General features: G+C 39.1%; 1 long non-coding RNA gene across 10 annotated transcripts; it reads left to right on the plus strand.

The window, feature by feature from the left end:
- Window positions 1-425: 425 nt before the first annotated feature.
- LOC142600614 (uncharacterized) lies at window positions 426-105,762 on the plus strand. Of its 10 annotated transcripts, XR_012834194.1 has the most exons (10): window positions 426-591; window positions 28,569-28,658; window positions 72,678-72,845; window positions 73,411-73,598; window positions 74,859-74,914; window positions 79,785-79,882; window positions 80,272-80,382; window positions 99,620-99,696; window positions 101,459-101,640; window positions 105,235-105,762. It is a non-coding gene; the product is annotated as an uncharacterized LOC142600614 (long non-coding RNA). The 10 variants fall into 10 exon arrangements; XR_012834193.1 differs by lacking the exon at window positions 73,411-73,598 and having other exon boundaries at window positions 74,783-74,914; XR_012834198.1 differs by lacking the exon at window positions 73,411-73,598 and having other exon boundaries at window positions 74,783-74,914; window positions 79,788-79,882.
- Window positions 105,763-144,179: the final 38,417 nt, after the last annotated feature.

Here is a 144,179-nt window from a genome sequence, read left to right on the forward strand (position 1 = left end):
ACATTAGTCCTTAAAATCCCTAATTCCTTTAGTGCTTCACACATATCCCAATTCCAAGGAATTTTGATTGTCCCTTCTCACAAGGGGGATAATCTGTTTTTCACTTTGCTATCCCACCCATTTGTTATATCCTCTCAGTGGACCCTCCACACGGAGAAAGGTCTGTAACCCTCAGCCCTGTTTATCCTCTCCTTTTGAATAAATTAACACTAATTCTAACTCCTGGCAGTCTAAGCTTAAGTTGGGTAGCAGCAATCCTTCAGAAGCAAGCCCACCTTGTTAACCCTACAATGCAGGAAAATCCATAATGAAGTTTTTCTCCTGCTCTCTGATTACTCATCAGACCTCTACAAACTCCTTGCATCTTTCTTGGCGACCTTTCAGCAGATCACATGTGATTCCTTTTTCTCCCTTTTTGAGTCCTTGGTGAGACAACATCCTTGTGAGTAGTGGCAGCTCACAGTCATCTGAAGAACTGCCCTACAGATGCTTTTTCCCATTCATTGTGTAGCTGCTGGAACCTTTCTCCCAACCGTGGCTCCCACAGAAAAGTTATACAAGCTCAGAAGCTCAGGAGAGATCATACGTGAGGTAAAAGAGGCTTTAGCTTGCTTTTTTTTTTTTTTTTTACACGCCATTATAAGTTTGTGTTTCCCCTGCTGGGCTCTAAAGCTAAAGAAAACAGAATCAAGCCTAACCCTCATACAAAGTGACACAGGTAACTTCTGCATGGGTAGTCCTCAAACCATGGGGAAATCATCAGGCTTTTTATTGATACGCTGCGCAGTTTCTGGGAATTTCAATCAAGAAGCAGGATGCTGCATTCCTATACACTGCATAGCTTGGAGGAAGGGGAGAGGAAATCAGTCATTTCCCCTATTTGGATCTAAGCAATCCACAAGTTTTTTCATTAGTGAATATCTACACATTAGGTTCTTGAGCAGCATTGTAATACTGAAGGATGTTGCATCAGATGTGGAATTTCCAGCTTGGCTGTTGCTGCCTGTTTCCTGATTTTTTTTTTTAATTAAAAAAAATTAAAAATATTATTTTCACCTGAATTTGAAGTTTTAGAGGGCTGACATGCAATCACAAAACCAAGTTCTGTTTTACTTCTTGGTCTGCTTCTGTGCTTGGTTTGGGTTTTTGCCCTTTGCTTGTGTTGTGTGGATGCCGGATGTTGGCATTCAGAGAGACCGTATTGTTTGCCCTGTGGTGACTGATGGAATGATTCATGGAATTTCAGCTGTTGCAGTGGGAACTTGAGAGTTACAATGTCATTGCTTTTCTTTGCCTTTTGTTCAACTCCTCGAGTGTTTTGCTTCAAAGAAGCAAAGCAGGTACACTTTTGTTTAAGGTGTTTCTACTACTGAGGGGCAGAGACAAGATCACCCAGCTTGTTCAAAGTTCTTTCTTTCTTTCTCTCTTTCTCTCTTTCTCTCTTTCTCTTTCTTTCTTTCTTTCTTTCTTTCTTTCTTTCTTTCTTTCTTTCTTTCTTTCTTTCTTTCTTTCTTTCTTTCTTTCTTTCTTTCTTTCTTTCTTTCTTTCTTTCTTTCTTTCTTTCTTTCTTTCTTTCTCTCTCTCTCTCTCTCTCGCTCACTCTTTTTCTCTACTTCTTCCTGCAATGCATGTGATGCACATATGAATTCTGCCTTGGTTTTCTCCTCCAGAACTGCTTATACCCTGTGGTTACTTCAGTGATAAGGTTCAGCTGGCCTGACATATGACTTTCCTGCTTGTTTGCTTTGCTATCGTATTTCTCTCACAAGTTACTCTTCATTTTGGGCAGGATTGGGAACACGGCAAAGGAGCTGTGTTTCAGCTGTGGCAATGCAAGGAGTGGCTTCCATATTTGTTGTTTATGGGGTCAGACTCCTCTCCCTTAGGTACTAAGTGTTTAGAATTTGAACATGAAAATCTGAGACACTCATTGCAGACTTTCTTCATACTTATTGGAGAGAGATGAGTTTCTGTAGGGGGTATTTACTTGCCCTGTCTTGGGGGCCTATTTTTAGCCACTGCCTGTAAAAGGAACTGAGAGTTATGCTGGACACAAGCATGTGAGAAAGTTAGCTAAGTCACAGTAGGTCAATCCACTTCTGCTTTCTTCATTGCCTCCACTAAGGTTACACCCCTCCCCAAAGCATCGTTTCGTTTCTCAGATTGGAAAGCCAGTGAGTGGGGAAAAGGAAGAGAGCCACTTCGATGACAGCCCTACAACAATGTTTAGCAGCGGCAAAGGTGGTGGCAGGACTCTGCAACTTTGGTTTTCAGTCCTTGCACAGCTGACATGTTGCTTTCTGCTTCCTTCTTGCAGTCTTTTGCTTCTCAGCACATCCTACCACTTTATTCATAGGGGAAATGTGACTGGAAATGCCAGCTCAAAAATATCATGCACAAAAATCTGCTGCCTCTTTGTGTCTATGCTGGCTGCCTGTGACATCTCACTCCTTGCCCTTGTAGCTCACTGCTGTTTTTTCTTGCAGTCATGCTAACTGAATTTACATGCCGCAGTGTTTCCAGGACCACTGCTGTCCTTCACTTGCCCCAGTGGCACTACTTAGAGCAGGAGGAAATGGAAATGTTACAGCTGTCATAGCTGCCCTTGCTGCCTGGTCTTTGGAAAGGGAACTGCATTAGGCATTAATTATTCTTATTTCCTCTCCTTATTTTATCCTTCCTTCTCTCTCCCTCTGACCTTTTTAAATGTTAGGGAACTCTGATTTCAGTCCGTCCCTCACCTCCACCTGTCTCTGGCTGGAAAAAGGCGTAGAAAAATCACAGATGCTTTGTGTAGCAAAAGAACAAGGATATATGGTGGCACAGACTCTGTTCCTTCGTTGCCGCGCTGCCTGGGGAGCATGAGAAGCCTGGGAAAATTTCAAACAGGAAATATCCACAGCCCTGACAGCACGGTGGTAACATAGACCACTGCACTCCCTTTCACTCCCTAAGTGCTGCACTCCTTGAAATTTAGAGCATAGAATTACTATTATTTATTTCATTCTTATTCCTAGAGGTCAAGACTGTGTCTTACTACGTAAGCCTTTTATAGGCAGGTACAACTGGGCAAAGCGCTGTACCACGGCTCAGAAAAAACAGTTTCTAGCTCTGCTGCTGATTTACTGATGACCCCTAAAGGTACCTATATCAAGGTATTAGACAGACATGGAAGCGTCTGACCAGCACGGCACATACACCACAGGCATTGCTCAGAGCACATCAGCTCCTTAAACCCATCCAAACGTCTTCCTCGCCTCGTGTCAGCAGGGAAATTGAATGGCAACCTGATGCACAGATCTGCGTATCACCAGGCTGAGACTAAACACGGATAGGCAGTGGGAAGGTTTCTTACCTATTCACAGATGTGAAACTGCAACACCAGCCCTCTGATAAGAGCCACGGGAACAAAAGTACACATTAGTAACAATGTGGAGTTTGAGCAGCTTATGAAAGGCAGTGTGTAATATGCCAAAGCTGAAAGGAGCCTGGAATCGATGACCTGCAGGGAGATTCCTTTCATTTTCAAGACTCAGTGCATGATAAAGTCTTTGCATAAATTTACAGGGAACTTTTTATAGTGAAGGAGGAAAGGAGCGTGAAAGTGCAGACTGTGGAATGTCGTCAGGGATAAGTTACCACTTGTGTTGTCTGTGGAGGAGAAAAGCTGGTAGCAACCCAAAGAGTGTATAAGACAGGGCAAGTGGGAGGGTGTCTGATCCATTGAACTCACTCTCTATTTTATGAATAGTTAGTGCTTTCCCCTCCCCTCCTCCTCCCACTTCTGAGTGGTTTACATGTAGGATTTTCATGGTAGACAGTGTGATGTAACCACTTATCACTCATCTCTTGACCATTGTTTCCCCAGTTTCTCTTTTGAAGACTGACTTTCCAGTTCTGCTAGAGAAAAATCAAAGTCTGGGCAAGGGCAAGGTAAAGAGTAATGCACCGTGAGAGAGGTGTGTTTAATGACTTGAGCATAGTGACGGCTCTGAATTAGTCATGCCCTTTCAGGAGGAAGAATCCGGTCTCCCCCAGACAGCTCAATGAAGATGTCTTCTCACTTCATATTGAAAACAGGAAAGTGCAATGGTTGACTGACTGAGAAAAGAAAAAGAGGATAATAAGCTAAATACGTCTTTATACAAATCAGTGATACCATCATTTTGAATACTGCATTCCTGTTTGGCCTACTTATCTCAGAAAACAAAGGGCACAAAGAGAATATACAGCAAAAGGCCAAAATGCATTAGCAGGGGCATGAGCATAGAGGGAAGAAGACAGACACTTCATCAGGTGTTCAGAAACAGCCCAATGCAGAATTTGTCAAGCAATTGAAATGAGCAACAGAAACTACCCCATAGAGATATTTCCCCTCCATTCCTCAGGCAGGCCAAAAAATCAAGCAGGACAGAGACAGAGCTGAATATGGAGGACTGAGGAGACCTGTACTGAGTGGTACATGACAGCACAGCCCAAGGTCAATTCTTTCACTGTGACTCCTCTCCTTGGCAGAATTATGGGGATGGTGGCAGCTGCTGGGTGCAAATGTGTACCCTCTGCACTCAGATGTTGGTAGGTCATGGGTGGCAGTTAAATTGTCTTGGTCACAAAACTCTTACAAATTACCAGGACTAAGGAGTTATCAGGGTTATAGTACCTGTGCTGTGGATACTCACCAAGATTTTCTACAAATGTTGATTTTCCCCCTGTGCAAAATTGTTTCCCTGATGAAGAATAGTAAGGATCAAAACCAAATATCCCCTATCTGAATAAGAATAGCTTTTTAAATTATTATTAAATTAGGAATAGAAAGATCATAAAGCTCTTAGTTAAGGTCCCAGTGTGCCTGTAGCTGGTGAATTGGGAAAAGGGAGGGAGCTCATCTTGTAGCTACTTTTTTGCTCTGTGAGCTTGGGGGTGTCCTTCGTGCCAGGCAGCAACACTTCAGCAGAGAGTGAATGAAGGTGAGAGCATATTTATTTCCTTAAATCCTGGCGTCCGTCCCCGCATCCTTCCGTCAGCTGAGGGAGTAGTCATGGAAACAGCCAAGGACAGCCTTGCTCCAACAGCAAAGGTTTGGTCCCTTCCATGGGGCAAGGAGAGACACCGAGAAGGGAGAAACACTGTCCGGGGTGACAGGTTCATCCTCAAATACATTTAGAATTTGTCATCAAACCTTTAATTCCACACAAAACAGAAAGGGACAGGAGAATCCTAGGTTTAGTGCCTCCTCTAAAGGAGACCTGAGGCAATTTTGCTGGTTTTGCTTTATGTGACAAAATGTTCAAAAGAGCTGTTGCAATCTATCATGTCAATAACTCACAGACAAAAGGTGCCTAATAATATGCATTGACACAACAGCCTATAATGGCTGTGTGGGAACCATTACATTTATTATTATACCAATGACCCATACACTATGGAAACGTTTATTTCTTTCCACAGAAGTCTTTACTATTCTTTTAAGTACCATGAAAGGGAGATGAAATGAGAAGAGAGCAGCCATATTCAGCATGTTAAGAAATAAAAGACATTTGAACCACTTTCTATTCAGTCCCTGTTCACATCCTTAATAGGAACAATTAAAGAAATATGCCAAAGTATCTTAGCATATATATCTGGCACAGATAACACTGCTTTCTGTATTCATATCTTTTAAAATGAGGTAAGTGAAAGATGGAAGTAAAGTACATATCTTTGACCTTGTCTTTGCTAATATAAACACACAGCACAGTGTACGTACCGTATATTTAAAAAAAATCCTTGCACAGTTTTCCCCAGGGAGTGCAGAAGGAATAGAAAGACCTACACATGACAGATGCTAATCATGTCACACTTGTGTGCACCTTCCAGATACTATGGTGATGAGGCTGTTTAAGTCTCCCGACAGAATGAAGCACGGACATTTGTGCTGAATAGCCTGACTTTTCACAATTTAAAGATGACCCTTCACATATTTTTCCTATAGGTTTGCTATGTTAATATTTATACAGGGAGGTATTAATAAACAGTGGCCTTTCATAAGTAAGTATTCAGCAAGTAAAACCCATTGTCATTTACCAGTGGGAAGGGAAGGTATAATAGAATTCAGAATTTTAAAGTCTATGCACACATAGTTTAATTTACCAGTTTTCCCAGGGGCCAGCAGCATGGATTTATATCTCATTGTGATGAGGTCCTTGACTGTAAAACAGCTGGCTACACAAGTAAAATAATGTATAAATGATACAAATATAAATAGATATTGCAGAGTAAACATAGTGATTAGAACCAAATAAGAGACATGCTAACTTTAACTCTGGCCCAGGATGCAGGCATTGCAACCTTGGACTGTACTGAGTAAAAAAGGATCGTTGTCAGTGCTTGCGTGGTCTGTTCATAATTGCTACAACATTCTGGAGTAAATAGCACTGGGGACTGTTAGGACAGCTGAAGTTACTGTGTTCAGTGCTGTTGCAGAATCATTACATATTCATGCAGGTGGCCCAATATCCTGAAAAATCAACAGCACTTAGTGAAGAAAACCTTCCTCACTTTTTGCTCAGCATGGCTTTTTTGAGACAGTCCAAGCTTAGACCACCTGTACATCATAAGCCAGTAATGTCTTCTGTGGCTTATAACATCCATCAGGACTCCTCCAGGAAGGTGACTTGCCAGCCCAATGACAACTCCATGGCAGGGCAACAGCGAAACCTCGGGCACGTTGCAGCGTACCAGCCCTTTCACCCTACAGGTGTTTCGCCCTGCGTGTCCTGAAGTGAGCTGAATCAGACCATGAACTCAAGGCTGCATTCAGAGTAGCAAAAAGGTGTAACCGTGAAATAAGGAGCAGATATTAATTGCAGGCAGAGTGTCCTGCCAATGTAGAAAGGTTGACTAAAGAGAGATCACCTCTCTGTCAGAAACATCCCTATGGCTTCCAGCGATGTTTTGTGAAAATGGCCCAGCAATAGCAATACTAGGAGGTCAGTCCATTCCCATTTCCATCACCAAACTGCTCCATGCCCACACTGAGCACACACCATCCTGGTACTACCTAGTCTGCTTCATTTATTAATGATGTTGCCTAATACCACTAAGCTGTTATTAAGGTGGCTGTCTAATCTTCCAGAAAGGAGAGCTGTAAAACCAAGCAGTGAAATGAGTAGTTGAAAGTCCCAAGCCACATCTAAGAAAGGTTTGAAATTAGAAACTGGATTGGAAGCATGTGCTTTGAAGCCTTTTAACCACAAATATCTTGGCTTCCTCCGAGCCTCAGCTTTATTTCACAAAAGGAATAAAATGCTGATCTACCTCACAGGGTGTTAAGAGTGTGATTTTTTGGTCCTCAGATGCTCCATGAGGGCAAAAAAAGGGCTGACTGATGAATGTAAGCAAGCCTAGACTCCTTTGATTAACCTGTATTACAGTGGAGTGGATTATTTTTAGATTTTCTATCACTCATCTCTAAACAGATCTTTAACAAGTATATAAAATTCACTTTTAACTAATCCATAAATGGCAGTTGGTTCCAGGACTTTCCCCTTTACTGAATCAGGCCAGGGATTGCTGTTTTTCTTTACTACATGGGAGTCATAAAAAAATTGTCCAAAGCTCTTTATTTCTTCACTAATTGACATAAGGAGCTACAAAAGATTTTCCCATTTTCTGCTTTAGAGTAGTAACACTTGCCAAAAAAGAGAGGTAAAGAAAATCTTAGGCGTTTATTCTACGGTTAACTCTCTGCAAAATATAGAGGTACATGACTTGGACTTGTAGGAGAGTGGATAAGAAGATCTGGTCTAGAAGATCTGATGATGCTAGTAATAACTCCACATTTCCCTTACTTTTTAACATAAATTTTGATTGATTAAAATATTACATCAACATAATTATTTATCTCAAACTTAGAAGGAGAAGCTAGTTTCCATGAAGCACTTCTTATTGCTTCTTCATGGTATAGTAGATGGCTTCCTCTAACCTAACCCAAACTTTAGATAGAGACTGAGCCTAAAACAAGGGTGCCCAGTCAGTGTCATGATGAAAAAGTTCTCTCAGTCGAGTTCTCTTTGCACCACAGGCTCTCCTTGACAAACCCTTTCCAGCCCCCATGCACCTGGAGCTCTCAGCTCACCTCAGTCTGAGCCTTGGACCTGGCTCCAAGCTGGTGGCCACACTAAGATGTTTTTGCCAACAAGTTCTCTCTGTACTTCCGCCATCTTCTTTCTAGTACCCCTAACACCGCCGCTTTAGGCTCTTTCTTTTTGTCAGCCCTAACCCTAACTCTAACAACACACCTAACTAGAAATTTCTTGTAAAAGCTTTCTCCTTGCAGCCTATATTTTCCTTTGGCAATCACTTTGAAGACACACTCCAGTTAGAGCTTTCTTTCTCTCAAATCTAGCAGTAGCCTTAACTCTAACCCTAACTATAGACTGAGCCTTACACAAAGCTTACCAGCCAGCACCCACCCAAAAAATTTCTCACAGAATTCTCTCTGCATCCTACCTTTTATTCTGGCAGTCCCTTTCCAATCCCACAACAATTGTATTTCTCATTTCTCTAACCCCAAGTGGATGCTAAGCGTTAGACTGGGTCCTCAAACATGTGTCCAGATGATGATTTTTTCCCACACAAGTTCTTTTGGCAGCCTATTCCTTCTTTTTGAAGCCCCTTCTCAGCCCCATTCCAACTGCAACTATGATCTCTCTCTTTCTTTCGTCCTTAACTCTAGTAATAAATACAAAAGTAAGCTGAGCCTTGGATGGGGTCATGCGGTCATTGACCACATTGGAAAAATCTCCCAGCCAAGTCTCTCAGTCTTTACAGCCTACACTTTCTTTTGGCAGGCCCTTTTCCATCCCCCTCCAAGCAGAGCTCTAGGCTCTTTTTTTCTCTCAGTCTTAACCTTAAAAGTAAACCTGACCCTAAACGGAGCTTTAGAAAAGCCCCAAAACCTACTGCTGAGACCAAAAAAGGCCTCATGTAAAAGTTGTCCTGTTGTCCTATCACTTTGCTTTGGTAGCCAGCTTTTCACTCCCACTCCAATGGGAGCTCATAGCTCCATCTTTCTCTAAATGATAAATTTAAGCCTCAACCTGACAGTAATCCCTATGCCCAGGCCCCTCCAGGCAGTATCCACAACAAAAAAAAATCATACCAGCATTCTCTTTGCTCCTCACTCTTTGTTTTGCCATCTCCTTTCCAGCTACAGTCCTATGATCTCTCTTTTCCTCACCCCCAAACCTTGCCCTAACCCTACCTCAAACAGCAGCAACTGTACAGAAAGCCAGCACAACTATGATGTTCTCTTTCAGCTTTCAGTCCATGCTTTTATCCTTTTTGACTATTTATCTTTGACTTCTGACGATAGAGAGAGGGAAGAAAAAAGTGGGAGGGATCATGAGAAAAGGGTCGAGGGTTAATGTTCATAAGACTCTGCAAGCTATGATTTCTTTAAAGTGCAGGCTGTGCTATATATACTTCTATCCTAAGAGCACGAGAGCTGCTTGGATTTTCATAAGCACATAAGACATCTGTAAACATCCAGAGATTAGACTTGGGTAAATCTGCACCTTTGAAAACCATCCCAGTCTTACAGCACTTTGAATCATTATCATATTAACAATTCACATAGTTCTAATAAACTGAGTAATTCATGGTTTTCTGAATGTCCTTTCTGATTCCCATTAAAGTCAATGTCAGTTTTGCCTTTGAATTCAATGAGAATGGCCAGCTATGACAGCTATTAAGTATCTCTCCCACTGTTATAGTAATGAGCAAGGCTACAGTAAGTGAGACCCCAGTCCTGAAGAGCTAAAATTGTAGAGAGAGAAAATATTCAAAAAAATGTGATACGCTCCCATTTCACAGATGGCAGAAAAATCAGAGAGAGATTTATAGCATGTTTACACAGATGGGTGCAGCCAGAATCAGCTGTGGTGCAGAAGCCTTATTGCTGTATTAGTTCATTGTGAGTGAGCTAATTAGGATTTTGACAGTCTTTCTTGGGTGAATCTAGTTGTGGCCTCTTCAAACTTTACTGCCACCAGCTGTCTGCTTTACACTTCTACCAGAGATTACTGCCCCTACATCTGGCTCAGCAGATGTGTTCATGCATCAGCTGCTCCATCTCACAGTTATCTTAGCTTCAACCTCACTGAAGCTAGGCGTATACTAAGATATGGGACTGTGAGCTGGAGTGGCCGACACACAGGTATGCATCTGTGCCTATCCAGCCTTCTACTGGGGCAGTGGCTTCTGCTGGAGGAGCGAGAGAGACACGATAATATCTGGAGACTCCTGAAGCAGAGGATGTCTGTCAGCATGGGGACATTTGGGCATATGGGTCCCAGATGGGAGCTGGCTCACGTCCACAGGCTCAGAGCACAGGCAGAGGAGCTCCTGTTTGCCTGTTTCCATCCTCTTGAGCACACCTAGGTATATTGTCCAAGGTGACACAGGAAGCCATGGCAGAAACCCAGCTTTAATCATCCCAGTTTCCAGAAGACCTTGAGCTCCTGAAAAAAAGACCACGCCGAAGGGATGGATTTACAGGAGGAGAACAGTGTGTCTATGATCCCCTTCTCTCCCCCGTTGGTATACATATGTTCAGCGGCTTGTGTATCCATATGGTAGTAAAGCCAATCACTCTGTAGCTGTACACAGCCCTGTATTTTCCCCATACTTTATGTCGCTAACAGTTTTTCTCCTAAGGTTGAATTCTGAATGGTGGGAAGGACAACAGTCTCAATGGAGAGTTCAAATTCCCTAGGAACTCCTTTCCTTGAGAAGTCATTTACATGTTTGCAGGGCCCAAAGTAGTATTGAGCCCTCTGGGCAAGGTTTGTGAGAGTTTCCATTTGCTGTCTCTTAAACTGAAATAGTGGGATTTTGAGGTTTTATAATTACGCTTTATAAATACCAGTTGCCACAGCTTTGGTCAGAGATGCCAACACTAAATATCCTTCCCCTCATTTGGAGCAAGCGGATATTTTCTCTCCTTTCTTTACAATCCCCCAAAGACTTGCTTCACCTCACACACTCTGCCCCCCCTCCCCACCTGTCTACTTTCGGATTAGCCACAGCCTCAGCTTTGGCTCACTTATGTTTCCTGCAAAGGAATCAGGAATAACTCTCACTCCAGCGGTCCAAATAATAAGCAAATTCTCCTGCAAGTAATTTTGTTTCTCAAATCTGAAATCTCCCTGTTTTAGTCTGGAGTTTGTGCAAAGGCCTTCTTTCTCCCTCTGCTTTAGGCATTCTCATTGCAGCACTCAGAAGTGGCTCCAAGCTGCAACAATTTGCATCCAGGGTGGGTCTCCTCAGATCACATAAGAGGTCTGGGAGATGTTTGGGTCTGCAGTTTTGGTCCATCTATCACGGGAAGCATTTTTTTGGACAATGCACCATCTGGAAGTTTTGACATTCATATTCATTCTTCACTTGAACCACAAGCTCCCTGTTTGATCTCGGGAAATTCACATGATACTTCTGTGACTCACCTTGTCATCCTGCTTATCTATCTATAGCATAAACCCATGGGATCAGAACCATCCCTTCCTATGTGTATGTAACATTTTGTGTTACACTGCATCTGCAACATCACTGACCTGCCTTCTGCTAAAGCTAGTCTCATGCAGATAATAAGGGCACAAGAAGAATACTTACGTGTTTACTACTTTCTTTTTTAACTGCTTTTGTACCTCAGCTTCTATTTCCTCCATCACTTCCCACAACATTATCCTTCAATTTCTTCCTGCATGACAGTAATGTGCCTGAGTCTGTAATGCATTATCTTCTCATAAAGGGTTATGTAATATTTTATATGCAGGATGCTGTATGAAAATAAATTGCATTACTGCACTGTATTAGGAAACTTTATCATAGACAGAAGGCATATTGCATCCTGTTTTTCTTGGAGGCTGAAACAATGAAACAGTATTAGGGATGGATGTACACATCAGATGCTTGGGGGAGGGAGTCCTGGGATATTTGTCATTTAAGTTGCTAAATGCTATCATTACTTGATATTATAATTAATTCAGGAATAGTCTAGATACAGTGGGGTTTTTCTCTGGGTTGTTGCTGGTTTCTTTCTCCTAAGGCCTGAGTTGTGTTGCCAAGAGGTGCCGCATCAAACACAAGACAGTGTAGTCTTACTGCAAGGTAAAATACATAAGGTTGGTGATCATATCTTGATTGTACATGGCTTACCTCACAGTTCTAACATGTCTTCTATTCAGTGTTTTATTTTACCTCTAATTAGTTCAAATATATTAATTGCCTACAGGTAATAACCCCATACTTTTTAAGCAAAAAAAGACAAGGTCTGAAATTTTACTCAGCTGCTTCTAAGACGGGGTAGCTTGCACCAGTCAGTTTTATGACTGTCTGACAGAAACTAGCCAAACACCCCAGCAAAACATCTATACGTAGGTAGAGCATGAGACTTGGTCCAACAAAAAATGATGAGAGCATTTTCTGAATTTGATCGTATGAAATACTGCACCATTAAAAAGCCCAAATCAATGAGAGTCAGTGTTATTTAAGAGTTCCTGCAGTCGAGGTAAGGCCTAAAAGCCATACATCTCCCTGTCCTTGTGGGTATGTGAACACAACATTGACAGTCTTCAAATGTTTCTCTTTCGTACACGACAAATGGCCGTTCATAAATGAATCTTAGCAGGTTGTGCTGGCTTTATTGAAGACTCAGATCTCCTATAACTATATCAGCCTCTCGCTATAATTCAGGTGGCTCATAAATACTGCCCCTTCCCTCACTGTTTGCTCCTGTGAATGCCAAAATGACTGAACATACTCTGGGTGAAGTGAGTACTGGAGTTTTGGCTGGGTAAAACTAGATCAGATCCTTCACTACTGTAAATGGAAAAATCTCTGCCTGGGTTAGTGAACCTTCACCTCTTCACCCTGGGTGATCATCCCTAAGTGCACCTTTTCCTCAGATCACATTTGTTTTGTCAAACTAGTGAATTTCTAGATTAAATGCTCTCTATTTGTTCCACAGTGATGATTTCTGATTATTGAGCTGATACCTGTTTAACACTGATGTGGTTTAGATGCAGCTAGGAGCTTCCTCCAGTATCTGAAATTTGTGCAATTCATTGGCTGTGGGGCTGATGTTTGTTAGTCTCCTAAGGGTATAGGGAGACTTTAGGTCACTTTTTAACTCTTCCACATGTAAGTATAACTGTTGTTTGTTTATGAGCTGGTTCTTTTTTCGGCCAAGCGTGGGAACTGAGTTCCTTTTGCAGGTGCAAAATAAGCACAAACAACGTGTAAACAGATGGTCCAACATCCTTTTCCCAATCTTTGTTAAAGCCAGGCATTTTCAGACAGCCATTCTTCCAAAACAAGTTAGGGAAATGTTTTCTGTCTTGAAAATAAACCACATCATACTCAACACATACACCTAAAGCACTGATAGATTCAAATAGCAAGAGGGAAAATCCAACTTCATTGATGTCTTGCAACTATATTTCTGGGGACATAAGGTGAAACCCTTTGTCAGCAAAGATCCACTCCTAATCTGGCAGATTGTATTTGTTCTTCACTACAAATTCATACAATTTTTCAATTTTTCAATTTTTATCTATCTATCTATCTATTTATCACCTATATGGACATGTATGCATACACATACTTTTTTTTTTTTTAATTTTCTGGTTTTATATTTTTTATATTTTTATATTTTAGTGGTAATAAAAGACCATAAACCATGCTTGGTTCTGGAATTCAGGGTGACTGAACAACTGATTCTAGTCCTAACACTTTTCTTTCTTACTCTTTTCACCTTCTTTCTTTTCCACTCTTTCTGTTCCACTACCGGTATCGAGCTATAGTTTATACAACTGTATTACAGTTGTTTGGTCCTCTTTTCAAGTAAATTCAGTAAACTCAGGACAAACCTCTAGAATAACATTTCCCCTTTTTTGTTTTTCTTTGTTTGCACTCCACTTCCAGCTGTGAGCTGGGGTCAGGGCACCATCAGCAGCTGGAATCATGTTGAGCTAGTGGCACGCTGAGGGCAGAAGTACATTCACCATGGAGCATTAGGAATCACCATTTTAGAAATAATTCCCCCTGCAAAGATGGATCCAGCTGCTCTCACTCCATTTAGAAACCTCCTTCTGACTTTTTAATCCCAATACTTTCCTGCTAGATCTGAAATGGACATGACAGTTTCCTGGGATTACAGATTATTTCTTCAATGTTAGAGAGCTTCTTACGCTAGTTCCCTAGTGACCTCAACAGTATTTTCTGTCCCTGACCTTGGAGAAACTTTATAGCATGTAAGATTGGATAACTGAGTTTCTCATACATGCTGAAATCTTGCAGTGGGTACTGATGAACAGAATCAAACCTTGTGCTCAGAGAAGAAGAAAATGTTTCATGTTCAAATGAGCATCAATAGATGCGACAGAAAGATTTTCTTTGAACCTTTTTGTTCATCATCAGACTTAGAGTTCCTTGATTTCCTTCCTTTAGCATTGTCATCATTTAACCCCAGCTGGCAACTAAGCACCACGCAGCTGCTTGCTCACTCTCCCCCAGTGGGATGGGGGAGAGAATTGTAAAGGTAAAAGTGAGAAAACTCGTGGGCTGAGATAGACAGTTTAATAGGTAAAGCAAAAGCTGCACATGCAAGCACAGCAAACCAAGGAATTCATTCACCACTTCCCATGGCAGGCAGGTGTTCAGCCATCCCCAGGAAAGCAGGGCTCCGTCACACGTAATGTTTACTTGGGAAGACAAATGCCATCACTCTGAATATGCCCCTCTTACTTCCTCTTCCCCCAGCTTTACATGCTGAGCATGACATCATATGGTATGGGATATCCCTGTGGTCAGTTGGGGTCAGCTGTCCCAGCTGTGTCCCCTCCCAGCTCCTTGTGCACCCCCAGCTACTCACTGGTGGGGTGGGGTGAGAAGCAGAAAAGGCCTTGGCTCTGTGTAAGCACTGCTCAGCAGGAACGAAAACATCTCTTATATTATCAGCACTGTTTGCAGCACAAATCCAAAACACAGCCCCATACTGCCCACAGCCAGCTACTCTGAAGAAAATTAACCCTATCTCAGCCAAAAGCAGCACAAAAAAGAATCAGAGCTTATTTATTTTCAAAATATATATACATGTGTTCATTTATTCATTCAGGTTTATCTGGAAAATTTCATGCTATAATTCTTCACTGTTGCAGGAACATAAGTCACTAATGATGGTACTGCTCCTGCTTCTTTTCTGCTGTAAATTGCAATTTTGGGGGCTTCTTACTGGAAGTAGTGACTTAGTAGGAAAATGGATTATTGAAAGCAGTATTTCTATTAAGAAACTTTGATTTAGGAAGCTCTTCCATGCCTAGTGTTCTGCGCTGTGAGAATATTGCACATTTTCTGACCATTTGGAAAAAGTGTCCTTCTGTAAATATAATAAAATACCAATAGATCTATTTTGTCACACCTTTTTTTAAAGATTGGCTTTTACTGCTATCATCAGAGTAAGCATATTTCTGTTTGAGTCAGAAATAGTTGGTGAACCAAGTGTTTGACATTTGTGCTACTTAATGAAAACATTATGTCATGAGAAATTTATTAATGCCTTTGTCCCTCATTTCATTCAGAGGAAGGAAAAACATTCTCAAGGGATTTTGAAGCTAGAGCACTGAAGTAGTTCTGCAGTGGTATATAGGTATGTCTGTACTAAAACAGCTCTAAGACAGACATTTCCCTAAATATCAAAAATTGCAAATGAATGACTGAGAAAAAGTCTTACAACCCTTCAAAGATGGAAACTGTGGCTTTGCAATCATTTTATGGTGAAATAACTGTGGACTGCTTTGTAAAGGGGTGTTTCTGTCCCCATACCTGCTCCTGGCCATGTGTTCCCTTTTGTCCATAACTGATGACTGTGCAGCAGGTATGGATCCAGCTGAAAAGCAGTCTGTTCTTTTGATATTTCTCTTTAATGAGATTTGTTAGATTTGCTCAAATCTGCTGTAAAAACCCGGTTCCTCCTGTGAACAGCTGACATGAGCACATTTCCCAGGAAGAAGAGTTTTCAGGAATTCCTCTGCAACTATACATGGAAGGGGCAGACTTGCTCTGCTGCGAAAGGTGAGTAGAATCTTGCCATCAGAGAAGGGGATGAGAGCTGCTGTGACCCTGCCTGGAGATCTTAGGTTGCGCATAGATACATACATATGTGTGTGTGTATATATATATGTATATATAAATAGATGTACACACACCCTTCCTTCTGATGGCATTACTGAAGCTTCTGCTGCCCTGACAGTGACTGAGCAGCAGTGACAGCGGGGTCTGTAGCAATCAGAAAAAAAGCAGAAGGGAAAGGCGTTATTTCTTAATTTCTCCAGATTCTCTTGCCCCTAAAATGGGCAGACTCCAAAGGAATTGCCCAAGCTGCCTCTTCTTACTTCTTACCCTGAAAAAAAAAAAAAAAAAGCGCAAAACTGGATCTGAATTTTTTGGTTTCCTTCTTAGCAATTGTATTCCATTATTTATGCCAGCAGTCAGGTTCTGTACTTTGTTACAGCTGTGAAAATGGAAGATAACTCTGGATTTTCCTGTATAACTGCTCTGTCAGAATTGGGCTCTTGATATCTGACATGAACTGTCTACTTCCTATCTTGCCTACTAGATCAGATATGATGCAAATTTCATGGTGAATCATACTGTAGTTAAACCTGTAAAATGCATTTCTGTAATAATCAGATCAGTTAAGAGAAGGGTATGTACAGGAAGAAAAAAATCATCTCCTTCATGGCCTGCTGGCACTCACTCTGAAATATGCATCAATGACAGACAAAACCCCATTTTTTATCAATTGCAAACAGGGAAAAAAAAATCTGCAGGCTGGCAGAAAAGGAATTTGAGTTCATGTGAGGCAGATTAAAGCAGTGTGGGCAGTGTGGGACAAGCCTCTAGGGATTTCAAGCTAGGACCCCCGGGATATATGTGCTGCAAAGTGCACAACGAGCAAAGCTTTGCCTTGAGACTCCATGGGCAGCCTTTGCAGGCATTGTGATGGGATTGTTCTCACTACAGTCTAGTTTTGACTTCAGAAATGAAAATTTACCTTTTTCATGTTCATAATTCTCATTGAAATGGTGACTGCATAACACGTGACCTGGCTTTCAAGGGAGTATGTGGATTCTGTTCTATCTGTCAAGGTCTCTGTCTCTGTGTAATCTAAGCACGGAGCCTATTTAGTAATTCTGCTTCTGACATGCTTTGTGGCTTTGGGAACTTCACTTGGCTTTATCTTCCTCATAAAGAAGCTTATTCATCTGTAAAATGAGGATAATAATATTTCCCTACCTAAAGAGTGTTGGGAGGCTTATTTTGCTAATGTTTGCGAAGTGTTTTGAGATCCTTATATTGAAAGCACTATAAAAATGCAAAGTATTACTTAATCCCCCTGGTCTGCTATTATTTAAATATGTCAGTTATTGTTTTGCACTATTTATCTTTTTCCTTTATGTTATTTTTAATACAATACTATTATTGTTGTTTTGCTACTATATGAATGTGACACAGGAATTAATCTTCCTCTACTGAATATTATTTACACATAGCTACACAAGGTTGGCAAAAAGGATTTACCTGGCAACTGAAGGGTAACATGATTGCAATCAATCGCAAAGCAATAGCATCTGATAATGCAATATTAACAGATCTTATCACTGCATATCTTATGTCCAAATTGGCTATACAAGTCCTAGCAGCATGCTCACAGCCTTTAACGCAATGGAAAGTTATTAGGAAATATACAAATGTTCTGCACATATAAATGTGATTTGCTAAAAGCCTCAACCAATGCAGAATAAAAGTTCTTCCTTTTAAACTCTAATTGGAAGTTAACCTTTAGCTCACAAATCCCAGTAAAGGAAATGGCTTTTCTAATCTTATTTGCTCTTTATGGTTTTACAACATTATGTTGTTATTTCTGAATTATTTTTTATTTTTTTTTATATAGTTGACATTAAGAATACCAATATGACACACAAGATGAGTGATAATTTAAACATTTAGGAATTGTCCTAAAAGGCAGACCAACGGTTCGCTTAGTCCAATATCCTGTTACTAACAATAGCCACTATCAGATCCTTTCAAAGGTATATATCATTAATATTTTCTGTAACTTTTAATGGCAAAAAAGATCATTATGATCATCGTATGACTGTATGAAGAGTTGTTGCAAATGCGTGATAATAACATCTCTGAAACTGCCTGATCTCCGCTAGATGCTGTGATAAAAAAAGGCTTTACTTCTAATATTCTGAGTTTTTAGCCTGCCATTGTAACTGAATATCCCTGCTTTAATGGCAGAAAGGAGAACCTGTTAGACAGTGTTGTCTTTTCCACTAGCTAGACTATTTACTAGCTATTTCCACTAGCTAGAATATGCTCTTACACTCCAGTGTTGATGACTTGCTGCTCTTTGTTCTGTCAGCTTGTTCCAGCATTTTTTGTTGACACTACACTCTCTGAGAGTGCCTCATCATTACTATCTGAAAGAGCAGGTCTGTTACGTGCAGGCATCCTTTGGAGTAAAAGGACACCAGTGCCAAGAATCCACTTAGGTTCTTTCTTATATATATATATATATATTCCTCCTTAAGTGCTCCTTAGCTCCCTCACAGCTTCATGGCTTATCCTTAGAAAATATATATATTTAGATTAGTTCTTCTGATTTGTTCTTTAAGTCCTTTTGCTCTTTAAATTATCTCATAAATTTTATGCCATAATTTGGTTGCCCTTGTTTAGATGTCTCTCCAGGGATATCACTGGGACTGCATTTCCATTTTCTGAATTGGATTCCATTCTCTGTTATTTCTTGGATTCAGAAATCTTCTTGCTCTCTATCCATAGTAGATTTGTTTCTCTTCCCATTTTCTGGTTTCAGGATTACTGGGTTTTGTTCTGTATTCAGTCCAGTTATGCTGTCCATTATGTGGATGGATTTCATCCGTACTTAGGTATTGGAATTCCACAATAATTTAGAAGAACATAAAGACTTAAATCAGAAAAACACTCAAACTTATATTTAAACCCCATCGACTTAATGCATGTAAGTGATTTGCTGAATTAGCCCTAAGTGCAAGCAATAAGCGAGTTCTAAATGGGAACAATAACATTTCTGTGATAGCACTTTCTCAGAGATGGAGGAATTGACTTGTGTGGGGTATTGCCTAATGGCCTTTCCTCTTATTGTCTCTGGATTCCCCTGTTTTATCTTTCTGTATACGCTGTCTTTAGGCACTGGCTTTGATTAGTACACTTCTGAAGCAACTATCCAGTGTCAGATCAGATACTAGGCTTTAAGCCACTGATTTGGTCGATGATGGCAAGTTTGACATTCCCATATTCAGTGGATTATCACCAATATCTAAGAAAGGAAAAGAATAACATGTGCATGTAAAAAAATTAAAATATATATTAAAAATAATACAACACACCAGAAATAAATTTATCTCAAATTGTATAGATGCTGCTATCCAGTAATGGATTTTCCTCCCTTATCTTTTAATCCTTTCTTCCTTTACAATTCATTGATATTTAGACTTTGCCACCTAATTTTCTCAAATAATTCTTCAAATAATTCTTAGCTTGCTGCTCACAATAATACAAATGACAGATATGGGGTAGTAAGGCCTGTGCTTGCTATGGATATCCGCAAGATCAATTATTAAGATTGTACGTGGTGAAGAAGAGCAAGATCCCAACTTCTCTGTGAAGGAAGCCATGGCAGTTCTCATTCAATGACGATCTGTCCTTTGTTTTCCGTTCCTGATTTTGCCATAGGCTTGTTGAGCAAATTAGTTTGTCTCATTGGTCTTTTTCTTCCTTGTTGTCTCCTCTTCATCATGTACACTGTACTTCTTCTATAAGAGCTGTTCCGATAACTCTTTCTCCATAGCGGAGCTGTTCCTAGCTTAATTTGCTGTAAGCAGGGTCAGCAGTCATCCTGGCATGTTAAGCCAACTACACATAACATGGACCTGATTTACCCTTATGCAAATGAAATGAATTGATTTTGGGTTTTTTGTTTATGTTAACTCAGTGAAATTATGCCAGTTTACAAAACCTGAAGATTTGTCCCTTCCTGTTCCAAGCACTAATTGTTATGCGTCATATACATGAGGGCAAGGAGACAACATGACTGATCATGAAGATTCTCAGTGATGCTATTATGGAACACAGATGGACCCATTAATTCTTAAGATAATCATGATACAATTATACACAAAACAACCAAGGTACCAGCAGTCAATACCATGAATTATATTTATTTCCCCCTGTCTTTTAAATAACCCAAGACCTGAGAACAGCTAGTAACACTGAAAGCACAGTCCTGGTAAAAGACATTGATTGCATGAATAATGACAAATAAAACAGAACTATTTGATGGGGGGTAAAATTTGAACTGTCGGTATTGCGTTGCTAGGATTGTGGTGAACGACGTCTATCCTTAGGATCCTGTACAAAGTGAGTTTACAGGTCATCTCCCTCCTTCAGGACCTTCCTGTACTTTCCTTCTAAGGACTCACAGTTACATTATTGGAAATAATAGATGGATCTCTGTAAAACAAGCATTGTGACAAAACTGGATTTAAAGGACAGGAAAGATGGTATGCCATTTACAGTGAAGCATAAGGATTTCTGAGACTTTAACCTGATAGATGACCCCCTTCTTTATTTTGGCACTGTCTGTTTGGTTTTAGGCAAACAATTTAACTTCTCTCCAGTTTCTGCGTCCATAACATGGGAGACATACTATTATGTCAGAGTTGGCAAATTTCCCTTACTAAACAAGCTGATAAAATTCTCATCTCACCAAGAACTGCAAGACAAGGGAAGGAAGAGCTTAGAGAGAAAATCTCAAGAAGGTGATGACAAGAGTTTGCTGGAGGATTTACTGCTCTAGGTTCGTAAGGCGTGAGTATGAACAGGAATCCCAGAGCAACTCTGAAATTTCAGTGACACCACCACCAACCAGCTCGTCCCTTCCTCAGCCAGTGCGGTCCTACTGCTAATTGAATGACACAGTCCTTGTGTCACAGCCATGACTGTTGGAACATCACCTGGGGATCATGCATCAACATTGGGGTACTCCTCTGACATATGACCATCCTCGGAATTTATTCATTAGTGCTGAAAGTTATCTGAGGGGCTCAACTACTATTTCTGCAAGCTACAGAATATTTCCATCCTTGGGTAGAAGCTCACAATCTATTTTCCACATGTTGGAGGGTTTTCTTTGTTTTGTTTGGTTTGTTTTTTTTTTTTTCCTAAAATGGAAAAAAGAGCCCATTCTTTTTTAACTGAAGCCAGTAGCCCCCAAGGGTTTTTCTTGATTTGCAAGATCAAATTGAGTTTGAAGATTTAAACATCAAATATTGTTTATGGGCATTTACACTTAGGAAGACAAAATTTGAGATGATGGCTGCAGCTTGACATCAGAATCAACCGCAGTGCAATATTCAATAAATATGGATTTTTTTTCATCAGCTTTGTCAAATAAAACATCATGAAAAGAAAATCAAAGATCACAATCACATGACAGTATGATGGCAGTACACCTTGCAAAAGGTCAAACGAAGGATACCTTTTAATCAGTTGTTTTACTTTAGATTTCTCTCTCCTATTGAAACATTACTATGGAGAAAGAACAATTGTATTTGTCCAGCGCCAAGGAACTGCTGCTGTACTAAATCTCTTTTGTATAGCTGATGATGTTTATTTGCATTATGTTTCCTCCATTGGGCTATATGTTTTTAGCAACAATCACAAGCAAAAAAAAGCAGAATTGAGGAAGCTAACAGAGTGCTTACATTCGCACAACCCTTCTCTCTTACGTGATATTCACACGCCAGACCCAGGGACACCAAACAGGAGTTTCCACACTGCAAGATTGATTGGGAAAGGTCAGAATTCAGAATCCACTGGAAACAGTATATTTGGTAGAGATTTCATATCTATCAAGTGACTACTGACTTCAGCTGAAATACTCTGATTCTGCTTTCATAAGAGACATCAGAAATAGGAGATGGTGCAATTGGAAAAGCAGCTTGCGGCAGAGTGGAGTACAAATCAGACTGCTCATTCCTTCCCTTCCACTAGCACTGATCTGACTGCCGTGACAGACTGGCACAACTTTATATTGAATTAATATTTTGCACAAAATTCAGCTAAGGCAGCTGCTCTACGCAGGGAAGTTTCTTGAAGCCTTATTGAAGGTCAACACTACGGAGGCATGAAAAGAGCTTTTGACCGCCTCTCACTTGCTGGCCCACCCCTGTAGAAAAATATTCTTTCTACACAGACACTGATACGGAATATGGTAAGGATCTGGGAAAGATCTGATCTAGGCTGAAGTCACTGTCTGTACGAGTAGAAGAATACAAGAGTGGGTTAAGAGAAGGATGTTGTGCTGTGTAAGGAGACACTGATACGTAAGGAGAACTTGCTGGAGGATTCACGTGGCCTGAAAAGTGAGGTTTTCCTGATATTGCAATAAGGGTAAGATAAGACATTAGGAACTTTTGTTTTCAAAAATCTCTGTCATATTTGTTTTAAGACTGCAGGCAGTCCCAAAGCAATTTTTGAAATGTTTTTGCTAAGCTTTCTTTCCATGCTTTTCTGTCACCTTGTTACCGAAGATGCCAAGAACCTGCAGTTTCAGAAGAATGCTTGGGAGTTTGGGAAGTGTCCAGTTACAAATCAGGGTGTTTCTAGTATGTCTGTGGGATTTTGCCCTGTGTTTCAAAGAAGGAAAGAAGAATGTTCCACAGCCAAGCAGACTGTCAGGCTGAATGAGGAGGCTAAGCAGATGTGGTAGATCCGTAACAGAAAGCCTATAAAAGTGGATGTGGTTCAGATTCTCCAGTTTTGGAAGTAATGGTTAAAAACATAATTTAGACACAGCCATTGTTTTTATATGCAGAATATTTGTTGGTAAAATATCTTATTATTTTGCATTGACTGACCTAATTTTTACTATTGGTTCCAAGAAAGGAAGTGCAATTTTCTTATCTGACCCTTTGGGATATTTCAATAAATTATAGAGGAAAAGAAGTTACAGCTAGCTGTAACAGTAAAGTGAGAATGTACTGAATTACTCAGAATAGATAAAACCAAGTTACTTTTGTCGTGAATTTAATTCTCATAGCAGCACTTCCACCAGCCTAATCATAGTGCAGGATATTGGGAATTCTCTCAATCACCCAATCTTTCTCTGACTTTGGCTTTTGGAAAACATTTGTGTTATGTTCATACAATGTATAATGATGTATGACCACAAATCCCAGGCTGAAGTTATATATAAGCTCCGAAATCACCCAGTGCTTGGAAAATTATTTCACTTAAACCATTTATGCAGGGCTGACAGTACATCCCACTTTTGCCTTTGTTGCAAAGGCTGTGACTTACTTGGTACTCAGATACAAAGTAAAAAAACCACTTCTAGGGAAGTCTGTCCGTTTCAGGTTATTACTCTTACATGGAGAAAGATTACACTTAGTGTCTAACTGGACTTAATTTAGGTACCTTCAGGATCCTTTACAAAAGTCAATGTTTGATATATTAAAAAAAAATAATGAAAAGATTAGAGCAAGAGATCTGCCTTATCTGCTGCATCTACTGCTTCTCATAAGGTACTTTGCAGTGCAAGAATATTTTATCACTCAAGGTTGAGCATCACATATTGGGCCATCTCAATCACAATACTGCTCAGTACAGTAAGATACTATCCATCTTTTCTGTGGATTTGAGTACTTTATAACACACTTCAGCACAGTATCCCTAGGTTGCTTATCCATATGACAGATTACCCGTGCAGTGGGTGCAGGTCTGTGTAAGCACGTGCTGGTGTAGCTATGTGTGGGCAGGAATATGCGGGGTGGACTGAACACCTCAGCTCAGGGGCAGTTCAGGGAACCCTGCACTTCGTAGTCAACACGGTCTTGGATCTTCCACGTCTTCATCCTCTTACTGAAGAGCTGTTGCAGCATATGGCTTCAGTTATCCATATTTTCACTTCCTCTGGGTTATCTCACTTCTCCATTACCTTTGTTAATTGAGCTCTGGCTGCACACTTATTTTGCAAATGGTGAGCTGAAGGCCAGAGAGTGGAAATGAATTGCCCAAGAACACACAGGAATTCTATGGCAAAGTCACAGAGACACTAATGCACATTAATTATTTAAATGACCTGCTATTTAAATGAGGATGAATGCAATGAAGAAAGTGGAGTGCAGAGCAGTGGAAACTGGAACCAGTTAATCTATTAACACAGAGCAATGTGTTCTTACCGGCTCATTTTCCAGTTTGACTTCAGTTTGTTGGCCCTATGTGGTGCCCAAGCTGATGATACACCTTGGTTTCAGCAGGGCTCATGAGCTGGGACCGCAGCCACGTGAAGGAGTTAGTTAGGCTCTAATCTCAGCCTAGCTGCCTGACAAGCCACCACCTGACGTGCCTCTCAACGCGCTTGTCCAGAGCTCCTTTTTCAGTGTTCACACGGACAGAGGAGCTTGGACCTGTGTCTGCCTTTATGAAGATGGTCTTTGTGTCCTCTGTTTCTTGGCTGTGAATTTTGCTTCCATATGACATTGGGAGGCATATGTGAGGCTCTGTCTACCTTATTCACTTCAGTCTCTGTGTGGCTGCTTTCCGTCAGGACTATCTCCTTTTAAGTACACTAATATGGAAGGGCAAGCACGTTGCTTTCTGTATTCTCAAATCTGACTAGGAGGAAACATTTATGGCCTTATATATAATTACAGACCTACTGTAATTACAGTTATATATTAACATTATATTTTTCAAGCAGCATTAATAGAAGTAAAAGTAATAAAAGTATTAGCTGTATTAAAGCTGAAGCTATGGGATTATCGTTATGTACTGTTCCTTAGAAACCAGAAGTTATGCACAGTCCCCTGACCGTGTAATAACTCCTATGGTCTGGCATTTCTTTGGCAACCGATCAGAATTTAACTCCAAACAACCTGAGACCAGTGCCTAGTGGAAAGAAGAGCATCTGCTTTGTCATGGCAGGACATGTAGAGTCAGCTGAGGTAGCCGTAAATTTCAGGGATATCCAAAGAGCAAATGCCTTCAAATCCAGCTCAGACCCCCACATCCCCCTCCCCAATCTCAGCTGAGAGCAGCGCCGCAGAGATCAGTGAATCCAGTGTGACATAGCCACTCTGTCACAGCTCAAACCTCAGGAGAGCTGCTCCCTGCCGCCAGCCCTCACTGAGGGCTCTTGCACCAAACTGCAGCCTGGGATGAGTGGAGACGGGCTCCAGCAGCAGAAACACCAGCTACCCAACCCTTGGTGGCGGAGAACAGCAAAACGCTTGCCTCATCAGGGAAACCCGTACTTCACAAGCAAATGAGGAGGCTTCAAATCAGCTCTCAGAGTTGCTTTTATTCTTACTACATCCTACAACTGGTGCTTACTAATCATGCAAATTAATACAAATACCTTGAAATAAAGGTTCTTTTGCTGAGCCTCTATTTATCTAACATGCGCATTTCCATAAGAGAAGTTGTGCCCTCACTTTTTGTGGTAGTCCCACCACTCAGTCATGTCTGTATTTCATGATAAAGATAGGCAAATAAAACAATTGTTTTGTTTTCTTAGCTCTCCCTTACTAAATAGCTCACACTCGTGCTTATCTCCTCAGACACTGTTTTGACACTTGCTTTGTGGCTGGCTGTTGCTTGAGGTGAAGAGCAGACTGACTGCCTCCTGGAGCACCATCGTTTAATCTTTCTCAGAAAGGTTCTGCTGCCCCTTTATGGGACATCTCTACCTAAAGGTTCAGCTAAAATTATCATTTAACAGGAATCGAAAGGAGGTGCAGCTGACACAGTTACAATATTTAAAAAAATAAAATCACATTTTAAATGTTTTTCAACCAAAATTAATCAACAGCAATTGCAGAAAACCTACCTTTACCTTGCTTGTTGTGTAAAGTGGTATGAGGGATATGAGAGAATTATGCACTTTTATATTTATAGTGTAAATATATTATTTATAGTGTAGAAAAAAATATTTATAGTGTAGAAGAAGAGTCATGGAAAAAATGAAGGGAATCAGAGAATGCAATGAAATCAACATCCAGGCAAGGATTCAAGTTCCTCAGTTTTACACTGGGTTATGAATCCTGAAAAGTGGCTTAGCTTATATTCAGAGCCAGCTTTATAATCAACAGAAATATTGAAGCCATTAAATGGAGATGATTGGTTAGGCACAATAGAGATCTAGACAGGGGGTTAATTTGCTTCTGAAGCGTGACAGAATTGTGCCATTATTCCTAGTTTACACCACTTTTAAAGAGAGACAGTTTATGATATCCAGGTCACTGGATTTGGTTTGAGCTCATTTCCAGCTTGTAGATGATTGTGAGGGGACCTGTTAAAAAGAGATATTTGGTTAACCACATCCTCACTAGCCCCTGTTAAAAGCAAATCCTGCAGTGCTCTTGCAACCAGCAGTCAGACTATCCTTTCCTACTTCTTGTCAGCTAGCAATAAAACACCAGATGGTGTCCTTCCAAAAATAAATTCATTATAGTTTCATTCTGGGTTTTCTTAAAGAATTTAGGGACAGAATTTCAGTTAATGCAAATCAACACAGTGCCGCTGAAGTCAACGCAGCTATGACATTTTATACCATCTGAATAATATGAACTAATATTTTTAACTTTTTGGAAGGAATACCATATCCTTTCTCTCCACATTTAACAAGTTTCATTCCACATTTTATGCTAGCCACCTTCCCCAGAATTCCTGGCTGGTGGTCCTTGGTATACAGCAATTCACAGGCCACGTTGTTCTGTGTATTGGATTAGGCTAATTCACTGTTAAGACTCCTGTAACCATTATCATTTAATGTCTTTGTTTTTCACCATCTGAGACTCTAGGACACCCATTAGCTTCCTCTGGTGACACACAGGACTATTCACACAAGAATATTTTAAGAGCCACTGGCCCTGTGACGCTTATGGTTCTGTGTGTGCTTAGTTTCCCCTAATTCCAACCATTGAATGAGGACAGAAGTCTTCAATTGTACCCTTAACCAAGGCAGATAAATAAATCTAATGGTAAAGCATCTTAAAAGAAGCCTTGAGCATTCTTCAGATAAATCAATTGAGACTCCTTTCAGAATTGTTATTATGCCCTAGCAATTAGTCATTGTTTAGTCAAGCTGTGCATACTTATCTCTTCTATATATCACCCCTTCCAGCCTCACAATAACTTTTGTTCTTTTTCTCCATGCTCCCTTCAACTTATCTGTATCTTCCTGTGCCCAGAAGTGAGCATGACTTTGCTTGCAGATGGAAAGCTGCAAACTTACAGACACCTACAGAGCTACAAACCACAAAACAGGGAGTCTCTGCCACCCTGTTCCAAAAGTGAATATTAAAATAGCTAAACACACATTACCGGTAGTCAGCACCTGCTGCAGAATATGTAGGTAATAATAGCCCAAGAGGGAAAAGGCAATCATGGAATCTGCCTTTAACGTTTATCATGTGTCCTCGCAAGAGCACTGTTATCCAGTTTCTCATACCACAGATAAAATTTTTTGCCAACTGCTGCTCCCCCATATGCCTTGCCTTCCAGTGTTGGGGAGCATCAATGTGAAAGAGGCTTTTTAGAACTCTTTTTTAGCATTCCCCAAATTAACCACCTTGTTTTCTGCAAACAGATGGGGGGGGGTGACCTGGGATTTGGAATTCAGCTGCTTCTCAGGCAAAAAAATCTTTAAAAAAAACTCCCAAGAAGAGATGTAGGAAGGAAACAGGTGCTTTCAGGAAAACAGTAGCACTTATTTATCAAAGATGCAAGGAGAAGATCACCAATTTTATTCCTCCCACTTGGCAATAGAGCTAAAAAAACAGAGAGGGGTGTTGGGTGCCACAGTGACACCCAAGATGACACATTTGTGAGGCTTCACTCAGGCTTTTTAGGAACCAAACTCATCTATCCCCACATGCTATCCTATGCTTAATCAACTCATCTTTTTGCACATCTTATCAAAATGTGTACAGCTCTGTTCTTCGCTGATGACACAAGTAGCGTCAGATGGCTTCGTCCCTGACCCCTGCATGGTCACCCATCCTTGTGGGGCTCACAGTCATGAGCTGTCTCCTAGTAGATGCTCACAAGATCAAGATCAGGTTGTAGGAGCCTTTGGCCACGGTGGAGGTGACGCTGCAAGGGGCAGAGCTTGTGAGTTAGTATTGTGTGTGTGCCACACCATGTAATGGGGGGACTGCCAAAATGTAGTTTAATTTCTCTCACCACCATTAACCTACTGCAACCCTGGGTGCTACTTATGGGCTCCTTTTTAAGCTTTGCTTTACAGTATAAAATTTTATCCCTGTTGTCCTCCTGTGTGATCTAAATACTGCATGTCTTTTTTCATCTGAGCACCCCAAACATTGAGCTCAACAACAGCAACAACAGTGCCTTTGTATTTTAATAAATGTCTGCTTACTCCACTGTCTATGATTTCTTATATTGCCTTTTAGGACAAAATTTGACAGAAGATGTTTGTGCTAAGCACAGATTTATCGAGCTTTTGGTCACTGGGTGAAGAACAGTCCTTCTCTCCAAGTTAGGTTTGCCTCATTGATTTATCCAATTTTCATTTACTCTAACACCCTGTTTTACCAGTTGGTAGTGCAAGGAGGGATTCTTGCACCAAGCATCAGAATGGGGATGCCTCAGAAGTTAGTACACTAGCAACAGTAAAACACCCTCCTTAAAAATGTCACATCATGATTTTTTGTAATAAATGTCAGAAAAATCCATCTTTTCCTGCAATGGTTGTTAATTCGTCCTGTGTATTTATATCTCAAACACTGCTGAGTAAAGGTCTTTATTATTTATATTTTAATGGGAAACATACTGTTTGTTTTGGTTTGGTTTGATTTTAACTTTGTTTTTCTGAGAAGAACTAATTCCAAGGAGAGCGTTACAGGCTGTATAGGCTCCATTGTATTTTTCATGCACAGCAGCACATTACAGATCGAAAGCAAGCGAAATGCTGGGTTTGTTTTAGGTTTCATTTTACAGTCAGGGTGGTGAATACATCTGTTTGTGTCACCAGCCTAGAAAATATCATTTTATGGTTCTCAGAGGTTATTTATAATTGAATTATAGGATGTTTCATGATTATTTGGAATGGTATTTACAAAGGCAATACTAAGCTTGGTAGTTCACTTGTGACCAAGAATGTGAAGAAAACACCCTATAATTCATTTTTAAGTACCCTCCAGAAATCATATAATTATATTGTATGACAGCGTTGAAAAAGGAAGAAATATAAATTTTTAAATTATTTGCATTATGGTCTTTAATCAAGCTTATATACATACAGGCTGGCACACAGTGAAAAAGACTAGGCAGGTTACAATGAACACACCACCAATTTTTTAATTTTAGATTTGATCTTAGGTCGGTGCTGGTTTCATACACCAGAACACTTCCCTGATGTATATTATAGACAGACTTTGGAGCAAGAAAAGGAAAAGGTGTCTTTCTCCTCCAGTATTTCCAGTCAGAAATGGAAGTGCAAAGCATCTTGTGAGCTCTCGTATGATTCACAACAGAGTGGCAGAGCCATCTGGGAGACCTCTGCCTTGTCTGAGGAAGAGGTTTTCTCTTGCTCTGGGGGTTTAGGAGCCAGGCACTACCCCACGCCCCATGCCAAGCCCGTGGCACCTCAGCTGCTGCAAACAGCCACGGCCCCACTCCTCCCATGGGACCGGTGGCTGGCGAGTGCACATCAGAGGCGTCCGGAAACTGGATCCCGGGACCGACACCGGGGAGAAGGCTGTATAAAGCTGCCTAGCCCTCACTCACTGCCCAAGGTTTAAAATAGCGCTATAGTTTGAGATCTAAAGGCATTGGTAAATTCAACAGCAGCATTACATTTCAATCTCTCTTGTCTCCTCTACGCTCTTCTTCAGAGCTAGAAAAAACAGTCAGCATTTTCTTTCACAAGCCATTGCACAAAATAAATATGTAGCAGAAAATGGATATAGATGTCTCTCTTACTTGCCTTAATAGGGCTAAACACCAAGAGAGAAGCTTGTACATTCCGATCTGGTATCAAAAATGCAATCCTGTTCCTAAACAATATAAATAGCCAGAACTACAACTGATGGCATTTTTTTTCTTTCTTTCTTTTTGACTTCCTTGTATGTTATTCGCTTTTGCCTTGTCCTTTGTCTGTCTGGACAATAAGTAGTCTGGAGTAGGAACAATATATTGTTGTATATTTGTAAAATGCACAGCAGAAAAGGGCCCTTATCTTGACTGAATCCTCAAAAGTAGCAAATTGAACTTAATAAATAATGATAAGAAATAAATTCAATGCAGAGGAATTATCTTTATTTTCTTTTTATTTAGCCCAAATGAAACCATTGACCCGTTAAAACTGAAGTTACTGGCAATACTTGTTTGTAAAATCAGTGTTTTGCAATGGGAAATAAGACCAGTGAGCTGACAGGGAAAGACAATATGGAAATAAAGAATGAAAAAAAAAGAACACAAAAGGAGAAAGAACATCCTGTGAGTTGTCCCACATAGGAGAGGAAATAATACTGGAAATCTGCAGTCTTGGCTTTGGGGAAATGCTGACATGTTATTCTGTGTTTCTACTCTGGGACTATTATTAGAGACAATTAATTTGCAGATTGAGTGCAAATCACCCATCCGTGGATCGAGATCATGGATTACCAAAGAAAATTTTCATAGAAGAGAGCTGTGAAGGCTTAGGTGTCCATCATGAGTGATGAATGGTACAGACCAGATTTGTCCAGCTTTACTTCAGACGCTTTTAATTTCCCTGTTTATAGGAATTGTTGTTGAAACCAGAAGGGATTCACTGTTCTCTAAGAAATTCTCCATCTTGCACATACTCCTTTGTAAGCCCAGTGCATGTGGCAGTGGTGACAGCTGAACAAAATAATAATTTATATGTCTTACAAAGAAGACCCACTTCTATCTGAAGAAAGAGTGAGCGGAGGGCATCCAGAGCTGCTCGGGAGCTGCAGAAGGGCAAGCCTGATTGTCGCACTCTACAGCTAAAATTTTTAATATCGGATTTTGCCATTGCATCTTCATGGCTTTTTTTAGTATTTGGTGAGAACTTTCCTGCATGCACCGAAAAATGTTTCTAGCAGGAAGGAAGTCAGGTCGGTTTACACAGAAAGTAGGAGGCAGGTGCTCGGTGCTTCATTGGGCAGTAGTTCCTGGGACGAGGACTGTGAAAGTTAAATGAGATATTTTGGTATCAGGAGGCATTTGCAGTGAACTGACAACTCACAGATAGAAAGAAAAGTATTTCATATGATCAACCCACACAGCAGTGGCACGCCACCTGCCTCGTGTTACATTACCTGACGTGGGGCATGCTCCTGTCACGTAACCTGAAATGTGGACTTTGGGGAAACACTCTCTAGGTCCCGTACCTCACTGTTTAATAACTGGCAGCTTTAACAGTCTGAGAGATGCATTTCCCTAGGATAAAGGTGTTCTCTTCCTGCACATTAGCTAACATTGACACCAACCTAACCTAAAAATGTGTGGAAAATGTAATTAATACAAGTTATCATCTGGCCAAAATCAACCCTGAATACCCTTAGAATTTGTATTTTAACCCTCTAAAGTATGTGTAGGCTATTAAAAAAAAAAAAAAAAAAAGGTAGAACATTTCTAAATAGTCTGGAAAATCTTGTTTTCATTGTGATGGGAAACACTTTCAAGTTTTGACTTTCTCCTCTGAAAAATAAACAGGAAATAAAAGAAAGTAGAGGGTTTATTCCCCTCCTTCTTTCCAAAAAGAAAGTTTCTGTTATTTCTGATTTCACTAGCAAATTTCAAAAGAAAAGACCATAATAATTTAGTAAGGTCAAGAAAATGTTTACTTTCTTCAACACAGAAAAACATATTGCTAGAGAAAATAGCAGCTTGCAGAGGGCTTTAAAGATGCTGTTGTTCCTTATTGCCTGTGCCATTGATTCATAGGACATCGGGGACTATTCTTGGTGAAACGTAAGGTACAAGGGCAGGTTAACCCTGCAGCAGAATACATTTATTCAAAACATTTCTGATTATTTTCTCTGCAATTTGTTATCTGTGGTTTGCTCATAGTCCAGATGTGCAGTGGGGAAGTCTGGGGCTGCCCTGCCGTGTGACCTGATCCATCCCCTGTCACAAATCTGAACGCCGCGTTGCACGGGGGAATAATGCCAGTGCCGTCACTTCTGTGATCCTTCATGCCAGAAAAAGGCATATCTGTGCCCGGCAGATGGGGCAGAGCAGCAGAGAGGCTAAGTGGGTGACAGGGGCCTGTGCAGACAGTTCGGGTAGGAGCCAGCTGCATGACACCCCTGCTTAGTACATGAGACTTGACGAATCTGCCCAGACACCACAAAGACACCCAAGAGCAGGTTAAATTGTCCCTCGAAAGACTTAGCTTTGTAGCAAATCATTTCAGGGGCCGCGAGGTGATTCACTATCTTCTGCGTTCAGAGGCAAGTGCGTTTCTAGCTGTCTTGCACAAAACCAAACCGGCAATGCCTTGAATCCAGGTTATCTGAATTTGAAAATCGGAGGCTGAGAAAATGAATCAGGAGGAGGGAGTAATTAGAGTTGAGATGTCACACTAAATCACAGGCCCTGGTTAGTCAAGCAGCTTGCATCTGACAGCACCAGTTGGATGCAATGAATAGTGGACAGTGGTAGAGTTTAATATTTTAGCACCTGCTTTATTTTGCATGCAGGAGACCAGCTACACATTCACATTTAAATAAGTCTGCAGTTGCACGCAGCTTTTTCAGGGGGAGAACTGCCTACTGCCTGTTAGCTCTCAAATGGCCAATTTAAACCTCTGCAAAGCCAAAGGGTAAGTTACAGATAGGGCTCGAAGAGGAATGAAAAATGGTATAAACCTCTTGCATTTTGCAAAAAAATTCCTGATGTTTCTATATTTGGTTTGGCTTTGAGGTTTTTTTGAGGTGAGGGCACTGTTGTACAGATAATTAAAAATGAGGACATAGAGGAAAATAAATCATTTAGTTTCAGTCAAGCCTGTAACCTGCTGTTTAGGGTTGTCACCTGAATCAATGACAGGTTTAATGCTTCTTAGCTGTTGGAGATACAGATGGAAAATTTTGTTGTAAACTTTGTGTGTATGTGTGTGCAAATACATACAATTCAATATGTATGTATTTGACGTGTATGGGCATGCAGCAGCCTTAAAGAACAATATTGTACAAAACAAGAACAGCACAGGTTATTCACCTTCAAGAATTAGACACAAAATTATAATATTTTGTTGTTAGACATCTGGAAAGGAAAAAATGCCCATTTACTTGTAAAAGATCTGACTTTATCCTGTGTGCCCCTTTTTGATCTCAGACCTCATTGCCTGTCCCTGTAAATCTGGGTTCAGCCCCACGGGTGGCTCCTGCGCAGGGTCAGTGCACTGCCTATTCGGGTGTACTTCTCCTGCTCCAGTGTCCTGTGCTGCTGGGCTTGGTGTCACCACGCACAGTGTCTGTGCTTCATGTAAAAGCAAAATAATACAGAGATTTTACCAAGGGATATAAAAAGCTCTTGGGGACAGACCCTGCCATCCCCAAGGAAAGACCCACCCTGACATGAGGTGTGGAAGGAATGATTGAGGTTCAAAGAGCTGCTCTGCACCGTAAATGCCATTTATAACAGGGGTGGTGGATGAAAAGCTGGGCATGACCCAGCAATGTGCACTCACAGCCCAGAAAGCCAACCATGTCCTGGGTGGCATCAAAACCAGCATGACCACCGGGTCAAGGGAGGTGATCCTCCCCCTCTATTCCACTCTCATGAGACTCCACCTGCAGTACTGCGTCCAGCTCTGGGGCCCCCAGTACAGGAGAGACATGGAGCTGTTGGAGTGAGTCCAGAGGAGGCCATGAAGCTGATCAGAGGGCTGGAGCACCTCTCCTATGAGGACAGGCTGAGGGAGTTGGGGTTGTTCAGCCTGGAGAAGAGAAGGCTCTGGGAAGACCTTATTGCAGCCTTCCAGTACCTAAAGTGGGCTTATGAGAAAGATGGGGACAAACTTTTTAGCAGGGTCTGTGGTGATAGGACAAGGGGTAATGGTTTTAAACTAAAAGAGGATAGATTTAAATTTGACATAAGGAAGAAATTTTTTACAATGAGGGTGGTGAGGCACTGGAACAGGTTGCCCAGAGAGGTGGTAGATGCCCAGTCCCTGGAAGTGTTCAAAGCCGGGTTGGATGGAGCTCTGAGGAACCTGATCTAGTTGAAGACATCCCTGCTCTTTGCAATGGCATTGGACTAGATGACTTTTAATTTCCCTTCCAACTCAAACAATTCTATGATTCTATGGGCTTCTGCTCTTACTCCTGGGGAACAATTTCTTTTTCATAAAAAAAAAAAAAAAGGAAGATTTAAAAGATAATTTTGAATTACAAGTGAGCTATAACTGCTCTTCAGACTTTGAGTAAGCAAGAAGGAGTATATGTTTTATGATTATTCCAATGTGTCCTTTGCTAAAGCTGTGAAATAAGATGTTGTCTGAGACTTGGTTTCATCTAAGAATGTGCAACTAACCTACTTCATTGGCAATACAATTGAACTTTAAATTATTAATTATTTTTTGTTACTATCAATATGTCTAATAATCTGCTAAGTGTTGAACATTAATATTTTCAGTGCTGGATATTACCTTACTGAATACAGTAGAATCAATATTATTGGCTATAATGTGGTAATTGATCCAACTGACTCTGCAGTGTTCCTTGCTTCTATAAAAATAAATGAAAATATTTCATTCAGACACAAGAATGCATAGAGAAAACGTCAAGACTATGCTTAAAGCCCATAATAGAAATGCAATTTGAAAATCTGCTTTATCCCACAAGGGCAGATTTTGAACTCGTTATATCAAGATGTTACCATTGAAATCAATGTATGAGACCAACACGTAGGAGCTAGAGGACATTTCTCACTGGGTTCTGTAAACAACCTCTACCAAAATGGACTGAATTGAGTCCTCAAGGGCTTTGGATCAGGAAGATATTCTTAGATCCTGTGTGGGCAGATCGACACTGCATACTGTACTGATGCGCTGGTACCTGTACTGATGCAGTGGTACCTTTCCCAACCTGAAATGAGCCTTACCCTAAACCTTGCTGACCGTGTTCATCTCCCCTACTCATTCTGCAGAGATCTGCAAACCCGAGCAATGGCTCGGGATCAAGCTGCTCCCTCTCATCCCTCCCCACTTGTTACAAGAGCTTTTCCCTTCCTGATGACATGTAAAGTGCAGCCCTTGAGTTTCACCAGTCCAGAAGACAGCAGAGACTGTAAGGAGTATGATGAGGTTAAATGGTATTCAGTAGGCCTAAATATAGTAATTTTAAAATATTTTTAGGTTTTTTTCCATTATCCCTGGTATTCAAAAGTGCAAGAATATCAATGATGCACTATGATACTAAAATTATAATAAAATCATTTAATTAATCTTCTTTTGTCTTCATCATCCAGTGCAGAATGTGCTCACAAAGTACTTAGCAGTTAATTCAGATCCCAGGTGTACTTGGCTGTTGAGGCAGATAGAGAGGTTGTGTTTGTGTGAGTGTGGTGACTAAGCCTTAACCATCAGCCAGGATTACTGGGAGCTACAAGAGAGCTTTTTTTCAGTTTTTCCTAATTTTCAAATCCCTATTTTATTTTATTTTTTTTGTGAAAGAAAAAATATCTCTCTAACAAATGTAAACCATATTTTCAGACACCCTGCAAATAGCCTGAAGGCTTCTTTACCCTGGAGTCCAGACAACCTACATGAGAATCTGCCTACAATTCTCCAGAAAAATCATAAATAAAAGCAAATAGAAAAAGTAAAAAAAAACCAAACCAAAAAACAAACAACAAAAAAACCAAACACCCCCCCCCCAAAAAAAAAAAAAACAAAACCAACCCCAAAAAACCCAAAAACAAAACAGAAAAAGACACTGGGGTTTCCTGGGAAACAGAATTTCTGTTCCATGAGAAATTTTGACATAATGAATATGTATCCTGAAATTGTAATGGAAAGTGTTAACAGTACCTACCCAGTGATATTAAAAAAGATACTGATAATAAAAAATTAAAATAATTCTGTAGTGTTATTTGATCATTAACCATCATATTTTTCTTAATAGTATTATAATGACATATACATATGACAAAATTAATCATTTAATATCAGTATTACAGTGTTTCTATTTTCAAATATTAATTGTTTGCAATAGTACTGCTAAAATGTACTTCAGTGTTCACATATATCTAGCAATAATCTGTCAAAACCCACAGTCTTCCACAATGCCTTGTTTCAAGCCCGCCCATGATTTTTGATAGAAACCTGAATATCACGATGTCCCATTGAGGGTTTTTACACTCCTCTTTTTACAGGTAATAGACAGCTGTATACACTGATGAAGTAATTGAACTTCTCTTCTCTGAAGTTTTGATTGTGCAGCCTGATTCTTGCACAGCTTCCAGACCTACACAGATTCTATACAGGGAGGATGAGTGCAAGAGCCGCTCTGCAGTATTAATCACTCAAAATCAGCAAACACTGCAGCATCATTCCTCAGTGTTACTGAAGCACTTCCCTGGCACTGGACTGGCACTGGACTGCTGATTACAATGATATCTCCAGCTTGTACTTAGAAGGCAGAGAATTATCATCTGTCACCTGCGTGTCTAGGAACCAAGCGAGAGCCGATTCTCTCCTTGTTGTCAGCTGAAGACATGTGCATTCATTGAGCAATAGTAGTTTTGTAATCAGTACTTTTTAACCAGTACTTTTGTCCAACATCCGTGGAAGTCACTTTCCTTTTGCTTAATTTGCCAGCTCTTGCTTGTTTGCAATTTACTTGCTCGCTCTGATGCTTTCCAGCCTGGCACAAACATTTCAGCAAAAGTGGTCATTTTTAATCCCTCTGCTTAAACAAACATTGGCAAGGTTGGCCTCTGAGCCAAGCAATGGTGGCTGGTTAACCTTCCACACTACGTGTGGAGCTAGCCCAGCATGCTCATCCTCTAGGCACTAAGCTCCAGCGTCCTTTCTTGTCTTTTGTAACCTCATAGGCTGGTGTGTTAATATGCAGACCATTACTACTTTGCTGATGAGACAGACTGCCGAGGATCAATATGTCTCTGCATTTGTCAGCCCCGTATACCCCAGAGTTAAGTTCTCAGCTCTGCTGCCAGTGCTCGTGTCCCGCTGTGTAATCGCAGGGAATTGTCGATTCCTTATACAGTGTGTCCGTACACCGGGCTTTGCAGAACAAGTAGGAAAGATCCAAATGTCGTATTTGTTTGGCTCCCACCGCTTGAGTAATGGTAGGTGCAGCCAGAATACCAGAGGACAGCTTGCTTACGGGGTCACTGCAGCTCAACAGCTAACCATTGATGTTGTCAGGCAGACTTGGGAAAGATGCCCAAATACTATCAACTAGAGGACATTGCATTTTAATGAAAGACAAAAAAAAAATCAAGATTAAAAAAAGAAGAAAGGTAAACTCCCTGCTCAAACATAATAACCAAAAGAAGAGACCTAATGGCACTTTTTGTTTTGTTTCTTTTTCCCCTTGCTGCTCACTTTTTCCATGCCTTTGTCTTGGTGCGGTAGCTTTAGGGAAAACAGCACTGGGATTCATGGGAACTCCACATAGTAACATCATCTACCACAAAAACTCTTAATTATAGATCATGTCTTTAAGAGACAAAAGCCCATTTCGCTACAACAACCAATATGCTTGGCATTTTTAACTGACATGATTTAACATCAAGCACACTGTCTTCCTTTTTTTACAAGATGCCATTTCCTAATTACAGTTTTCCTGGATTTTTTTTAGAAATAGGTGTTTCTTTGCAAATGTTGCAAATGCCATTTGTCTTGTGGGTTTTTTAAACTTGAGTCATCATGTTAAAAAATAAGTAACAGAAATCATTAACATAATTTCATACCATAATAATGGGTTTCTTCTTTCCTCTATAGCCAAGCACTTGTACATGGTATCCACATAGTATCTTCTAATAGACAAATATTTTGAGTGATTTACATGTGAAGCCTGTCCAGATGTTTTCCATATGTATGGACTGAAGTTTTTTATAGAATAAAATGTGAATTTACCTTTGCATTACCTTATGCTTTCATTCTGTCCTGTATGCCTGAAGATAACATTGTGCAGAAATTTTGGGAGAATATGGGCTGTATTTCACGCAGCCTCCAGGGGTACTAATAGACTCTGGCATATCAGACAGATTCAGGGCTCCAGATCAGGTGTCTCAGGTGTTTTGTTAACCAGTAAGGTTGCAAGATCACATACATTATGCAATCTCATTATTTTAAATGTGTGAACACAAGTCTGGGTCATGCCGTGCAGAAGTGGCAGTCGGTGGCAGCAATATGTGTTTCAGATCTCCATACGTGTTTGTAGCAAAGCCTCAGGGCTGAAGGAATCGCACACTTTGGAATTTTCTCTGCTGATGGAGAACTACTTTCCTTTCCCACTTTTCCAGCAAGAAATGATCTGGTAAAATGTAGGAGGCAGAGTAACACTGGTGAGAAAAATAAGTAAGTGTGGGAAATGCCAAAAAAGTGACTGGGTCTTCATACATAATTTTCTATCTGGTTCACTCTTTAAAGTAACCATCAAAAATGCTGAGCCCTGAGGAGGTTTAGTCAGGAAGTCAAAGGGAACCTCTACTGATTTTTGTTTTGCAAGGGGTGGTGAATTTCAAGTACATCTTGAACAGACATCCTCACAACCTTGTTTAAGTTGTCTTCCTGACAGCTTGCATGGAGCCTGCTGAACAAATCAAACCTGCGCCTTTTGTTTCCTTAAACAGGTAGGGTGTTCCAACATTAGGAGTGGCCCAGCTATCACATGGTCCATCCATCCCACCTCTAACTATGAACCTTCAGGAAGAGTATAAGAACTAGCATGTGGAAAGCAGGCCTTCTCATGTCTGTCTTCCCAGATTTTGGTACATTCATGCTTGTAAAGAGATAATACAGGCAGGCTGAAAGATAGAAATCACAGTCAGGTCTACACGAGTGAATGCCGGCAGCAGTGGTCTGGTTCTGCTCAGTGTAATGCAACAGCCCCAAGTGCAGAGCAGAAACACCCCATCTGTCCACTGGTGGAAGGACTTCAGGCACACACAGAGCAATTGCATTCTCACAGCATTGTCCAGAAGCTGATAAACCACAGCCACTGGACATCCTGCTCCACGCTGGTAGCACTGGATGGAGCCCAGCAGTCTGGGAAGCCCTGAATTGCTTGCCTGGGGCACTTCACTCAGTCCTTTGCCTAGGAACTACCCCCCTATCTTCTGAGGAGCCTCCCAGAGGAACTGCTGAGTCAGGCTGGGTTTTGACAGTCACATACCTTAGGTTCAATGACAGTTTAATTAATACAAGCTTCTCAGAAACATTTCATTTATTTCAATGGAAAAATCTCAGGTGTTATTTCACAAAAACAATGAGGGTTGAGAAAATCTGGTCCCTTTCAAAATTCCTGAGGATCAAAGCACTTAATACTTATAAAAGCTAATTCCTTGTGTTAATGTTTGTTTTCTCCTCTGATTTAACAATCAATTTAGTCCATGTCTTCATAAACAGATCTCTTTTTCCTCCTACCCCACCTGCCCCCAAAATGAGATTATGGTTGTTGGTATCAATCAGCAATACAGAGCTACCCAGATTTTCACTGTCCTGATTCATTGTCTCCACCATAAATGAAGTTTTTCCATTGTTTGCAGAAATTCTTGAAATAATGGCTTCAGTTTCCTTGTTAATTATTCTTTTATTAATGATCTTTCAGATAGTTTTTCAAAGAGACTATGAATCTCTCAGTGAAAGTAATGGGCAGCTACTCACAGGAGCAATCCCATTACAATCAGCTGCACTACTGTTTGTCATTTGGAGTAAGGTGCTAGAGCTCTGACCCTTACTGATTTACCACTCTTCATAATTAGTTGCAGTGATTAAAATGCATTTTAGATTACACTGCAGTTTCCCATCCTTAAAAGTTTTTTTCACTGAGGACAAACTCTGGTTCTGAAGGTGAACAATTGTCCTCCAGTATAAAACAATAACAGCGAAGAGGAATGCCACAGATAAGGCTTATAAAAGAAATCAGAAGCGGAGATGCTTGGGCAAAAAGTGTTGCTGGGGGCAGGGGGGCTGTGTTAGATGACAGAGAGAGCTCATGCAGGAATTTAGCATACTAGCTTAATGAAACTGAAAACACTGCACAAAACACTGACAGCAGCACATGGAAATAATGAAACAATCTGTTGCATCTGTATCTAATTAAGAATCATTATAATATAGCCTTTTCCTCTAGTGATCAGGATTAGTGGATACCTCACAGGAAAGAGGCTAATAAATAGATCCAAGTGCCAGGACATTTTACAGCTTTATCTAGGACTGTGGTTCTCAAGCACTTTTCTTCAATGACCCCAAATCCAGGCAGACTATCTCTCCTGTGAGAATCTGACACAGTCAGGATTCCTTTGTAGGGGTTTTTAAGGCACTGCAGGGGGAAAAAAAAAAAAAAGACAGAAAGAAAAAAAAAAAAAAGCTGATGGTTTGGATACTTCAAATAGTTTCTGGCAAGGACAGACATTCTACTTCTGCTACAATTAGAAAAGTAGTTTCCTTATTTTTTTTTCATTTTTTTTCTCCCTCTCTTCTGCCTTTCCTCCTTCCTCCTCCTCAAAAAAAATCATTAAGTTGCTAAGAGCTTCATCTGCTTTAAGCCTCTTTGGAGATCTGTTATTTTACCCAAGGGTACAAATAACCCCGCAGGAGTCAGTATTACTAACTGGCACCCTACAGCCAGATGATATATACCTTGAGAGTGGAAGGGATTCCTGGTTTGTTTTTTTTTTTTTCCTCCTGACTGTTTGCAGAATATATTTTATTTATTTTATTTTGTCCTTTTTTTGAGGGGTCGGGGTGTGTGTTTGGGGTGGTTTTTGAGATTTTTTGATGGGGATGGAGCAAAGGCTCCTCAGCTGGGGAAAAGGCTCTGCCATGCCTTTCTCTCTCCTGCCTGTTAGGTTGTTTTTTGGTTTTTTTTCTGCTATGATGGTTTAGATCTCAGGGGAAGTAATCTAGGATCATTGCTGAGGTAAAGAGAAGAAGGCTACCAAGTGGAGTCTCAAAGCTGTCCCTCACGTCTTAGTGCAGCTCGAGGTAAAATGTTTCAGTGCCTCCATGAGGCCAGCTCTCCCCTCGGCACTGAAGACAGCTCTGGATGGAGACCGGTGTGAGGAAGGGGTGCTGGGAGCTGCGCCAGGAAAACACTAAACTGAGCATCATTTGTTGTAGCATTCATGGGATGCCTCTGCTGTGTCACACCGTGTGCAGTAAAGAGCATTGTTCCTCTAATGTTCATCTCTCTTGGAACTGCAAGTGAATGTACAGTCCAATTAGTGCAGCAGCTTAAAACAATAAACCCTCCAGAATCTCTGGTGGGGGAAGCATGCTTTTATCTATTTGGTAAATAATTTATTAATCACACTGATGTATCCTCCTTGACAGCAACAGAGCCAGATAAGTGATGGTTCAAAATCAATTTGTCATGGTCCAATGTGCACTCGGTGACCTACTTGGTCTGTTATATAGGTCAAACTTGTACATGATGCTCTGATAGCACAGGCACTTCTTAAAAAAAAACAAAAACAGCAACAGAAAACTCATGGCACGATTCAGACTGTGGGACCCTGTGCTGGCTGGCACGCAGCCACACAGCTCAAAAACTAGCTTACAGAGGGGGGCGAGGACAGGAGCTGGGCAGGTGATGTTTTGGGCTCTCAGTGAAACTGCTTCAAAAATGCCCTGCACTGGCAGTACAGCAGGAGTATCCAGGAGGTAGATCCATACTCTGTGACCTAATTCTACGACTTCGTTTTTGTCAACTGCCCTTTGCATCCCCAGCATACCCTTACTCTTTCCCTCTTTGTCCTGCTTCAGTCTCTGCTTTTCCTGCTCTCCCCCACTCTCAACATCTTTTTCTTCAGATGAGGTGGAAATCCATTCCCTCCTCCTGTTTGTACCCCTGCTGTGGATTCCACAATTTGAAGTCTGTTTCTGAGCAGGCTAGTTGGGTTAAGGAACTAGATTATTTTAAACTGCAGGGAGAGAGAAATTAAAACCTGTGACAGAGCTTTTGGGTAGTCAGTTGGCTGGTGCTCCCTTTGTGGCTTGATAGAAAACTTGGTTGTCATTTGTTGACTGAATTTGTTGCACTATCTTTCTAATTTCACTAATGCAGGCTGCAGGGGTTTCCACCAGTGAGTCCTGGAGAACTAAAAGTGATGTGTGAGGTGACGTGTTGCATGGGCAGTGCTGACACTCCCAAGAATTTCAAGCAGTCTGGTGACGGTCTGCACACTGTGTCTCATTCACCTGGCATCAGAAAGATATGTCTCCCAAAATCATGTTGGTAACCACTGGTTTAGAGAGGTGACATGTGCCTTATTCCTCCGAGCGTTTCCACCAAACCAGTGCTCTGCTGCTGGAGCAAGCTGGGCTACCGCCTGGACCCATGAGCTTTCTTCCTCTCTTCCCATTGCACATACTAGGGTGGTGGGGGTTTTGATCTTTTTACATAACAGCTTTATTTTTTTATAGATTGTTAAGGAGTTCTTTGTGGCCACTGGAATGTAGTGGTGTAGAGTGGGCATTTTCCTAATACTGGACACTAAACATTTATTCAGTAGTGCCCACAATTAGAGGGTATTGCACTGAATGACCCAGGTAGGTCACTGCAGTCCTATATTTTACTGTGTTCCCTATGATTATCTTGAGAATATGAGGAGGAAAGAGGTTTTCTCTTCAATGACATGTGCATGTTTTTTTAAGAAGTTTTCTCCTCACTCCTGCTTGGCACTGCACCACTGCAGGGTTGCAGCCTTCAGGGTCCAGCAGTAGGTTTCAGTCCTCCTGTACGTCCTGCATGGTCAGACCAATACACTGGTGATGGTGACAACTGGATGCAGGAGGGGATGTATGGATGCGTGCATGTGCATATACAGGAAGAGCATAGCAGAAGTAAGGCCTAAAATTTGGCATTTTTTTTTCACATGGAACATGGATATTTTTTCAGCTGTGACTGGAAGGAGCTAATACTTTCTACATTAATGGTAGTGAATAAAGTCTAGTCTTGTAATCCTTCTTTGCATTAGTGTTATCACCCTGTTTGTGAATATGTGCCACTGGTTCTTATTTTGTCCAAATTCTGTTTCCTCCGTGACTGGCAATGAGAAAAGCAGCCAGGCTGCCAGAAGGGCTACCACCGCCGCAGGCAGGAACTGAAGGGACTGGAAATAAACCCACTGGCGTACAGTTTTGAATAAATGGTGTGTACCTTTAGGGATGTTTATAGCACTGACAAACACAGGACAGATTCCTTCCATTTTTCTTGCCATCTTTCCAGGCTCACAGTAAATTCCGGAAACCAAGAAGGACCTCTGGGGTCGTGCCATGAGCTTCTTGTTTGGCCTTGGGAAATCAATAAAATCCCGCTTGCCCCACCAACAGTCTCTGATGGCACCGTCTCCTCCTGTGGATTCCCTGAAGGGCACCCTCAACCCAGGATTTTGTACAAATCACAGAATACGCCCTGGAGACAGGATACAAATCTTTCCCAAAACCAACATCCAAGTAAACAGACAAACCCCCAGCAGGCTATTTTCAGTGCTTTGGAATTGTTTGTGTTCTGTCAGCCTTTAATAATTTAATTGAAGAGTGATACAAGATGCAGGCCCAGCATGACACAAAAAGATATTTGTCGGGATATTTTAATAAGATGACTCTTAATGTTTTCCAGGAGGTGTCAGCAGTTCTTTAAACCAGGCAAGGGCTGCAACAAATGGCTTCTTTTGCTGAGAATTCAGAAGATATTCTTTAAAGTCTGCAAACTGCCAGTGAGCTTCAATAGAACAACTGTTCTCAAGGTGTATTTATGTTGTCTCTATAGCACTCCAAAGGATTTCTGCCAGCACACCCCATTACAATGAGTAATGCTTCCTTTAAAAGCAAATGAAGAAGACTTAGATCTTGGTTAATTAAATAATCTTTTTTTTTTTTTTTTTAATTATTTACAATAGGAGACTGACATCAACCTCCTAGTTTCCCACCCTGAACCTCAGGACGTTATTGTGTTTACCTTGATAAAAGCCGAAGGGTCAAAACATCTGTGTTATCTACCTGTCAGGTAATGAAAGGGTAGAGAATGTGTAATTAAGTACAGATTAAGACTTCCACAAGATTCATTTAAAAAAAAAAAAAAAAAAAAAAGCGGCTTCCTACATGGTGGGGTGTACTGGCAGCCAGTTTTGGCACAACGCATTGACAATGGTGGAGCAGCACCAGGTGAGCTTTTATCTCCTCATTTTTATTTATTGCCCATGGAGGCTGGCAGTTCTCCATGTGGAATGCTGCTTATGGGAGATTTATCTGTGGTGTGTAAGTAGCACACTGGCATCATGAATGTCCATCTCTCAAAAATGCTGAAGCATCCTCCATGACAGAAGAAGGATGTTTTTGCTGAATGCAGAGCAGAGAAGGAGAATGTAAACACTCTGAAAAGAGCAAGCAGCAAGTATTATAGTCTCAAAATCATTTTATGTCAGGCAGGGAAGTGTGACAGGAGGACCAAAGTGCAGAGCAGGGCCAACTTCTAACAGTTTACCTAAGTACCAGTCTCCTTGGTGTCTAAACTCCACAGACAAGAATGAATGTCTCTGTGTCAGTTCCAAAGTCCCAAAGAATTAGCAATTCTCGTCTTCATCCAGTGCTTGGGTATAGTTTTTTTTGTTGTTTGGTTTTGCAGTGTAAGATCTATATGAACGAATGCAAAAAAAAAAAAAAAAAAAAAGAAAGTACATTTTTTTCACTTTCTGTTTGCTATGAAGCCTTCTTTTTCCTGTCTTTGCTCTGGATTGGAAATTCTCAAGGTAAGGAATATTGAATTTGCTGCATTTTCATTTATTATTTATTACCATAAGCCTAAGACCTCAGGTTCTATCTCAGGAATGGTCCCATTGCAGAAAAAAACAAGGGAGGAGGGAAATTCTTGCCTAAATAAATAAGAGATAAATAAATAAATGCACAAATCAGGATAGCTCATCTTTGTGCAACTGGAAGTGCTTTTTACTCTTTTTTCTAAACAAGAATTTTACAGCTGGCAACTTATACCCTCCATTATTTGTTGCTGGCTCGTACCAGACTTTGTCCTAAGCTCTGGCACCTACCTCTCAAATGACTCAGTGTGCAAAAATACAGGGAAAGAAGCGATCTTTGGGGTACCTAGAAGATCGGCAATCAGAAAATTGCAACAGATCAGAGAGAATCTTCATGAAAACTAATACTCTCCAAAGCACTTAATGAAGGCTTCCATTTGCAATTGGCAGCCAAAATGAACCTTTATCCTGATATACAGATGAAGACCATCGGCTGCCTCTTTGGACTTCAGCTAGAGCTGAAGATGCTTAACATTTCAGAAAATCAAGTGAATGTGTCACAAGCTGGACATTCAGAGTTAGTGACTCTTGCTGAAAGTGTGATTTTATTTTCTGTTTCTCCACTTACCCCTCTTTAAAGTGGGATGAATGGTATTCACCTATCATGTAAATGTTCTGAAGCCTAATTAGTTAATGTGTGTAAATTGCTTTTGAGATGAACAGTGCTAAGTATTATTATTACTATATTAAAATATGGCCAGCAGCCAACCTCTCCATGTAGCTGCAGGGTAATGACAAAGCTGATCAACTGCAGGATTTTATTGCTAGTGATCTGAAACAACAAATAATTTCTGTGCATTTATCCAGGAACAAGTACAAACAAATAATATAAATTTAGTCTGAATGTTAGTAAACAGACAGGCAGCTGATTTTTTTTAATGCAATTTTTGATATCCCAAAATATTACCTCAGTATAAAGAGTCGATCTGTGTGCAATTTACCATGTAGAGCAGAATGTTTCTCTTGTGTACTGTTTTAGAAGGTCAAATTTCATTCTCTAAACAGTTAAAGAAGATTGAAGAAAAGGTAGACCTCTCAGGACATCAGTCAAGGAGGAGAGGACAGAAGATTGTGTAAACTAAGAAAGAGACACTGTTGTGACCTTACTTTCCTTATTCTAACTCCTGATTCCCAGGCAATATAGAAAAGGTTTGCTGAAATCAGCAGGCATGATATGCTCAAGGCTAATCACACAGATCTGAACTAAAGATCTAGTTGAAGGAACACTTTTCTCAGGAGCAGTCCTATATTTTGACCTGCCAGCAGACTAAAGTCCAAATCCAGATATATTCAACGCTCCAGTATAAGCCAACAGGAAATAGTATGGTGTGATTTCTTCCCCTTTATCCCATCTATCTTGTAACTGGTAGCTCCAGAATCTTTTACACAATTTGTTCCACCACATAGGAATATGATAATTCACTAAAATTTTAAGTTTCTGGTGGATTTAATGAATCCATGAAGCTTATGCCTTGACTTAGTTTGGAATTTACTGTTCAAGGACAATATGTTGTTTCATTTGCTTTACACAAAGAAAACAAAGCAGAAATATGATGATAAGCATGACATGCAATAATTTTTTTAAAGTTATACCCAATTACATTGGGGAAAACAACTATGGGAAATCCAGAATGGGATTGGTTATGATCTGGATACAAAGTGGATAGTTCTGTGAACTTTGAGAAGCCACGTGTCAAGAAACATTTCTGGCCTTGTACCATATACACTTGGCCCCAGACAAGTGATTTCTAGAGAGTTATCCCATCATCTGCATGTGAAAGTAAGAAAAGCCCTTTAGAACTCTGTAAATGATCAATAAGAATAAAAGCCTTTTTTTTTCCCCCTTTATTAAATTATCTGCTTTCAGATTCTAGTCCTGTAGACTGCTCTTATCTATGTTCAGAATAAAACACAAAGTTCAAGTCAATAGAAAATCTTATAGTAGGACTTTAACCCAAGTATATGGTCTTTCATTTTCTTTTTCTTTCCTTCCTGTCTTCCTTCCTTTTCTATTCTTTCTTTAGCTACAAAATGCATCAAAATTACAGGAATAACTTAGGGCTTCTGATGCTCACTGTCTAAAATTAAACTCTATCTTTGGCAAATCTTTCAGAGATCGTGATTTTTGCTTGTCTGAAAGCAAACTGCCAAATTAATCTTGGTTACTTTAGCCCCTGGGTCGCCTCAAGTGGCAATTTGAAGTGAAAAGAATAAATTGATCATCTAATAGAAACCCTTCTGAGATTATGAAAAGCCATGGCATCAATAGCATATTTCTACCAAAATACAATACTGAAATGATTTTAACCTTCAACATCCTATGTAGTCAGAAAACTGTTTAGGTTGACCGGACCATCACTGTTGTAAACACTTTAGTTTTCATCAAGTCTTGCTATGCATGAACAGACTTTATCTGCTGGACACACTAACCACATCAGAACCACAGCAGGCTGTGGCTCACAGCTGGACTCTGATCCTACTATGTGATTCGAGCATCCTACCTGTTTTTTCTGCAGGAGCTAAAGAGGAAGTGTATGTATTTCATAACAGACGTGTATGAACAACATTCAGTCACATTCATGGACTATTAGCCCTAGTGAGAGCCAGAAACAAAACTATCCTGAATGCTTGTTGAGACTTTTTCTACACATTGTTTTGATCAGTTATTTTTGAAAGCAGTAGTGTCATATTCATGTGCAAAATATTGCTTTACTTTTTTAATGACTGCTATTAAAATATTACTTCAGTGTTGTGGTCATATTCCACTTACTATTCAGTACAATTCAAATCTTTGAACTAAATAAATATTATCTGTTGATGTCAGCTGCTCTATGCTGGAGCTTAAAAAAGTCATCGGGTGGTATAATTTTGGCTCAGTGTTTAGAGCTGTGAGAATAGTCTACAATACAGTTGGCAAATTAAATATTTCTTCTACATTTTTACAAAGGGTAAATTGCTGTCCACCAAAGTTTGGTGCCTGACTTGGGCATAGCCCCACAAAACTTTTAAATACCCAACTCCCAGGGCAATTGCAATATAACAGAGCAGCCTACACGCTGTCCTAAATCAAGGGAGACAGAAGTGCTTCTGAAGATCTGAAGCAAGCAATCTATTTTTCTTTCTTTAAATTCCTCCTCACGCCATTGACCAAAATAGTAGCAATCTTTCTCTACTCTAAAGAGAAACTATAAGATATGCTAATTATCTCTATTAACACTTTCCTTGCTGGTATTGCTTTTCCACAGTCGCTGAGTGGTTTTGCACACTCACCCATGGCCTGGGAGGACACAAATGCTAGGCACTGAGGGGAATTAAATCCACATAACCTTCCAAAGGGCCCCCATGACTGAGCTATGGGTATCCTTAGGGAGAATGTCTCCAGCCATCTGATCAAAGCTGGGCCACCCTTCTGGTAGATTGACAAGAACAGTATGTGCCCGAAAAGACTACAGACAAGGGGGGCCCTGATCCTTGCCTACGTTCCTCAGTTGCAAAGGCTTATACAGCTTTGGTCCCTACCTCTAGGACTGCTTTTGTTTCTTCTTGGAGAAAATGTAATGCAGTATTCATAAATATTCCAACAAAGACCATAGTTTCAGATAAGCGTCCCAGCACCTACTTTATAATCATCTTTCCTCTTTCCCTCTTTCTCATGGAGCAAGAAGTCTTGCACATCTGTTTGCACAATAAGTTAGCTTCAGGTATAAGGGCAAAGAGCAGTTTTAATCAGGATATCTCATGGCTTGTGGTTAGGACATTTTCCAAAGAATATGAGGTCAATCCCATTAAAGCTGAATAACGAAATGTATCATTCTCTGAGTGAGTGTTTTGACCATGGGATTATGACACAAAAGCTGAGTAGCATCATTATTACTATGATGGTATTAAACCAAGTTAACCGTATTTGTAATGATATCTAACATTTCGTATTGCTCAGAGTTATTTTTGAGGAATCAAGTATTTCTCAACTTAATCCTGAACATAGGAAAGCTCTAGTTAAGTGATAAATATAGATTTTCCTAGAGTATGTATAGTTGAATAAAATTAAGTAGTCAGAGAATTCTTCTGGCACCAAATGAAATTAGATAGTCTACAGAGTTAGGCATTTCAGGCCTAAAAATAGGCAAAACTTAATTGCTATCTGGAATTTCCATTGGTTTTAGGTGCCAGAAAAGTAACAATTTTAAGTGGGATTACAGCAGTCCTAAAATTTCAGTAGATACTATGGACCAGATTCAGTAGAGAGATGTTTTCCTTAAAAATCTATCAATAAAAATTTACTTTTTTTTTTTTTTTTCCATATTGGAAAAGTGCAAAGGAGCATAAGGAGTTGGGGAAGGTGGTCTTGTCTTTTTAAACATCCAAATACTCCTGGTATGTCTACAGCTTCACCAACTGTTTCTCAAAAACTTCACAATGAAGCTAATTAGGAATGTAAGAGAAAAAAAAGTTGAATTAGCTAATGTAGTGCAACTGTGTACACTTTAAAAAGGCTAAAAACTAACCAAGTAAAAAAATCCAAAACATAGCAATATAAGATATTAAAAAATAGTAAAGAAACAAATATTAAAGTTTACCTTTGGCTAAACTAAGCTTTAACATGAAGCAGTGATCTAAAGAGAAATGTAGACAGTGATTCATAAATTGTGGGAGACCACTGTCTCAGCAGGTTCCTTTTATCCTAATTAATCACTTTCTAAAGAGGTGATATAATTCATGAGTTGGGTCATTGAAATTGTCCTTACGAACAGTGAAGTATTCTTAATAGATCAGGAAGATCTTTTTCTAAACCATAATGATGAAATCATTTGCTTGAATAGATTTAGCCACATGGTGCCAGTTTCCATTATAATCCGAATAAACTAGCCATTCAAATTAAGAACATACCTGTGGTGATTCCAGGACAAAACAGAATGAAACCAGCCTCTAGGAATTTCCATAATGGAAATAACATTTGATATATCTTTCATTATGCCAACCACATGTTTCATTGCAATGTTCAATTTTTTTTGAAATCTCTTATTTTATTGTTGGTTTAAAGATCAGAAAATTTATACTGATATCTCCAAATTTTTCTTGATACATTATGAAACAGAAATATGCTATCTGAAATTTGAAAGTTATTATGATGCAACAGTGTCCTTGTAGACTTACTAAGAAATCATGGATTATCAACCTGCAGTAGTGTTATTCATGGATGTACAAGGAAATTGATTGTCCCTTATCTACATGTATTTGCTCAGGTTTGGAGCTGGCCAGGATAAATAATAGCTAGGATCATAACAGGTTACCACTGTCTCTAGGTTATATAGAATAAGTGGTTTTCCTATCGTTTTGGTACGGGAATGAATGAAACTGCTTGATGGAGATAATACTTTAAAAAATCAAATATTTTGTATATATAATTAACACCAGTCATAGAACAAACCAAGTCAAAAGGGAATGGTTATTTATGAAATTGAAACAGTTAATGATAAAAGAAAAAAACCCAGGTTATTCTCATAATGATTATCAAGGACAATATGAAACAAGGAAAGTTCTTACACATTTTGGTCTTTTTCAAGGCTTAAATGTTTTGAATAAATTAGCAAACAAACTCAACTGCTCTGAAAATTTCCCAGGGCGTACCTTGAGGCATACGTCATATGCATACGCCAGCATGCCTCCTTGGGGAATATCTTTCCACTTCTTTGCGGTTCCTCCCAGATAGAAAGAGGAAAGGGCTTTGCAGGGCAGGATGTTTGCTCCAGGGCTGCCCACCTGCCGGGCGGCCAGGAACCTTTGCCTCCCCAAACTTTGTCAGTGCACAACGGAGTATGTCTCACTGCACCACAGTGAGAATGAGAAATCAACATCTTCATACGGAGTCACTTGGGAAACTGTAATTTTAGGGTTTTCCCATTTTCCTCACATAATCCTTGTGAAACACTGAAAAACTGGTTACCTTATGCAATTTGTCAATATTTTATGCTGTAAAATCATAGAACAATACAGAAAAGGATCTCTGGAAGTCATCTGGTCCAACGCCCTGCTCAAAGTAAACAGCAGAAGTTACCTTGAGTTTCACTCTACAGTTTGAGTTTCAGGAAATCAGTTTCATTATGCCTCTAAAATTTCAAAAACTTCCAGACATCCTTTAAAATGAATGCTATTAATCTGTCATAAGCAATATGAACAGACTAAAAGTTCAGTTAAGAATATGTATGAGCATATACCTATACAAAACTTCCCTGAAACTTCCCTCTATCTACAAAACTAAACACAAACCTTTTGTCAGATCAGATGCATGACTCCTATTAAACATTCATCTGAATAGTACTGTTGCACTGTATAAATTCAGCATACTTAGAAAACATAAGATAATTAATAGCTTTTATTTCTGAATAATATTAAAAAATAACTTATTTCTAAAGTAGTATTATGCCATTTTAAAGCTCACTCCTGCTATCTTTTAATTTTATTTTAATCTTATTTTAATCTTAATCTCTTAATCATATCTGTTTTTCTCTCTGTATTTGACAATCTTCTGTCTGACACAATACCAAAACTTTCCAATTAGTAAGCATATTCATATTACTGATGCTTTGGGTTTTTTTTTTTAAATTCACAGATATTAATCCAAGGTTCTGCCCATGAATGTGATTCTTTCCTAACGATTGTTTCAGGAGAGCAATTAGTCCATTAGATGGACTTTGCACAGAAATCAGAAAAAAAAATATTTTCTACTGTCTAGATTTTTTGGAGGATCCCTGCTTTTTCTGTTCCAGTTTTATGATATACACTAGCATTAGCATTGCTTCTGCCGAGCAAAATGAGAGGAAGCATTTGCCCAGATATTCTCTGCAGCTGCAGCTTTGCTGGCTGAGAAGGGGACTGTCCCCTCAGATGCTTGTCATTATTCCTACTACCATTTATTAACTACTCGAACCTGCTGTTTCTCCCTGCTGGTCCTCCTAATACCTTTTGGCAAACACAAGCCATACTTACTTAAACGGCTCTTTACAAACCTGGTTCATTTCAAAAGTCCTGGACTAGCAAAACAGGTTAGGGGATTACTCATGCAAGCAGCTCCTCTGCCTGTTCTGCTGGAGAGTTTCTGCTGGGGAGAGGGGGGCTGAGCAGCGAGGGGATGGCGAACGCTTCAGCCAAGACAGTAAAGAAAACTTGGGCAAGGAAAATAGACTGGTTGCTGCAAACCTTGAAGAGTACCACAAAATCTCATTTGTAGGTTTGGTGGGAAAACTCGCCGTTAGCTGTGGACAACTACAGATGTGCTTCTACTCATTTCCCGTCCATCATTAGGATAGGAGAAATTTAATATCAAAGGTTGGCTTTCAAAGTGATACACTCTGGATCAATTCAGTTTTTATTCTTTGGCTTAGTTTTTCACTTATGACTTCAGGTTCCTCTTGTATCTCCCTGGATTTTATATCTTTATCCATTTACAGTATTTAAAGGGAGAGATGTTCTATGATGTGTTACGATATTTATCTTCCTTTGTGCAGACAGCGATAATTCATGACTGGCACAGCCAGAAGTGACTTATTAGGGCTTTCTTCACTAGAGAAGAAAAAGGTCGTAAAGTAACTCAGTACATCTTGTGCTTTATGATTATAGCTATATTGTATAATACACTTCCTCCCGCCCTTGCAGTTTACCAAGTATATATCTTTAGTCTACCTGGACCTTTCAAACAATATCTGTTGCCATAAACTTGGTGCAGTCAGATTCCACCCCTGTTTGGTTTCAAAAGTCACATTATAATATTCTTTTTAAAATATGTGACTAGACTGGGAGATCTTCAGAGTCTCTAGTGTCTTCATTATTCCAAAAAGCACAAATGCAATACCATGCATATTGCTTACTTTGCTGCTTTCCCTGGACACTTTCTCTCTCTTTCTCTCTCTTGTTCTTTTTTTTCTTTTTCTCAGAAAATCATTGAGGAAAAATTTCAAAGTCTGCTGGCCAGGACAGTGAACTGTGGGGCACCTGCAGACATGCACATTGGACACAATCTTAGAGGGCAAGTAGGACACAGTTGTGTTCAGTACAGCTGAGTTCCTGCCTGTGTATGAAACTCATGCTTAGTGAGTCTGGCATGTCCCAGCTGCATTAGACACACTAACACTCATGTACATATTTTCAGGACTAATTAACTGGGGATGCTGGGGAACCTCCTTCACTGACAAGCTTTGAGAAAGGGTGACACCAAAATGCTCCCAGAGCTGTTCCCAGCTTGCAGTGGAGAGTGCGGCTCCCCAACCCTGCTGCTGTGGTGGACCCCGTGGCCATGCTGCCAGGCTCAGCGTGTGTCCCAGGCCACTGGACCAGGGTACTGTGCTTCATATACAGCTAGTGACACAGTCACACACAACTAATCCCAAAGCATTTCTATGAAAAAGGCTGCAGAGCTGTACTTCAGCACATCATGCAGTGCAGCCAAGGTTCACACCATTTGTACATTATCAAACAAGGAAATGTTATTCAGGATTTGCTGAAAGAGTAGATTGTTTTGAGCTGCTAATTCAGTGATGGAAGATCTTTTGTCAGCTGGAAGTTACATTTTCTTTTCACTCAGATTATGAATTCCTTAAGATATTTATATGAAGATATTATATTGTATTAGATTCCTGCCTTAAAAAACCCTGTGTCATTACCTTTCTTGCATAAAGGGATGACTTAAACAAAGGATTCTTAATAACCTGCTCTTCAAGCACCTTTTCCAGTAGATTATTCTGCACAAAGTCATCTCTCTGGTCTTGCAATGCTAGCAAGCACATCAAATAATATCACAGTTACTCATCATGATTCAGTAAATTATATTAAAGGACAAAGAGGAGCCATTCACACATGGGTGTGCCAAAGAAAGAGGAGGCAAGTGGTTGGTATTTTTTATTTGTACTCTGAAAGCATTTTGGGACTGCACAAATACTGACCAAATTGTTTTTGCCAAAAGAGTTTATATTGTAGGAAAAAGTCCTTCTTATTCTGAGAAGTGCAAGCTAGCACTGTTACAATTGCCAGTACTCTGGGATCAGCAGGACAGATAGGGAAGGAAGTTGAATACAGCCCTACAATATTCTTTCTAAATCATTGCAAAGATTCATTGTGAGATTAAGGGAGGTCCAAGTAGCCGTGTTGCACTCATTCAATTTGGTTTATACATAGTCAGGACTCAGCAGTATAACCGAGTCATGCACAAACAGAACCAAATGAGTACACTTATTAAAATGCACCTTTTTTCCAGACTCTCATATATTTTTTTCTGTCTTCTGTGGTTGTCTCTTTGATAGTCTGTGCCTTTGAGACATTTAGATGACCGCTTTAAGAGATGCTGAGCAAACTTCCTGCTTCAAACCTGGTATGTGCCCATTTCTCTTTCACTTGTTTCAAGAGTCTGGCATCCTCTTGAAATCAGTTGAATTTCTAGTCAATACCCACTAAAATATCCATTTATACTGTCTTTTGTCTTACAGTAATTACCACATGGACTTCTGTGCATATTTGGGACTCATGGATCACACTGCTACAGCGGATTTCACTGCCTTCATTGCAAGATATATCATCTTTAAAGTTTGATCCCATTAGAATAAATGGAAAAAACCCTCATTGCTTTCACAGACTTTGGAGCAGACCCTAAATCAGTTTCTGGTTTGTTTTTAAGACAAAATAACTTAAGTATTTTTCTACTATGTACTTGTTGCATTGTGCAGCAGTCATTTGGACAAATCACATAAAAAGATACTGTCTTTGGAAGGCTCACAATCTTCAGCCCTCTCCATCATGGGTATTTTATCTTTGGGTTTCTAAACAGCAAAATCAAAGTTTTGTCATCTATAACTACATGGAGATGAACTTCATAAATGTAAACATAAAAGTGACTGCTGCATCCACAGACTACAGCAAATGCCTTATCTGCTTGCAAGTATTTCTGCTCCATCTCAATTAATCTATGACTGGCACTCGAAATAATACTTATGCTCTGTACAGCCTGTCTTCACTCCTAGCACTGCTCATACTCTTGGAGGGCTGGAATTCACTACAGTTACTCCTTCCACTCTTCTGTACTATGTTCAACACACTGCACAATTGGCACCAAAAAAACCCCCACAACTTTTTCCAAGGGTTAGACCACCAGTTCTTGAAGGTCTGGGGTCAGATCATAAAATTGGTGCATAACAGCAAAGCTGTCACGCAGGAAAGCAGTTATGCTGAATTACCACCTGAGCATGTAAACCGTGCTGTGTTCCTGGTGGGAAAAGCTCTGCTAAAGAGCCAGCAGTGCTCCTGCCAGAGGAGGAGCAGGGAGTTTGTATACGAGCCAATATCAGAACCACAGTCTCTTAGGGGAACACACAATTTGTTTTCAGTCCCTCAGTTGACAGTTTTTCCAAGAATTCATCATTTGCATTTAGCATAATGTCAATCAGAGAGACAAGCTGAAATGTTTGACTTTCAGGTTTCTTCTAGAGCCTGACTAGTAGACTGGGCCTACTTAAAATACTATGGGGCTGATGGTAGAGAGGAGTGTAAAAATTTAGAGTCAGAATTTGGAACAAGATTGCACAACATCTTTTCAACGAGCAAGCCTCAGGAAACTCTTCAATGTAATGCTGCTTTAATGTTTTTCAGAAGGCAGGAAATTCACTATTTTTCAGGCAGGCAGAATAAAGCTTATGAATTTATTTCTCTTTGCTGGGCTGGGCCCTGGGACTTAAATTTCTCTTTGGGTAGGAGTAAAATGTAGCTGAACAAGATGTTGCTTTCAGAAATAAAGCAAGCTTTAGAAAGTTGCCATTTTTCCCCTGGCTTCATATCACTGACTATTCCTAAGAAGGGGTTTTAACCCCTTCAGTTACCTGTTTTTCATGTCAGCCCCACAATGGTGTTAGTGCACTTGATGGGGTCAAGAATGAGTGGCCAGGAATGACAGCCTGCTCATAAACCCATTGCGCTCTTGGGGATCATCTAATCCAGCTCTAGGAGGCCTTTCAGGAGACCTCTTCCAGCTGCTCACAATGTTCTTTTTTTTCAGTCCTCCTGCACACACCCAGAAACAATTATTTTGTTGTGCTGAGGTCTCCTTCACTCCCAAAGTATTTCCATACCTCCAGTCCTCCCTTCCAAGACCCAATAATCTTTACCTGTGCATAGATCTGCAGCCCCTTTGTCTGGACAAGACATCATTGGGTTGGGGCATATTTGGATCCTTTCAGATCTTCTTTAGCTGTTCCCTGCATTATGTTTCTGCCCAAAGTGTATAATATTTTAATTGAGCTGAACATCTTGGGGTCCATCTGAGACTCACAAACCTATGGTCTAGAGGGTTTAAAGCACAGAAGTAAGCTCTTTCCTCAGGGGATTGCTTTGGTTGGGCTAGATATGATTAAGTGGTCCACAGCCAAAGGAACATTTCAGATACCAAATATTTTGGGAGATTTCCCACTGAAACTCCCAAATACATCTAGACTGGCACAAACTCAAACCATAAACTTCCTCCAGGGAACTAGCAGCTCAACATTTCATTGCTAGAGCACAGTGCATAAATTTTAGGCATGGTAACCCATACTGTGACACCACCTAAGTAATTTGCAAAAATGTACATATACATGGTTACCTGAGATTATCATGGCAAGCCCAGGTGCTTTTTTATGTACAAATGTGAATATTACCAGGAATACATGTTTAACAAAAAAATTTCAAAAAATCTTAGGTATTACGAGAGTTATGGGAAGCTTGATTAAGCTCCACAAGAAGAATTGAATCGAATCGAATTGAATTGAAGTGTTTGAATTTGAAGGGACCTTAAAGATAATTGAGCTCCAACCCCCCTGCCAAGGGCAGGGACACCCTCCACTAGACCAGGTTGCCCAAAGCCCCATCCAACCTGGCCTTGAACACTTCCAAGGAAGAGCATCCACAGCTTCTCTGTGCTTCTTCATGGCCCTTCTCTGGACTTGCTCCAACAGGTCACATTATGAAGCTGTTGAAACTCTTAACTTCTGCAGCAGAAAAGCTTCAGAAATGATAAACTGAAGGACTAGGGCCTCAAGGTAACAGAGAGTACACAAGGCTCCTCAGATTTGCAAATTATTTTGCTGCCTTCGTTGAAGTTCTCAGAACGTAATTATTCAAAAGATGAATGTGAAAAGTAAGGACATGTAAACTCAATATGAATATTCAAAGAACCCAACCGATGTTTAGCACAAACATAGAAAGCAGAGAAGAAGCATGAAAAGCTGTTAAATCAAGCTATGTGTCTGCCTGTCAGACAAATGTGTGTAATCCCAAACAAAACGCCAGCAGGTCAGATCCTCGGCTGGTGGAAACTGGCTTAACTCTCCCTAATTCAGAAGAATTCAGCTGACTACCTGGTCTCATCCTACCAGTTTTCTCTTAGACGTTTATTTTCATATTTATTTTAATAGCCTGTACTGTGTAACTAAAAGAACTCCCTGTCCATTTAGAAAATGACTTTCTGTCAGAGAGATGCTCAAGATCATTAAGAGCTTTCTAAAAAGAGCTTGCTAAAAAGAGCTGTGTACTCTGTGATTTTGAATTTAAAAAAAAAGGAGGGGGGGGGAGGGGAGGAGTGGGGATAACATTCACCTCTGCTTTGAAATCCAGCATAAAGACTATGTATGACCAAAACCAAGGGAATTTTATTACAGGTAAATGCCATGGAGTCAACAGCATCTTTCTCTTGAGGAATTTTTTGTTTTCAAACAAATTTCTTCAATTCAGATTATCTCTGTTTTAAGAATAGGTGATTCTCTTTATTTGAAAGCTTTAATGAAAAATTATTTTCATAACTGATTCTCAAATTATATAACACCTTTGGTCAATTTTGAGATGCTTTTGTCAAATGGTCTTTGGTCTTCCTGAGGTGTTTTGTTTTGTACATTATTGAATGGAAGCTAGACATAAAGAGAAACTGCAGCATAGGTACCTGTAAAACAGATACTTTTTTTTTTTTCTTTTTAGGAACATGCTAACAGGTAATAAAATGACTTTGCAGTAATAAAACTGGAAACTGTGAAAAAGGAAAGATAATTCTCTTATATACTATGAAATGTATGAGGTAATAAAACTGCACATTTCCCAAGAACCTGGGAATTGAGGCAATATAGAAGTGAACAGAAATTTTTAAAATAATTGTTAATCAAAGCTAGTTCAAGGAGAAGACATCTGGTTAGATTAATATCAGTATGAATGATTAGTTTCATTTTTCCTATTTTGACTACTGAATCAATATTAAGGTCAAGCAGTTTTACTTCAGAAGGATTTAAACTTAGCTTCATTTAAATAGAAATAGAAAACAAGAAACTGTTTTTAAAGCATAAGAAGATAAAATGATAGAGATATGTCCCAGGATGTATAAAATAGCTATCAATTGGAGTAAATACAGTATGTAAGCATATACTGTGTTTACTAGGGTTAGTTAAAAAAATTGCATATGAAACACTTTCCTATCAGAAGACAGTTTTGTTTAAATAGAAAGAACTTGTAGTGCAAGTGGTTTGCAAAGACGTTGTCATTTTAAAATGTTTTGGTTGGGACTTACTCAAGCATAACATTTCAGTAGGGTTTAGAAACCACAAACCAAGAGTGTTTTGTGGGGCTACTGTTTCCTCTATGTGCAATATCATGGTTGCCTATTAGCAAGGAAATGGGTGTCTGCTGTCTGCACCGGGGCCTTCCTCAGTTTTCACATGCACTTTGGGAGTTTTCAAGAGATGAAGCTGCTGTATATAACATTGCTCCCAGTTTGGGAGATTGCAGACCAAGTCAGGACCCAAACCACAAAATGCTGCTGTATACATCCCAGCACTGCAAACTCCTTTGGCCTGTTGAAGGAAATAATATCTTTAATATATTTGTACCTTTTTTACATGTTAAGTTTCTTTTAGACAAGAATGCCAGGGTAAAGTGGGAACTCTGATTTGGGCTGATTTTGGGGATCAACTGAGGATGAGCAAGAAAGAAAACCAGCCAAACTCAAGGGTGCTGCAGACAAGGGAGAGAGTCACAGGCATAAATTGCAACCCAGGGCAGCAGAGACAGAGGGACTTTTGTGATGAGGAGGGAGACAGCAAGAAACTTCAGAAGTGATGGAAGAAGATCTCCTAAGAAGGGACTGCTCAGGGTTAGCTGCAGCTCAAAAAGCCCAACAGTGAACTGAAAACCAAACTGCAAGTGAAAGATGCAGAGTGCAAGGGAGGTTTAAATATAAAGTCCATCTTCCTGGTCCGGGGACTTTGAGTTTTCTTTGAAAAATCTGTACTCTTATTTATATTCTAATGCAATAAAATTTGTTGGGTTTTTGCATGGTTTTGAGGGGGTTGAATGTGTGTGTATGTGTGTCCACCAAAACAACTTGGTTTTCTTTTGGCAACTCAATAGATGGAAAAAAAGAATTATACAGGTCTGCCTCAAATGTCTAGTCAATTCAGGGCATCGCCATTGGATTTCTGTTAGTTTTAAAGCTAGCCTTGATTAGAAATGGAACAAACCATTTTTAATCAAGAGATTGGGGGATTTTCATTTCCCTGTGAATTTTGGGACTTAATTTTTTTTTCATTTGAAGGTGTATCAAAATATTAGAATTTCTTACACGATAGAAATTCTATATTTTTTTCTTGATTTCTTAGGGAAAACAGGTTAAGAATGTGCTGCTTCTCTGGTTTTTTGTCCTTAATTTCTTAATATGGTGGCCGACTTCAAGTAATATGGCAGTCAAGAAGAGGAATGGAACTTCATTACTGAGTTTCACGTTGGAGGGAAATGCTAGAGCATGAACTCTTGTTCTATTAGATAGAACAGTGATCAGGCAAAAGAGAAATTTGCTTCTACCTGGGAAAAAAATAAACCAGAGATTTTGATCAATAACGAGAGAGAAAAACATGGTAATTATTGTATTTAGGAAGTCTAGAAATCCAGCTTTCATTCACCCCAATGCCCATGGACTAAAATCTGTTTTGTTATGGCAAGAGTCTGAAAGAAAGTCCAAACTATTGTTAAAGTGGAATGCAACTAAGTCATACTTTCACAACATGTACGCACAGGAACTTGGCAGAGTATTATATACTTAAGAGTGTCTAGCTGAATAAAGCCTTGTCTAAACTAGCTTATCTTCTTCCAGGCTGATTTGCAAGTACAGGCAAGTCTAACTGTTAGCAAAAAGACAAAAGATGGGCATGAGTAAATAGCATATGACATTGCCTGTACAATTGACAACTATAAATAATAATACCAGTCAAAGACCAAAACAGCTACGTGACTGAGGTTATGTCAGATAACACAAGTTTACACTGTACTGAGAAAAGTTGTAACAGTCCTTGCTAGTGAAGCCTCATCTCTGGTGTGGGCTCACTTTAAAACACCGCTTGTCCTCTGCCTGTCCACAAAAGTAGTGCAGTTTCATCCTGCGTAGCAGGAGTTGGCAGGGATGTTTGCTGACTGTGGAACCGCACAATTTTCACCGCTTGCTACAAAAGCCATTCATTGTCCTTACAAAAATCTGTTTGCTTCTCAAAATAGCAATGTACCTTCACTAGCCTGGACTTGTGGTAGGATATTATGATAGGAATCCCATAAAGTTCCAGTGAGCAGTGTAACCTAAGAACTCATCATGAAGATTAGACTGTCTTCTCCATACGTAGGGGTTTTGAAGAGTTAATTTATCCGTTTTGACAGCATATTCAAATATGTTTATAGTGACTCTCAATATATGAGTACATTTCTCAAAGCAGTTTCAGAATAATTTATATATGATCTCCTTGTTGAACTCTTCTTTAAAGAAAAGGAAATACAGGTAAAGCATATGTATAAAAATCCCTTCATGTTTGGTTTTGATTTACTTCACAGTGGAAAAATCTCTGGAGCTTCCTCTTCCCATGCATTTTTTAAGCAGTGAAATAGATGATGTTCATGCTAATTAAGCCACTGATCACTCTATCCATTCACCGGTAAAGCCTAGATCACAGTCAGGCTATTATTTCTTTGAAGCAAGGCAATATTCTTGGAAGTCACGTTCTAAGTTGCTAATAGGGAAGTATACATACTCCACAAGCAGATTATTATTAACATGAGTACATAAATCAGACTTTATTAGCCACTTAATACTAATAGCATTTGTTGTTGAGTTTATTGAACACTCAGTAGCTCTAAAAAAAAGTCCTATTGGTGTGCTTCAATTACATTTGTGGGAGAAAAGGTTTTTACATCCCATCTGATTTCAAAAGTTAAATACCTGTTTGAATAAGGAACAAGAAATAATGAGCTGAAAACAATTTCATTTTAAGTGCACTATTTTTCATGTTTAAGAATATTTATCCCCAAAGCATGAACATACCAATGTAGAGTGGAGTGGTTTCCAGACAGAGCTTGTTTTGTAATACCCCCAGTAGCAAGATATAAGGCTTCCAGCAGGTAAGGTGTTATTTTTTTTCCTATTATGACTTAGCTGGGCTGGGTTATAAAAAGAAAAAAAGACTTGTTTTGTCTTCTCTGTAGCTTTTGAGCGCTACAGTTAGGGTATAGGAACAGCAGTTGCATTGTCCTCATGTTTTGATTTTGGAAATAAAGCCAGTCTAGAAGAAAGGAATGAGAAGTAACTTGCATTTCTCTGACTTCTGAGACTTCAGTTTACAGACCTTATTTTTTCATTTCATTCTAGTAAAAAATATTTTAATGTCAGCCCAAAGCAACGCATCAAAATGAAACTGAAAAAGTATGAATTACTAATGTAGTAATAACTTCTGGGCTTTATTTACTTTGTTGATGTTTTCTGTTTAGCCAAGGAGTACAAACTTCTTTTAAAAATGAGAACAGAATTTTTCACTTATTGATCTAAGAACTGAAGAGAAAAACATTAATATTGGATAATCTTCAATAAAGAACCACAAGAGCTGGCCATGCTATATAATAAATCTCCAGTTCATTTACCCTTTGGCATGAAATTTCCCATGTTTGGTCTTTGGCCAGAGGTGGCTTTCTGTTTTTAAAAAAACATAAAATTTTTTAGCCATTTGTTGCTGTAATATAGAAATAAAAATGGCCTTTAGCTATTTTTCAGGTATGGATGCATTACAGCCTTATTAAAAAGTGGCCATGTCTTTTTAGGCATGACTAAGCTGAGACAAGGTTTTTCATGAGCTTCCACCATCAAGAGTCCTTAGCAGCTGAGACTGCAAAAGTTTCCAGCAGCATCTCTCACTGTTCACTCATGCAATGCCTGCAGCTACGGAATACTGATCTCTGCCGGGGTGCATCCGAAAATGCAAAGCAGGGATTCACAGACTCTGCCAGGTACTGGGCTGCACCAAGAATAGCTCTGTTAGCAGATTACTCTGTTGGGAGTGACAGGTCCTGTCTGTGTGCTGAGATACTCATTACTTTGAAGATAGTCTCATACCATCAGTGGCACATGTTCCACAGTTTGCTTCCTCTATTAAAAATCCCAAACAAACAATCTGAAAAAAAAAAAGAGTAGATTTGGAGAACGTGATAAAATCAGATTGTGATCAATGAGGACTGTTCCGGCTCCCCACCCGCAGGGTTGTCACTAAGCTTTGTCTGGCAATAACAAGAGTTCTTCAGGAGCCTTCTCCTGTTTGCCCCCACCTGTTGCTTACTGCCTCCTGGAGACAGAAACTTGCTGAGACACCCTTACAGCCTCTGCATGACAAACTAGAGGAGAATGAAAGCTTGCACAGGTGGAGAGAATCAGGGCTGGAGGAACCTGGCCTGGAGAGCAGTGGTGCTGGGAGAAAGGAGGAGGACCAGCAAGCTGCTGCTGCTGCTCTCTGTTAACATCGTCCTGCTGCTGGGGAGGAGGCCAAGCTGTCATGGCCGCAGTCAGCCCCACGACACTGTGACCTGGATTGCTCCTATGTATTGCTCCTTGGATTTGCCAAAAATATGAGTAAAGTGATCTCCTAAATTATTTCAGTAAGGGATATGGGTCTTCCAACTGGAATATGGGAAATCCCCTATTATGTGGGCTGTCTCGTAGGCCTAATAATAGCATGGAAGGCCTGTGCTTGTAAAAGTCAACTTCTCAGTAAGAGAACTATTTAAAGAGGTGAAGTAATTGCAGCTGGCACAGCAGCCATGCAGTACATGCAGACTGGTGACTTCCAAATGAGGTTTTTTCTACAGCACATGTTCTTTCCCACAGCTCCAGTGAAGGATGCTCCAGCAGAAAAAGTTTCAGAGGCACAAGCAGGATCATTGTCAGCTTCATCTCTTTGCACTGTAATTATCCCAAGCTTCTTTTTGACCTTGCCTCCCTTAAGAGAAAAATAAATACGTGTTTATGTGCTTGGATATGAGTCCATGTATAAATAGTTTTTAAAAATTCAGACAGACCATTCCCTCGCACACAGATTTCTCCCTGTAGAGAGGATGAGAACATGACAAATATTAGTTCTGTTGCTTATTGCTCTTCTGGAAGGCACCCAGATTTTCCTTCAATTAGTAAAAGAGAAGCAATATAAAACAGAAAGAAGGCTCTTGCCACTAAAGGGACACAACCTTGCATCTTTATGTTTAAATCCTAAGTACAACCTTATTTGGAATTTTTATTTAAGATCTGGACACCCTGAATGAGATGCAGATCCCACAGAGTGGTCTGTGGTATGTGTATCTAGGCTGATGGGACAGGGGGACAGACATAGCAGCTCAGTGCTGCTGAACGGGGACAACCTTGCTGCCTCTTTCTCAGGTTGCCCGCTGCCCCCCGCTCTCTGCTGCAGGATCTCTCCCCCTCTTGCAGCCCAGCGCTGGTGTCTGTCTGACCCCTGGGGAACAGGTTCCCATCGGTGCTCTGGCAGGCAGCTGGAGCTACAAAAACTGGAAGTAGTTGTTTGCTGGGTTAGTGAGCTGAATTATCTCAGCAGGGGATCAGAAAACTGCCAGGACTGGTACAGGACTGGAAAGAAAGCTGGGAGAAGAGCAGAGGTGGAAGGGAGCAGAAGCATTGCTGCTGTGGAAAGCCCTGAGTTGGCAGGTGACATCGACCATCTCGCATCATCGCTCCTGAGCAGGCAAATGCTGCCCAGGTCAGCAAAACTAGGGAACCCCTCAGGCAGGTCCTGCAGCCGTCATGTCTCCTAGGGAGTGAGACAGGGACACGGCTGGTCCCCGCACAGGGTGCAGCAGATCGCACCGCATGGTGGGAAGGGGCAGTTAAACTGTGCCTGGGAACACGCAGCTAAGAAGTTTCTTTGTTCATGGGCCCTATGACACGGTTGACTCCTGAGAAAGACCCTGGGAGACAGTTACAGCTATGGGAAACAAAGGGGATGGTGGGGATCAGTAATGGGGTCAATGGCACGCACACACGACTCAGGGAAAACACAGACTGAGGGAAATACTGTTACCACTATTGTCATTTTCCTGCAATAGCAATGCAAATCTTGTTCAAATGTGTGGGATTCCTCTTCAAAATAACAAATACTTTTGGCTCCAACCCATAATCAGAATAATGGGAAACATAAACATCTCCCCAGGCGTATGCTCTGGGCAATAATTCCCTGTTTGCAAGTACCAAAATGGCATGGAAAAAGGTGAAAAATTATTAGAGGGAAAGGAAAGAACACCAACTTGGGAAAATGTATACGTGTGCATGTATGTTAATAATTAACAAAGTATTGCCAAAGATCACATGGAAGTATGTTTTGCTTCTTATTCATACATATTATATAAATAACAATATGTAGTCTTTGCTTAGGTAATGTTTTCCTCTGGGAAAATATCTCCTTTTTGTGGTTGTTGGCAGGGCCTTGTTTTAATTTTTGCAAGATAGAGACATGCATGTGCTGCAACATGTGAGTGACATACACTGAACACGCCTGAAACTTCAGCTGTCCGTACTCTGGTCACACATTCACTGCGGGCAAGCCACCGTTTCTTTTACTTTTCAGTCAACCTTTCAGTATTTCAAGCCTGATCATGTTAGGCACTGTGTGACCTTCATTTCCATCGCGGTCAGCCACTTTGCAGGAAGAGGTGGGAGATTTCTCTCCTGTTTCAAGCGCAGCACATGCTCTACTGGCATGCAGCCAGGCTGTTAGCACCTTTCAGGATCAAGATCTTAGTTTATCATGCGTGAAAATATTCTAAAAAAAAAAAAAAAAGGAAAAAATAGCCTGCAAAAAATCTTTCATGTCCTTGCTGTTTGGTTTATATGATCTGAAGAGTTCAGAGCCCCGTGGTGGTGCAGCTGCAGGATCAGGCAGCACATCTGCCTGAGCTTTCTGACTCCTCTTTCCGGGTAGGAGACATCAGCCTGAGCCATGCAACAGCTATGGGGTCACTCCATCGTGCCTTGGCAGAAGTGGAGCACAGCCATTAGGGATGCACGGTGAAAAACGAATGCAGTCCTACAGACTGTGCTAAATGCAAAAAAGACAAGGAAAATGTAACAGGGTATTGTAAGGTATTAATGGCCGCAGCAGCATCACTTGCCGTTAGAGGATATTATTCTAATTTTCAAGCAGTTACATGGTAACCCCCACTCTGCTGAGAGAGAAAGAGCAAATGTGAGTTTGACAGAGAGTGAGAAAGAGCATGCATGGGGAGCTCTAAGTGCTCGGCTTGAGGGACTCTTAATCTGGTCTTCCTAGCAGGTCAGTACCTGTGTCAAGCATTTGGCTCAATCTGACGAAGGAGGTTGCTTGTAAATGTCAACATGGATACTCTTTCATAACTGTTCTGGCCTCGTAAAATGTAGTCCTAGGCACATCTTTTGAAAATCCAGTAATAACACTCATTAGTATTCTCATTAGCTTGCCCTCAATAGGTACAGTTGTTTCCTGCTTTCTGTGTTACTGAAACAGCCACTGGAAATATTCAAATCACGGTGGTGACCTTGTTAAGAAAGAGCATCACCCCTACCAGGACTGTAATCTGTAAGAAAGAATAACTTCTTGTAGTGACATTAGGAATTTTTTTTTAATTTTTTTTCCGGTCCATTGTTCTTCAGTGTTTCTCATAGGACAATGTTGGGTGTGTCTTTCCTCATACTATGCAAAATATCAAGATGGGATCTATGCAATCATTCATTAAGTCTCTTTCAGCCTTAAGTAAAAATCTAACAAGTGCACACTTTGGACCTCTGAAAGGGTGTACGTGTCTCAGAGCAAACAAGATCAGTCCTCATCTTACTTTTATGGTCTAGAAAACCTTACTCAGCGATGAAATTCTTGGGTGATATTCCAGTTACCATGCCAGTCAGGAAGTTGACTAAGAAGTTATTTCAGCTACGTCCCAGCCTTAACTTGAACAGGTCTATGAGTAAGAGTCATATCTGAACTAGTCAGGGTTGGGGGATTCTGAAAAGTGAATTCTAGTCCAAATCTTGTATGGTTCCGAAATACAAATTCAACTCCAAGATTTGAAAAGGTCTGTTTTCTTATATTGTTATGAAGAAGCTTGGAAGGGACATTGAAATTTCGCTTTCCTTAAATGGGAATTATTTTAATTTCTGTCTTGGGAAAAAAAGTTATTTCCATCTTGCAATGGAGGCTTTAAACAGATGACATGTCACACAGATCTAATTTAGATGGGGGAAGCCCAAGGGGTAGAGGAACTGAACACTGCAAAATGAATCCCAAATAAATAATAGATTAGAAAATACAATAGAACTGCAAACTCAGTCTAACTGATCTCAGCACAAACCTGCTGTTTGCAATACAGAAAGATACTTTCACCTCTTTTCTGTTTCTTAATATGTCGTTCTTCATTTCATTGTTGTGATCAGTCTATAATCTTTTTGTACATGAATTAAGTTTAAAATTCTACTCCTATTGAGCCGTGTCTCTGGCAATACCTAGTGTACTAATGCTTAAATAAACTCAGCGTGAGCTACTGAGGTTTTGGGTTCTTTTTATAGTTGTTGTTTAATTCTTATTCACACATTGCAATGAATTAATATCATCCTGGCCAAAAAAACCCGTCAGCTCAGTTGATTTGTCAGACCTAGTTTACTCTTTCATGAAAGTTCAAAATATTGCTTCTGGTGTTTCTGTATTTTTATCATGTTACCACATTAATTTTAAACTATCAAGTTAACTTTAATTTTATTTTTATGACTTCATGAATTTTTAGCTGACATTCCCATTTCTCACTTAGGACAGCTAACAAAAAAGAAAATTAAAAAGGAAACACTTTTGATTATAGTTGGTTAATGGATTATCATAAAATACAACTGAATTCTTTCACCAACTTTGATAAAGTCATAGATTATTCAAGGCCTTTTATCAACAGAAGTACATCATCTGCATATAATAGAGCTTTATTCTGATTATCTTTATTTTAGATTCCTTTTACAACTGTCTCGTTCCATCTTGTTAAAAGATGTTTTCAAGGGTATCTTTTTTGAAAGGGGGGGGGGAAACAGCGATGAGGTCCAAGACATTAAATAGTAATGGTAAAATATAACTTGCTATTTACATATACATATATATTAAGTCCTTATCTTTATTAATGTTAAGTTGCATTACTGTGACATGTTATACATATTATAAAGCACAAATATGGTTTAAAAACTTCTAATATGAAAAGACAAAAGGGAATTTTTTGAATGATGGATACTCAGATATATATATAGATGCACAGACTGATCACAATAGTAGATATATTCGAATATCAAACTGACTCCAACCTGTTATTTTAGATACTTCTTAGCATACGAACAACTCTATCATTTTATTTAAACAAAGTTACAGATGAGAACACAATTCACACTGAAAAGAAAAGAAAAGAAAAGTTATCCTGGTTATTTAAATGTATGTACAATTATTTAGGTAAGCAAATATGGCTTTGCAAATAGAGAAGTATACTAGGGTTTGGTTTCCATTTCTGCTTGTACTACTGACTTACTCAGTTACCTGAGCCAGTCCCTTCATCTGTCTTCATCAAAATTTTCCCAGTGGTAAAGAGAGAATAAGAATTTCCATTACCTGGTAAAACTTCCTTACAAAGTGTTTTGAATACATGAGTGGCTATAAGCTAAGGTATTGTTGCGTTATAAAGTAGGGAGTGGAAGATCTTTGTTTTCTCATCCTCATTATCCCTGCTGACCAGTTAAGGCGAGATGCCCAAGGGCTGAAGTTTTCCATGGATACGTTATATCACACACAGCCTTACAGGACTCTTAAAAGGGGAGCACACAGGGGAAAGACATAATTACATTATATTGGGGTTTTTTATTTGTTTCATTGGGCAGAACAGGCATGGAGACAGTACTATCTTCAACCTTCTATGTTCACATCAATCCTATGCCTACATAAAAGTAAGATAGATACTCCAAAGTCAAGAAATGACAAACTAAAGTTGTCCAGGCAAGGTTAAGTATGATCTTTGATGCCAAAACATTATGATACAATTCTTAATAATATGACCATGTACTATTTTTAGCTCCCATAGGCAGTAGTCTTGTGTGGAATATTAAAACTAAACTGTTTATGGTAGGTTTGGATTTCTTTTTTTTCTTATTCTTCTTTTCCTGCCTTCCTTCTACCCCCCTACCTGAAGTATATTTGATTGCTTCCAGTGTGAATACATTAAAATTAAATAGTAATAGTCAATTATCCAATCAAGCAACAACTTCCAACAATTCACAAATTCTTCCAAGGTAGATAATTATTTAGCAACTGAAAATGCTTGAGCATCTTGAATTACAAACACATATGACCTTGCATTTTCTACAAGTTTGTTTTCTGATGTATATTAGAAACATTCTGCAGTGGACAGAGCATTGAAAATTCCACCTGTAGTTCCACCAGTCTTAGAAATAAATTTGCAAGAGGAGAGCCTCAGGAAAAAAAAAAAAAAAAAAAAAAAAAGGCAAATTACTTTCTGAATTAATTTTGCTGATAACAAACCAGAAGATTCCATCTCTCCATTTTCTAATTAATTAAAGAGCATTGGTATGAGAACATCCAAAATGAAAAATTCTTGTTGTGTGAAAGGTATCATCAGTTAATACATAGATCCCACAGCTGTGGCCATTAATTACCCTGTTGTTCTCTTCCCTTCCAAAGGGCTGACTCTTCAGCTGACATAAATCAGTTGTGATTTAATATATCTTTTCCAGGTTGAGGAAGTGGTCTGAAGTGTCTTTGGTAGTGTGACGTCCCAACTTCCCATTTACATTGGGTGCTGTGTAGTGCTCAATGGATATGTGTTGTACACCCTAATAAAAATTATATAATTTCTGCTGTCATTTTGTATATTAAGCATGGATATCATTCCCATGTAAATTATGCGAATTAGATCAAAATTTGGGGAAAAAGTAAAAGAGGTATTTCTAGTCATATCTTTTTTTTTCTGTTCCTGTCAAGAACTTTTCAGCTTTCTCCAGATGAGCAAAACAGGACCTCTCTTACTTCAATTAATGTAGCAGGTCCTGTATTCTTTGTTCTGCAGTTTTACCAAATTGTGATATCTCCCTCTCTCTGAAGTGCTGTCTCCCAGGCCACATCTGCACATGTTTATAAATGTGATCCTTCTGGTCCCCAGGTTTCTGCTGCCTGTTTTTAATTATTTTCTTCCAAATTTACTTTTTATCTACCTAACTTCAGAATCTTATTATCTAAGTCTTGGAAGAAGTACAGGGGAAATTACTGTTCTCCTGACAAGAGTGTCAGATTAGGCATATCTGTAGGGGTAACACCTGGAAGATCAGGAGATATCCCAGACCACATGCAGATGCCTAGGATTGACCTCAGCTGTGGTCAACCCTACTGGAACCTGTCCTTCGTGCTAGTGGGTCAAGTACTGATAAATCTCGGTTTAGACTAGACTAACTTCCTTATCTGCCTTTCTCCCTAGATCATTTTTACAACCCACACAGAATTACCTACTGCTGCTGTAGCTCTGCTCTCACCATTATCTGAGCCAGCAAATTTGAAGCCATTTGGAGACGTCTAAACGAGCTGCAGTCATTACAGACACTATAGTTCAGATACACCCTGAAGTGCCCTCTAGGGGGAAATCAAGAATTCTATACACAGAAGTGCAAGAAATCTCTAGGTGTCAATATTTGTGGCACTGAGAAAAAAACAGTTGTGCACATCCAGGGAGTGTGAGCTTCTGAAAGTATCCTGAGGACATCAGCTGCCAGGGTAAAGTCAAACTCTCTTCTGCCTGATCTCCTGGGTCCCTTACTCTTGCATTCCAGGCTGCACAATGACCGAGCCCCTCAAAAGGGATGGTGCATATCCATTTAGTCCCTTAATTTAGGGACTCAACTGGGGAAGTTGCATTTTTTGGTCACGTATTCCTGTCACTTTTGCAACTCCACTTCTGCCAGTGGAGTATTAAGAGAAATGATACCTAAACCCTGCCATGACACTGAATCCCAGTGTCTTAAAGACAGCGAGCTGCAACTATCAGATAAGCACTAGGTCCAAGCAGGAAATGTTTTCTAAAATAGATTCTTTCTTCAGGACTTCCAGCAGGCTGGCTGAAGCGTTCTAGGACTTAGCATGTTAGCAGCCATGAACCCCTGTGGAAGATATTGATAACCCTGCCTGTGGTGTATAATAAATGCCTGGCATCTAAGTCAGCCTTATGATTTTTGTTCCTGCAACCTGAGCTTTACAGCACTCAAGTAGTTTCCTTGTGTTTAAATTGCTTAAAGTCTAATTCTAACAAATTTTCTATTTGGAAAGATTGTGTACGTGGAATAAACAACAGAGTGGCATGCAGAGGCTAAGAGCTCCTACGACCAATACATTGTAACCCAGAGGCTGTCTCAGGTTCAGACTGTTTTCTCTGAAAATGTCATGTCCTTGGGAGCAGATGCATGCCCTGAATAAAGAAATCCTAATTGTAGCCTATGATCTTTGTTGTATCATACATACCACATTTATGAACGTAAAACAGGAAATTGCAAAAATTGGCAAAGTATGAATGTCATGGACCTTTGATCAGTAGGACACTGAAGGAACACAAACCACTCAGCCACGGAAAGCTGAAGACGACTGAAAATATTATCCGAATAAAAAACCATGTGCAAGGCCATATTCAGGTGTTTTAATGAAAACTTACAGAAATGTCAACGTCAGTGTTGAATAAGTAGTATATAAAAAGTGTTGGATAATAACTAGGTCTTAAAAGAGCAATTACTCCCAACCCAGAGGGAAATATTTCAGCAGCTAAATAAGTTAAGAGTAAGTTAATAGTAGATACTAACTATTAGTGGATAAGTTTATACTAATGCCTGTTAAATTCAACATTTGAAATTAATTATTGTAGTGCATTTTACTTCAAACAAGATATGAACATGTCTGTGTTACTTACAAAAGTCCCTTTTGTTGGGTCTTACAGTGGAACTTCCAAATTTCTGGGTTTTTCCACTCCACTAAGAGAGAGATTTTTAGGTCGGTCTTCTAGTAAACTATTAAGTATGTGAGCAAAGCAGTGTATTATGCTTAAATTTGCTGTGTTAAATAAATGGAATAGAGTGAAATTCCTAGAATGATAACTTCCAGATGGTAGTTGTTATGATATAATATATTTCCTTATATATTTAACTTCAGCATAAACTCATCCAACATACTTGAAGGTACTTATTTGCAGAACCTATCACAGGAGCATGGGGCAGCTATGGTATATAGCCATTTGCTTGTACAGCAAATGGAAAAGATGGAGATGTGCAATTAATCCTCTCTCTGTTAATGTTAAGGAGAAACTATAGAGACAAGATTGCTTATGTAGGCAGCCCATTAAGTTTCCGGAGTTAGGAAGAATGAAGCTGGGTCTGAAGCACCCTACTTTCAAGAATGCCGGAGAAAATCAAAACAGTGCACTGACTTGCCTTTCTCCTCTCATGCTTGAGTGCTGAACATGCTGTTTACAGGCATAAAGCTAAGTTTCATGAGTTTAATTGTAACATCACAGTTAAATATATATCTTAAGAGGTTTTTGAGAGCATTTATATGTTAAGCTTTTCCTCCAAGTCTCTTCCTTTGGGGACACCTAATACAATTTCTCTTGCTGTGTGCTGAAGTTCTACATTAGTTACTCTGTTTTCCTTGATTTATAGGACTTCATACAAACCTTTAAAACTTTTCCAAAGGTAAGCATGGTGAGTGGAATTTCTGAGAAATCCTGAGTAATCTAAAAGCCCACGTCCCATTCACTTTCAATAAAACTTGAGTGCTTGAGGCCCAGGCTTTTAAAACACTCAGTTACTTAAAGGTGAAAATAGTTGTCTAATGGGATTTACTAAAGTGCCGTGGTTAGTCTGAGACTGTTCTTTGCTTATCTGCTCTATTTATATTGTTTACTTTATTACTTCCTGCTTAAAATGTGTAATAAATTTTCTCCCATACAGTTTTGGGTTTGGTTTTTTGTGAGGTTTGGGGTTGGGTTTTTTGATATATTGTTCTTCCTGTGTAAAGTGGGACTGTCCAGAGCTTCCGCAAGTGACTGTTTTCTATGGAATTCAACCTTTTGCATTTATTACTTGTTATCTGTACAAAAGTTAACTTTGTAATTTTGCTGCTTTTCCACAGTTCCCTGCTGACAGCAGCGAGACCCAGACTCACAAAGGAAATTAGTCACTGCCACGCTGAGTGCCTAAGCAAGCACTGAGGGAAGTGTGCTTGCACCAGTGACGAGGTCCTTCAGTGACTAAGCAGGATATCTGTTAATCACTGTTACAGAGAAAAACTCTACCTAAGGTGAAACATCAGTGCCTGCCTTCTACTGTGGCTGTTAAACACTGGGGACAAAATTCTAGTCTCACTTTTAACTCTGTGAATTCGAAGTAAGTCGGTTGACTTCAGTCTAGATTTATACTATTGCGGTCTCATCCAACTCCAATTTGGAAAGTTTCTGCTGATTTTAACTAGAGTTGGACCAGACCTGGAGTCATTTCTATTGCAATAATCTGGTTACCTTATGTCAGGCTTCCTTCTCAAGTGCGTAAACTTAATTACTGAACATTCATTGATTGAAATGAAATTAAATGTAAGGCTGATCATTTATGCAGGCTTATTCCCTACACCAGCATGAAGTTAATGGTTTCTTTATGTCAAAGTATTAATTTTCAGTTATTTCCAGGTTCCGTTTCTAGCAATTTAGAATAAGTATCTAAACCTTGCAATTAAGCTGAGGCCCCCAAAGTTGAAGTCCCAATCAAAAATATTCAGGGCATCTATGTTAACATCTTAGTTGAACATCACAATTCATAAGCATTTCCAATGATACAATACTAACCTGGAGTGATATTCGACATTTTTCTAGCATCAGCAGGGAGGTATGAGCACTGGACTGGACAGAGCCTTGCAGGTCATTGAGTCCACTTCCCTGGAACGGGGAGAAATAACTTCCGTAAAGTCTACTTTAGAAGGATTCTCTTCTACATGACACAGCCCCAACATCACAGACTTCATAATATTCACCAGCAGCCTATAGGAAACATTAGCCCTGAAGTAAAAGACTAAAATCCACAACTGTAATTTGCCACAGAAGGTAATAAGGCAGGATTAAGAGCCTTACCAGTAAATGTTTTACTAAAGAAACCTCCTAGGTGACGCTAAGAGGGAAGTCAAATCCCTGCTACAAAGGAGGCCAAAAGAGAAAAGCAGTGGTCTCCACCTATCTGACCTCAGGGAGACATTATTTCCTTCCACCCAAAGTCCTAATTGCTTTAATCTCAAGATCTGAGGGGATCTAATGTCAGTAAGAGCACCAGGACATGAACCTACATCCCATTTCCAGCTGTGGCTTGTCTCCAATGTTTCAGAAGATGACAAAAAAGAAAAGTAAAAAAACCCAGAAGCTAAATTATTCAGCCTGTGGGGAAGGAAAAGAATTAAAACTTGAGGTGCCAACATTACATATAGTACATCTGAGGAAGCTAGTGGGAACCCATATCAGAGTATTCCAAGGTGGAGAAGGCACAATGTCATCCTTTTTCCTAATTATGTGAGAACCTGTATCTTCACTGATTTGAAACATTTCTCTCGATTGTTTACTGCAGCCATTTGCAAAGCAAGATAGAAAAACATTCCCCGTCTGAATGTGGATTCCTGTGTCTGGAAGATCCTTGTCACTCTGTGGAGCTAAGACTGGTCATTCAAATAGGCTAAGGGAGATCTTCAGGCCTAATCCCAAATGTCAATGTAGACATACACCATAGCACTTTCTCTCCACTATCACAGTATCTCAGCAACTTACAATGTCTAAAATATTTGTCCCTGTAACACTCCCAGGAGTGCTATACACCTCAAAGAGGAATTGATAAGCAGAGAGGATGAAGGGAGATTTGCTCTATAGAAGTTTTGGTGATGTCTTTGTATGTTTATAGAAGGGAAATCAGTGCTTTTAAGAGATGATTTTGAGCACTTGACTGAAGCATCAGGTGTAAAATGTAGCATTCATAATTGCTGTTTGGAGGTGCCTGCTTCTCTCATTTATTCACAGAGAGACGAGGCTCTCAAGACACATCAGTTCTTTCTGTAATACTCCCCTAACAGTTACATTGCAGGCTAATAAAAATATCAGTCCCACTTTTAAAAAAGTAAAAAAATTACATATTTTAAATTTCACATAATCCATTTCATGATCCCATTGCTGGGATGTAACAACATACTCTGTTGTTACAATATGGCAGAAACAAGAGGCAGGGAGCATGAGTGCATCAACCCAGGATTACTATGCAGTGTGAAACTTCACCTTCTTTTTGCCAGGGACCATGTTTGTGAGACCACACTGCAGAACTGAGACATCAGCCTGGATCTGAGAGGTAAGTTGTGTCCTCTCTGGTGACATGTCCACTGGCATAGAAATGCTACAGTCAGAACTATCACTTACTTGTGAAGAGAGTTGCTGCCTCTCGGCAGGCTCCGATGTCTTACAAAATTAAAATTTACAAAATTTTTTTTGTTATATTAAGTGCGCTATTAAGAGTGATTACATTTCTGTTCTCATTTTATTCTAGTAGTTCCTAAGAGAGTATTGCTTGGAGAAAGTATTACACTACCCAAGTAAAGGAGATGCAAGTCCAATGTCAGTAGATGGATACAGCAGATATCACTCTAGAATAGATCAAGGACTGGTAGGCTTTTTTACGCTACAGGATAAAAATATTCCTTTAGATATTAGGAGCTTGTTTGTTTTTTTCTCATTTATGCATTTATACTAACAGTGAAATCAGCAGGCTTGCTCTAGATTTATGCCAGTTTGGAAAACTGATCTTGTCTGTTTTTACTAGGCACACTACAAATCACCTAAGCATTAAGTATAGAATCCCTGCTACTAAAATATGATGCTGCTGGCTAGAAAGTCTAATTTAAGAATTTATAGCAAAACTGAAATTATTTCTTTTCCATTTGTTCTAAAGTTTGTTGATATATTAACAAAAAACTGTTGGCTTAAGCAAAGCCCAGTGTTAAAGTTTGAGATATAATATCCTCTCCAAACAATAAGGAGCTATTATTATTCAAGGTCATCCTTACCTGGTCTTAATAACACTTTGTGGAAAAATAATTTTTTTTTTTTTTAAATTCCAGTTGTCATAACAACTTAGTGCAGTTGTTCATGTGACTTAATGGGATTCCAAAAGAACTTTTTCATGAAGAAAAAAGCCAGATGAATGGAGATCAACTAAGAGAATTTTTTTTTCCAATTACTGTATTTAAACATTAATAGCTAGTTGATGAAAATGCTTCCTGTAAAATTGTTGTGTTATAACCCAGCAGGCAGCTAAAACCACCACACAGCTGTTTGCTCACTCCCCCTATGCAGTGGGACGGGGGAGAGAATCAGAGAATCATGGGTTAAGACAAAGATAGTTTAATAGGACAGAAAAGGAAAATTATAATAATAATAATAATAATAATAATAATAATAAAAGAATACACAAAAGAAGTAATGGCCAGCACAACTGTTCACCACCCGCAGAGCAGCAATGCCCAGCTAATTTCCAAGCCGCAGTCTAATCCCCTGGCCAGCTTCCCTCAAGTTATATACTGAGCATGACGTCATATGGTATGGAATATCCCTTTGGTCAGTTTGGGTCAGCTGCCCTGGCCATGTCCCCTTCCAGCTTCTTGTGCACACCCAGCCTCCTCACTGGCAGGGCAGTAACAAAAGGCCAAAAAGTCCTTAACATAGTGTAAACATTGCCTAGCAACAACCAAAACATTAGTTTGTTATCTACATTATTCCCATCCTATATCCAAAACACAGCACCATACCTGCTACTAGGAAGAAAATTAACTCTATCCCAGCTGAAACCAGGATAAAAAGCAAAAATACTTTTGTATTCAGAGCTACCATACTCTAACTCCTTCTATTATATAATCCTTGGAGCCTTCACGCTTGGCAGCAAATAGCAACTCAGTTTGAGATATCTGCTTACTGTATATCAGCTCGAAAAGCAGTTGTCTTCAGCTTTGTACCCATTACCCTTCCCCTAAAAGGATGAATGTTCATGGTGATCTGTTCCTTAACACCACAAATACTGTTGTGTTGAGAGCTGCTGTCAAGGAGGAACCACAATGCCACAACTGTTTCATGGTCAAAACCGTCACCCACTTACCTCCTATTTATTAATATATTTGCAGATAGGCAGACAAATAGATAAATCAGAGCAGGGCAGCAGCCCAGAATGGGTGCACAGGGGAAAGAAGATGTGGGCTCACCTCTTGCCTTGCCCATCCCACCCGCCTGGAGAAGTGTTGCCAGCAGCACAGTCCCTCTGCTTGCCTGAGTGCAAGGAGCTGACACTGAGCTTCCTCATTGCCCATGGGAGGACTGCTCATATGACCTCCAGTCTGCACTGGACCTCACGAGTCTGATCTGAACATCCAAAATCCCTCCAGGCAGAAACCTGCTGTCTTTCATTATCTGCAACGGAACCAAAATTCTTTAAGCATCTCAAAAACTATTAATAAAAGTAAAAATAGCCCCAGTACTAGTCCTCAATGCACATAAGTATAAAAACTAGTCACAATAAAGAACCCATTATACAATGATGATAAGCATAGAAATATCAGGACAGATGAACTATGTCATAAGAATCTCATATCTTCTGTGACAAGTTTAGGAAAATCTCCCAGCAGAGTCCTTTTTCTTCACACTGAAATGTGAGCTTTCCTGCTAGGCTGCCTACTGGTGTGGTCAGTTGTTGGTCCCCGGCTGAGACTTAAGTATCTATCCTCTCTAGGCTGGACTAAGAGATCGCTCAAATTATGCCTAAATTATGTATCACAGAGGTCATTAACTGCCAGCATTATTCCAACCTTTTGCCACCATATCAAAGAGTCTGATCAGAAGTGAATGGAAAGCTATAGCATTTTGACATCGGTCTGATTTGCACAGGAAGAAAACAATATTACAAATCTCATTCTTACTACTGTTACGGCTTCATGTTAACTAAAGCTGACAGAAAAAGTTGGAGGAAATAATTGATGATGACAAATTAGGCATCTTTTTATGCTTGTGAAATATATCTGAACACTCTACAATTAGTTTTAATATATTTATTCTTTGAAAATAATTTGCAAATAATTCATAGGCTACTGAAGATTCAAAAATCAGTTATGGTAATTTCATATTCAGAATCTGAAATATGTGGTTAGCATTGTTTGAATTGCTAAGCCATGTGATACTGTTTTAATACAAATAAGTGAAAATAGTTTGGGATGAAAATATTTACATTATTAGAGCCAAATTTGCTGATTATTCATATTCTCTATAATTAATTTTAAAGCAACATTTATTGCAAACCTGACTGCTAAGAAATACAACTGGGAGTATATTGATATTTCATGTATAGCAATTCTAAAGTAAATGAATTCAATATTCAGCTGAACTGTCTTAGGCAAATAATTTCGACATTGACCTAGGCCATCACATCAGCATTGACCATCAAAACTGAACAGTGTCTTAAATAATAGTATTTTAAAAATTTAGCATTATAGTGATGATAAACGCATAAAGGAAGAATTTCACATCAGGCTCATCAGTTGTTTTGTTTATGGCTGTACAAATACTTTATAGTTATTTTATCTCTTTTTCTTACCACACTATACTACTAACTAAAAGTTAATTTAATCAGTGCAATAATATTATCCAAATGTCATTCATTCAGTTTTGATTTATGTTGCTTTTTAATTTCAAATAGCTTTCTCAGTAATCTGGTTTTCTGGGAATTTATCGGGCTTTTATCTCTGGCCTATAACCTATCCAAATTATTACTCTAATTTTGTTCATATTGGCACCTACCACATTCTGACTTTGCATTTTCTCTTTTATGTTCTTGTCTTCTAACTTTTATTAATCTTCTGCTTGTCTCATGTGCTTTTCTGCTGTAACAGCTGGGAATTTAAGCAATTCTTGATGCTTTGAAATTTGGCACTGATAGTGTGCCAACCAGGACAAAGATTTTTCAGCTGTCTTTGTTGTTGTTGTTTCTTCTTTTCTTTTTTTTTTTTTTTTTTTTTCAGTAAAGATGTTTTCATTTTATGTCTTTATGTACTGGTTAGTGCAATGCGTGTACTATCACAGCCTAAAATTTCATGAATATGTAACAGAAATCATCACAATAAGCATTAGTAAACAAGATGAGAAATAAGCACTCAGTTACTCTATGTTTGGTTTAGGCCACATTCTAATATTTTTACTCTTGTTGAGTAAGTAGTCAATGAAAAATAGTGTGGCCTCTTAATAATGTGGAAAGCAGCATGCAGGTGTGAAGAATCAGTTGCCAGGCATAAGCCCCAGCTGATAGACTGAAATAACAACTGAGAGCAAATTGACAAGCTTGGAGGATAGTGAGTGGGAAGTAGGTGTTGTAGGTGGTCTTGCCTAAGCAAAGGTAGAGTGGTGTGTTGTCCTTTGAATTTGTTCTTGCTCACAGTTGATGTGAATGGTAGGATTTTTTTGTTTATTTTTTTTTCAGACTGCCTGAAATTTTTGGTTGATTTTGTGAAAATTTAGCTAATTTGGAGGATTGTTAGTTAAAGTAGTAGTCTGAGGCTGGAGATCAACCTAAAGTCCTGTTACAGGGAGTAGCAAATTTTTTTGAGTTTGGGTATTTTTTGGCTGTTTTTTTGTTGTTGTTGTGTTTCTTTCCTTCTTTTTTCAGCAATGTTTAGCTAAAGTATTTTTCTTGCCTGGTGCTCCTGCTGGGTAATGTTGCTGTCTTTCCTTATGCAACTGTTGTACTGTGTATAGGGTTGACTGCACAGTATAGTAGGCACAAGAATTCTTGTAGGTAGATTTGGATCCTGTGGATTTTTATTATTTTAATGCTGGGGGGGGGCTATACTATCTAATGATGTTGAAAGATTTTCTATGACTACAAAAGACAAAGCTTGACTTCTGACAGTCTTCAAGGGATTTTTCTGTTTGCACTGAGTGTTTTGGAGAAACTTAAAAGAAGCACTTCAAATAAATATTACAGCTATGAGCAAGTATTTTATAATAATAATGTTTGGAGTACATTATTTAAAACAAACTTAAATATAGCTAGGCTTTTTTCATCAATTGTACTTAGCGTATAGAAAAATCAATACTGTTTTCAGGGCCCACTTATTTATTGTCTCTCAGCTCAGTGGTTGAAATGGTCTGTATTAAATTATTTGTCTGTCCTTGTTCATTTTGCTTAGCAGCATGGTGCTCCAAGTGTGACTACCTGATCAGGCTGTGAGGCAAAGCAACTAAGTCATCTTCTGCTTGCTCGGGAGTTGAAAGAGTTCAAGCCACTGTGAGTAAATACCTGTCGTGGCCCTGATATGCTGTTGCAGCAAGGTCAAACAGGCAGGTCTGCTCGAGGTCTCCTGCTTTGCAGGCTTTCTGTCCTCCAGCCACATCTGGTTGGGCTGTACTAGCCCCCTCTCATAGACAGAATTCATTCTGCATCATTGGCTTGCAAAAGTTTTTGTACAAGCTATACTTGTAATGTGTGAACAGTGCCAAGGTTTTGGGGGTTCAAAAAGTGGTTACATGTGTATTCATTCAAGAGGTTATAGTGTTTGGCTTCTGCTAGGGAGTAAGCAGGTGCTTCCTAGAAAAGCTTTTTATTTCTAAAAATATATCTATTCATAACTTCTTATATTCCTCAGTTAAACTACTTTATCTGGTTCTTTCTCCCAGCTCTCAGGAGAGGAAGATCCCAGAGGTTAGTAATGCCTCTCCTCTGAGATACTCTGGTCCTTGCCGCGATGGGGCACGCCTCTGCCTGCTCTCTGCTTCCCTGGGCTGCAGGCAAGTCAGAGAAAACTGTCTGCTCCTTGTGTGCCTGTGAGGGACTGGGCAGAGCTGGGCCACACTGGGAAAGGGGACGGGAGGATTGGTATCGTGGTGTGACCTGTGATGGAAATACTGCAGTGCACAGAGGTTAGTGGGAGACAACAAGGAAGAGAGGAAGAAAACAGTTGGGCTCCTTGGGGCAGTGCGCTGTGGGGCTGGGGACATGTACACTGTACGTGTTCTGCTTGGTGTGCACATCTTCAGCTGCAGTCTTGGTATCACAGGTGATACTCATGGTAATTACGGGGACCAGTGGTTCAGTTTTCCTCTGTTTGGGCTAATTTAATGGCAATACTCTGTTGCTACATTAGTTATAAAAACGGAAGAAACAGTGATGAGAGTGTCACTAAGCTGACTCAAAAGAAATTTCTTTAGAGAAGAACATCTAACTTCCCTTAATTTTTCTTCTTGAGGTGGTGGCAATTATACACTCATACTGTTAGGCACAACTGGCAGTGTGCCTGTTGCCACAATCTTGTGGCCTGACTGATGACCCTAAAGCAGAATGTATGAAACAGGATTATAAACAATGAAAAAAAGCCTTAACAATAGCTGTCTGTTCTTAGGTAGTAGTCAGATGTGGGCCAACAGACTTTCTTTTCCTAGAGATCGTGATGGTATTGTTAAGAAAAAATTTTCAACACAGATTAACAGCACAAATTGGCAAGTGTGAAGCTCATCCTCCTGATTTCCCAATCTGACAGTCTCTGATGTCATGCCAGTGGAAACTGATTTCTCTAACGTCAATTACATACAATGTTCAAACTGAGAGTTTTGGATATTTATGGTACTTGGCTGGATAAAAAAGACTTTATTGCTTTTAAAGATAGATCTTCAGATATGAAAATCTGAGATCTCTTTAAAAAAAAGATTTTACAGGGAACTTAAGCTCTGAATTGTATTACGTCCTGCATGACGACTTTCTCGTGACCGAAAGTCAAGACTGATGCCTGAACCTCTAGAAATAACATGGAAACAACAGTGTTAGTCATGAATGACACTTTTTTTTCTTATGCCATTTAACAATTGTGAACAAAAACATAGTTCTGATTTACTTTTTTTTTTGCACTTCGCTAGAGTTCATTATTTACTTTGATGGAAACAAAAAGAATTTAATCCAGAACAAAATGCTGTAGCATGCTGCCTGATATATGGAGCACACCATGTTAGTGTTGGCCTTTGAAGTACTGAAAAACTGTTCAGCTATATGATCTGTAACCAAAGCCTCTATTTTATTGCCTGTTAAAATGTGTTGGGCCAATAACATCTGCCTAGTTTGAGACTTTTCAATCAGGTTACATTTGCAGCTTGTTTCCACACAGGTTGCAGCTCAAACGTAGTTTGAGAAACTCGCTTCTTGGTAAGAAAATTAATTCTTGGTGTTATGTATAGGTAGGATTTTTAAATATTTCTCCAGCTAATCCTCCTTTCCATGCCTTGGACCTTTTTGCCAGCAGTGCTATTGGGCTCATGACTCTACTCTGTGCCTCAAACCCCACAACAGATTTTTTTTTTTTAAGGCCCGTGGCAACACTGTGGCTTCATATTGCAATCCCCTATTTTGGGAACTAGAAGTTTAAAGTCTTTAGGCTGGTCTGTCGTTGTTTTGCTGCCTTCCTCCAGTTAAGGATCTAGCCTTTAGTTCATGTAGTCACGTGTCATCTGGATATTCATCTCCATATATTCCTCTGTTGCCTTCAGGTCTCTGCTGGGCAAGGCACTACAGTTCTCTTCCTAACAAAAGCTGCCTACAATGTAAAGGCTTCATCAATAAGGTGTTAACAGTGGTTAGTTTGCCGTAAAGTTCCCTGCATTCATAGGCTGCCTGTCTTGAAATGAAGTTAGTTGGCTTTGTCAACCAGGATTTTTTCTACTTTGCTTTTAGCTTTCCATTAAGATGTTGACATCACTGGGCAGTTTTATTTCTGATCCTCCATCCACTGCCCTTCCTGTGTCACTTCACACCTCCTGTGCTGCTGCTCAGCTCTTGAGCTCTACAGGGAGGTTAATACAGTCACTTTCTTCAAGAGAAGTGTCTTTGGATGCATGTGTTTATAAGATAGTGGCAGCACAAGCAAAGGCAAAGGGCCTCTCCAAAGCCTTGGCCTCCACATCTGGAGGAGCACTGGCAGAAATAGAGATGAACTCCCGGTGTGGCGTGTGTTTGTGCTCTCAGGAGTAACTGGGCTGCATGCTTTGAAGGGATGCTACTGATGCCAAATTCAGCATCAACACAGCTAGTGCAAAAACCTCACTAACATCTCTTCCTACACCTGGATGATCATCTGAGAGATTTTTCTCTACAGTCAAGAACCATATGAGCTAACACACTTCAATGTTGTGGAAGGACTCTGTTGTACTGGACTTGCTCTTAAGAAACCTGGTTATACTGTACAGCTCTGGGAAAGAGACATCTCAGTCTCACTGATCTTTCTTCTATTTTTACCAGTGACTTTGTTTCTACCCTCTGCCTACAAATTTTCAGCCATATAGGAGTTAAACATCGCATGTTTCACAATAGACATGTATGGTAGGGTATAGGAGGTAAAGAAAAGAAAAAAATCAATAGAACAGACATAGTAATGTACTCCAAGTTTATTAAGGTTGAGTTCTCTTGGGATAAATGGCTCAAATCAGATTAAGGTGTTTCAGACTGCATAAGCATAGCGTTATAGAAAAGGACCTGTAAGCTAGTCCAGCCCTTTATTTTTAACATATTAATTTAAAGACAAATTTGCGCTCTCGGGCACTCCCTAAACACTTTTTTCCCCCCAACTGCTGTAGCAGCTACAGAAACATTGTCCTAGAGAAATGCTGTGCATCTTCCTGGTTTGCCAAGTGCCCTTATGAGCAGCTCCTCCCTTGTCACCTGGAGACTTGCCTCAGGCAAAGTAACAACCACCATTGTAAGAACAGCCTGAAGAACTGTGCATGCAGAGATGAAAAGATACCTCATTCCCCTACCTGTTTGTGCTTTTGAAACCCACTCAGCCAGCTAAATTGCAACCTTTGCTGTCTCCTCACTTGCCTGTTCGTTATCTCCCTGTTAACTCTTGTGCTATTTTTCCTTTGAACTAATTTTGCATATCAAATGTTTTCTTGAAGCCCAGCAAGATTAGATCTATTCTGTGCTTCCCTCCCCGCCCCCCCCCCCCGCCCCCGAAATCAGTTGTTTTATCTCAGGTTTGTGGCTACAGAATGGTGACATCCTGCTTTGCTTTACTTTTGCAGTTGCAGACTCACTGCTTGCTTCAGCTCTGGTGTACCTGGCTGAAAGACCAGCTGACTCAGTTTGCTAAACTCAGAAAACTTCACTTTATTTTTTTTCCTGACTCCCTAGAAAAGGAGTAACGTGCCAGTTAAGTGAGCTGCGCTGCTTTACTAATTGATCAGAGGAGTTTCAGTGCCAGTGCAAGGCAGAGTGAACCGTTGCTCAGAGAGAGTGGTGAAAAGTGCTGCTCATGCTGGCAGCTATTAGAAAGTGATCCGGTTAATTCTTGGTAAACCCATATTGCGGTTTACTCTGCTTTCAGTTTGTCTTGGTCTGCAATCTGCTTGTCAAAATGTCTTTCTATTCTACAGTTTGTTCCTTGATCCGGAGTCAAAATAATTCATTTTTCCCTGTGTTTTTTACATATCTGTACCCAACTTACTGTTCTCCAGGTACATGTTTACTGCTTGATGCACTAGATGTGTTTAACCAATATAGTACTTGGCCAGCAACATGTAATATTCCTCTTCTAGAATCCATGATGGAAATTATCCCTCTTTCACCTGGAAGGTATTGACCTCTGAATTTTGCTTTCATCTTAAACATCTTAACTGTGACTTAGTTGGATATCCTGCCCACTGTATTCTTCACAGTGTTGCTCTAGTCACAAATATGAAAATCACAGGAATTGTCAGGAGACACCGAAAAGTGAAGCTGAAGTGCAGCATAGTGTACCAGGGAGTATTGCTTTTAAAATGGTACCTTTTAAATCTCAACAAAACCAAAGTTGTCAGGGAAAAGTGACTAAGGAAGGTGGTGATGATGACCAACAGGGTAAATGCAGCTTAGTTTGAATGCTTGTCCTTTGAATGGACTGGATGAATTTAGCATGTTTGCACAGACATGGCACAGGCTCATGGCAACCAGGACCCTGAAGAAATTCTTTGGTAATGGGGAAAGTCATTAACGCAGTAACGTTACCCCTTCAGCTGAGGAGTACTATGAACTTCCATCCAGATTCCAAAACATCCTGCGGAACTGCTGGAAATAATCCACCAACTGGGATGAAATGGAAATCAATACTAGAAATATTTAGATAAATATTCTTATTTTTATTTTCAAAAGCTTTAATTTTTTTGAATATGTCTCATGGCTAAGGGACAACAGAGCTAGAATGCTATTTAGATTAACAAGTATACACTGTAGCTATAAGTCAACATTTAAGTTTTATCTCAAAATGCAAAATACATAAAATCAGGCTGGGTTTGGTGTATTCAGAGTTATGTTGGCCGCCTCTGTGAGGATCTGTATGTTTGGACTTCATTTGAGATAAAAAATGAAATTAGGGTTTTCTGGAGAAAAACAAAAATGAAAAAAGTCCTGGTGAGAAATCAAATAGACAGAAGTGACTAGCAAGTTTTCTACTTTCATGCCCTTTAGCTGGGATTTGCCTTCACAAGTAAAAGCTAGGACCTTCTTTTAGCATGAAGAGAGCTAACAAAGTCGAAAGCACTCAATTTTGCAGTGAAGCAAAGTTTTAGAAAATTCTTTTATTTTTTCTAGGCAAAGCCTGAGAGAATCTTATTGTGAAATCTCAGTGAATTTATGCTGACTTTACATTTTGGGGAGCAATGGGGTTTTTTTCTTCTCGCCTTGCATATATAAAAGGACAAACTAAAACTTAAACTCTCTTCCTTTTTCAATATGAAGTGATTGCATTTGAGATTCTCCCATCACTATGAGAAAAGGTCATACCTCTATTTATTATTTTTTTTTTCCCCTGCTCTGAGCCCCTCCTACACATATGGAATGCAACTCCTCCTCCTCCCTTATCAGGGAAGACTGACATCCGTCATCCAACTGGATGCCAATCTGCTGGTCTGTCTGAGAATCTTAACCACGAGTGGAAGCGAGATCCAATAACTTCCAAGTCTTAGCAAGGACCTGAAAAGCCATCTTTTTTTTTTTTTTTTTTTTTTTAAATGCATACCACATCACCCCTGACCCCCAGCTAAACAGTCCTTTCATTTTAATACTTTCTTGTTCTAAGCAAGATGTGCCAGTATGGAAGAGCTCTGGTAATGTGACACTTTGGAAAGTGCCTTTATGTAAATTGTCTAGACCTTAAGCATTAATGAATTTTAAACTCTTTTTGTGCTTATCAAAAGTGTATTTAACTTACATTCCAATGACAGTCTTTCTATGAGAGAAAATATGGAATTTATTGAGTATTTTGGTGTATTGTTTGTTTCTTATTCATCCATACTCTGAATCATAAAATTAAATTACTTAAAGTGTTTCTTTAAAAGACAGGCATTTTTGCAACAGCACAGAAACTTAGGAGAAATATTTTATTTAATCTATTTGTTCAATATCAAACTATTTTTTTTTTAATTTCTGGAAAGCAAATTAAGAAGGAGGATTCTTTTTGAAAGAGATATTTAAAAGGGAAGAGTGAGGGGTTATTTATTAAAAACTTTAAAATAAAATTAAAAAAAACACTTATTTTTCTCTGAAACAAAATTACATTCTAATTAGTTTTACTAATATGATGCTTTATAGCAGTGGGTACAAAACTGCTCCTAGTCAGACATTGCTTTAGTTAGACTAGTGATCCCCAATACTAGACTAAAAATGCGTGGAACTCATGAGCTTTTTATAAGCAAAGTTGGAAAACCACAGTAAATTTTTCCATTCCGAGGAAGAGTGACATTTTCCCCCTATTTTCTCCTCAACAAGTCTTAGAAAGTTTATCCTTCATAGAGCTATGATATAGTCTCTTTTGTCTTGTGTGGGATGAGAAGTTTTCCTTAGCCATGGAAAACATTAAAAAAATATTCCCTTTTTGCCCATAGCTCTGTCAGCTGTTCTTTCTTTCTGGCTCACTGCCAGGTATTGGCCTCAATGAAATCATTTAGACCAGAAACCTTAAGCTTTGCACAGTACTTAAACCAAAGTTTAAATTAATCCTAATTGATCTTTTCAAGTGTATGGAAATATTTTATTCCATACAGGGCTGCATAACCTAGTACACACTAATACTCATTTTTAATACGGCTTCTGTCCTTTCATTTAAGCACTGATAAGCTGCACCTTATGATGTAACAATATTTTTTTGTTTCCCCCCCCACTATGTCTTGAGGTATTGAGGCATAGAAGCTGTGTGTTGTATTAAGGAAATCTGGAGGACATTTGAGGAGAAAATCGTTAATTAAATGTGTATAATACTATTCAAAGCACAGGTCAAGGAAACATGAATTTTTTTGTTCGACCTTTGTATCTCATTTACCAAGTGATATCAAGACAAACTTCCTCTTTCCGTCATCTAATTTTTTCCATGCTTCACATACATCAGTAGTGTAGAGATGGAGCTATAGACTGGTACTGCTGACTGTATGAGTGGGAGGAAAACACAGCAAATGGCGGCCCTTAACTGAATGCAACAGCAGTTTTCTGAGACCCTACCAGTCACTGGTAGTTGCTCTGTGAAATATCTTCAAAATTTTCATTTCCAGGATTGCTTTTGTTGTTGAAACATTCTTCCTGAATGAGATGCTTGATTAAATTACCCTATTTCTAATTTCTTAATTCAAGAACACACTTCCCTTTGCCTTTGTGTTGCCAAGCAAGGTACAGCTTGTCCAGAGAAGGAATGAATGAGCCATGCATATTGCCCCATATTATTGCCACAGTGTGAGAAGGCAATGATTTTTTTTTATTTTTTTTTTTTCCCTCCATGGGAGAAAGGAATGACTGCATGCCTTATGTAAGATCCAGGACTTCATTCTGCTTCCCATCCATCCCTAAAGGAAAAGAAATGAATGAATGACAGGGAAGGGGAGGTCTTCAAAAGATACCATACTGAAAATTCTTGATGCTGAAACCCTTTTCTAGGCTCATCCATGGGTCATCTCGATCCTTAGGAACCACTATGAGCTGTTAGGACTGGGAGTCCTTTGCTGTGATCACAGGAGAACTTGAATATGCAGCAGAAGCTCGTCAACATCTGTGAGACCAGCAGTACCACCTCTGCTCTTCCCTTGTTACCTGGTTGGTTACCTGTTTGGAGAAACAACACTCTCAAATCAGGAATACAGAGAGAAACATTACCTTTGCTTTTGCAAAGGTAAACTAATGCGCACTGAGAAGAATGAATTGTTAGATCTTATTTATAGAAAGTGGGGAAACAGAAAAGGAGGGTTTGTTCATCATGGTGTAAAAAAACAGAAAATGCAATCAAGATGAGAGCTTTCCTAGTTTGGGGCACAGAAAAACAAGAAGAATGAGAAAGTGGGCAAATCTAGGTGCGAACAGAATCAAGGGAAATCTTACTGTCTCCTGATGGGCCCCAGGAGAACGATTGTGTGGTATGACGTAGGAAATGCAGGTCAGACAAGATGAGGTTGCAGGAGAGGCTCACGGGCACGAGCCATCCAAAGAGCAGCTTCCATAGAACATCTTGTCATCAGAAATTGGCAGAGTACAAAGTCAAACATAAGTACACATGTTGGTTCAGTTCAACAGACCAAAATGTTTGTTTCATCTGAACTGAGACTATTTTCTTGTCCTTGGAGTATGAATGCATTTTGACGGAAACTACATTTTCCTTTTAAAATCATTTTGAAAGAAAATTCCTTGCCAAGTCGAATACTATATATACTTGAGCAGGAAATTACTTTCTTGAAAACATTTTTTAACATTTGTGTTAATAGTCCTTCATTATAACATGTCCTTGGCAGCATGTGGTATGTTGTTATATGACTTGGATCACAACTGTAAACAAATGACAACTCTGCTTGTCAAGAGGTAAAGACATAGACATTAATGTTCCTCTCAGTTAGTCACCCTAAGTCTAGTCAATGTAATCAGTGTTATCAGTACTGTTGAGAAGATAGCTAAAATAGGTTAGATGGTCATACCCTATATCTCTCCTTCGTATGAAAACATTTGTAGTTAATTTACTCCACTTAGTGGTGGAAGAATGTGATATTTAATTTGGTGAAATGTCTTTTTTTCTTTTGAGTTAAGATTGCTTTATGCTCCCAAAAGTTCAAAGTCTCCACAAGTCAAAATCTGAGACACCAAAGCACTTCTCACCCCATATTAACATGCCACCAAAATAAAAATGCTCCTTGGGCTCTGCAGCTACCCTGTGGCTTCCTGGGTGTCAGTTGCATACTTTGTTCCACGTGGTGCATGTTTAAAGCTTGTCTTAGCTCTTCCAGACCGAAATGTTTTCTCCATCCTAGGGGGTTAGAAGGCCTGTTGGCACTCATTGCTGAAAGCATTCATATGTAGTGCTACAGAGTTGGAAGCCAAGCCCTAATTTTGCCGGGATCCTCACAGTGTGCCATCCTAGCTGCCCTGTGAATCCGCGTGCTGGCTCTGCTGCGCGGACTGCTCTGCTTTGGGATAAAGCGCTTCCCAAAAGCCCCTTCATTGCCTTCAATGAGTGTTGGCATAGATTCATATTACTGTGCAATTTTTCTTTTCATAGTGTTTATGTGTGTCCGTATGTTTAGCTTAGGATTTTACTGAAAGAAAATAGATTGACTGAAAGCGTTCATGACCATGGCATCCACTGTTGATACATATATGTATGTATATACACGCATAAAAAGAATACTCAGTACTGTATTACTCTGGTACAGTACAGATTAACTTCTCTTTTTAGATGTCATCCACAAACAGAAATGTACCAGATGCTATTGTGAAATGGTTTTAGGTTTGCAGTATTCAAGTTATGCTATAGAAAAAGGAAGAAATAATTGAGACCTACTGAACATTTTGTGCCTAATTCTTCTTTCTTAAACTTTCCTTGTTGCACAAGTAACCACAGAGTATTTGCTGCCACAGCTGTTTCTCATGCATGATGCAATTGTTTTATTAAGCATTATTTGTTTGCATAGATCAGATTCCGTTATTACTGTGGATGCTCATTAAAACATGCCCTGTGCTGCTCTGAGGCTGGGAATTTCAAAAGTTCATAGCATTGGCTTAACTCTGCAGCAGGGACCTAAATGGTAAAGGCTCCCATTGGCTCCCTTTCCGTGTTTATAAACAGTTTATAGCACTGGGTGTACACAAAGATAGTTACATTAACACTAAGGACAAGTATAACCAGCTCGGACAGTTCTGCAAAAAAATAAAAATAAATTTGTAGACATGACAGAGAAATGTCATTAACTATTTGGAACACATTCATACTTTAAAAAAAATAAAAAATCTAGCAAAATGTTAATTTTATGTAGTAGACAATGTTCCTGAAAAACCTTTTTTTTTAATACTGAGCAAATACAATTTGGTCACAACTGCTTTGTGCAGTTTTAAGATGGCTGGTGGTGTCTAGAATCGTGCTAATTAAAATACGCCACTTTCAAATGACATTCAATTGCTCATTGTAGAGAACTCCTGATACCATGCTACCACACTGCTGGGGTTTGACAGGCACAGTGTTTATAGGCTGTGAAGAAGAAAATGGGCCCAGGACATAGTAAATAATGCTATCTGTGGCCCTGTCTTAATGCTTCTGGACTACAAAATAGTCACATGCGTTTGCCTGAAATGCATTAGCATGGTTAGCATGCTTGTTAGTCAGCATTAAGAAGGCTGTCATGTGAATCTAATTTTGTTGAGATTGTATGAAAATACCGATTTGCCTGTCAAGAGAGAACTTTAAAAATCTGTCAGAGGAAATGGATGAGGAAACACTATAATGTATACAAAGTAAGTGTAAAAAGGCAGATCTTGACCTTTTACTCATCTGTTTTTTTTGAAAGTATAAGCAAAGGTTACCCAATGGCATTCACAAGCAGTTAACAGAAATACTTTTTCACACAGCTCATGATTTCCTTGTGGAAGTCACTGCTGCAGCCAATGGCAGATTGTAAGTGGGACTGTAGAAAGCATTGCAAGTTTTTATGGATAGCAAAAATATCTACATGATTAAATGTATCTGGGGAAATACTTCCATATCATTCAGACAACAAATCAAATTATACTGATCACTTCTCCTGTGGATGGGTTATTCCATATCTGCTGTTGATGGATGGCTTGTATCTTATTCTCTCAAGCTTCCTGATCCTTTTCCAACTATAACATACCTCCCTTTCAGTCTGACAGCAAGTGAAATGCAGTTAAAATTTGTCAGGTTTGCTCTCCTACCTGCTCCTGTGAATTCCTTCTTTTTCCACTAACAAGGGAAAATGCTTCTGGGAACTGCTGGTTTGGGAGCTGTGGTAGCTGTCCCCAAGCCATGAAGGAAGTGTCTCAGATGAGGTATGAGCTTATGAACGGTGAGGGACAATGTGTTTCCCTGGCTCTGCGATGTGGTCACTTGGCTCCACTGGCTCCAGGGTGGTGTGAAGCTGCATGGAGGGGGCTCGGCTGCAAAACCGGCAAGAGCCCTCCTCCAGAGCCTCTCTCACCCGCCACTCACAGAAATAGGTATGGGATGAGCTAGGATACAAGTCTCAGAAATTTTGACTGCGCTGTGTCCTTCCTTGCTGTGTGTTTGTTAGCAAGAAAGCCACAGCTAGAGAAACAAAAATTTTATTCCAATGACATATAAAACAAATTCATTAAGTAGTTTTCCATCTTTTGAGATTTATATTGTGATTTCTGGTCCAATTTTCTTTAACAAACAGCTTTTCCTACTCCTCCCTAGTGGCTTTTCATTCACAAACACAAGAAGTCTTTGTACTCATCATCTATAAACTGGCATAAGATATCTTGTGTATCTGAACTGGTGTACTGACAAGATTCAATCATTGTACTACCTTTATATTTTGGCAGTCCTGTTAAGGGTCTGTCATGATGTGGTGCAGCACACGCTGAATGTCAAACCATCAGAAGTACATAAAACTGCACGTGCAAATAAAGATGCTTCATAATCTATAGAAAACTTAAGAAAACAAACATGGCAGGCATTAGGCTGATGCTGCAGTGCTGAGTGGGATGGACAAGTGAAGAAAAACCTTGAAAAAAGACACCCTCCCTCCTGTAGGCTTTTTGCTCTTTCTGAGCTGATGTTTTGTGTCACTACAGGTTCTGGCAGTTGGGTCTCTAGTACTGGAAGGGTGAGGTGAGACTGACATGCTGAACCAACTGCTTTTGAGTTACTTCTCCGCTTAATGAAATCCACAAGTCCAGTCAGATACTTGGACTCTTCAGTGACGCACAGGGATAATTAGTTGTCCTAAGCACCTAAAAATAGTATGGAAAGGTAACTAGAAAACACATACACAGCCTTCTGGGAAATGCTGAGAAGCGAAATAGAGCCATGGAGTCCTGCAGGCTAATTTCTGCTGGGGCTCTGCCTCAGTACAAGAAAATTCTGCTTAAAAAATAAATAAAAACTCTCGAGGAAAAATAGCTCACTTAAACCAAGAGCCGTAGCACTCCTGAAATGAGAGCATGCTGATAAAGTGATGTTGCATTTCCTAGTGGGTTCAGATGAATAACCAGTCAATCAATCATGCCTGGCTGTTTTCTAAATTTGTAATGTATCTGACTTGAGTTCTTTACCCATAGAATACAATTTTCTATTTCTCTGTCTGGTCCGATAACAGCTTATGTGATAGACACATATTCTGCTTGGATAAAATGAAGGGGGAGAGTTGCAGGAAGACATCTGAAACCAATTTTTAATAAAAAGGAGCAAGTAAGACTGCTCTAGCTAATTGCATAGTGACAGCTTTGTCAAAGAATTAATTTCTAATGGTTAAAGGACGCACTAGGAACCTTAAGCTCTTGAATCTGCACTGACCTACTTTGCAGTCTTGGATGAATCATTCATCTCTTTGGCTTCACCATCATTCAGCAAGCTAACTCTGGAAATGCGGGAATGTAAACCTTTTCTTTTGGCCTACGAGGGTTTTTAAGAGGCTTGACTGTTTTAGTTTTGTTTTTCTTTTTTGAGGAGATGCATACTGGTATTGCATATTCTTATTAGAAAAAAACATAAATATTTGGCATTATGTTTGGAAAATGTGACTGAACGATTTGTCTGGCATACTGAAGCTCCTTGAACTTTTTAGACTTTCTCCCCCTTATACTGATTTTTTTTAAAGAAGAAACTGAAGAAAATATTGAGGACATTTGTCCAAATATTTTCTTTGCCTAGGGTATGGTCCTTATTAGTTGCTCCTTGACAACTTGGCCGCTACTATGAGTTTTGTTTTCATTCAGACTTTTGGTTTCCATGATACCTCATCACTCCTCAACTGTCTCTACTCCTTTGGTTTGCATACTAAGACTGGTCATATGACAACTATAGCTTATTGGTAACTATACTGTCTAGACTGTGTCTCCCCTGCCTGAATTCTGGTCTCTTTCCGGACTGGAGAAGGCCTTTAGTCTTCTTTCAATGCATTTCGTGTTTCATACGTAGGGTCCAACAGTTGCATTTCCTTATATTTTGTTAATTCTCTTCCTGAAAATATTTTTCAATGTACTCTGGTGTTACTTCTTATTTCTGGAATATCTTCAGTCATTCCCATTTAACTTCCTTTCTTCTCCTTTAAACTAATGCAGAAAACCCAATGTCTTCTCTCATGTCAGCAGAATGGCCAATCTAACATTTTCAAGTATCCTAAGGTTGTCTGAAGCAGCTGATCTTACCTTGGAAGGTTGAAAACAGGAGATGATACCTTCCCTAATATTCCTTTTTGTTTTATTCTCATGGAGCTCTGTCTTGCAAACCTCTCTGGACAGTCCATAATCCAGGAATACTGTGTGGAAGAATATTACATACACAAAGTTGTAAATCACACTGGCAGCTTCTGCTTGCTTTTTTGCTCTTTGGTGGAGCCTGTCTCAAACAAGACAACTGAAATCAAATGAGCCATTTACTAATTCAAGATAAGAGAAGGATCTGGCTTCAGAAAATTCAGACGCCTTTGTAACGAAGGAGGTATGATATGACTCCACCCAACTAAAATAAACATGTTCCACCCAGCCTGATTTTCTACCCCTCCACTTTTTTCTTTTTTTTTTTTTTTTTACCCCAGATGTGAACTATGTGCCATTTTTTTCATTACAATATCAGTCTCAGAAGCCTCAGCTTTTTATCAATCATGAAAACATGTGATATCTAGTTTTCTGAAATTGGCCGGTCATTTTTTTTTTTCCCATGGCATGAAATATTCTACAGTTCTTTTATTCTGGGCTGACTAAAATCTGTTCCTTTCTGGCGGCATTCTGTTTTGTCTGTACTTCTACTCAGAGGTATTTCACTAGCTTATCTCCTTCTATTATTGTTTAAGGGGAGAAAGTGTTTCCAGTTGCCAGTTGATAAAATAAGAAGTGAATGGCAGCAACCTACAATTTTATGAAAGAATCTGGTTTTAAAATTTAAATGTATCTGGCGTCACTTATCTTCGTATAGGTTCTATGTGGAAAAAAAAAAATCTCTCTTTTTATAACTGCTTGTCAGCTGAATAATAGAATGGGGGGAGCCAACTTGAAAGACATGGCTGATTGGTGCGATTGAAAAGGGCTTTACAATTAGAGTTCTGGCAGAACACAAAAAAGAAATTGTCTGGCCATGAAGAACGGAGCCTACTTTAGAATTCCCTTTTCTCAGCCAGATAGCATGCATCACTGTTCATGCATTCTCTTGACATTGAATAGAGGACTTCAGAACTATCACCCCAAATTATCCCTTACTGTTTGGTTCTATTTGTGATATTTGTTTGGGGGAGGAAAAAAAAAAATCTCTATTACTGACTGTAATGGCATGTGGCTAAATTCCATTCCATTTATGAACTTAATCTCTTAAGCTCGTTTCCCCTCCCCCCCTTGATATTGCAACACACATTTTACTTTGATTAACTCTTTTTAGATGATGGGGAAAAAACAAGATTCTTCTCTTGTTCTCATCTTCCCTCCCTTTCCTTCATTTTACTTCCTTTCCTTTTCTTTTTTTTTCTTTGTTTTTTTTTTTTCCCTACAAATGGTTGTGTTTCTGAATCGAAAGAGGAAGGAAGCCCGTGCAGGTGTGTTTTGGATTACAGTGGTAGAACAATAGGGCAGCCTTCAATTAACTCCATACCTATTCACAGGGAATATGTGTTCCCTAGTCTCCAGCATTATTTAATATTTGAAACTGTCGCCTACTACACAATGTACCTGGTGATGAGAATAGGTTTTCAATTCCATTTGAACTCTTCTAAGCCACACAATTAAAGCGCCAGATTTTATTTATTTATTCTTAAATAATGATTCGTACGAGTGTCTCCAGGCACAAAGGAATAACAGAAAACGTACAACAGGGAGATGTGTTTCACTGCCTTGAAGACACTAGTGGGGGAGGGAGGACAGATGTTGGTAATGGCATGCATTTGACTCCTTCTTGCATGTAAAATCAACATGCTAAATATTTATTTCATATTTCCATAAATCTTGCAGATTTAAAAGCACCCCTGTCAAGGTAGCTTTCATCATTTTTACACTATATGTTTTTAAATTGCTGTTATATATAACAACCACTGAAAGCTTAACAGTGACGTTTCTTTCTGACTGAAATACTTGCTGTTTGTAGTTACAGAGCTGCTCATTAGGGCTATTTTTATCCTTTCTTTTAAAGAAGTACAGGAGAGTGTGAAGCTCCCAAATCTTGGCAGTAGCTGAAGAAGGGGAAGGAAAGGGTCAGCCTTAGTTCTATTCTTCTTTTTTTGCCACTACTAAACCTGTTTTATGCAGAAAATTCATATTCCAACAAAGTGATTTTTTTTTTTTTTTTAAAGGAACAAAATCACTGATTAACCTGACAAAAATCAGTGGGTTTGTTAAAGGAAATGTCACAGATCTTATGAACAACATCTTGATTTGGGGCAAGGGTAAACAAATATTTAAAGGGGGGAGGGGGCTGAAAAATAAACATTTTCCCATGAGAGACAGAATATATATTTTTTTAAACAGCTCTCCTCATGAATTCTCATGACTTGCTGCAGCCCTTTAAGAGAGTGTGAGATAGCTGGCATTGTTGGCTACATTCCCTGATCCTAACATTTCCTATGCAGCAGGGCTGAGAGAGAGGTGTACCAGTACTTGAATATTCAGATTATGCTATAGATCTTTTGTGGAAAGCCTTAAAGCTTTAGCATAATTTGAGGACACGTCTGCATTTTGAATTGTGGCAAACAATAAGATGGATTCATCTTTTACAGTTTTGAACTGGAGACAACATGATTTATCTGACATGAGCCTCATGGAGGAAGGTATCTTATTATGGAGGTGGTTTAGCCTTGCTCCAGTGTCACGCTGAAGGCTTTCCCAATAAACATGGTTATATATGAGTTAATAAATGAGAAAGAAGTCATTTGAACTGGGAAGACAAAGGTGACACAAGTATCAGTACCCAACTTATTTTCACTTGTGCTGTTACCTCACATGCTGGTGTGCCCTAACTGAGGTAATCTGTTGGGTCATCTGTTCTTGTACAGACCTTGCTTTTGTTTTTCCATCACAACAGATGAAGTCAGTCCAAGACCAACTTCTAGGCCAGCTAAAAAGATGTAACTTTAATTATCTGGTGGAGGTGGTTTTTTAATGCATCAGCTTTATGTTGTTCAACCCAAAATAGTTCTACACCAGACTTGCAAAAGTTTGATCCCAGGAGGTTTACTCTAAGGTCTGGATATCCACTCCTCGCTTCCCCCCCCTCCCTCTTTCAAATCTAGGTCAGCCCAAAGTGACAGAAATGCAGGCAACTGGAATCACTACCCGCTTTGCAAACTCAGGCCCAAGTGCGTAATGAAGGATGATTGTGCTACCTGGCGTGAGCAAGGGAATTTATCTCAGCGATATGTTATTCTCCTTGGTGCACAGCTGAGATTTCTTTGACTTGCTTCAAATTCTGAGTGCTTCCTATTGCTCTGTGCACTATCGCTGGGCTGCCTTCACCTTTTCAAGCATGTTTTCTTAATGCAATAGTCTTGTCAAGAAATTATCCCCCATGAAAGTGGAGAAACAGGTAGGTACAATAACAAATGAAAATCCAAAGGCAAGTCTAAATCTTCGTTCAAACTCACCATGAAAGTGACCTTTGCTCTGATCTGGAAGACCGTGTCTCTTATCTGCAAATGGTATTTCTCTGAAGGACGAGGGTGCTGTTTAACTGTATAAAGTTTTTCACTTAACAGTACCACTTTTATGCTGAAGCTCATAGCAAATTTTAATCCTCCTGCAAAGCTTTAAATCCTCTCCCTCCTATGTAAATTTCTTCACAATTTAAGCTTTCTTTCCATGGGCAGAATTCATTTTTCTCTAGTTGTGAATCAGAAATAGTATTTCAGAGACCTTGAGAGGTCAGCTAGTCCAATTTCTGCCCCAGCTCAAGCTCAGCTCCTGACTGTTTTCGAATTTTAAAAAACATCAAATAATGAGGATACTGTAGTTTTCTTTAAGAAATCTTTGTATCAAACTATCCTTAAAACTATAAAGTATTTTTTGAAATGTCTTTTCCAAATCACTGCTGTTGCATTTGGCATCTGTGTGGCTCAAACGTGCTCGGCAGGGGTGAGGTCCTCCTGGGTCTGCAAAAGGGAAAGCCACAGCTCCCAGGGAGCCCTGATCTGTCCTCTTCGTCTCAATGAAGGACCCCTCTGAACCTGAAGTGGGTGGTCAGTTAAGTGTCAAAGCTGCTAATGGCTTCAGTTCTGCCAGTCTGGGCAGGAGCGTCATGCCAAGGCACTTACCTTTGGTTGTTAGGTGCTGGTGAGGAATGGGGGTATAAAATAGGCTGCAGTGAAGCTGGTCTTTCTCCCACCTACTAATGTTTTGAGTCAAACTTCAGCTGAGGAGCTGTGTCATTTTCAGCCTTGGAAAATGAATGAAATAATTCTGTGTCAACAAACAAATATAATTTGGTATATTTATGAATAGAGGTTTAAGATTCAAGGCAACACCATTTTTTGTGTGTGCACAAATAAACCCACTTTGTTACCATAATGCAAATAACTATTAATTGCTGTCATAATCAAAGGAAGTGAAATTCTTATTTTCTCTGAAATGATTTATCCTTCTCAATTCCAGGCACAAAGCAGTTTCTAATAAATAATTTAGCCTATTTATGAATCCTCCAAGTTTTGATCTTCTCTTCACAGATTCCTCTTCAACATCTTTGGGAAAGTTATGGGTTTTTTCTATCATTACACAGACAACAGGTCAGACAACCAACCATATGAACATTAAGAGAAGTGGAAGAAGAGAAGTTCTTCCTTATTATTTTAATTTATCACTAAAAACACCTCTCAACTCTGTTTATATTTAATATAAATATTAAATCTGGGTGGATTAATACTGATTATAGTCTGAACTTTAAGGAATCTTGACCCAAAGTAGAACTTTGTCTGTCATTAATTTGAATTACTTCCACTTCTGTCAGCACTATTTAAAAGGAATCAATGAAGGTTTCTGAAGAAAAAGCCTTGTCATCTACTCCCAAATGGACTAAATTAATTAAACTGTTGGAGCCAAATCTATGACATGTTTTATATATTGTTACTTTTTATGGATTTGCTGCCGACATTGATTGGCCTGAAAAGATGAGCTCTTCTAATAGGACAAAAAGGAGATTTGTTGGGGGGGTGGGTGGTGGTGGTGTTTGATTTCTAATGTATTTGTACAAATTAATGCTGAGGAGATAAACAGAACTGTCTTAGCCAAGCATGCCAAGACCTTCACACCTCCAGAAGATAGGTGGGAGAAGATTTTTTTTTATTTTATTTAATTCATCAGTTCCCAAAAGCACAACCTGTGGAAGATAAACCTTTCAAGAAGTGCGTTAATGTGCTGAGAAATCAAACCCCATTTTGGAGATGTACTCACACACAGAGGTTTTCTTCCTACAAAGGACTGTAACAAAAGTTTATAAGGAAAGGAGGAACTGATAATTCTGTGTCACAGTTAATAGAGAGGGGAAATATCTGTTAGCTTAAGCTAACCTGCGTTGTAAAGCTGTAGTGAGAGATACACAAAAGCTAATGTTGGCCCGGTGAGGTTAATCTGCCTAGGTTTCTAGAGAGAAAGATAGACTGGACTGTTGCCTGAAGGAGTTCCCTGAACCATCTGCTGGAGACCTCCTTCTCATCTCAGCCATGCAATAAACCTCTGGGAGAGGTGGTTTCATAGGCATCAACTAGTCTTTGAGAATACACCCGTGGATTCCCCTTGCAGGACAAAACTATCCTGCAGCTGATCCAGGCTTAGGCATAAAGGATAAAGCCAGGTTTCCATCCAATATCTTATGTGAAGAGCAACCACCTTTTCTGGTAACTGATGCCTGGTTCTCTACGAACCTAGGACATGGTCTCCACATTGCAGCTGCATGGTGGGAAAGGGTGAAACAAAGAGCTCCCAAACAGGCTTTGCTCACAGCTCCTCAGGTGGGTCCTCATTCCTCCTGCTCTCACCGTGCAGTGAGAAGGGCACTTGGGTGAGTGGCTCATGGCAGCCCTCTCCTTGCCCTCGTAGTACCTGGGCATCCTCAGGTGCAGGGCCAAGCTGGCTGCCCTTGCGCATTTCAGACAGCAATTTATCTTCGTTCTTACAGAGGTTGTGGAGTGCAAGTGGAAAGAGGAAGCACAGTCTGACTGACTGAACAGCAGCAAGCGTTGCCATTATTCTTGCAAAATCATTATGTGTTTCCAGGTTATAGGAATAGGCAACCATTTGGGAGGCACCCAAAAGCATATGCCTAAATCGCTGTGTCTGTACAGAACATAACAGAGTGGGATCTTGACCTGTGATTCAGACACTTAGGCAATGCAAACAAATAAAAAAGTTGAATAACGATTAATAATTGACAATATAAGAGACTTTGGACTTATTCCTATTTACAGTAAAGACTGGGCTTGATAAAGATGCCTTGAGTTGCACAAAGATGCTGTAGCACAACTGAAAGGGGGCTTATAGCCTGCAAAATTTTCCCAATGTGCTTTCTGAAAATGCTTTTTTTACCTCTGAATTTTTTTTCAGGAAAAAAGTGTTTGCAGCCCTGGAATGTCTTGCCAAAGATAACGGGAAAGAAGAAAAGAAGAAAAATGAAAAAGAATGTAAATGTCCACTTTAATTATTTCCGTATCTTTCAGCTAGATAGGTTTGCACAGTTAATTGCAAAAATGATTAAGACAAATGCTATTAGTCACCATTTAAATACTTTTTAGAATAGGAGAAATGTTGATAACGGGAATAAGCTTAGCCCAGGCCAATGCATTCTACCAATAATAGATTTACTGACTAGAAGGTAAATGAGGGAGAAAAAAACTGAAGAGCTGTTAGAAAGTTGCAGTTGGAGCAGTTCTCCCAACACTCAGAAGGAACGGGGCAGCAAGAGGAATTTGGGTTAAAGTTTCTTCTCTTTTCACACAGAATGAGTTGTATCTGGAGGAAATGTTCCATTATTTCCCAATTGTGTTAATTTTCAGTCATGAAACTGTATTAACAAAGTGACAGCATCAGCGCAGACATCAAAGTAAAGAGCAAAGGGAAAGATATTAGTTCTCAGTATAGAAGGGACTGAGGAACTATTTTTCCCGATGCAGACTGTGATATTACCCATGACGTGAAACCCTCACCGCTCGTGTTACTGTTCAGTTCGTTTCCTTTTGTGACTCAGTGACAGTCAGTCCAGGTGATTTTACATAGACAAAATGCCAAGGTTTTTTGGGACAAATTGTTATTACTGGCATTGAAGCTGTGGTTGGTAAGATAGCAGGTAGGGAAAGGCACTGCTTTTTTCAAAAAGCTCCGGGTGGCTGCCCCTCTGGAGGGTGGGTCTTTTAGCTGCAAAATCCATTCTGGGAGGGGGAGACTCTCCAAAACTTCCCTTCAGCATCTGGCCTGAGTAAGTAAAGAGCAGAGTTACAAGCAGCAGTGTCTCCTCAAAGCTTTTTACTACTTCCATGTCTGTTTCACTGTTTTCTCTTATTTTACTATGAATAGGTTGGCATATATCCAGAAAATGTCTTTAAAATTTTTTTCAGTATTGCCAGCTGTAATTTGGTCATGTTGATTTTCTCCCTAAGGCCAACTGTAAATTGAAATATAGCAAGAAAAAATACAGTAGAAACCTACTTAGATTTTCGATTTTGTTTTTTTCTGGTTGCTTTCACAGGTTGAACATTCGGTTGGTGATATTCACTGCTGTAAAAATTGACTTAAATGGGCCTGTGAGCTGCGTGAGCTTTATGTTGGTTTTGTACCAACAGATCTGTGTCATGCAAAACGCTAAAGGAATCAGTGGATCGGAGACTGACATAAGGCCTCAAAAATTTATTGAGTGCTTGTATGGCTGATATGGAATAATATGTAGATTTTATTTTCTCATCCTTTAGTCTTCATTTACTGTGACTTTTTTTTTTTTATAAATGTTTATGGCTTTTGGCATTCTCCAAGTAGATCAATAACATCATGCGGCTTTTAACATTATTTCTGGGAAAGCTGCTGACACTTTCAGGACATTCTGAGGGAGGAGTTTGTGTGTGACCAGGTTGTTTGTCCATTCAGTGTGAAGGCAGAGGGATGAAAAACAAGCCAAACTTGACATTTTTGGAGACTATTGTGTTGTTTGTCTCAGAGAGAAAATGAGGTTGACATTTTAAAGTATGCAATGAATGGTATGTAAGTAATGCTGTGCCACTGATTTACTGTGCAATCAGCCAAAGTGATCTGTTTGATTTCACAAACAGCGATTTCTGGAGATGTGGGCAAGGCACGATAAAATGTTCTCACAAGCTAATAGGCTTGCGAGGATGGATTAAAAATATTAGGAAATATTTTGTAGTGTTGGTAACTATCTTTCTTCCTCGATTCTAGGCTGCCAACTTAGGAAAAGCATGAACAAGTGTGAGAAAAGCTTCTTTATATATTCCTGCCTGTGCCCCTACCACCTTTCCCTGGGAAGGAAGGCGGAAGGTAGCTAACGCTGCCCAGACAGCCAGCGGAGTGCCAGCCAGAGCCCTGGGCTTCTGCATGATTGAAGGCATCTCCTTTATTCTGTAATAATACGAACAATACCCAGAACCTAAGAAATGCTAACAACAGTAATGACCAATCTAGATTAATGCCCCCTTCCCCCACACACACCCCACACACCCCACCCCCCCACCCCTCCAGAAGCTTCTTAGGGCAAATTTTGGCTTTATTGTGTCAGAGAAGAAGGGATGAGGAAATAGGGAATGTTTTTCACTGTTTTCCTTATCATGCACAATTGTATTCATGACAGTTTGCCATAGGTTTTGCCACTGAAGTTTCTTTTGGTGGACAGTTGTGATGTTTTAGTTTCTGCTCCTTTTTTATTTTTCTGATCTTTGTCCTGGCATGGTGTTTATCCTGAATGGAAGAAAGTAGAAACTGCATCATCTTTGTTTAATTAGAGTACACCTCTGTCACAGCACTTTCACTTGACAGCTGGAAAGCAGTTCATTTCCCCTGGCAAATCCACTATTGGTGGCATTTCTAAGCTCGTGTCTGTGTGTCTTTGTGAGCCCTCACTTCCAGAAGTGAATTTCCTTGAAGGTTACACGGGAAGTGCTGTGAGAAGTGGTCCAGCTGCATCCCCTCACCCCTGCAGCCCATGTTCACGACTTCGAGTAACCCTCTGTTTTGCTCCAGACCATGCGAGCGTAGCAGCATAACTCCTCATTATCACTCTGAGAGTCACCGACATGTCTGAGATTTCAAATCTGTGTTAAAATACTTCTCGCTTGGAATTTTTTTTAATCTTTTTTTTTTTTTTGTATTAAAATGTGGGGTGTTAGGAAACATTATCATCAGCTTCTTACCTCCAACCAGAGCCTTGTTTGTGAGTAGGAAGTGTGAACGGTTTTGGATTCCAAACACGCGCCTGCCTGCACGCCCGGGGAATCTTAATTAAGGAGTATGCCACCAGCCCCTATACATTTATTTTTCTTAAATATATTCCAGAAAAATCTAGTAGGTTTATAAAGATTACCATGCCATTAAATCATAATAGTAGAACAGAGTTTTTACTGAACCAGAAAACAAGCAAATGAATAGAGGCAGAGAGATGACAGCCTGCTGTGAAACCAATGGTTACAAATTGGTTTCCTCTAGTCACAGTTGCCTTTAACTGCTTTAGATTCTCAGCAGCTTTTCATTAAGAATCTCCATGTGCCCTTTTAAAGAAGAAAGTGCATGACCCCTTTATTTTTGGAAATGCAGGTACAACGTGCATAATATCAACTTGAGACTGGTAAATTGGTAGATTGTTATTTAATGTCTTTTAGGGGGCCAGTTTCTCTACAGGGCTAGATGGGTTTCCAACAACATATGAATAAGCCACACAGTACAGTTATTTTTGCAGTATTCATGCAACTTGTGCTTCGGGCTGATGAAGTAGCGTTTTAGGTATTTTATAGGCTTTTGTTTGTTTTGGGTTTGTTCCCATTTTTGTTTGTGTTAGATAGGAACGTCCTCAAGAAATATATATTTTATTAAAATTAATTTTTTTACTGAATGTAAAAATGTTATGGTCTCAACCATTTTTTTAAAATTTATTTTATTTTTGTCTGGGCTTGTCAATATACTCAGAATATTCAGGTTGGAGTTTTCCTATGTTTTGTTATATGAACTCGCATGTTTTCAAAGTTTTCTTGGTTCAGTGTTTTATTTTCAAAATCAACTTTTTTTGCTTTTGTCCTTTTCTGTAGAACAAAAATTAATTCCTAATGAACCCCAAGAACTTGCTCTTTCAATAGGAATCAAATACCATATTTAAAGGTATTTCCCATAAAAATCATCACTGATGCTCAGTGCTGCATATGATTTGGATCTGGTCCAAGTATTGTTCACTGCTACTCAAAGAAGTGGTAATGGAAGGAATTTTCAGTGCAGACAGCATTGCCACAAAAAGCAAGTAACCCTGCATTTCTGGAAATAGCTGTTACTCAGAGATTTTCCCAAAACTCTGAGGTTAATTTTTGGTTAAACAGTCACAGACTTAGTAGCTTACCTAAATAAGCTAATCCTGATGTTACAGAAATTGGACAGTAATACTCAGAAGAGAATCTTTCATCCTTAGCAGGATTTATGGTATGGAAATTGCTGAACACTTCATAGTGTGCTAGTTTGTGACCTGGGGTTCAGAAGTACAAAGGAATTACAAAGATATATGATAATACAGGACAATAGTTTAATTTCTGAGGTTGTCTGAGAAGCTATAAAGTTAATATCTCATCTCTTCTTCCACCACCTACTAACCCACAAGATCAAAGTGGGTCACGCAGTCCTGGAAATAAGGAATTGCCTAATAGTTATGGACATCATTCCCCAAATTATCTCTACAGGGAGAATAAGGCTTGAACAGATAACGACATACGTGATAGATCAGACACAGTTATAGTTCCTAGTTTGGGCAATTAGGCAAGACCTGGGCTAAGCACAGAGCTCACAGCAATTTCAGCTACAGGGGTGACCTACTTTCTGTGGATTGATTCGACTCCTGGAATTCAATATTCTCTATGAACGGAATTCATGTACAATTCAAAATGTTTTGGCCCAGGACTCCAGCTGGTATATATACATCTGGGTAGATCCAAAGGATCTAAAGGAAGAAGCGGTTTGAATGTGACCACGCATCTTCATCTCAGCACCTCAGCTCTGAAACTGTGTTTAAGTTAATCAGTAATCCTGTGCGCGAAGTTTCACTCACTCACATTGATTTCAAGTTGGTTTGGGTCCCAGCCAAATCAGTCAGCCCTAAACAGAAAGGAAACTCAATTCAGGGGAAATCCTAGAGCACAGGGCTGGAGACTAACCACCTTGAGAGCTTATGCAAAAGCACAAATCAATCGATCTTTGTTTGTGTGTATGTTTGCCTGGACTTACCACTACGGTATTTTGAACTAACATCATCAGCAATTTGCTGCAGCTGCTCTAGCTTGACAGAAGCCCAGGACTGTCACTGAGATTTTACAGTAGAGCTGCTCTAGAGATCTTAATGCTTCCCTGTATTAGCGTCCTTGTTATCTGTTAACTTTTATTTACCCCACATGTCATAATGCCCTCCACTAGGCTAACAGAGCGAAGGACATTCGGAGCCCACAATGCTCTTTTGTAGACTTGCTTGGTAGGAACGTCAGGGCAAATCTTCAAAAAGCAATGTTCAAAAGAGAGGCTGTTAAAGAAGCCTGAGAAATGCAAATCCTATTTAAATAAGGAAATGATGTTCTTCAGTGATCTCAATAAGACCAGCTTGAGCAAGCCAGGAATGCAAGCGAAATCAAAAGACGTACAGTCTGGCTTGACTGACAATAATACTGTATGTGTCGTGGAGAAACTGTAAATGATAATGAACTAGAATGCCTCAAAGTTTTGACGTGAAAGGGACCAGCAGGGTGTGATTTGATTGAGGATACTATTGGTTCTGGACTGCTGAGATTATTTAGGAAATGACCCATCCTGCCAGAAAGGTTTGTGAGGACAAGCAAAGCAAAGTCAGAAGGGAAAAATAAACCCCTGACATTTACGCTCATACAGCTACTGTATAAACTGAACTCATTATACCATCGGGGGGGGGGGGGGTGTGGTGTTGGGTTTGTTTTTTTTTTTAATGTCTGTCTCTCATTCAGAATAGGCCTTTGAGGGCTGCTGCTGTATTTATCCCGGCTACGGGGCCAGATGCATGAATTCCAACTCCCTCATCAAGAGTGTATAAAACACTGAATGAGAATGGGAGGAACCAATCAAATAATGTGGGCAGAGCTGGAATTCATCCTAATTTGCTGCATACCCTCGCCTAATTGTCGAAGAAAGAATGGCAGAGGATCAATTGGTACAAGAGGATACAAGTGAGACGGCTGAATATCTTTGAGGCAGTTTGTGCATTAATAATACAAACACCAACAATTACAATTCTTACTGTTTATTTATCTTTCATTGCTTATCTATTATAGTTGTACCCATTTCTGAATCAAAGACCACATTGTGCTAGGCAGTATACCAGTATGTATCAAAGAAAACCATTCCTATTCAGACATTTTGATTTCCTGTAACAAACACTATACCCAACATTTGAGCAAAACAGCCACCAATGGTTTTGTTATACAAGGGATAAAGGGTTGTTTCACTTCTAATAAAAATGTTGTTACGTGCCATTACATGGGCAAAATCATCTGCATACAGTAATTGAAAAAGACAGCATATTAAGTTATATTTCACTACTCAGTTTGTCACCATTTATGATGATGTGTTGCACTCCTTAAAGGACAGTCCTGCTCTAGTTTTGGGAGGAGAAAATTATATCACAAAAACGAACTCAGTAGTTATGTTTTCATAATGTTTTGGTAGCTCTGATCAAAAATAAAGCTTGCACACTGTTTCAGTATTGCTCTTGTACAAACACTTTAGCAGTAAAGGCGAAAGCTACTAAATGTGTTTGTTTCTTTTGCCTAGTTGAACAAAATGCAGAAGAACTTAAAAGATAATGAGATGCATTAGAATTTCAAAGTCTCTGTCTGAATAGTTAAATAATAAGTAAAATACGATATCATTAACGGTTATTTTAAATTTTAATAAAGTTTTCGAAACTGAAAAAAAAATATCAAAGTCCTGGAAATCTGCCAGTTTTCATCAGCTGAGGATCTGTTCCATGTTTGTTGGCTTGATGGTGTACTTTAAACTGGAAGAATGCAGACACATTCTGCACACTAATTTTTAAAATATTTAGTGATAAATATGCTACTTTTTAACACAGCATAATGCAGTTATGTCTATTATGGAGGCATTCTGATTATTATAAGTATCTTTTAAAAGATGTGTATCAATCTATTCTAGCAGTAAATCCTAGATTTACTTAGATCTTCATGAGATCAATTGTGCAGCTTTCCAAGAGGAATGAATATTAAAGAGTTGATATCTCATACAGTGCCTGCAAAGATTAGAATAGCTTACCAGTGTACATCAAAGATTTATCCACCTTAAGCTCCTACAAGAGACGAGGTTATTTTTTTTTCACACTTGCACATGCTACGCATGCATAAGCGAGTAATGTTAAACTGAGATGAAGGAGAGGAGAGGTATATCTGATGCCAGCAAAGACAATACACAGATGAGAAAAAGCTATTATTTGGTAGCATCTAGATGCCATTTTCACAGTTAACAGATGTAGATGGAAACGTTTCTGTCTTAATGCAGGAATACTTATTTGACTATTCTTTATCTGTCTGCCCTTCTTATTCACCTTAAATGTAAAAATGATTACATGATTAGATGATATCCTCCTCCAGATGGAAAGGCAATATATTTTCTACAAATTAGTTTTATTTGTCATTTATTGTATTGTGCAGGGATTTAAATTAAATTCACAATTAACAAAGTATATTCAAAGTGTTATGAAACACAACCATCTGTAAGAGTATTTAATATAAAATTGGTGACAGATTAGGTCATGGGTCACTGCTAAGCTTGAGTAAATGAAGGACTTTCTCACTTTGGGCAAGGAATGCTGCTTGTAATAAGAGAAATACACTGCTGACAGCAGTGTTGGGCCCTCTGTGTTTTAATATTTATTTCTTCATCCTGAGGGTTTTCCCCAAACCTGTTATAAATGGGAAGATCCCAGCTGAGTCCACTAAGATGGGGCTGAGTCCCAAAGAGGGCTCGCTGCCTGGACATTTCCAGAGCTCAGCTCATCATCTGAGGAGGTATGTTTTTGATGAAGGCACCTGAATTACCCCCTTCTACGGAGGACATTTTTGTGCTTAGCCCTGAGTCAAAGGCTTTCAGGAGCAGTCACTTTTCACACTCAAGTCTGATACACTGTACTGGCAGTGCCATTCTCGTTGTGCTGAGACAGCAGCAATTGCAGTTCTAAGTGTCTCTGCGGGGCTATCGGAAAAATCAACATAAGTACTTGACTGGTTTTTCCCTCAGTTTCTCTGCATCAATTCTTTACTAATCTCCTTTGAAAAACATTTTGAGATCTCTGGTTTCCCCAGTTTCAGCTGGGATAAAGCTAGTTTTCTTTCTAGTAACCAGTATACTGCTATGTTTCGGATTTAGTATGAAAATAATGTTGATAACACACTGATGTTTCTAGTTGCTGATAGGTAGCTGTAGTGCTTACACTAAGCCAAGGACTTTCCATCTTCTCACACCCTGCCAGGTGCAGAAGCAGCTGGAGAGCACAGCCAGGACAGCTGACCCAGACTGGCCAAAGGGACATTCCCTGCCATAGAACGTCATGCTTCAACAGAACTGAGGAAGTGAGCCGGGAGGTGGGATTGCTGCTTGGAAACAGATGAGATATTTTTCTGCATGCAGTGAGCAATTGCATTTGTGCATCACTTCTTTAATAATAATAATAGTACATACTTATTTTTATTATTTTCATTTTTTATCCTATTGAATTGTCTTTATCTCCACCCATGAGGTGTTTTTTTCCATTCTCACCATCCCCTTGTGGGGGAGGGCTGAATGAGTGGCTGCGTGGTGCTTACTTACTGGCTGGGGTTCAACCATGACAATGGTGTAAATCTTACATACAAAAGGATTTTATTTACTGAATTTACCATGAACTGTTTCATGGCTCATGCATTCAAATTCTGGGTTATGTTTCGGGCTGTGTTTCTGTACCATCAAAACTCAGAAGTAAACTAAAGCCCACTGCTCCATGTCTTACGGAAACATTTTACTGTTGGTAGCTGGGTAACAGCAGGCAACAGCTACTGCTACAGACTATTTTCAGATCTACAGCGCTGTTGTTAGGCATTAGGTTAATGGGAGTCATGGTGTAGTGTCAGCCCGTGATTTGACACAGGACCTGACAAAGAAGATTCTTAGATGAAGGCAGCATTGAAAAGCAGGGTAGGGGTTAAGGGGAAAGGACTATATTGTTTGTCTACACTAGGTTTTCATTCCTGGAAAAAGCCAATTTTTAAAAAAGCAACCGAGGACAATGGAAGACACAACCAATATCACCAATATTAAAACAGCTTCATCAGGAAAAAAAACAAACAAAAAAACCCAACCAAACAAACAAAAAACCACCAACCTGAATTATTTATTTATTTATTTATTTTAAAATGGGTGCAAATTAGAACAAACACTGTTGTGACTCAACTACAAATCACCAACCTTTGGGGAAAGAAAAATGTTGTTCAATTCCACTTTTAAGATAATTTACTGTAATTAAGCTAATGAAAGTCTAAATAAGCAGAAGTTTCATTCTCATGAAATTTCCTTAAGTCTCAAAACTCAGCTATATTCTATATTCAGACCGGGGGAAAGGCAGCAATTTTATTCTATTTAATGCTAACCACTTTGTGTCAGCAATAGAATATTGTTAGCAATAGCATGTATTGTGATATGTTTTTGCACATCATACTGATTTCTTAAGATAGCTGGGGATGAATCAGCTCCTGGAAGAGTTATTTGGTGTCCATCTACTAGAGATGGAGGTTAGGTATTGAGCTTAGACAAACACCTAACTTTTACACTGCTGGACTTGTGTCATGACTCTTGGTGTATTTCTCAAGGCTGTGCAAGAAGACAGTTTTGGATATAGTTTACTCTTGTACAACAATTCAGAATAAGGTTTGCACACATCATATAACATTTTGGTGTTTTAATACACAGAGGTACATCAACACCTTGGAATTTGTCAGACTGCCCAGTGGCAAATTTCACCTGTAGAACAAAAACCTGATTTAATTTAAGTCAATGAATGTTTGTGCTATTTCCCTCAATGGAAACACTAAAAGATAGAAGACACTGATAACTAGTGATTGCTAATGACAGCAACTGATTGCGGTATCGCTATATAGCAAATTGTCACTCATTGGGTAAGCCCTGGCAACTGACAACACGTATGGTTTTAGCCCATCCCGACCGTGCTGAAGTAAAGCACATTAGAATGAACGCCCTAAACCACAGTAACCCATTACGCTACAGGAACATGCTCTATCATGTTTGTCGTTCCATACCAAGGAAGTATGTTGAATAAAAGAATAAAAATATTTTAATTTATTTCTCCTCTTTCAGATGGTTTGCTTTACCAAGACATTTACCTTTAAAGGCAAATCCCCTTTTTACTGATCTTGGTCATCATTTTAGATATTTCATTCAGTGAAAGAAAACTGAATCCTAAAAATCTGGATCAAACTGAGCATCTGACTCAATATTATGCAGAGTACTGTGAAGTTTACTACTAGTATGACATTTTGCTTATGAAGCTTGATTACTGTTTTCTTTTGAAACATCAAGATTTACATAATATTTTAAGAAAAAAAAAAGTTTCCTTAAATGATATCTTCAGTGAAATTGTAGAGAGGAGAAAAGGAAAATCTTGTTTCCTCAAAAAAAATCTTAATAAAGTTCTAGAATGGGGACATTTTACGGCTACCTTCTGTTTCTAGTGTAGAAGATCTACTTCACAAACATGAACTTTACACTCAAGTTAAACATCTAGCATTCGATAGGAACACAGTGAGCTCATGGTTTTGCTGGTGGGTTTTCCATTAGCAACTTATGAGTGTCTCAGGTATATTTATCTTAATTTATTGCTAAGTATTTCTGACAAATAATTTCTCACATATGGGTGGGTTATGGGCTGTTTTTTGACAATGTTCAGTAATGGAAAAAAAGGAGAGCTATGCTGCCTTGTTTCTCTTGTTGAGTGATGGGTTACAAAGTATTTTCTCTGGTCTTGGGATGAATAAGTGTAACTGCTAGGAGCATATTGTAGATGGTAACACTGATAAGTTGAAAACTAGCAGTTATTATCTCATTTTTGCTTAAAAGTTACCAATTTACCTTTCCTTCCAGGAAGAACTGCATGCTAAAATATTTGTAGAGCACAAAAGTAATGAAGAAACTTACAGACGGAAGAAATACACTCATTATTTTAATGCCGCATGGATATGTAACAACATGACTAGACAGTAAGACGTATCAACACCCCCCCCAAAAAAAAAAATAAAAAAAATTATTCCCCTGAATATTAAAAGAAAAAAGCTCCAACTATAGTGTGAGTTTTTCAAAGACACTATATGAACCAAACCTTAAAAGTTATTTTCTTGTGTCATAGACAATATCACAGAAGGAGAAAGCAACTAAAACTCTGCTCAGACATCTTACATTGTCTTTGTTATGCAGTCTGTGTCTAAGACCATCCAGCCTCAAGATCACAGCAATTAATGACACTTGCTTATTCCTGTGATTTCCTGCTGATAATTGTGGCACTCTCAAAAATAAATAATACCATTCAGCAGGATTTTAATTGAACTGGCTGCAATACAGAGCTGGAAGAAATTCTCAAGGGAAGCAGGATACACGGCTCTAAGTGAAAGCAAGCAGAAGAGGCCAGAAGTCTCTGCACAGCCATAATAAAAACCTTCTGTATAACAATACAACCGATCTTTCTTAGAGAAACCCACTGTCCCACTACCTTTTTAGCAGCCTGTGCCTTTTTTCACTTAGCAAGCCTTGTCGCTCCCACCTTCATCTCCTTGCCTTCATTCACCATCCCTCATGCTTCTCACTTGGCTTTCACCTTCCTGATTCACAGCAGCGTTTGCAGATGTGCCCTTCACATATCAGATTGCGTTCATTATGGCAAGTAACCTTACAGCATTCTCCTGAGTGCAACTGCAGAAATGCAGGAATTCATTACAAAACAAAAGCAAAGACCCAAGTGTGAAAAGAAAGTATCGTCCTTTCTTCTGGCATTGTCTCTTTCTTTTTCTCTCTTTCTCTCCATTTTTTAACTAGTGATTGGATTGTGTAAGTATTTGCAATAAAGTAGCTTCAGGGAAGAAAAATACAGACTCTCTTAATAATGTTTCATTTAGTCTGACTTGACCTTTTTGAAAGAGGTTTATGCTACACAGGACACAAAACCAGATCCTATTCAAATCAGGACCAAAATAAAAAGCAGCCCACCACATTAAAAAATCACTTTACAACTATCACTAAGCCAGATGGTTTAGTCTTGATATCTTGGCACCTTTCTGCTCATTTATATTCCTCACTCCCCTACTCAAAACCCATTGTAATTGCTAGTATCTTTTTTCTTATCGGGGGAGAATGTTCATTTGTAACATCCTCACACAAAAGAGGGGCGAGCAGAATATTCGAGCGTGAGCCTGCGTGTCTGCATTGGAATCAGAGTGCAGCAGCAATGTTTTGACTATGTGGGTTTCATAGAGTACATTTGAAGCAGTTCAGCAGGAAACTACTAATTATCATGATGACCCATAAATAACAACAAGCATGAGGATTTCCGTGTGAAAAGAAGTTACCGTGTGTAGCAAGGAGAGCATCTGATATGCTGAGTGGCCTGGGCTACCCCGTGTGCTGATCTAAAGCAGAGTGGGAACCAGGTGGAAAAGTTCATGTGCTGCTGGCTTGTTGTTGTTATAATTGTAGATCTGAATTTCGCTCTGCTCAGGGAAGATGTACAAGATGCATGCTTGCGCATTACTCATTCACCTCCTCTAGTGACACAGAGCGTTCGAAGTTTCTGCCCTCAGCTGTCCATGCCCTGCTAACCACTCCTGTCCTACACTAGATTTGATGGAACATCTTTTTTGAATATGTATCACTTAAGTCCAAGAAAAAGCAGACAGCTGAGCTTAGACCTTCATGTATTTTATCCATAGATAAGAAATGAATAAGTGTGAGTCTGCATACAGACTTGCACAGCTCTAAAATAAAACAGATGCCTTACATGGACATTCTTTCTTCTTGTCAAAAGTGCCTTTTTCTTCTTCAGTTTAAATGTAGCTGCAATCAAGTGATATTTGGGCAGATGAGAATATGAGCTTGCTGCATAATCTCTTGCACTCGTTTGTCTAAATATGTTGATATCTCAAATTAAACCTGTATAACTGCAAATATAGACAAGCCCCAAAACTGATGTTAAAGCCAAGTAAGCTGAAATGTTGAAATGTTCTAGTATCCAGATTAGAATTAGTTATATCATTTGCACCTGTCAATTTAAGGAAACAAATTAAACTGATATAATTTGAGCTTAAATCAGAATGAGAGTTTCCACACATAGTTTTACAGTGAATTAATTAAAAGTCTGCCTACATGGGAAATTTGACCAGAATAGCTTTCTTGCAAGAATGTGTCTCTTTGTAGATACTCCTATTCCAGAAATGCCTGTTTGGTTTTGATTTTTTTTTTTTTTTTCCTTGTTGTTCAGTTTAATGTACTCTTAAATAAGGAGATCTGTGCTTCAAGTTATTTAGAAATACCTTATGTTAGAAGAAAAGATTCCCAAGTAGACAAAACCCTTAATGCATTTAAAACCACACTGTCACTTAACTCAGGGAGTGAGCCAAGGCCTGGGGGTTTTTTTAGCTTCCATATCTATCTTCCATATCTGGACTTTGAACATGGAAAAATATTACAATTGTGATTCAAAAATCCTTTGACAGAGAGGAAAGCATAATTTATCATGCTGTGCTGGCTGATTTACTGTATATGTAAGCTCTACTTATCACTTTGAATAACACTGATGGATACAATTCCAAACCACATGAATGAGCCAGTATTTTTCTTTCCAGTTCAGTTGTGCAATACTGTCATGTGCCAAGTGTGCTGAACTCGTAGGGCAAACTTCAGGGCATCACAAGGTCTAGGAAAATCTAGCCAAAAACTTAGAGCCACTCCTTTGGGAAGAAAATTCTTGTAGTAAATTCCACATATACTTTTGCAAGCTTTTTAGATACTAGTAGTCACAAGGAACTTGTAGTTGAATGTGAGGATTTTGAACAGCTGAGGTGGTTGCAAACCAACTGTGATGGAATGTCAAGTTAAAGATGACAGTCAGAAATGATAGGCTGATATCAAGAACCACCTCCTCAAATGATAAATTCCTGCAGTCAGAGTAAGATGATGAATGTATATCCATAGAATCACAGCGGTTTTACCAGATGAGCTTCAGAGTGAGTCAGAGTGAAGTTGCATCGAGCACAGTGTTCTGTTTCTGGCAGCGGGTAGTAGAGGATGCCTACGAGAAGAGCATAGGAACAAGGCAAACATATGGTTTCCCAAGAGCATGTCTTGGGAATATGTTAGTATCCCTCTAACATCCAGTAGTTTGCTGCTTAGGGGCTTCCTGAACCAGAAATGATTTCTCAGTACTAAATGGCCTTCACTGGATTTTTATTCCACAAATGTGTCTATCTGAACCCATGTCAACCTTTGGCATCTGTAACCTGCAGGAAAGAGTGACACATCTTTATAAACTTTGCATGATGAACCATCGTCTTTGTTCTGAACCTGTCACCTGAACCTGATTCTCCTGATGATACTCCTTGGTTCTTGTGTTAGAAAAGACAGATTCCAGACCCCTGTCCTCATCCCCCATGACTGCAGCACGTAGGCATCCAAAATTGGCATATTGGTTTGGATCTAGTCAATTTAGTGTAAAATTCAAAATAATATTATAGCTATCAACTTATCTTCCTAACTTCACGAGAGAGATCTAAAAAAAAACCCTCTTAGCTGTATAAATACCACATTCAGTTAAGTTTTCTGGCAAAAACATTCCCTAGTGAGTTAAAGGTTTACTTCTGCGCCTGCAGGACAGGCACGTTGGCTTGGCTGACTCTGTACGTGCAGGTTCAGCAGGGGCTAGCATCTTTTCTTAGGGCAGGAAAGCAGCAAGACCGCTCTCTTCTTCCCGCCCTCAGCAAGACAGTATACAAAGACAAATTGCTGCATTTTAGATAAAGAAAAAAAAAAAAAAAGGTCCCAGTCCAGAGATGGTAACAAGCTCTAGCAAAGAAGTATTCTGGGATGCAGGTCTCTTCATGGTCCAGTTACCCTCTGGGCTCCACGCTGCCTAATGGAAAGCAGTAAATCCTCTTACAGCTGTTGTCTGAACTGTGTTGCCCTGTTCCTTTTCTGCCTTAAGTGAGACACAGACTGTGAACCTTTCCATGGGACACTTTGTCTGAGATGGCAGGGACAAGAACAGCCAGCATCTCTCGTTGAGCTGTTTGAGAAAGGAAAGGAGCAAGTTTAGAAAAGCCTGTGTAGGTAGCTGGGGTCTCAGATGGCTCGCTGCTCTGAACATGACATTTCAGTCACTGGGGTTGCTTTTTTGTTGTTTTGAGGCTAATTTCCAGCCAGATCAGTAAGCCCATCTGCCTCATCCTGCAGCAAAATGATCAGTATTGATGACACAAAAAGAGGGAGGAAAAAATGGGGGCAGGGAGAAGGTCCCTGATGGATCCCATCTTGCCTGGGACACGGAAGTCCTACAATCATTTTACTACATTTTGAAAGCACACCCTAAAACTGTTTAGACATCACATTAACACTTGTGTGAATCTCTCGGCACGCAGGCATGTGTTTTAGCAAGCATCTGGCCTTGGGTTAAAGACTTTAAAAGCTAGGGAAGCCACTATACTTCAGGAAATATCAGTCCAGTTGTTATTTGCATTCAATGTTTAAAAATTTGTGTCTTTTCTTCTAGCCCAGACTTTTCTGACTTCAGCTTTTAAAAGTAAAATCTTACTATGCCTATTTCTGCTAGACTAAGAACTAGCTACAGCCTGATAACCTTTGATTTGTAGTTGTATCAGTAATCAATTTAGCATCTCTTGGATAAATGATTAGCAAACTCATTAAATTCCTCAGTCTTTCATTATAAAATAAGCTTTCCAGAACTAGTAGCATCCTTGTGGCTCCTTTCTGAATCACCTAAGTTTACATCTCTTTTTTTTTTCTTTTTTTTTTTTTTCAGTAGGTGCACAAGGTGTAGCTACTGCATCGCACTATCTTCATGGGGGGATATCAGCATCACATGCCTCTTTGATATTCTGTCTTGATGCACGCACCAAAGCTGTTTTTCCCTGCTAGCTACAGCATCACACAGAGAGCGCATGTTAAGCTGCTCTGTACCACAACAGTTTTGAGTATTTCAGCATTTCAAGCACTGCCCGCCAGCTTGCATTCATGACCTATCGACTTCTTTCTTAAAGGTGTATCTTTTCACAAGTTTCAAATGACAACAACTGCTCAAGGAATTACCAAATTTATTCATAGAAATTAATCATCCTCATTATTTACTATACCACCCAATCCTGTAATCTGTAAATTTTACTAGCAATGACTATACTCTCTCAAGAATACAGATAAGGATGTTATATAGCATTTGGTCAAGAACAGATTGCACTTGGACTAGCTCCATAGTATGATGATTCATTATTCCATTTTTTTGAGATCTGTCAATTAAGTAAGATTTAATTAGAGAAAGTTTTTAATTAGAGCTGGATGGCAAATGATTTTTCCATATTGCAAAATATTCACGATTTCATCTTTTTTTTTCTCCTTTCCTGAAATAGACCAAGATGCTGAAATCTCAAATTCTGGGAGAAAAAAAAAAAATAAAATATGAAAACTAGGTGAATAAAAGTCTTCTAATTTCAAAGCTTGGATAGTTTTTATACTTACATGGATTTTTACTGTAAATATATTTCTCCTATATTTCTGAACAACAACAACCAAAATGCCTGCAAAACAGAATCTTCCACTGAAAAGTGGTGAAATACATGAAAAAGCAGAGATAACATCAAAGCTTAAAAATAACTAATCAAAAGCATCTCTCCCCCGCACAAAGGCTGTAGTTTTGGCAAGCTGTCACTTGCCAAACTGAGTTAGTTTTAATCCATTTAAGAGATCTTCACTGATTTTTTGTATGGTAATAATTTAGTTATCAGAATGTCATACAGGACTACATCAAATTTCTGAGAGACATCAGGGAGACACATTTTAAGTGAACTGATCAGATACCTAATGTGTCATTTATAACCTGTAGTTCAGGACAGGAGTCCATTGGAATTCAGCCCACTTTTCCAAATCCTCCAAGATCCCCTGAAATGCAGCCCTTGCCCAATTTGTGCAATTTGGTGTGCAAACAGCAAGCAATCTTTTGCTGAAATTTGCAAAAATACCCCTAATGGTTTCTGTTCAGACAGTAACTAACTTATTTGGACTGCACCAAATTCATATCAAAATAGTGGTGTATTGTGGACAGCTTCTTGGATGGAGCCAAAACAGCTACTTTTGTCATGAAGATAGTCAGGAGAGAGACAGAAATGTCATTCCTTCTGCATCTGTTCAGGCATTACTACAGTTGATTTATATTGGTACATCTATAATACTAAATAAAGAGTGGCAGGAAGAGTGATTCTTGGACTTCCCATCATCTATCTAGACTGCTTATTTTTTAGTTCACTCCTCGCCAGTTTTGGACCTCTCCAGTTAGCTCTCTCCCATATCCTGGCACAGCACTGGTGATAATTCACTCCAGAGCGTGCTCTCCGAAGGCAGTGCAGATGAGACAGGCTCCCTTGCTATGGCTCACTCTGCCACACATGGTCCTCCAACACTATCCCAGCTGGCTCTGAGTGTGAAACATCCTCAGATGTCCTTTGCCATGGCCTGAAGTACATAACGTGCCTCACAGAGGAACCAAAGCCAAATGATGCTTTTTTTCTCCCTTGTTTTCCCTGTTGTCAGGGGACTGAGAAGGCTCTTCCAAGGCAAGAGGAATTCCTTTCCTGACTCACCCTGATAAAGTTTCTTACCTCTTTGAAATGCAAAAATATGTCATTTGACCTCGGAAGGCCACTGGAGATCTCTCTTTTTCCATCTCTTCCTTTGAGTTTCAGGTGTTTACTTTTCAACAGAATTTTCTTTAACATTCCCAAAATCAATTGGGATTCCTACTGGTAAGAATTTAGCTCTTTCCAATACAAGGTATAGATCTACCCGTGCCTTGAAAATTTGATTTACAGAGCTAAAGCCCTAACTTTCAGCCATTTCTGTCCTGAACAGCACTCCTAAATCTTGTTTTGAATTACAGCCCAGCTATTGTACCAACACTTATCTTTGGCCATACTTGTAATACCATAAAAAAAGCCCAATATCTAGTTTGCCTGACAAGGCCTATTTTCTACCAGAAACCCCACCCAGTTTTATTTACGTTGATTGTGGCACTACTCTGTAAATCTTTATGTATCCCGTACCAATCTTCTTGTGATTATGCCCAAGATCAGTGCTGGGATTAGAATCCTAATGTTACTTAGTCACTTTTTTTAGACTAGTTTAACATTTCTATGTAGACAAGGCCTAGAACAAATTATATCAGTGTAAGCTGGTTTTAGCTAGATTTAAAAATTAATTCCAAAAACATTCACAGCTTTGCATAAATCAAAACATTTCTCATTCTTTCCTTGAATTTTTCTCAGAAATGAAAAACACTCTCCATGCATGAGAAAACTAATTCTTGCATGCAAATGCTCCCAAGGAGAAAGTTGATTATTTCAAACAGATCCACAAAGCAGGAGAAAATGGCTCTGGCCCAAACATGAGGAAAAGAGAGTATGCTGGTGTGTGCTGGGGACGCCTTGGACATGTTTCAAATGCAACTTAACCCATAGGTTTGAGATACTGTGGGCAGCACAAAAGAAACCTTCATTGTTTTGAAACTACTAAAACTCAATGACAAAATTTGCTGCTTTAAAGTCAATGGCATTATACTAAGAATTAATTCGTTTAGTTTAGTAAAACTGAAAGAAATTCACCCTCCGCTCCCCCAAATACTAGTTACTGTGCTGTCCCAGGACACCAGTCGAAGTGTCTTGTAGCCTTGAATGTATTTACCCTCACAATATGGCATGAGGTAGGGAGATATTAATACCCTCATTCTGCAGATGATTAAATAAAGTGTGGGGAGACCTATTTCATATCCCTTAATAGACTTCCTGGCTAGTAATCTATAATATGTCTACTGTAAATACTATACATTTTACACCTTTATGCCGTCACGCAAGTTTATGGGTCTTATTTGACTCCGAATATTCTATCAGGACAGGCTCAGGCAGGAAGCATTTATCACCAGGAAATTGGGATAACTCCCGACTACGACCAGGCAAGTAAAACAGCAATACGCTGAGCTATAGTAGAGCCAGTAGAGAGTCAAAGTTTCTGTCTATTGCAACTTTCAAGGAATTGTTTATTCACCACCTCAAAAGGTGGAAACAAGGGAAATCCTATTTCTCCTAGCAAAAATCTGGGCCAAAAAGTAGTTCTCACAATTTTTGAAAGGGATGGATAATTTCCAGCATTCTGGCACTTCCAGCTAAACTGGCACTTCTGGTTACCCGACCATAGTTAAAGAGCTAAACCTCAGAAAGTGCCCTTGGAAACTTAATATGCTCAAGCTGGGTGAGAAACCTTGAACATGGACAAAGTCTAGCTGCAGAACACGGAGATTTTCATAAAGTGATTTACAGCATTAACAGCTATTTTGGGTCTCTTTGTAGACGAGAAGCTTTTACATATGTAACAACCAATATCTGTGCAGAGCTTTTCCATGAATATAGCTCAAACAAGAAATGTTCCAATAAATCTAACAAAAAACAAAACAAAAAAAAAAAAAAAAAGAGGGGCAGAGAAACAAAGAAACGAGATATCTCTGATCCAACAAGTAGTGCCAGGTGCAGTGGCTGGCAGAAAAACACCTTGTCACCTCCCTCCATGTCTGATGCACATGACTTCTTAGCCTGCATTGAATGACAGAAGGGCCATGGCTATGTACCAGTGCTTCATGTAAGCAGTGTCTCGGCCATAAGTGGGGCAGAATACAAATGAGATGCTGTCTGGTGCACTTTGTCTAGCCCTAGATACCTGCTGTTGTGGAATGCTGCTGTCACTTCAGTGAATGTCTAACTGCCTCAGGATTAATAAAAAATGTGGCAGAGAGCAAGGAGTTCCCATCAACAGAAATACTGAAGAAAAGGAATCTGACCTGAAAAATCTACCTGAAGGACTAGTCAGAAAAACCTTACAGACAGTTACCAGACAGTGTTGTCCTCTTGGAAATGTTCTTATTGTTTCCTTTGGTGTTTGTGTTAGCTAGTCTTGCAGACCATTTCTTCCACTTTACATGATTGTCTATTGAAATCATAACACTGAATTTGTGACACCACAATTATTTCCATGGCAACTGGTTACTGTCAAACAGAGAGGCACTGCGAGGACAGCAGTGCAGGAGTGATACGATCAGCAATTTCAGTCTGTCCAGTGAATTCCAAGCTGCTGGAGAGGGCACATAGTGGCAGAAAGGCCAACACAAAAATACTCATCAGACCTGCTTGTAATGAAGGTAGGAGTAATGATATCCAATCATCTGCACCTAATGAACACTTCATTTGTTAAACCCTTCAAATAATAATAACATAAAACCCCAAAACCACCTTGAAACAACAGTAGCAAGCCTTAACAAGGCAAGTTTTGAGTTCCAGTCCATTAAAATGCAAGTATGGGGAAATCACCCTTCTGTACCTAGGTCATGTGCCAGTCAACAGCAATTCGGTTAAAGACAGATTTAAGCAAAGTCAGTTGAGTTTCTGTCCATTCCAGAATGAATGCTGAGCATTTAGCAAGGAAGGACCATGCTAGGATTTGACAAAATACAGTTGAATGTCATTCACATAATAGTGAAAGTGCATTCTTCTGTTTTTCTTTTTTGTTGCTTTTTTTTTTTTTTTTTTTTAATGTACCATCTCTTTAGTGGTGTTCTCCCTCACAACCATTTGAAAAATAAATGTGAAATAAAACTTAGATGTGAATGAATGTCAGTGAAAGTCTAAGAAATGTTACACACAGCTTCAAGGAGGCTTTGTAGGCATTTAAATAGTGCAAGTAGATACTTGAGACAAGTGTGATTCTCTCAGCTATATATATAATCAATTATCAAAGAATATCAGAGTTACAAGGATGCTATCTTATTTCTTCTAGATATGTCATACAAGTGTCAGTTCCACCTTCAGGTCCCTCCTGCACCCATCCTTAGGAGTGGTGATGGTCCAAACTACTCAAAGCCAAATATGTGAGCTATGGTTTACCTATTAGTGTCCTTCAAATGTTATGTATGCCATGCAGTGGTCCTTGCTGTTGCTGTTGAGCTTGATGGTTGTTGGTATTTTTTTTTTTTTCTCTATAAACTGCCAGAAAACTGCCTGCTAATTACACCTCGAGTACTATACTTGGTGTGTTAACAGCAAATGCTTTTATCTGGAACCTAAATGTGCTTATGTGGCTTCTGCACAGCCTTTGTGCTGCGTGACAAGCAAAGCAAAAAAAGACACAGAAAGTACCTTGGTAATCAAGATTCTCAGCAGGTGTAAGCGAGTGTCATAGCTGAAGTTACGCTGGTTTACACCAGAGGAGGAGGGAGCCTTTTGACCTTTACATTTTTATTAGCAGATCTCTGTCATCCCAGCGTAATCTAGAGGCTCTTCTTCCATCCCTTTGTCTTCCAGGAAATGTCTGAAATAAGCATTGTGCTCTCTGGAGACAGAGAAAAGACTTTTCATCATCCAAAGCCCTGTCAGGTACCTGATTATCTGAGTGTGTATGCTTACGCTAACTTGTCTCCATCACTCACAGCAAACATGAGGACAAATGCTGATCACAATGCGCTGCGTTTTCCTGCTTGCAACTGTGGGTATCTCTGAATTTAGCTGATAGTTCCAGATTAACTGTACTCCAATGCACATAGCTAAGCCGCGCTAATACAAGACGATACTTGGAATGTTTGGCATTCTATTGATTCATTCCAGTTAGGATCTTATGAAGTTTCAGACTTTTAATTTCTCTGTCTTTGATGTCAGTTAAAAGAATACATAATTCTCTTTCCAGGCAGGACTGTGAAACCAGGATTGCCTTTCCTCCATGATTTTATGCTTAACTTCATTTGTTTTTTTGACTTCCCACTGATGAACTTACAAAATATGTTTGCTAGATTTAACAAATAAATAACATTACAACTCTAATTCCTGTTTCCTTTGAAGAACATCTCCTCAGTAAAATTATGTACAAAGTACCATTTGTTATTTTAAAAGCATGGCTTTTCATAAGGCTCCTGTCATAAATAGGACATTTAGTATTGGATTCATTGTTAAACCAGACGGCATGCAGAGCTGGCAGCATTTTGCAGCAAGGCACACAGTCTGTTTTATCAATGAGTTCACAAACAATCAATAAAATCATGGGAAGAAAAGCACTCTTTCTTGCCCAAATGGCAACAGAGATTCATCACAGGAGTTTTATCTGTGGATATGACTATGCATCCTTCATCTCAAGCAGCTACTAAACCAAAAACTCTTTCAAAGAGTCACATTGGCAGGTGATGACAGTGAAAGTTGAAAGGGTTGTTTGGAAGGTTTTATTTTGACTGCACTACACTGAGAGATAGGAGCTGTGCTTTAAACAACTCATTCTGAGAAATGCTTGGTGTGGCCAATTAATGGCAGCACAAGGTTCCACAGAAAATATAATTATAATGACAGATTCTTGGTAGCTACAACAAGAACTGTTTTGTTTTCAGCAAGGTTTTCCTCTGAGATGCATTCTTTGTATATCCAATTTCTTATGGGTTTTCTTTTTCAGAAGGACCATAGTTTATTTCTGCATCCATTATTCTGGTTATTATTTGAAGCAGTTTCAGATCCAGTAGCATTCCTTTTGAAAGCATCAGGATCTGACACATCTTTCCCCCCTTAAATCTTCAGACTCATCTGTATTTCATACCTGCTCCTATTCACAAGATAGAAATAAGCCAAATGCTTTAGGAAAAGCAGAGCAGTTTTGTCTTTAAAAGCCTGAAACCATCCAGCTCTGCGAGGCATTTTGATAGCGTGACACTAGAGATCAATCAGATAAGTGTGGGTCCAAGCCAGCTGCCACAACTGGGTTCACAAACCAGTCACTGGGCAACCTGTAGCCATGTCCGCAAGCCTGAGAGCAGGAAAGCCCCCACACAGTCAAGAAGGAATCGCAGGACCATGTGATCCAGAAAATCAAGCGGCAGATGCAAGCAAGGTGCGGCCAAAAGGAGCAGTAGAAATCACGATGTTATCCCTCCTTGGCATGATGCGTTTGTTTTAAGGTCGGACTCACCATTGACTGGCTATTTACCATATGAATGGAAAAGATATTCAGTGGGATTTCACGAGGAGGCACACAGTCTTGCGTGATGGTTTTGTTTCAGAAGAGACCAAAAGACCTGAGGGCTGATGGAGGTCAGGCTCCAAACGTGCACAGAAGCAAACCATGTAGAAAAGCTGACAATGGTGTAATTCAAACATCCTTGTTGGAAGGCACAGGGACATCTTTTGGATAACTGTGGAGGAAATGCATTGAATTGAATTAGTGAATTGTTGAAAGGTAGAAATGCTCAGAAAATTGCCATGGAAATCCCTCGTGATTTTTTGAGCAAATAGATATATTCAAAAATTCTGGATAGAAAACAAATAATTCTTTTGGCTAGACGTTTTCAACCATTTCAAATTAAAAAAGGTGTTTTCAGTTGATGTTTCTAACAAAGAGGTTTTCTTCACTCTAGTTCTGAATTGGATATTTTTCCTGTGCTTTCTTGTTCAATCAAGAAAGAGTGGAATGAATTTTTAAGATTAAACAAAATATAAATTTTCATTTCTTTTAAAAGTCCATTCAAATTACTTTTGATGTTTTGACCAGAGACTGATAGGTTTTATTGGAACTACAGTTCTCTCTAAAAAAATTATCAGTGTCTAATTCTGGCAGGATTTTTTTTCTTTTCCTCTTCCTGGCAACAGATTCTGACTGCCACTTACAGCACCGGGATTCCTTGTGCTTTTTTACTAACTCTCACCATTGACATGCTATTATTACTTATGCAAATTATTTAGCTTACTTCTACTTTATTATCTTCTTAATAATTTCCTAGGTCAGAGAAGATTTCTGAAGAATATTTATGAGGTACTCAGAACACAGAATAACTTCTCTGACACTAGCATAAAATGTATGCAATTATATTTGTTTCTTGGCATTATTCTTGATACACTCCTTACTAACACAGATAAGAATCAGACCTTTACAGTGGTAAAGTATTTATTATTTAATTCACTCCCAAACCTCCCAATTACAGCTAGTGTTTGTGTTCCTAATATTTGAGCCCAGAGCAGTACATATTCATCCATGTACATTGGGCTTTTAGGTCTATACAAACTTGATGCTTTTTAATGTTTGTGAACCATATAAAATAAGCTTGGTTGAATTTTATTTTGATTCTAACACAGGTTTAAGAAGGCCCCAAAGGAGATTTTGGATAAAACTGACAAATCTTTAACTATGCTCAAGATGTATTTTTCCTTCCATTTTTGTACCTGTTGGTACAGTATAATTGCAATCCTTCCTCCCTGGAGGATAAATCAGAAGATCATGACAGTACAATTGGAAGCAGTCAGGCATCTTCCACAGATTGATATGTTTTGCTTCACTCACTCTAGTCCCCCTGCTGCTTTCCTACTTTTATCTCCAGATTTTCTTAGTCTGATTGCTTCACACCATACATTGTGAGTGAGTGATGTCAATGGCATGCTTCATGCATAGAAACCTTGTAGCAGGCAGGGAAATACAACTCAACAACATTCTTAAAGACTTTTCTCCATGCCCTATCTGGTGAAAGACAAAATAGTTACATTAGCCACTCTTTGAAGCTTGAAGTGCCAGCACTAAAATGCATGTTTATCTGAAGACTTCAAAATCTTTATGAACCTTTTGAACAGTATAAAGTCCTTATGAAAAGTACTGTTAAAATGAATCTGTAGAACTGCATCTTCTTATTCGGCAAATTAATTCCCATGGTACATTAAGTTTCAAAACAGTATGTGTCAGGTAATCATGAGTCATCAAGTTACTGTATAGGATAAAATTGCTGGTAGACATACCTTTGGAAGGTGACCCCATAGTCTGTGTTGGTCTAGATCAATTACAAAATAATATTCATTAGCTTAAACAATCATGAAAATGATTGTGTAGGACATGTGCAGATTATCTGATCAAAAGAAATACACAAAGCAGCAATCCTTGCTTGTTATTAACGTGGGTAAAGTTTATTCAGTAGTGATAAAGTAGATGAACATTGACTTTTAAATTGGATAGCCAGTAATTGGTTTTAGAAGATGAGTGGTTTTCCTATAATTTCTACATTTTTTTAATTTCTTGATTGCTTTTTTTTTTTTTTCATTTCTCATCATTTGCATAACACTCATAATTAGTAATGGTCAGGCAGCTCAGTGTGACTAACGAAGAAGGCAGTAAGAGAATGACAAGTGTGGTGAAAGGTATGGAGCATTTAAAGCAATTCAGTAGGGCAGTATGCTTTACCATGGAAAACAGCTGATGGATAAATTGCTGAAGATCTTCAGAATCACAATGTACAAAGAATATGAATAGGAAATTATATTTTATTTCTCCTACAAGACAAGCATTAAGGTGCTTCAAATGAAGCTAGTGCATAGTTTCAAAATGAAAAAAGAAACCAAGTTTCCAGACCACATGGGGTTGAGATGTAGAATCTTGTGTTTCTGGTAAGTTTACAGGTTAGAGTAACAAAGAAAACGGAGGAGTAAATCAGTGACTGTTAATTATAAAGATGCACTTTTGGCCCAGGAAGACCTGAAGCTGCAAGCATTGAGCATTCCTGGGAAGTGTGTCACAACTTGCTTGCAGGTTCTTGTCCCTTCTCCTGTGCATCTATAATTGGCAACTGTCACGGGACAAATCCCAAGCTAGATGAAGCTTTGATCTTACTCAGCAGACCAGTCTTATGCTCTTGTACATACATACATAAAGCATTACTAAATCCTTCTTCGTGATCCATTAGACAGAGAGAAATTGTAACGACATTAAGTTAGGCATGTGTTAGAGACTTTATGAATGTTGGCCCACTGTATTTATCCTGTCTGCAATTACCAGGCCAAACTGTCCTCTTTCAGAAGCTGAAGTGTCAAAAATTGTTTACTGATTATGAAGACCAGTAAAGTTCCAATTCCATTTAGATATGTGTTAAGCAACTCCAGTACATACAAAAGATACACACTTCTTAGTAGGCCTGCAGTGGAGGATGGTTAAGCATCACTGAGTACAACACAGGTAGGGAAAATGGAAAGTAGCAGGTCTATATATTATCTTCTCGCTGAACATAATTACTCACCTGATTCACAGCAGATTGTAGCAGAAGTGGCTCTTTCAGAGGCACTGAGGATGGAAATAGCAGGAAAGTGTTTTTTAAGAGAGAGTCAAGAAAGATAACCTTTGCTGAAAAGTCACTGCGAGCAAAAAGACACGGAAAGAGGAACAAGATGTCACAAGTTCAGATCATGTGCAACTTTTTAAGAAGTTGAATTGCTTTTCTATGGCATTTCATGGACATGTGAGTGTATCTTTATGAACAGACTGTAGGAGATGCTAGACAAAACAGCACTATCTGGAATTATCCAACATCTATTGAAAACAAAATCAAGATTATTTGATTTCAGTGGGATGAGAAGCTTATGCTAAAACCATTAATGTCTACCAACTGACTTTTGCTTCAAAGTTTATTAACAAATACACCTTGTTTAGCCATCTGAACAATTACGTACATAATAAACAACGCAGTCTTTACGAAAAGGGGTGGGGGTGGGGGGGGAGGAAGCTAACTATAAATGGAATATGCAATAGTAATTAATTCTTACAAACCACACAGGACAGATAAAATACCAGGTACTAATAATCACTCAGTTACTAGCACCTTAGTCTAAAATTTATTCACTTCCAGGCACCTGTTGCAGGCAAGGATAATATGTTTGATTCCATTTTTCTGTGTCCACCAATCTGTTAAGATTTAAGTACCGTGAATAGCTTGAAAAATTTCATTCCCCATCCTGTCTTAACTTAGTTGCTAAATTTACTCACTGATATAATGAAATTGAATAAAAGATCACCCACCCATGTTAATTCTAAACAGCATATCAGAGCCAGACTAGAGCAGCGTCAATGTTGATTTGTGCTTAAGATAATGAAATTTGAAAGTCTAGAAATGATAGGGTTGTTTATAGCAAGTTCATCTCTGTAAAATAATTGCATCCAAGTTCCCATAAACATAAAAGAGAGACATTCTGCTGCAGCTGGTTGAAAGGATGGTTTGATTAAGGAATATAGATAACATTTAGAGCTTCAGAAGAACTTCAAAAGACTATCATGGAAATCAGGGAATTTTAAAGACAGAATACAATTTCCAAACTTAAAAGCATTATTTTTCCTCAGACATCTAATTTAGATTATATACCAGAAGCCTATAATAAACCTCCCACAAAGAAATAATAGCACAGTGCACCACATATTACGGTTGTTCAACACCCCATTTAAATACAATTACTGGCCTTTTGCCAGAAGCCAGGAAGCATTTCTTTCCGTAGCAACAGTAAGAGAAAGGTCAGGATAATATTTCTGAAGCAGGAAACCCTGTCCTTAAGAAGGATTCAGGATTACATTGTGGATTACATGCTTTTGAAATATGCTACTTCCAACTTAAAATTCACCTGGATCATCCCTCCCCTTCCCTTCGGATTAATTCTTTGGGTTTGCAAAGCCCACACCTGACTCCTTATACACCATTCTTTCTCACTATTTAGTCAGAATAGAGTTGCTCTAACTACTACTTTAGCAAGGGTGTAAATGAGAAGCAGCAAATGTTCCTTGCTAATTCATTGAGAGCATAGCTCAGGATGTATTTAATTAAAAGCAATGAACTGAGCTAATCTACCTAGTTCATTTTATTGGATTTGGTCTAGTAAGCAGCCTTTTAGATACCAGAATATTTAAAGGACAATGTATTGTTGTTTTTTACATTTTTTTTTATCTTTTAAAAAATTATTTAGTACTGTTTGCCTCTTAGTATAAAAGCTAATAGATTCTTTCCTAGCATTGTTTTCCATTCTGCTAGGAGCTAGTTAGCTATTGTGTATGATTGGTAAACTAATAGCATCTGTTTTTGAGGATTAAGCTTGCAAAAACATATGCAGATGAGTCACTTTGATCGTGTGAATGATTTCATTCAACTTCTGTTAAATGCTTTGAATCACGGTCTCCCTCAATCATAATCCAGGGAGAACGACGCTATTAGTTCAATAAAACTGCTAAAATAGATCAAGTAGCAGGTCTAATTGAAAGCTTTTAAAAAGTCAACATTTCTTTTGGCAACTCAATACTTTGTGAAGAATGACCTGAATGTTTAGTTTTTTTAAAAAGTCCCTTAAGAAAGGCAAAAATGTCCAAAAACCTGACAAATCTTCACTGGATTCCATATAAACACGTGAAGAACAGTTATTTTGTGAAGTTAGTAGGCTATTCAGTTTGCTTGTGGACGTATTTATGGAATCATGAGCACAAAAATCTACAGATCTATTTTGTGGGGAAAATGCTTGCATGCAAAAGCTTCACATCTGTTACCATGAAGATTATTCTGAATGCTCATGCTTATTCAGAAGCGCCGATTGAATTGGACTTGACTGGATTGGGTTGCATTGTACTGGGTGGCAGGATAATCATCAAGTCAGAGGATTATAAACATCGCCATCATAATCCCCAGAGGCTGGAGAAACCCAGAATTTTGCTTCATAGCCTGGAGACACCCTAATACTGGCCAATGGAGCTAGAGAAGACAGCCTCAGACTCTGGCAAGTGGCTCTATTTTCTGCATTTTGATCCCTGAGCCAGGATCAGCTCCAAAGACTGAAAGTCTGTAGGCAAAGGAATGTATGTTTCAAAGGTATGTACAGTAAATGCAAAATATAGCACTTTTTATGGGAGTCACAACCCTTATAATACACTCTCCTTGTTGTCAAGAAACAGAAGAGCATTCAGAACAAAACAAATGGCAAAGTCATTTTCCTTACCTACCTTAAACTGAGGTTATTTGTTTCCATACAAATCCCTTAAAAACCCATAAATTCTATGATTTCTCCATTTTATTTAATAACTTATAAGAGCTATCCTGAAGAACAAGCTCAGCTGTGGAAGGAAGTGCAGAAGATGCCTCACAAAGGCATTCCTAGTGCTTTTTCGTATGTCACAAGAATGGTCTGTCAACACTAACACCATTTGTAGTGCTAGTAAAGCAGATTTAAGGTACAGCATATTTCAGGAAAGATAGCTTTCACAGTAAAGTTGCACTATACCTAATGTATCAACCTTTTGATCTCCTTCAGAAAATCATTTCACCCTGACATTCTCTGGAGAATGATTTTTTTTTTTTTTTTTTATTTTGGAGGGATGAGAGTGGACAGGGATGTGTTCTCAGGAAATTGCTTGGAGGCTTTGAAAAAGGTCCTGCATGAGGTGGCCAAAGGACTGGTTGTCATTACAGTCTTAGCATGTGGACTAAGTCAAAGGATGTTGACACTGACAGCACCTCAGTCTGCTGGAGCAAGGCATGGTGGTGTGGCAACAGCTGGCAGACAGATGCTTCACATTTGAATCCTACGTTGTACTCCAAAGTGCTGCTGATTTTCTTTGGACTTTTTTGTTAGCTTTGATTTATAGAAATTTGGGGGAAGTATCTTGTATATTAAAGCTAGTCTAAGAAAGCCTTAGTTTAGGAAGAGTAATTAAGAATTTGAAAATTATTTTCAAATTTCTTTTTAAATGATTACTTCATCAAAACAAACTTTCCTAATGAATAGTTCTATTTTTGATGACATTTTCTAATCCAGAAGAGTGTTTTACTATATAAGTTTCTGATTATACAAGAACATTACAGGTCTAAATTCTTTCTTACTTCTGCATATGTTTTTAGCAATAATGTAGCCAGATTAATAACTCACCATAACTATAGCTTAAGATGGCCGATGTCCACATAAATCTGGGAACAAATGAACCTCAAAGGAGGGACAGAAGATGGTCAGGTGATGGAAGTAGCATCTTAACACTTCTACTCGTGAATATCTACCAAATTTACTGTGTCTAACAATGACCTCACATGTATTTTACATTTTTTTGAGTTTTGAACATGCAAATTCTAAATACAGTAAAGAGAAATACAGTCCTTCTGCTTTCAAAATCTTTTTATGAATTTGTTCCTGCTCACTTTGAAGACAATGATGTCTTTGTACTCATCTCTTAATTCATCTCTGATATTGACAACTGTTATCTCCACAGTTCTTTCCAGGTGGCTCAGAGTCCCATCTCACTAATTCCTCAGCCCTACCAACTGCTTTAGAGGGGGAAGAAAAAAGAGGAAGCTCAGCTGATGTCTCAAGTGCACATATTGTATGTATTTGAGTGGATCAGGATTGGGAAGCTATTTTATTTTTAGACAGTATATACATACCACTTGCCCCAAATCAAGTACCTTTAATGATGTTCTAACAAAAAATCACAACACATTTCTCACTTGGAAAACATGGATCATAAGATTAAATTGATTAATCCTGTAGATATGTGGTAGCGCTAGGAAGAAATAGCTGCATGTTGGGTAAAGGAATTTATGTATATTTAAAAAAGGTCCATTCCTCCAATAACCTATATACGTGTGTGTGCGTGTGTGTCCATGGCTCCAAAAATTTTGTGATAGTTTTTAACAGGAAGTTCTAAAATAACCTTTGTTTTATTACTATTTTTTCTTTCTTTGACAGTTTTCTGACTACATTTTATGTTTTCTCCTGCCTCTCAGTTTCCCACAGCGTGTATTTCATACGATGCTATCTTTTCTCACAGATGCCTTGCCCTTAGTTCAAAAGTTTCCTGGGATAGGGTGAAAGTTATTATAGCATGTAAAAATGACAGCTTGATAGAGTAAGAAGTTATTTAATTCTAAATAGAGATCCTAAATCAATTCCATAAATATGAAGAATAAAAATCTAAGAGGTTAGACTCAGTTTTAAATTAATTCCAAAGTCTCCAACTCAAACTTTCAGTCAGTTCAGTCTAACAGCTTATGAAAAGCTGGATGTGCTTTTAACGTCAGTGGCAATGAATGGCACTCATTATCTCCCAATCTCCCAGTCTAGTATGGGCCCATAATATTGAAATCATCTGAAAAACCTCCCTTTGCTTCCAGTGGCATTGGAATGAGGCTGAGTGTAAGACTCAAAATGAATAATACTTGGCAGTCCATGTGATTGCCCTCTTTTCTCTGAAAAAAAAGGGGAAAATTTGAGTAGGTTAATTCAGAACTCAGCAAAATACAGGCAAAAATAGATCAAATCTGGCCTTTAAAAAAGATCTAATGTTATGCAACATCTTAAGTAAATCAGCAAGCTTTAACAGCAGCCAGCTCAAATCAATGAGTGTTTTGCTGGAAGTTGCTGGTCTAAGACTACGGTGCTGGTTCCAGCGCAGATACTGCTGCCTCAGGCTTTGCTGCTTCCACACTGCAGAGAAAGCACAGTCCAAAGGAAGCTGCTTCCACCAAACCTAAAAGATATATCTAAAAGGGAGTTATGCCGTCAGAGGAACACCTCCCGATCACATGGCATAACAGAGTACATTGCAGCAACCTGTTTCGACAAGGATGCTAATGTCCCTTGTGCCATCTCTCTCCTAGTAAATCTGTGCCACCAAGAGAAACCTTTATCTCATATTAATTGATCTAATTTTTCTTACCAAATTTTCCAAAACCAGATATTTTATATGGACTTATCTTTTGAATGAACTTGTCACACCTTTGCCACCTGAACTTGTAGTATGCCTAACCTTGCGCAGAGTTCAGTTTTTAATGGTGTTCTAATTTTGATTCTGAAGTAAGGATGATGTAGCCATTCTCAGCAAGTATGCCAAGCCCTCATGCTAACCTGCCAAGAAAAAAATAGGGAAAAAAGAAAGAAGAATTTGATTAGATTCCTCTGTCAAACAACAGAGTTAATTATTATAAATATTGTTATTCTTAATTAACAAAGCTTAACATTTAATTTAAACACACACAAACAGCAATAACAGCCTTGTTTAGTGAATGTAAAGGAAAAGACTTAGGGCCTTATTCTGCAATTAGTAACACGCCATGTGCTCTGTCTCTGATTTTGATACAGTTTTAATGAGAATGGTTTTAACACAAGCCTCTTGGTTAAGGTACACAAAATTAGTGTTTTGTCATCCAGAAAACTGTGTGCATTCTCTAGTATTGGCTACAGAAAGTACTCATCTAACACCATGTTTTGCTTGGTTTACTGTAAGAGGTGAATTTTTACATGAGGATGGTCCAGCAAAAAGTCTGATCCTGTGTAAAATCAAGTCTACAGGCACCTTGTAGCAAATCTTGTCTCTCTCTTCTGCCTTGTCCAACCTTGTGGACTCCGTAAAAGTGCCAGGGATAAGAACAATCTCTTGACCTCATTAGTCACCTCTTTTTCAGTGTTACTGAATCTCAGTCATGCAGTTGAGATCAGAGGGTTTCGGCAATAATCCCTGGGTAAATAATCTAGTCCTGTCTTCTAAACTCTTCCATGCACCCCTTCTTCTGTCAACTGCTGGTGCATAGGGACAAACTTAGAAATAGATACAAAGCCTAAGTCTTCACCTGCAGTTAGTGCAGGGCAATAGGACATGGTCTACAGAATGGAGCAGCTGGTCCTGAGAGCTAAGTGTCCATGCTGTGTGCAACCAGATTTTTACTCTAGGTCTGGTCCTCTGAATTCAACACCCACTAATGTTTGCAGTACACTAGGTGCCCTCTGGAGCACATAATCTGAAAGCAATCCTGTGCATACACTCATTGCAGATTAAAGCGTGTCAAGAAGGTATGATCAGGGGATTCACTTCAAAAGTACACTTCTAACTTAGACTATGTTAATGAAGGCACACTCAAAAGGACCGTTCACAGATACCCAGGAAGAGTCCCCTCTTCATGGTACAAATAAAGTGGTGGGGGTGGCTTTGGTGTGGACTGCAAATTAAGGCATCCTCAAAGCTTTTATAATCTCGTTTATAGCATGATGGATGGAAACCGGATTCAATTTCCATATCTGCTACTTATTTACTTCCTTCGTCAGTTAAAAAGTCAAAGGGAATGCTAATGTAATGAAAGCTCTGGAAATACTTCCCTTGTCGAGTTGAGAACGTGGTTTATCTGCTCGTTACGTTTCACTTGGTATTAAATTCATGCTAATGTGTTGTTCTGAATAAGAATTACAAAAGGGAAAAAAAATAACAGGAAAATAGCCTTTTATTCCTTAGTTTACCATCTGTGAAATGAGACAATATTTACTTTTTCTCTCTATCTTGTAACATCTGTGATGACACAGGCATATGTTATTCTGTATAGGCCCTAGAAAAACTGTGCACCAGTATTGGCAAGACTTCTCATTCCTACCAGTCCAAGTGCAACCAATAAAAGATGAGTGAAAACATAGATCAACTAGATTAATCTACTGTCTAACTGTATTGACTCTAACTGATTTATCAGTGTTAAGAGTACATTTTTGTTTCATTAGGAATGGTCCATGAGTTCTTAGACAACAAAGCGTGCTTTTTTCAGTTTTCAAATATTTGAGGAAGCTGAACAACCCAGAATTTCTGGTGTTTCTTTGTAATATATCTCTTATTTGAGGAGCACAATAAATTTATCTAATATTTTCCCAGTAGAATGATCTTCAGTTTTATTATTAATAATTAAAATACCTTATTGCAAATGGAATTTCTGATTGCAAGCTTTTATTGAAGATAAAGAAAATTACCAGTAACACAACTTATTTCTTTATACAACCAGTAAAGGAGAGAGTGACAGATATACAGGATATGGGAATACAGCAAAGTCAAAGCACTGTAAGTTATGGATTACAGAAGAATATGTACTGTTACTATAAAAGTTACATCAATGATTTATTTTTAACAACTTGTCCCTTTTTTTTCCTCAAATAGTTGAGCTGGCAGTACAGGCAGTAAGTCACGGAATTTTGTTCAGTTCCTTTACTCTTGACATCCATGGTTCTATAGTGGTTATTTGTTTTTTGCAGCTATAACGATGACATTCACTTGCTGGCAGTATTATCAAAGATTCCAACAAGTCCTCAATCTTTATTTAATTTCAGTAAATCAGAACAATTCCCTAAGTCCATCATAAAAAAAGAACTTGACAATTTAGCAATGAAATAACTTGGATACTAGGTTTTTTATAATCGGTTTTTGAAGTCTTTTGACAAATTTTTTTTCTTTCTATAGTGTCTTGCACAACAGCTGAGATAAATGAAACAAGTATTACCTAAGTCTTTCAGTAAAGTTAAACTTATATTACAACTTTAATATTAAAGACCAACAAAACTGATGGGTTTTGAAAGCAATTTTGCCAGATGAAAAGTTGGCAGCCATGTCATCAGACCTCACAGCAGGGAAGGTGTAAAAGCTCTCAGGACATTGAGGACTGGAAATCTCTGAATTCTGTCAGGGTTTACATTGTTACATTGGCTTTTAGACATTAAGCAGCCAGCCAGTGGGAGATCCCAGCAACAACCAGTCTCCTTTCTGTCATGGTGCTAAAGTCTGAGCTAATACAACTGTGTATGTCAACTCATCTCTCACCATCTGTAACTGGGTTAGATATTTTGTAGTCTCTATGGAAAGTTGCAAGCACACCCACAATCCATAGCACCATAAAACATGCATAACTACTATCTTGTATAACAGGTAATCAATGCTTATTAGTGGCCTTAATTGGATTTGGGAAGCGTGATAACTAGGAACAAGAGCATCTGTGGTACTAACCTCTAAAAGAGGTCTGAATGACATTTGTATAGTTTACTCCTCCTGTGGCTGAATAGTTGTGAAACTTAGAGAAAAAAAGCCATAGGCATTTGTACCCTGAGTATAACTCCAAGGAAAAGTAAGTGGGAGTTGCTTTGGAGCAGTTGCTGCTCTGGAGATAGGGATCCACCTAGCAGACATAGCTCAGTCGGGGTCCCTGGCTTTTGTAGTCATGACTGACCACAAGCATGCTGGTGAGGGACGCTGAGCCAGCTAAGCAACCAAGCTGTTGTTAAAGCAGAAACTAGAATTTTGTTATGTATTTATCTTGCTTACAACCTTTTGCTTTCAGTCTTGTAACTAAGGGCTCGACCTTGTGTGTTTGTCCATATAGGCTTGTTTTTGTGTCAAGCCTAGAGCTGGGAGTCAGGGTGAATAAGAATAAAACTGTGCGCTTCATCTCCCCAGAAACAGAGAATGAAAACCAGCTTGCATATTCCGATCTCCTCCTGGGACCTGCACTCATAGATATGGTAAGGAAACCCAGGAATGGAGAATTCTTCCTGCCGAGCTGCGAAGAATCATGATGACTGAAGGAACACGTGCACCTTCTGGGTACTTGGAAACCCTGAAACAACACAAACAAATAAAGCTAGAGTCTGGAATACAGCTTTGTCCTGTACATAGCTGAAGAGCCTCAGGTCTGGGCACAATGAAATAATGAATAACCACTCTATAACAGGCACAAATTTGCTAAAATCCAAGTGGAACAAGCTATGGCATACAAATGTGCAAAAAGAAAGTTTTCCTAGTCTTCAGAGTCATCCTCCTTTTTCTGGGTTCGTTCTCTGCTCTTGTCACATGGTAACAATTTACAAACTGACTGCAGCTTCCCTAAGTGATGCAGTGACTTCAGTCTCCTAATTTTGTCCCAGATAAAATAGACATACTCTATAATCATAGTTCCCTCACAAGGCCAGACCGTGTCACTCTCTTTTCCAAATGCTTCTGCACTAGTTGTCTCATCTTCATAAATTTTCACTGTCTATATCAAGTATTACACGACTCCACTCCCTTTCTTCACTTCTACTTTCATGACCCTTCAGTCCTTGGAGTCCTCTTCAAGTTCCATCAAAATCAATAGGAGAAATCCCTTTTGGTTTTAGCAGGAACTCATCAGAACGTACTGAAGCAGTCATTTTACCACTCCCTTCAGTTTCTACCGCAATCTTGTTAGCCTGCTTCCTTGCAGCCATTTTCCCTAATCCAGAAATCATTCTCTTGTCCAGGTTAATTCATATTTCACTCTCACACGAAGTCCATAGTATGTAGCCAGTCTCAAGAATGCTGAACACAAAGCTGTGTTATTAGACAGACAAGCCACCTTTTGTGTCACGCTCTGCCGTAAGAGTGAAATGGTGCTGAATCGCGTGCCCTGATGGGAACTACGGAAGAACAATCTCATCCAGGGCTCTGAATTGGCCAGAATTCAAAATAACACCCAGAGGAGCAGAGGTGGCACAAGTCACTCAGACCTGGCTGGAACACTGTATAGATTTGTGACTTTGTTTTCTATGCTAATCCACTCACCAAAAATACAATTGTAAATTTGAATCAAATTCAAGAACTAGTTTTGTGTGAGAAGAGCGGATCTCCCAGCCCTAGAACTAAGTCATCGTAAACTGCCTGCTTCAACAGGGTCCAGCTGCCAACCAGCCCAAATAAGAGTCAGCAATAAACCTTGCTCTTCATCTGCTGTTCTCCAAAAGTTAGCTGTTTAACTGGTTTCTGTCATTTTCTAGGGTAAGATTTTCAGTTTTAATTTCAAAGGGCAATACTTCTTGGTTATTTTCAGGGTGAAATAAGACTCCTTGAGATGTGTAAGACCAAATGACATATTTAATTACATTTTGGATTTTTATTTTAAATGACACATTGGTCCCTAAGTGAAGTCAGTTATGGTTCTTAAACAAACCAGAGCATTAGATCTTATACCATGGAGGGAGAAGTATACAGCGAGAGAGTCAAGAGGACCTTACACGCTTTTCATCTGGTCAAGGTTGACATTCCATTACAATTTACTCTCACCCTACCTGTGCCAGACCTGGCCAAATACCTCCCCTCCTCTCCTTTCCTTTGTTCAGCCTTACAGATGCCCAGGACTTCCTTACCCATTCTACATTTTACAAATCTAATCCTTTATTTGCATCTTCCTAAATACAGGAGATTCCTATTGAGAAAGGAAAAGAAAAATCACAAACTTTATAAAGTCACAGAAGAAATATTAGTGAAATCAAGATCTTCCAGTAAGTTATGAGTTAGTTATTTTCCAGACACTTTGTATATTCAGCACCTGCCAAACAGACCAGCCCCATGCACCCTCCTGCTGGTGCAGTGTTGTTTGAGGCAGGATGAAGGAGTGAAGTATCCCAGTGCTGCTCACTGCCTGAAACACCTGCAATCAATTACCATTGCTATTCTGCTGTGAAAAGTCCAAATGCCTGGCTTAGCTAGGATGATAATAGCATGGTTTGTGTGTAGTTGTTCATCAGACCACAGTATAAATCTCTGAGCAGCAGTTCTAATGCATTGAAATTAATTTCCCCTTTTTAAATTCTAACCATAGTAGGTAAGAGAATGTTTTCCCTTAACCACATAGGGTTGTTTTATACATTTCAGTGTTCATTCAGTATATTTTAGAAAAGAAGATGAGATATGTTTTCATTGCATGAACAAAAAGCAGCCCAGCTAAAACCCAGAGAATAATGGCTACATTTGCAGGAAACACAGTAAAAGCAAGACTGGTCTCAGATCTTATAAGTTAAAATGGTTTGGCTCAGACTATGCTTAGAAAGGAGACTTGCAGGGGAAAAGGCAATGCCTAAATACTTGCGTACTGAAAGAAACGGCGTAAGTGACTCAGGATTTGTCACATCTTCTTCTGAGCTAGTATTGGGCCAGAACCCCAGAACACTTCTCATGAGGTATTACACTGATGGAGAGACAAGCCTTCAATGATACACAGGGTATGAGCTTCTGGTGGCTTACACTGATTTGGGTAAACCCTCCTGGGTAAATTGGGGGGTGTGTGGTGTGTGTGTATGGTGGGGTGGTGGTGTTGGTTTGTATTGAAGCAGCTGGCTTTGTTGGATGATGATAAACTAATCATATTCTAAAGTGGCAAAGTGGTCTCTTGGGGTTCAGTTATGTACGCTTGTTTTATTTCATTCCAAGCAGACTATCCTGGGGTAAAAAGGAGAAGCATTTAGCAGAGCTCATTGTACTCCACTGAGGCTTTAACCATTTCTGGTTACTAAGCAGGCTTGAAAGGTTCTTTGAGGTGCATCTGAACCTGTAACACAAAGCACAAATGTGGAATTGCTGGGTTAAAAAAAAAAAAAAAAAAAAAAAGCTAGCTAAGAACAGAGATTCTTTCTTTAAGGTGAACTAGATACACTGCACAGACCTCTTACTGATAAGGGAGGGATTGTTATGTTTTATAAATTATTTCAATTTTAATTATTACTATTCTTATATTATAAACTCATGCAATATGTATTTTTAAGTGCTTATTATTGTTCCAAAAGTTGTTTAGATGAGCTTTTCTGTAAGTTTTTAAATGGCTGAACAGTTATAAAAGGGTTTCTCTAGAAGTTAGTATAGATTGCAAAGGAAATACCTTGGTTATAGCCATTTTTTCCTGGAAAGATATTCTTCGTGGCTTTTTTTAGCTAGAACATAGCCTGAGCAGAGTTTCTCAGACTGTTATAATTAAAGAATTATTCAACCTCTGGAAAAAAAAAATATTCCACGTAATAAGTGTTGCCATAACGTGTTTTGTTGTGGTTTGGGTTTTTTGGGGTTGCTTTTTGGTGGGTTGTTTTGCGGGTTTTTTTTTGGTAACAGAGTAAGAACTAAGTTAAACTATAATGTTAATTTATTGCTTATATTTCCCATCATATTGTTTTGTTTCCTGGCTTGCATGAGTGGGAAAGCGTCTATTTAAAAATACACACATTTTCTTCTGCTTTCTGGTGTTTTACTACCAGTGCTATTTTTACCACAGATTGAGAAGCACTGACAGAATGTTTCACGGTGTGATACAGACGTTACTTACCCACAGCCTCTAACCATTATTATTTCTTTCAAAGTGACATTTTGTTACTATAACACAAGGCACTATTCTAATATATAAAAAGAGAGGGCATTTCAGATAGATCAACTGCAACTCGAACAGGCCAAGAGAAATAAATTTGCATCAATTTTCCAAAATAATAATATTTTAGAAGAGTAATAGAAAGGACAATAATAGAAACAGAGTGAGATTAAATCGCTTGCTGAAAGTCACTGAAAGCATATCTGTCTTGCAGAACCAGGAATATTCAAAACTGTTAGAGCTGGGTGGACCCACAGCCAGGCTTAGCTTCAAAACCGGGAGCTGATATTTCCGTCAGTGCTGTATTACAGTTAGTCCGCCTTGCTGAGAAGCTCATTATCTTCAGGCCAATACAACTGTATTACTTTTGAGTCTCCAGCTAATATATCTCTCCAGCACTGCACTTTTCATTGTGGACATTCAACCTTGGCTTGGCGTTAACCCAAGGATTTCTTCATGACACAACGTTTTCTGCAACACAGACAAGCCCACAGGAAGCCTGCACAAGAGCTATAAAGTTGAATGTAGGGGGTTTGAGTTTTAGTCCACTGTCTTAACCACAAAACCATCCATTTTCCAATGATGTACTTGGTTCATTTTGTCAGGTACTCAGTGTAGGACACAACTTATGTATCAGATCAGATGGTAATTACTTACCACAGAATCTCTATGTAATACCCTAGAGAAAAGAATAAGGAAAGAAAAAACACCTTGTGATCTTGCTCAGTTCCTTGCATAGAGATTTGTAAATGGAGAAAAAAATTTCTCTCAATCAAAATAAAAAAGCCTAAAGCACACACTTTACAAATACAGACAAGGAGAGCATAGAAATGAAGCAGAGACGAGCGTGTTCTCAAGGATTTTGATATAATAGTGGTCTTCTGTCCATAAATGTCTAGACAACTTTAAGAATAAATTTAAAAGCCAACATAGTGCTATAAATGTAGGATCTAAATGTAAGGAAGTAGTAATGAAATCTCTGGCAAGACTTCACTTATACTGTGCTCAGTACTACTTATCACATCATAAAAAACTGGTTTCTTAAAAATGTGGTGAGAAGGAAAGAGAGTTGATCCTAGTAATAAAAGTTACGAGCTGTGAAGGCAAGAACAGAAAAGCCCTCGTTCTGAAACAGTCACTGAAAAGGAAAATAACTGAGACACAAATATTAAGTGATGAAAGTGAGTTCACAAAAAGAAATATTTTAGATAGATAGATATATGCAGGACAATTTGAGGCATTGCCCCATTTTTACTAATTCTTCCTTACTTTATTTGCTATGATAAATTACACAACTCTGCTGTAAACTGGGAGATTTTTACTGGTGAATACACCTACAGACTACAGAGAGTTTGTGTGTCAGTTCTGCTTCTCACTTGTTAACTGGAGCTTAAGGGCAACTTCAGATTATGCAGAAATATGAAGTGGCTGAATGCTGGACTACAAATAAGCAAATCACTATGAAATATAAAGTCTCTTCACTGTGAGTGCAGAACACTGGTTATACCAGTAAAGGGATCTCCTGAGAGAGGACCATGAACTGAACTGAAGTCCAATTTTCTTTTCTTTTTCCTTCTATATAAGTTATGTGGGAGACAGTTGTGACAGTTTTTCTATAAAATACAGGTAGGAGGCCAAATCTTGCTCTCCTTGACACTGGCATGATTGTAGTATTCGGGTCCATTTTCATTGCTTCGCTTTGATTATATGGCAAGACAGTAGAGAACACTTAAAAAAGATTTTTACACAATATGAAAATTAAGAGGTGATTTTTAGTTTGAAAAAAAATGTAATCTTGGTTTATTTTACATAAAGATCATATTCATTCATGTGATGGTAGTGAAAAAAAATACAAAATCAGAAATCTCAGACATTAAGGCATGTTTAAGCAAATATAACTACTATAGTGAGGAAACAACTGCTGTATCTTCCCTTTCTGCCCATCTTTCTCTTTCCTTTCCTCTCTCTACTTTCAGTGACCTTTGTGTCTCAGTATCTCAGAATTTTACAGGTATTTACATTGTCCACACCCTGTAGTACAAGGAGATCCGCTTTTATAATGTAGCCAAGGTAATGCCTGGTTGGAAGCAAACTCCTATGGATCATTACGGATGCCTAAGCAGCGTGTCCAGGGTCACACGGAAAAGCTGAGCAGGGAATTGAACCTCAGCCTTTTAACGCTCCAACCTCGTGTCCTTGCTAGGCATTTGCTAGAGATGGGGCATGTGCACTGCAATTTTTTTTCCACTAGACCTATGGCCTTACATCTATGATATGCTGAGCTTCATTCTAAAGGCTAGATATTTTCAGTGACGATGTGCGAAAATGTAGCACTCTCACAGTACTGTATCCTGCATTTCATATTCACTAGAAACCCAGGGTCTGTCTGTTAAGTGGGACATGTGCCCTAGCAACCATTTTTAATCAAATTCTAAGGTCAGGGGATGATTTCTCACACAGAAAGAAATAGATGTTAAGTCAATACCAGCCATTTCAATCCCTCCTATGGAGGAGATAAATATGCATCTTGCACAGGTGGAGAGGGAACATCACACAAAAAGTATCATAATGAGCAAAAAAAAAAGAATCATGATAATCTAATTATTGAAAATACATGCAACCAAAATTAAAACACAGAGAAAATATCAAGTTAGAATGCACTGACAGCAGTGGCAAAACATGAGAATTACATACTGCATAAAAATAAAAGTGTGGAAAATTTTTGCCTATTTGTTTTGAAAATAGAATTATTAAAACCATTCTAGCAGAAACATTGTGAGAGCCTTCTTGTGCTATAATTAATCCTAAACAAAAATGGTTTTTATTTGCCACATGATGGATTTTACTGCAAAAAAAACCCAAATCTAGATCTCCAAATAATGTTATAATTATCAGTAGACAGTGAATTGCTAAGCAGATGAAAACCGTCATATAGAAGCAAGGCCTCATCCCCCTGATAATTTAAATTGGCTTAGCTTCATGCAAGGCTTCCAGGCTCTGCCTCATAGTCCTTCGCCTCTTTCTTGCCCCTTAATCCTATAGTATTCACAAAACCCCATCATATTTGGTGCCTATTTTCAGCTTTAAACACCTAAATGCCTAAAAAAAAAAATTCCAAACCTTTGTTGCTACATTCCCAGAGGTTATTCCAATACAAAAATCCTTCCCTTGCCTCTTTTTCTATTCAGCTCAAATCCTGCCCTGATTTTAGTTAACAGGGACAGATTCTGCCCTTGCTTGCTCCAGTCTTTGCACCAGTTCTTTTGGCATGATAATTCTTGTAAAAAAAGATGAGAGCAGTGTTTTAGGATTTTTGTCATGGATTTCACTACAGCATAATTTCTGTGCATAGATATGTACATGTAACTGAGCAAGTCTTTAACTGGAAGCACATGGAAAGGAACGTGGGATCTCCTTCATGATTTATCCATCAGGTTCCTTTTGACTGCCATGCACCCTGAACATCTAACCTGGCCAATGCCTTGTGTGAGGAGTACTGTAACATATCAACTAGGGATTGTACAAGGTGCTGTACCAGTAAAGACCCATGAGTCAATGAATGGCTTTTCATCGATATTGACGGGCTTTGGATCCTGTCTGAAAATTGAGAGAGGGGGAGAGGGAGTGGGCAGAGATGAATTTTCCTACTTGCAGATTTCAGCTGTTGGAAAAAAAGTGCAATTTTTCAAGAACAGAAGGTGTGGGTGCTGCTTCAGAAGTACAGCTGTGAGGAGGAAATATACTGTGAAATACTTATATTAAGATATCTCATGCAAATGATACACGCATGTCCAGTGTCTGAGAGTCACTGAAGATTTAATTATGTGGAAAATACATATGAATCCATGTGAAAGCTGGAGATGGACTGTCTACAAGGGTGTGTAGTGATAGGACAAGTGGTAATGGGTTTAAGATGAAGGAGGGTAGATTTAGATTAGATATTAGAAAGAAATTCTTGATTGTTAGAGTGGTGAGGCACTGGAACAGGTTGCCCAGAGAGGTTGTGGATGCCCCATCCCTGGAAGTGTTCAAGGCCAGGTTGGATGGGGCTTTGAGCAACGTGGTGTAGTGGAGGGTGTCCCTGCCCATGGCAGGGGGGTTGGAACTAGATGATCTTTAAGGTCCCTTCCAACCCAAACCATTCTATGATTCTGTGATTCTATGAATTGACTTTTGACAGACCAGTGCCAAAGATCTGCCAATGTCATACAAATTAAGACTATGACAATATCACCTTTATATATGAGTAATCTTTCTTAATATGGGAAGTAGAATTTTACTGCTCCAGAGAGATTAATAACTTCAGTTTACACACTATAGATGATGTAGTACAAGCTTCCCTGTTGTCTTCTGTCAGTGAACAGTCTTCTGTCATATCCATATTCCCACTCAATGGCAGGCATATAAATGCATATGCACACTGAAAACACACAGCAGTTGCTTTAAATAGCTTGCAATCTCAAGTACCTACAGTTTCATACTATCTGAATGAGAAAAGTCTGAAATGCCACCATTACTCTTTATCCTGGGGATTGGAAATGCTATTGTATCTTACAATTCTTTGTAAACTGCAAGATTTTTAATGGCAATACCTAAACCCCACTTTTGTGATTGTCTCCATTTCCCAGACTCTCACTGCCAAAATATGAAAGCTATTTCATGGATTCAAGAACAGACGTTTTCCCACATGAACACAGAAGTCCCCAGAGATAAAAGCAAGATCTACCTCAGTGTCATCATTGTCCATAACTTTACTGTAAAAGGAAATGAAAAACTTGAATAATAAAACATGAATATCACACTCTGGGTTTTGATACAAGTGATGGGCTTTCCAGTTTAATGTTTAAACTTAGGCCAGTTTCAAATGCAATAGGAAGAAATCACAGTTATTTCAGCTAGGTTTCCATTTCAAGCCTGCTTGAGATCCCTGCACTTAAATTCAATGCCAGATTTTTCCCACAAATATATGCTGTTTAAAGAAGAGAGCTAAAATTCAGAGCTGTCAAGTAAGATATCCATTAAGATAGTAAGATGCCAGTGTTCAAACTTCAACATTACAGCATTGAATCTCAAAGGAATTCATTTTGTTAATGAGAAACAAGAGAGGAAGCAGCGTGTGATGCAGCGGGGTGGGGGAGAGGAAAAGAATATGGAACAATATGACAGTAAAATAGAAAGCACAGATTGAGGTAACACCAGGAATCTGAATTCCTCAACTAAGACTTGTCAATGAGATTTTTAGCATATGATATGCAGTTTTAATTAAATTATGGCCCAGAGTCAGAGAACAAAGCCAAAGGCCCAGTTCTTTATTTCATTTTTAGAACAGAGATCTTATCTTCTACAGCATTTCATGCACTTCTAATTAAATATGGATTTATGGCTTTAAAGTACCTGGAAACACAGTATGATTTTTAGGATTCTTCCTATGCTGAACTCAGAGCACTACAGTCAAAGGGTGAGAGTCTGTCCCCCGATGAAGTCAGAGGCAACCTTCTTAATAGGTTCAGAGGGATGTGGGTAAGGTGTTAGGAAGAGTTTAGCTTGTGCATTGTGTGCAAAAAGCATTGCTATACCTTGTAGTAATAAAGAAATGTGTCTCTGTGTGTAAACAAATTCAATAAAACTTTAATTGTGTTTGCTTATAGTAACAGGGTGCAATTCTATACGGAACTAAAGATTTCTGAGTACTGCCAAAAGTACTGTCTCAATCTGATGGTTATTTTTTGCTATGCCTGCCAAATCCTACATTTATTAGAAAATCTCGTTGCACTTTTTTCATACCCCATCACATTATTTTAAATAAATACATTATCTCGTCTATTTAAAAAGTATAATATTCTTTTCCCAATG

Source organism: Balearica regulorum, chromosome 2, assembly GCF_011004875.1.
Source record: "Balearica regulorum gibbericeps isolate bBalReg1 chromosome 2, bBalReg1.pri, whole genome shotgun sequence".
In the NCBI taxonomy this organism is placed as follows: Eukaryota; Metazoa; Chordata; class Aves; order Gruiformes; family Gruidae; genus Balearica; species Balearica regulorum.